Here is a 141,891-nt window from a genome sequence, read left to right as displayed (position 1 = left end):
AAAGCATCCAGGACTGGATATGATGTGCCATATATGGTAGTGGTAGACGTGCCTGCAAAGGCATAGCAGTATGGCTAATATTACATCCTGTTATGTGCCATTTTTCTATTTCCTCTCTGTTAGTTTTCATCTGCAGCCTTGTTTAGATTGCAGGAAGTGCGTGTTATTTTTTGTTGACTCTTTTTCATTATTACCTCTACACCACCCACCATCAGCGCTCAAGAGCTAAAGTGAGCCACTTAATGCATTGCACTGCAGCCAACCAAAACTGCCTTCTGCCCTGTCTCAGAAAATATATGCACAGTTTATGTGGTGTAAATCTAGCTGGGAAAAGCGTAAAAGCAAATTTCAGGAGCCCCTGACTGGAGGCAAATAAACAAAAGGAGTCTGGAGGATGATCTGTAATCAATCCTGGGAAGCCACAATATCATTGGACAGATAAGGAAGCCTCGGGCACTGGATTATAACACCTGGTGGCAGCTGACTCACAAGGCAACACTGGTTAAAGTATTGATATGATGATAGCATCATAATGATACACTGGTCACACTGAAAGCTGCTGTTTCAATACTCGAACCGACCCAAAGAAGAGCTCTTTAATGCTCTGTGATGATGATGAATATGATGATGATGGTGTGTGTGTGTGTGTGTCCGTGTGTGTGTGTGTGTGTGTGTGTGTGTGTGTGTGTGTGTGTGTCTGTGTGTCTGTGCATGTGACCTACAGAGGTGTAGAGAAATCCTTCATTGTTCATCGCCAGGTAGAGCTTGGTCTGGACGCCCTGGATGGCCACCACACGAAGCCCCACTGGGATCAGGTTGAACACAGCTACAAACGCACAAACACACACAGACACACACACACAGACAGACACACACACACACACACACACACACACACACACACAAACACACACAGCAAACAAACAAGCGCTCACACAGTGAACACGGAGAAACAGAGAGAAAAAAATCCTTATCAATATCAATGTAGCGTCTGGTAGGATGACACCTCCATTTTGCCACAAAGAACCAATTTTACAAGGTCACTCAGGCACTAAGGTTGCTGAGTTACACTAATGATCTAGTGCCTGGTGTTAAGCGTTAAATCATAAAAGGGTAAACATTATCAAAAGACATGCAGCTAAGCAGGGACTGGTAAACATTTGGTAGTGCAAGGACAAGATAAAACAGAAAAGCTGCAGAATGAGTGTTTACAGCTGTCTCTGATATCCACTGTTGACCATTCTTTTACCAATCAATGAATCACGTAGTTTATAAAATGTCAGACAGTAATGAGAAATGTCCATCACAGTTTCACAGACCCAAAAGTGGCATCTTTAAATAAACTTACAATGACATAAAATCAGAGAAAAGCAGCAAATACTCACATTTAAAAGAGAAAGTATTTGACATTTTGTGTAATAAGTAACTGAAATGATAATCAAAATTGTTCAGCTTATCATTTCATGACTCATTCGTTCTGTGTTTTTGAATACATACAAGGATATTCCCAGGCTTACTGATACTGCAGTGTTCAATGACTGTTTGTGTTTTTTAAAGCACGAATCATGAACATAAGCTACTTAAGCACCACTGAGTTGTTTGGGCTCCACACTCTTAATACGTAACAGGGAATGTGACGTTAAAGCAATGACTGTCAGATTTAAATTCAAGGGATTTACAGGCATGTTTGGTGAGCACATAAAGGATCTATACTGTGCTTTAATCTTCATCATAAACATATTTTTAGTGCAGAGTAAAAAAAATATCTATCAGATTTTTGCTTTTGTTGTTGTTTACCCAGTGCTTTGCACTTAGTGGGCACACGCAATGTTACAATATTGTTCCCACAGTATACAGTTTGCATTTTAGCAGGAATGCACTGTAATTATTCCAGGCAGGCAGATGAGTCAGGCCCCTGTTTAATTACATTCATTTAGCCAACCATGTTCTTTATATGGAGACATGAATTACATGGATTATCCATTCAAGCCCAGTAACAGGAGACTGATTTCATGTGGGTGGGCGTTTACATGATGTACACACCATGTAATCATCTAATTAAAGGATACTTCCCCTGCCCCTGCCCCTTGCATCTTGCCTCTTTGCACACAACACAACAGTTGGTGGCCTGAGAAGTAGCAGAGATTAATGCGAGATGCTGGCAACGCCAGCTGTGCACGAGAAGGAGAGTGATTGCCGTCTGGACCACAACAACAGAATTGAATTAGCCTTATCAATCACACGTTGGTAGGCTGTGTGTGTGTGTGTGTGTGTGTGTGTGTGTGAGAGAGAGAGTGACAGCAAGAAAATGTGTTCGCTAGTTCAGTTCGATCACATATTTTTCAAGCTTTCAGAGATTTGAGCATTGCACTGTACGTCCTGCATATATTTAAACTATTGCTTCCAGAAGACATTTAACACAGATAGACGACCATGTAGCCGCCTGACATTTATAGGAAAAGCACGCTCCAGTTTACTAATTCCATTAACACTTGACATGTTGCAGAGCGACTGAGCACAAATTCCCTTCTCAGACAGATTTCCTCAGGGTGAAACTTGTCTTAAAATTGGATTCAAAGTGGTTTTGGCTGATAACTCCAGTCTGAACTCAAACTAAATAAGCTCTTGAAAGATACTTAACCTTCAGTATATTGTAACACTCTATGCCTTTAAATAATAGAGCTATATTATTCCTAAGAATGCAATAAGAACATTTAAAGAAAAGTTTCAGTCTCTACTGTATTGTATGTTTATCTACTTTTATAATTTTACTGTATGGGCGCTAAATAATGCTTGATATGGAGACAGAGAAGCAGTTGACATGCATTTAAAGATTACATTTATAACATTTACCATGCTTGGAGAAACATATTTGTTTTCCATAACTTTTGAAAAAGAAAATGACTGGTTATGGAAAAAAATGGACGGTCAGTATTATTTTCTGTATCTCCGGAGTTAGACTTACCAAAGGTGCTGTCTTCATCCTTGGTTCCATCAATGGTGCCATCAGGCTGCATCTGCAGCTGGAAGCCCTGGCGACTGGAAAGCCTGGTCACAATGCCCTTTAACTGGGGCTCTGAGAGGAAAGGAAAGGGGAGGAGACACATGAACTGCATTCATTCCTTATTACTGTCATGTGATATATCATATCCAGCAGTCTTCAGGAAGCCGGAAGTGTCAGAGTAGGAGAAGCTGTTTGTATTTTCACTGGGCCTTGAGGGCCCAATATTGATCCATAACTCCTTGAACATCAAGGCTCAAATACATTTCAAAGAATAACTGACAGATGTAGTATGATGGTAAGAACAGCTCCAGCGTTGTTTACTTTAGGATCCTGTTTTCTGAGATCTCCATCAGTTATCACAGATACATGCTGCAACAATACAAAGTTATTAACATGTGATGTTTGTGGTGTCATGCAACAGGATTAACTCCTGAGCTACTGCCAGAGGCAGACTATCCATGACTGATGAAGTGATGAGAGAAATGGTGTTGGTTGGTAGTGATGAAGGTGGTGGTAATGGTGAGCATGGTTGAAGTGGTGATGCAGCCCATGGATTTCCCACTTCTCGCTCCCCCGCCCTCAGACCTGGTGGTCGCCTTCTCTTCCGTTTCTTCCTCGATCCAAACAATTTGACACGCGAGAACACGTTCAGCTTGCTCGGCTTCTCGTTTGTGCCTTTGCTATTGCTCGGGCTGCCACTGCCACGGCAAGCATTAGCCTTCTCCCGCTCCCTTGCCTGCCTCTTCTGACGGATCAGGGAGCTGGCGATAGCCGCTGCCCTGGACATGTTCCCCCGGTGGAGTGAAACCAGGCTGTGCGTCCCGGTGTGTGTGTGTGTGTGTGTGTTGGGGGGGGGGAGAAGGGGGAGGGGGGGAGAAGGGGGGGCGGGGGGTCGCGGATAAGGCGGTGAGGGTGTATGGGGTGCGGGGACTGGGGAGGGGGGTCTACACCACCCACGTCTCAGTTCGCATCACACACCGGCTGCTGCAGTCTCGCAGATATCCGTGATATGAAAAAGCGTCCAGAATGCTCCATCGGTGCGTCCGGGCGCCTCATGGAAGTCCTTAAACAAATCCAGTGATCTGCGTGAGTGAGCGTTAACGACGCCGCCTCACATCGCCCCCAAGGGGTTTGAGTGGCAAAAGCTGTCTAATTCCCCCTCTGGTGATTCTTCTGGCTGTCCCGAGAGAGTGGAGAAGAGAGGGCGCGTGATGATCCAGTCCCGGTCCAAGTAACGAATCAACAGCTTATAAACCGGGACACCGGGGGTTATTGTTGATGACCACTGCAGCTACTGCTTCCTCTTCTCCTGCTGCTGATGCTGCTCTGCACCGATCCCCCGGCGACACTCCGCTCCTCGATGCTGTCCGTGACAGAAATGCAGCAACCGGAATGTTTGTCAATGAAACAGCTCGGGGCTGGTTCAGTGGAAAAGGGATCATGATGCAGCCGTGCCGTTCATAAAACTGCTGCAGCCCTGCAGAACGAGGAGGGTGGGAGTGGGAGGGGGGTTGGAGGAGAGTGTGTGTACGTGTGTTATGAGTGTGTGTCTGAGGAGGTCGGATTGGGTTGGGGTGTGATGAGTGAGTGAGTGAGTGTGTGGTGGTGGAGGGGAGAGGGGTTGGGGCAGCTCTTTCTCATAGGGCACCTGTAGCCCTGTGAACCCCACGTGGCATGATATTTGTGTGTTATGCTGAATACTGATGTGTGATGGGCAGGGAGGAGAAGAGAGGGGTGGGAGCTGGGGGGTTGATGGGTGTAATATAGAGGGAGGGGTGAAGAAAATAAACAGAAATAAGAGGGAGAGAGAGAGAGGACACAGACAAGTGAATGAATGAGAGGAGGAATAATGGGAAAGTGGGGCAGAGAAGAGAAAATTAGATATTGAGTGAGCCTGTGTGTGAGACACAGAGAGAGAGAGAGAGAGAGAGAGAGAGAGAGAGAGAGAGAGAGAGTTTGTGGAAAATACACAACCTACAAATGGATTATGAAAAGAGAATGATGAATGAAAGAGAGGAGGAAAAAATAAAGGAAGGCCAACAGTTAGAGAGAGATATATGTTGAGTTTGGGAAAAAGAGAGAGAGGACATGAGAGAGAAAAGAAGAAGATGGAATATCACATATATGAGGAGACGTGGGGAAAATTAAGTAAAATGTGAGGAATGAAGATAGAGAAAGGGTAAATCAAGTATCTGGGGGATGAGAGAGAGACCTATGAAGTGTGTGTGAGTGAGAAAGTGGAGAAAGAGAGGGAGGGCGAAAGGAGGGGCTCTCATCTTTTGGTGCAGAGGTTTACCACTGCTGAAAGGCTGCAGCGTTAGAGAAAGAGGAGATGGCACGCTTCTGTCTGGATGTCGTTTTCTAGATGTTACCTTTTGCATTGGCACCATAGCAGAGACATACACACACACACACACACACATACATACAACACCATCAGCTACTCCACGCATGTTGGCCGGCCACTGGCAACCCCCACAGGAAAATAGATGCACAACTGTCAGCGCAAGATATATCTGCAATGGCGCATGGCAACTGCAACTCCAAGTGGTACAGAGGAAGACGAGGCGGTGGACAAGGAGCCGTCTGACTCGCAGCAGAGGTCGACCTGTGGCACCTGGCGCCAAACAGCAGGCAGAGCCGGTGCATGCTGCTCTCCAGTGGGAAAGGTAGTGGAAATCGATGAGTGGAGAGCAAGAGGATGTGGTGAGCAGTAAATTACATGACTGGAGAGGAGGTGAATTCAGTAAGCTACAGCCCACCGTGGGCTCGTTGGAGGGGGAGGAGGAGGAGGAGGAGGAGGAGGAGGAGGAGAAGGTGATGGACTGTGGACAGAAACTGAGGTCAGGACCCGGTCACTGAAGTGGAGCCTTTAGCCTGTCACTGACTAAAGGAGTTGAAGTTACAGCCACGGCCTTCGAGTTCGGTAAGACCTTTGTAAATACGCAGATAAGTATAGTTTAGGTTTTACTGTAATATTAAAGCTGTTAATTCCAGCAGAGAGAGCCACAGAAGACTTCACAACCACTCTGTGATGTCATCTAAAAAACATACAACCAATGTAATGAAATGACTGAAAGCTACAGTAGGTCTAGTCCTTCATCTTTTATTAATGTGATCCTGGCTTTTAAACCCACACCACATGTCCTTACAAGCAGAAGCCAGACACGTAAACAGGGGCTTGAAAAAGTGTAACAATACAAGCTGCAAGGTAAACCAAACAGATACAAGGTGAGTCTGAGGGACATGAAACAAACACTGTCGATTCACACCTTTTGCTTTGAATCGCCACAATAACAAATTCAAATGTAACAGAGGAGTCAATCAATAACTAGATCAATAAAAGTCATCTAATGAATATGCTGCCAAACAACACAGAGGGAAGAATTAGTGTAAGGTTTTTTTCTCTGGGATTAAAAAATATCTTTGTTATATAATGAATCCTTGATTAATTACTGAATGAACAAATCAGAGTGTGCAAATAACGTGCAATTAGAAAAATAAACGTGTGACAGATTGTTGCAGTGAAAATATATGACTTAAAAATTAAACCTGAGCTGTTGCATGGAGTCTAATCTATGGGTCAAAGATTTGGTTGGAGCTATGTTGCGCCCCCTACAGGCAAAAAGAAGTTGGAGAAAAGGGAGAGAAAACCACAGTATATTTACAGCACATGCCCAGAGAGTGAGAGTCTTTATGAGTGTGAATCTCCATCTTACCAGGAATGCCAGTTAGAGTCTAATCAACCCATAAGCATACAGCAGCATTCACAACAGACCGCTGGGGCCCTGAGAAAGTAAAGCAGGCTACACTTCCACTATAAACGTATGTACTCCTCAATACATTTTTCCTGTTTTTTTTTGTTGTTTTTTTTGTTGAATTTTAGTTAAGGTAAAATTTTAAGGGAAAGTTGTTTTTGTTAATGTTATTTTGCTATTGGATAGGTATTGTAAAATTCCGATCCACAGGCCGACAGTGCAAAACGCCGATACGTTTGATTCAAGGTCTTTGGGGTATTAAGTCGTGTTTAGCCAGTGAAAACAATGTATTTCACGCCTCCACTATGTGATCAAAAGTACTGTTCGGTCAAATATTTAAAAAGGTTTTTTTGTGCTGTTTAATACGGATTTATTCTCAAGGTCGCAGTGGATCCAGCAGACTATTTTAAGCTACAAGACCAACCACTATGAATGTTTACATGAGTGTAAAAAAGTCCTGGCAGTATTTGATAAAAACAATTAGATTTTTTTTACCCCTCTCGGAATCGGTTCAGTTCAGTTTAGAGGCGGCTCATAGGAAGGGCGCGCCCGCAGTTGTTTTCAGCACCATGGACAGCGCTTCAACTTTAAATGAAGTTAAACCCCTTTTCCTCAAATTATCTTAAAGAGATTAAATTATTACAAACAAAACTTAACTAAAGTGATAAGTTAAGCATCTGAAACCACCTGTCCCCATAACATCATTAAGAACATTAAGGCAATATTTTTACAAGTTCTATTTAGATACTTCCCAAGAGTCTCACTATATCTAATTATATGTTTATCCAATTTCCCTTATAACCGCCTATTCCCAAAGCTTATTATACACAGAGTGCCGAGGTCCGCCGATACTCGCACTGCTCCCTTTAGGATTATTTATCACTACAGGCCGAGTCCAATTGGGTTATATTTTGTTCCCTTTGGTCCTACCTGAGGTCGATCGGCGGAGAGGGAAACTCATGTTGCGCCCGTGCTGCTCAGGAGCTTTGTGATCATGACTTCCTGTTGTGCACTGCACGACGAAAAGAGGAGGAATTACCGAAGTTCAAACCAGAGAAGTCTCCACGGCATTGGATCCATTAAGGCCGCGCACATGGCGTTGACGGGAGATCATTACAGAACATTAGAGGCCATTAAGCCGTTGGAACCGGTCATTAATGATTCATCTCGAGGCCCCGCTGATCTGGCACAATAAGGGAGGGAGGGAGCCAGGAGCCTGTACCCAAATCCAAGGATCTATCGAAGAAGTAGTGTATGTGTGTGTGTGTGTGTGTGTGTGTCTGTGTGTCTGTGTGTGTGATCTAAGAGAAACTGGACTGTAACTGTCAACTTTCAGGGGACACTAGTGCGGCACATGAGCACAAACACATGAGCACTGCGCTTGTCATGAGTCTGTATTGGCTTTTCCCTGAGATTTATATCCAAAGACCTGAACATAACAGCCATACAAATGATTGAAGACTTTATTTCCCCTTGTCAGATTGAATATCTTTATTGATTTATTCTGTCTAACTTAAGACCCCTGCACTGTGTTGCTTTAAATTAAAACTGTTATTAGTTAATTTGCTCATTATTTTTTCAATTAATTGATAAATCACAGTCTATACAATGTCAAAATAAAATGGAAAAATACCTATTACAATTTCCTAAAGACCATGGTTATTGCCTTTGTTTATAACAGACTCTAAACCCTAAAACTAGTTCAAAAGCTGATAATCAGATAGCAGTAGAAACTGAAACATTGCGTGAATTGCAGTACACTTGATATGACTCTTGAGTAAAGTTGCCTCTATGACTGGTTATTTGTCTAACAAAAAAACAAACTACCTCAAAAATGGTCAATTTTAATATTTGTCATGATTGATAGTCTCAACACAGCAATTCATAACTGTTGTCTTTGCCCTCAAACTACATCTAACCTAAACGTTCTCCTTTTGTTTAATATTCTGATTAAACCCTCACACATCCTGTGCAGCCGAACAACATTCAAACCCACATCACATTAGTTCAGATTTTAGTGGAGACCTTAAACTTTCCAAAAAAAAAACTGTATAAAATGATTCTCTTGGAACCAAAAATACAATTGTTATTAGAAATGAAATGATTTACCCTTAATAAAGGAGACCGGATTCCAAATATCAAAGTATACGTTGAATTTATTAAACTTGTACAAGAGTGGAGCGTTTCACCAATGTAACAGACAGAGTCACAAAAGAAAAAGGCTCCATGTGAGCCTTGTCACATAGTTTTTATACCATTCTCTACATGGCCTGTCCCAGCCCCCTCCCATAACTGACATGCATACCCCATAGATAGCATCATAACATTTTCTCAGTTCCCTTAATCAGTAGACAAGCAGAAGTTCAAAACTAAGTGCCAACTCCCTTGACCTGTCTCTAACCCCCCACACAATGGTTGAACTCTCCTTCTGTCGGATTCAGCAAACCATTGAGTCAGGATGTATTAAAACAGTCATGTAAAAACAGGAACATACACACATTGTCTGATATAGGACATCTGTAATACAGTCTAATCCTACATTTTTATAACAACAATAAAATCTACAGCTTCTCTGAAGAACTGGAACAAGATGGTACAGACAATAAATAATTTGCTGATTTGGGAAAAGGTTAAGACTCCCATCATAAATAGCATTCTTATCTAACACCTTGGCAATGAAAGACCAACAGAATGGCATTGTTTCAGAGGATTTTAGAGAGAAACTCACACAGTACACACACAGATAAACACAAGCCTATCTTTCTCTCAGTGGGTCTGTGGGCTATCCTTAATGAACGCCATCCCAGCACATTACATAGTAACCACTCTCTGAGCACACCCAATGCTGCCAGTCCAGAATTACACACAGTCCATATGGCCACCCATAATTCTACATTATCAGCCCATTATGTTGTTGTGCTGTTACAGTGCTTCCTGTGAAGCGGCCTCTTAAAACACAACAGCGTTCATATTACTGCGATGATACAGAAAGTATTACAGATTGCAGCAGATACTGCGGTACAGCAGCCAATAAAAGCAGTTGAAGACAGTGAAGCAGGATGCTGCTGGAGAGAATGCACACTCAGCATTTTGAGAAGTGAAGCTCGCAAAAGAAGAAACATGAAAGTCATCTGAAGAAGAACTTATTTGAAACGAATGCAATTTTCATTCTGAGTTTCCAAACCTCTGAGGTAAAAAGAAAAACAAAACAAGTTTCCAGAGAAATAATGCTACTGTTGTCTTTGCCCACCTAATTATATCATTAGACTATAGCTTCCTGTCATCAGGGAATACTGTAACCCTATTAGATCAAGCAGATGGATTGACTGTGTCACTGAGTGCTTGTTTTCTTTCTTTCTATCTCTCTATAAATACCATGATATATCACTTTAGATTTATATAAACACATAATGCCTCCCAAGAAAGCTTTGTAGCCTTGACTAGATGGCAACAGGTACGTTTTGTCAAAGTTTCACCGGCCAACAGTCTGGGCAGGAAGCCCATTTTCAATCACTGTTTTCTATATTTAAAAAGAATCACTGTTGTGCTTCTAAGAATATCAGATGTCATTCTTGCCTGATGTTGGACTAAACTGTTAACTCGTTACACTCCAGGGTTATAGTTAGGATTAGGGTTAGGGTTAGAATCAGTCAACTCAGTCAAATGGGTGGATTCAAAGGTCTGGACCCAGGCAACTTCCATTCACGAATGGTGATTCAAATTATCAGCCACTGGATGGCGCCATATTGACAGACAACAGGTCAAAAGGAGGAACTGGGAAACAAGTATGTATCATCTACAGTTAGAGGCTATAATGTGTGTTCAGCTTAGGTGGCAGGTAGACATAAGAGTCTGATAAAAACCAAACAATAAACATTGTAAAACGTTTATTAGACTTTATGGCCAATGACCTGCTGACTACATAAAGAGATAAAGCATTATTGCGGTGAGCACTCCATCACATCTCTGTGACATTTCTATTTTTATTTAGACTCTAAAACTGCCAGGAGCCCCAGTTTATGACCTCGTCTACTGTGGTACATGTCAGGACAAAAGATGGTTGTCACCAGGAGCCATAACACATTTGCCATGATGCTTTCCTTTTTTCCTCCCATGACACCACACAATGAGTCAAATCTTCCACATTAAACAGCTATTTCAAGATAGAGCCAATTTGTTCTTCTAGTGAATCTTAAACCAATGAAACAGCTAAGGGCAATAACATTAATAATGGGAAGGGTGTAATACTTGCAGGTACAAATATTCCTGAAATTCTTCTCTGTTACTGACATGTCATAAAATCAATATTATTAATTTCTCAAAGAATTAGTTATGATTTCATAACTATGAAAAGATGTATCATAATAGCAATAACTTCCATAATTACAAGAATCTTAAATTATGACTTCCCATTCCATACATACTGTATGTCTTAGTATCTCATTATTATGAATTAGTATATGATCATTATGAGAACCTTTCTAATTATCTAAAAGACATATATGAGATTGGAAGTCATATGTATGAATATCACCTCATAATTATAAGAAATATTATATTAATGAGATAATAAATCTCAATCATGAGGAAAAAACACTTAATAATAAAAGTGGTGGAAATGCAATTCATTTATTTTAAAAAGTGTAATAGTAAACCAGATCTGTAAATTTAGTGCTCATTTGTGACTTGCTGACATCACTACATCAGTGAAAAATCAGATGTGGTTCAGTGATATATTGGATGGACTTTAATTGCTGTGCGATGTTGATCTCTGCTGCCACCTTGCTGTGCCACAATCAGGGTTAATTAACAACGGTGTCTCAATGGTCAATCCGCTTCTGCTGCTTATTTGTGACAGAGAGAGAGAGAGAGAGAGAGAGAGAGACAGAGAGAGAGAGAGAGAGAGAGAGAGAGAGAGAGAGAGAGAGAGAGAGAGAGAGAGAGGCACTAATAGTTATAATCCGCATTTAGAAGCCTAACATATATAGGAACAAGATGTTAATGAGTTCATGTTCTACCCAAACCTAATCCTTAAGACCACATTTATACAGAAAGGTGCACAACTCTGTGCAACCCTGTCCACCTGAGAGAGAGACGGAGTCATTACTGAAGATATTTAATCAAAAAGTACTTTAGACTTAACAATTTTAGAAATCATAAGAGCAAACAAAACTGGGCTCTTGTGTCATGTCTTACTTTGTGTTGATGGCTCAATCAATCCATCCAATGTTATGACACAGCATTTACCATTATTGTATATTAAAGCCTCAGTAAGTGTTCAGTAACAGTTTTTGTCAACTTTCTGACATAGTTTATTATTACATTAGTTTTCATTATCTAGCTGAAAATTGCTACATGTGGTTTGTTGTAACTTAGATGAAAAGTCATGATCAATTCCAATTATTTTGAAGTGGTCCACAATTTACTTAAAGCTAACCTTACTTCAAATGTTCAGTTTTTATTGAGACTACTTTCTGGTGATCTTGTAGGCTATTGGGCTTTATACCAGAAGGTTTAGTAATTTGTCCACATGTTGAACAATGACACTACAATCTATAGCCTCATATATGAGTTGAAGGCTCGCTTCTGCCTTCAATGTCATTAGCAATGGACCAATTATATGTTTTATAAGATCTTCATTTGTTACAGGACTGCTGGGTTCCTTTACAATCCACAGGGGGTTAGGGTTAGGGTTATTGTTCTGGTCTATCGGTGCATTTATCATCTTATAAATCACCACCCCCTTATTTATTGGCCTAGTTTTATTGGTTTTTCTGTTTATTGATGTGTTTTCTTTATGAGTAAAGGATATCATATATAAAAGAAACTCCTTCAGGAGTCATAATAAGAGGCATGAACTGAAACCTCCACTTAAGATCAAACAACCAATGTAAAATAAATAAATAAATAAAGTCAAGTATAATTTTATAACTTTAGGAGTAAAAATACTATATGTACTGTTAATGGTATGAGAAATGCTCTTTGAATACTGAGATACTGTACTAAATGCCTCTAAATTCTACTACTTATGATATATCACACTGTAAAATAGGTTATGATATTTTTCTGCATTCCTGCACGTTGCATCCCTTTGCTTTTTTGTGAATGAATATAGGTCTGTAATATAGATAGCAATACATAATCGCGCTCAGCTTGCGGGCAACTCCCTTTTTTTGGTCTCCATGGCAATGATAGTATCCCAGTTTCCATTGCGGTGTGTCGCGCGACGATTTTATTGCTGACCAGAGGAGAGAAAATTAATTTGTGCCTGAAATTACATATGAAAACCAAAAATGCTTCAGTGGAGGAAATAATAGCCTGTCAGTAATTTAACAAGCTCGACATACGATAGGCTATAGACTACTGAATGTTTCATCTTGAGCAGAGTGTAATATAGATAACCCCACCATGCATAACCCCATAGGACCCATAACCCGTGCACGGTTTGTGGGTCTCCTCCTATTTTTGTGATAAAGCTGAAAGAGACAGCATTAGAGACACATTTATAATTAACACTCTGAACAGCAGCATCATTTATGAATAGGTTTACGGCTAAGTATCCAGCATATGTTGCCTGTATGCTGTGTCCCCGTGTGGACAATGGAAAGAGGTCAGCGTGCTGATCTCAGCGTCACAAAGGCTTGACCATCATTTCCTCTTTCTTGCCATCACAGTAAAGTCTTAGTCAAAAAGCGAGATTACACCTGACTTGGGTTCACCATCACTCACCTTTGGCGGCATGGTCTTTATCCTCTTTGCCTTTTGTTTTTCCACTCATGGAGCTTCACCGCCGCCGCTGTTCTTGTTGAAAATCAAACTTCGGGTGAGAGTTGCAGGGTCACGGTTTTACTTTTTCATCCTCCTCTGTTTTTCTTTTTTCTTTTTCTTCCACCGTATGGCAGTCTTAAGTCTCGCCCTCTTTCTGTCCCGTCCCTTCTTCTATGAGTCCCTCTCTGCCTCGCTCTACACAGCCCGACTCCGTTTGTGAAGCCTGCTCTTCTAGTGTCACCGTACATAGGAGCGCTCCCTAACGTGCGCGCGCAAAATCTCCACTCGCACGCGCACACTGAGGGACAAAGAAAGATGACAGGAATATGTGCACATGCAAGACAATTAAAATTACTGCTTCGGTTTAATTAGACATCCTATACTGATTGTTAGAAGGGTTAAATGTAGTTTCTAATAAGGCATCATTTATATGCTGAAATAGACTTATAAAGTGATCTCCCAGGGGGCTACAGTAGCAGGAAGGTCAGCATAATTACAAGGTTGTTCTTAATCCAATAAATGCAGTTCCACCTGCAAACTCAGCAGTCTAACAACATGCAAATGAGCTGATTTATTGATCAGTTAATCAATTTGTGCTGGAAAATGGCTTTTTTTAACCATGTAGAAGTAGGATACACTTTATAGTACATTTAAACACATGACAGTGTTTCTAATTATGTTGCTTCTCCAGTGTGTCTGTGTTAAAGTTTATCCAAAGTCTCTTTGACAATTGAAAGTCAATAAAGTGTCATGCTTGTTGTAGTGTATAGTTTCTTTTGCTTGAGGCAAACATTTATATTTAGAATTTTGTATTGAAGAGTTATGGCCTGTTAAGTGCATCAGGCCATGCCTTCAAAATTTTGATAACCATTTACAGACAAACAAAAAGCGCTAGCCAAAAATGTTTGAGGGCATCTAAATATGGTACGTAACATGTTAGGTGAGGATTGGATGAAATGTCGACCAAAAAAACCCAAAAAATATATTCACAAAAAAAATCGCCAAAAATGGGTGTGGTCTATATCCATCAAATATCCTTCATCCTCCATCCAAGGAAGCAACAGTACAAAAATGTTTCTTTAATATATCACAGTTCAGGAGTTATTAGTTAATATATGAAATGCTTAATAAGAGACCACATGGTGCTATTGAATACATGCTTTAGGGTTAGGGTTAGGGTTAGGGTTAGCACATCTCCATGAGGCACCTGTGTACCAAGTGTGATTATTTTAGCATGCATAGTACTTGAGATATTAATGAATATATGCACACTTCTATAGACAGCCATTCAAAGTAATATTACAGTGAGAAAAGTAATATCTCAAAAACTGTAACAGACATCAAAAACAAAAGTGACACAAATGGAATTAGCTATATAATTATATTGTTTGTATTTTGTCGTGGGAAGGTGAGCCAGATAATACATCATTACTGGTGTGATCTACTTCAGCCCTGAGAGCATCTCTGTTTTCGAAGATTAAGTTGCTGTGAGTAGTCTCAGCAGGTAGGCTAATGCATTTGCACTGTAGTTTGGCTTAATTGCATTTGGACTAGCTTAATAAACTCATTCACACATTCCTGTCCTACAGCTGTTTCTGAGACCAACAGCTATGAGAGTAATGTATTACGTACCATGTTTTTTCTTTAAATTTCTGCTTACTGTCGGACTCATTGCTAAATTCAGATTTGTACTTGTTTCTCTCTTCTCTTCTCACAGCTCTGCAGCATCATCTGGTTCAAGTCAATTTGACAAGACTCTCTTTAAAGGCTTCAGTTTGCATCCAGTAGGATGAAGGTGGGTTAGAGATAAATTAAGTTTCTTCTGTTAATTTGCATTAAGTGCATATGTAGCACAGGTTGACCTAGTTTATGAGTCTGAGCAATCATAATCATTGATATTTCTGAAAGCAGAAGATCAGAGGTCTGTCCTCATTTTAACCACATGGATGACTGCTTTGTGTGACTGAATTACCATGTTCTGACTGTATGCATATGTAATTTGTTACTTGTTAATTTGTTTGTAAATAGTTAATTTGTAATTTGTTACGTCTTTCTTGCAAAAGAGGTGTCCCTGAATAAATAAAGTTTAACTAACTTGTCGTACATTGTCCCTTTGTCAGTTCCTGTTGGGTTCCTTTGAATACCATGTATTTAGTGAAAAGAGTGATTTTGCTCATGTGACTTAGGGAGAAAGAGAGAATGTGTTATACATAAAAGTGTGAATATACAAAATCTAATCATGGCTTCTCCACACTGAGTAACTTCTAAACGTTATTATGTGTGCAAAGTTTGGCCATCACATGTAACACGCAACCAAGAAACCCTATAATAGACTTCAACTCAAGGTAAACTTGTTCCCCTTCCTTAATGATTGTCAACTTCTTTTAAACAAATGAGCTAGATGCACATGATTAGAATAAATCACTGTCATAGAAATGAAACACATAGAGCAGATTATAAGGGAACCATTGAATTAAATATACAATCATATCATTCGGACCGAATGATATGATTGGCCGGAGTTTTCACAGAATATTATGAGAATGGAATAATGATGAGTTTCTATGCCTGGTGGATCTCTCTAACATTTTAGAGTGCCATTACCTTATTAATAACATTTTAACCTAAACAAAACAATGTGTAAAAATGCAACAAAGGTAAGGGTAGCTTTAAATACAACAAAATGTCTCTGGTCTACTAAAAGGAAATTAAATCTAACTGCTCAGAGTTGGTATACACAGAAAGCCTCTCAAGCAGCTTCCTCTCAAAGTTACACTCCTGTGGACTGTGATGACTATTTCCACTTGCACTGAAGATCTTTAATGGAGTAATTTTTCCTTCAATTATGAATTAGTATGTCTTGCAAATGGTGAAATCAAGTGGCTTAGTTTAATAGAAAATTAAAGTTTTGTAGAAGATTAAAGTTCCTTAAGAGATCCCCAACTGTAGCACACGTTCATGCTGTTGGTTTATTTCACTCAGAGCATCTTTTACTCATTTGACAAGTTTGTGTGACTCTTGTATAACAGGTCTATGACGCTAGCTCCAAGTGGCTTTTTGACTCCAGCTATTAAATGAGCCAACAGAACAAAGCACAGCTGGCTCTCTGCCAGAGCCTCCCCTGGAGGATTACTGTTCCGGGACCAGCTGCTCTATTAGAACAGAAAGTGTCACATGTGACTGTTCCTGTTCCCATCAGCAGGGCCCACTCTGATAAACTCGCTCCCAGAAAAGTACAATTCATGCAAACAGACGGGACCTTCATAGGCTACTGAATATTTACCTTTCAATATATGTTAATATCCCTCATAATGATTAAAGTGATCAAATTATGCGACACATTTGAAATATTGTACCTAGAGCTAATTGAATAATAACGCTGGAAATTCCTCAGGTAAGTTTCAAGAAGTAACATGTCAGTCAGGGTAATTTTCTGCATTGTGAGCTGGTCTGAGGTCAGCTACACAGCACCAAAGGTTGTTTAGGGAAGAGAAGTTGCAGAGTCCTTGACCTCATGAGTCATATACTGATAGCAAAACAGCTGTATGATTATAAAGGGAAGGAGAGGGGACATCTCTGTTTGTATTGATTGATGACAAGAAAAAAAGAGGAACTGACTTGATCGGAGGCAAGCGTCCACAGCCTGGAGTCCTCAATGCTACACCATCTCTGCACTTACACCATCAATTAGACCATATTCAGAGAATCGGTCAAAATGTGGACATAGTCAAATCGCCTTCATCAACCTACAGAGGAATACACATCCAAACCTCAAAGGTGATCATCCAAGAGTAAAAGATAAAGAATCTTATTAAATTAATCTCAGTAAAGCAATTCAGTGTCAATTCGATGCAATCACAGTAAAAAAAAAAAACATTAAAAAAAACACAAAAGAATAAAAACACTTATGGTGAAATAAAAGTGCATCTCTTTTTACACTTAGGGTCTGATTTATTAAGATCCCAAATAGTGGGTATACTAAATTGCGTACGCAGTGCAATAGATTGCGTGTTTCGTTTGCGTGCGTTTTGCGGGTGATTTACTAAGAAAAACTGCATAAATGAAAAGAGGTGCAACAGGGTGGAGACAGCAGTATTTAAATGAGGGTTTTGCAAAGTTGAAAGACACAAACCTCAGTGCGCTGCGTTAGTAGATCAGCGTGCACATTTTTTGCGCGTGATGTCAAGTTTGCACACGTTTTTACACACGCAAACCTTTAGTAAATCAGGCCCATAATCTGCAATTATATACTTATTTTCAAATATTTTCATTCAACTATTGACAATGAAGACAACCATATTACGTAACTACTGATGCAATTAAACTACAAGCCAAAAATAAAAGATAATCCAATTTGATAACCCGTCGTGTAACAATATACAGTCTGGGTGGGATTTAGTACACTGGGGACAAGCTTTCACAACGGCATGCCTCTCCTGGTTTTACCCACTTTGCCGTGTCTCACTCTCTCTGTGTGCATTTACATCTGAGATGCTTGATGTCAGCAGCCACCGCTTCTACTGTGGAGCACCTGCTAACAGTGCTGAAAAATCTGGTCCCAGGACGCCAATCAGCATGGAGTGATTTAATCATAATTGTTACCAAAGGGGCAGTGAACGTGCTAATTGTTATCTCCCTCTACTCTTTTTTTTCACTGTAAAATCTATAGTTTGCAAGAGGGATGAATTTAATAGCTTGCATAAGTTGCACTAAAAAGGGGGATTCAACCCTCCCTCACACCATTTAAATCATTCTCAGCGAATAAATCACCACAAGGATGCTGTTGCCAAGGAGCTGCTGGCTCAAGGCCAGCTGACGTGTCACTCATAGTGATTTGTCTACAACCACACCCTGTGTAACTCATACTCCAATCAAATAGCCTTCAATACTCACAATCGAGCTTGGAGTTTAGGTGTTCTGTATTTCAGTGTGTATTTTGCAGCACAAGCTGAGGTTTTATCTAAGTGGCTTAAAGCTTCATTCCCTGCCTAGAATTACAGCAACATCTGTTAACTTCTAGATACAGAAGTTTGTGAGGAGCAAGCAGTTAGGACACTTTGGATGGCCCCTGCTTCATTTAAGAGCCAAGGATTTGAATGCCACTTAATGGCACTGTCCCTGTTCTGATTCCAGCAAGGGACCTTTGCTGCAGTTCATTCCCCTCTCTCCCTCCCTGTTTCTTGTTGGCTTCTATGCCATCTACTGTCATATAAAAGCAGAAATGCCCAAAAATAAATGTTTAAATAAATAAATAAATAAATAAATAAGTTTCAGGGTCAAATCAAGCTTTTGTAAACTTTGTCTCCACAAGTGATAATTATGGCATAATGGTAAATACTAAAACACTGTACAAAAGTAGATATATAGTAGATATATAGTAGTATATAGAAGAGACAAAAAGCTCTGACTCTTAAACATTACACAGAAATACTTATCAGACAAATAAGACTTGTATTGAATTAAGTAAGCATATGCTTAATTAAGGAAGAATATATGTTTTCATCTTAGTTACATAATCTCACTTTAAGGTACAAGCATAAAGATGGAATTATTTACTAAAAAGATTGTAACTGTGGAAGATATCCACTTTGACTAACTCTGACAGGTGAAGCCTCATATATTAACTTCAAATAACATTTTAGAAACATTTTTGGTCAAAAAGAGGACTGAACATTCTGTCCAATATCATTTACATCATGAGGGCATTATGATGATGATCTTCTAATGGTCAGTATGAACAGGAGGAATCGTTACAGCGAGGAAGGTGTTTCAATATTCATATAGGTACCTGACTGTTTTAAGACAGGCTTAAAAACTCATGATCTGTATCTGTCACATTGTGTGGGCCTGCCTCACACATAGGGACAAAAAGAAAACCTTCATTATGTAAGCCATTACGTTTTAGGGTGAAGAAGGTTTAACACTAGGATAAAGTCAGAGCCAAGGTTAGGGTAAGGGTTAGGGTAAGGTAATGCCCTGTATGTGTATGCATTTCCCCCCATCTGAAACTCTCACATAAGCCATGCAGCAAAAGCTGCTTATCGGACAAGACTCATCATGATAAACAACATGATTAACAGCTGGTAATGTCAACACACACACACACTGGCAAACACACCACAATGTCCGGAACTGTCCCTCTTTCTCATCAACAGTCAATATTTGTTGTTGCTCAGTTCTACTCTGAACTTACAATGTATGAAATCGGCTGCCTTTCAAACTTTGACAAGTTATATCTTTCTTTGCTTTATGTAAACATCCAACATCTCCCACACACTTTCACTATCCCCATTCTCCCAAATGCATGCACACATAAACTTGAACACACACACACACACACACACACACACACACACACACACACACACACACACACACACACACACACACACACACACATACTCCACGACTTACCAGGTGAGTAAACAGTGTTTCTGTACTTTGGAGTGGTGGATCAGTCTTTCCAGCACTGATTTCATTCTTTGGCTCCACAAAGCAGACAGACAGCTGATAGCAACAAGATGGCCAGAGTTTGTTTACTGGTGTTCATTGCTGGTTTACTGCTGGAGTCGTACGGACTGGAAATCCCTAAGGAAAACACAGGTAAATAACACGAGAGCAGGTGTGGATTGAGGGAATATGACATAGCCACAGGGGCAAAATATGTAGAAATATAAGAAAAATATGTAGAAATAGGAAGAGGCTGATGGTCAGGCAGTTGACTATCGGTCCATTTTTAAGGCCTTGTCTTTTACCCCACGACTTAAAGTGATACTGATTATTTAAGACTCAAACTCCCTAGGTCTGAATGGTGGTTGTAAAATAGATTGTAAAGTCCTTCATCATAGAGAACAGTGATAAATGTGGTCAATTAAATTACAGTGTGGTGGTTACAAATTATTCCAATAATGACATATTACAAGTTACTAACAACACAGCTGAAAAGGGTATCCAAACATTCATAGTTTACCATACCAGTGTGATCCACAACAAATGCTATTTCTTCAAGGTTAGCGTCATTTTTTCTGGCACCACTTTGGAAAATCCTGGATCAGGGTAGAGTGACATGGAAGCAATGGTTTGAGAAATTTAGCCCTATATTGCAAAAAGGCAGGCTGTGAATTATGAAATCTTGTATGGGTGACACAAATTGTGATTGCTTAATAGTTGTTGTGTGAATTTTAATTGATGTATGATATTAAAGGATAGCTTCACAATTCAAGTCTATTTTAAAACAATAGTCAGGTGCCTAAATAAACACTGAAACAGGTTTTGTTCCTGTATGTACTGACCATGAAACGATTCCCTCCAAATGCACTTATAATGTAAGCGATTGGGGAAAAACCACTGTCCTCATTTTGGACAAAAACACATTTAAAGGTATATCTGAAGATAATATAAGACTCTAACCATCTGAATTAGTCAAATTAAGTGGATACATTTCAATGTTACACTCTTAATAATAAACACGTTTTACTGTTTAACTGCTGTGAAAGGATTGACAACAATCCTGATGATGGCTATCGCTCAGACCCAAAATGTAGACACGGAACTCAGATGTAAGGCGGTGAACACAAAACCAGGTTTATTGACAAGAGTGGTCAAGGCAGGAGTGGCTGGAGCCAGGAAGGAGTGTGCATTATGAAGGGATCTTTTAAAGGCCAGTATGAACAGGAGGAATTATTACAGAAAAAAAACATATTATTATTACATTTGTTTGGGCATCTGAGTATTGTTTTAGGACAGACTTAGAAACTTGGAAGGCTATCCTTGAAAGGTTTAAAAGTGAACACTTATAAACATCTGAAATAAATTTGATCTATAATAGGTTGATAATGTATTGTCAAAATAACAATATAACTTTTACAGAAAGCGGTTATTTTGGAGAAAAATGACTCAAGGTTATTATCTCATAAGAGGTTTGAAAATAATTCCCTCTTTGTCTCCTCTTTTCTTTTCAGGAGCTGTGTTTGTGTCTCAGCAGCAGGCACATACAGTGCTGCATCGCCGGCGCAGGTACAACAGCGGCCACCTTGAAGAACTTCAAAAAGATAACCTGGAGCGGGAATGCTATGAGGAAGTCTGCAATATGGAGGAGGCCAGAGAGGTGTTTGAGAATGATGAGAAAACTGTGGGTGGAGACACACACACACACACACACACACACACCATTGTCCTATTACAATGATACATGTATAATGGCTGAACAATCAACCTCCATGTTTCTGTTTCAGATGGCATTCTGGGCCGGCTACATCGGTAAGATAAGTGAAAGACGTGTTCTGGTCATTTCAAGCAGAAATAACCCCAAAAACCTATGTGTGTGTATGTGTGTATTTTGTACTTGAGTGTAGATGGAGACCAATGTGAGCCAAAACCCTGTCAAAATGGGGGTGAGTGCAAAGATGGAGTTGATTCATACACCTGCTGGTGCAAAGTAAACTTCAGTGGAAAGAACTGCGAGATTGGTGAGTGTGGCAGACAGGATGTGAATAACTCAAACTAGGATCTTTACTTTTTTTTGCTAAGATGTCTTCATTGTGAGAGTTGATTATTATCAAAAGACATTAAGAATAACACACAAAATTAGATTAATTCTGGGGGGTTTTGTGTTTTTTGCCTGTTTTTAGAGTTGGCAAAGCAGTGTTTGGTCAACAACGGAGACTGTTCCCACTTCTGTGAGATGCAGGAGAATCGAGCTGTGTGCAAATGTGCAGCTGGGTACAATCTTGGGCAAGACAAGAAGAGCTGTGAACCAACAGGTGACATAAACTGATTAAAACACACAAAGCATTCAGCAAAGTGGTTGTGACTTTATGTTCATTCTTTGTCAAAAATAGAAACAAATGGAAATAATCCCAGAACATTAAATCCCTTCTGTACAAATTTGTAATACAAAATTAGATCTGTTTCATCCTCTACACCCACACTTGAGACCACGGATAGTTTCCCTAAAGAAAACTTTGGCATCAGTCACTGTATGTAAAGATCTGGACCCAAAGTTAATAACAAATAAAGCTAGATTTGAACCATCAAGTCACAAAATAAAAACTCCTACGTTGGGCTGTGGGAAAACAGACTGAAATATGCAGATAAAACTAGAATATCTACCTCTTTATTTTGCCTTTTAACTCCTCAGGACCATTCAGCTGTGGTCAAGTGGGTGGGTCTTCTACCACCATCACCAGATCCTTTAATCCACGAAGCAAGACATACGCCTCTGGAAGAGAGTTTGGTTTCAACGACACTCTGGAGGATGACTACGATAGCAACAATATAACAATGTTTGATTACTATGACATTGCCATGAATGATTCAGACCAGGTCAATACCTCTGCAGCATCTGCAGTAGAGACAGGTTCCCTGAAGTCAAATTCAAGCTCCCCCCTATCTCCAAGCAGTGTCACTGAAGTGCCCAGAGGGAAAAGGGATCTGTACTGGGCTAATCCCACACGCCCCACCATCGTAGAAATAGGTGCGAATGACCAGAGGATTGTGGGAGGTGATGAAGCTCTTCCTGGAGAGATACCCTGGCAGGTACTGTGGTGTGGGACGCAGGGTGGAGGGATGGAGTTGAGTTGAAAGCAAGTGAATGATACTGATATATAGGATGTGGTCAGGTGATTGGGCTTTTAGGAGGCAGATACTTGGCCATCGGCTCAAACTTGGCAATCTCTCTCCATTTCCAGATATCTAGGCCACTACAGCAGGAAATGCAGCTAAAGAAGTGAACCAAAAACTTGCTGGCGGAGATAGAGAAAAATGAAGGGGCTCAACAAAGTCATTAGAATATATTGTCAGGGAATCAACAGTGTCTGTCCCCAATTTTGAACCAGTTCATGTTTATATTGAGATATTTCACAGAATAAGTAAAACTCTTGACTTGCTGGGGGCACTAGAGGAACGCCAACTGATCACTTAACTTCTTAGAATTCATCCTCTGTTGACCACGACTGTCTGCACAAAGTTTCTTGGCAATCCATTCAACAGTTGATGAGATATTTCAGCCTGGACACAAGACCGGCCAATTGACATTTCCATGGAAAACCTGTCTGTGTTGCAACACTGTCATTTTGTGTTTGTTTCAGTATCTGTTTGTGTTTCTGTGTGAGTTTGCAGGTGGCCCTGATGTCTCACTCAGAATCCCTTCAGAGAGCGCAGCCCTTCTGTGGAGGATCTCTCCTCAGTGAATTGTGGGTCATCACTGCAGCACATTGTCTAGAGCAGGCCCTTGATCAAAATTTCTTCGTTAGAGCAGGTATGAAAATCATTACACATAGCCCGCCTATTTGTGGTCTAATCAGGGGAGGGCTCTGAGTTCTTTAAATCAACTAACTTAATGTAGCCTACAATACATAATGCTTAGATCATGTTATCCTGTTTATTGTGCCTATATTTCTCTATAGACACTTAGTCTTGGGTGTCTTTATTTGCTGCTAATGAACTGTAAAACACTTATTTGACTATGTTTAATAATCAGTTTACTGTAGTCTATACGTTTGAGCAATAAACTACTGCAATGATGTATCCACTCCTTTATCAAAACTGTCACTAATATCTATGTTTGAATACCTCTTGTAAAAGGAATAATCAAACATCACTGTGGAATCAGTTTTAGAAATAATGAACTTCTATTATTTACTTTTTATAGAAACATTCCCCAAATAAAATAATTTCTAAGTGTTCTTCAGATCTCACTTCCTCTTACCTTTCAATAACTTAAGTTCCAGCAATAATTCTATTCAGCTGAAAATAAAATACTTCAAATTTAGATTGCCTCTGCTTTACTCCTAAATTAGTGGGCCCACACTGTCCCAGCACACACACCAGACACAAGGAAGCAAATACTAAAATAACTGTCCAAACATGGCAGGGCTGAAAAGTGAGTGTTGATTTAGCAGCTCATAGCAATTTTCAGGGTTTCCAAGTCGAAAACTGGGTAATGTAAGGTGGGTCAGCTTCACAGTGACTATGAGTCCATTCACTTTGTTCATGAATGATAAGAAACATAAGTTTATGAGCTAATATACAGTACAAGCTTAAACAACTATAGAACATACTTCAAGTAAAAATGTCTCCAGCTGCTCACAGAAAATATGTAGAATGAATGTAGGGGCAAAAACTGTCGAGTAGACCTGAGCCACCAAACTTCTCTTAACATCCACTTTATTACAATGTATAAAGTACTCCATTCACCTGCTATGTTGTCGTGAATAATGTCACTTTGGTTTGGTTGGTTTTGGTTTGCAGCCAACAATTGACTGTCACTGTCGGATAGCTGTGTCCATGAGCAAAGCATAAAGGAAACCTGCAACTACAGTAAAGCACTTCTGACAAATAAAATGGATTGAATGTTCACTGTTGACTACAATTGTCAAACAGGTTATAAATCAGCAAGTGATTTTTGAGAATTTACTGTATTCAATTAAATACTGAAATGAACGAGAACAGACGGCTGCTTAGAGGGTAAGAAATCAATCTAAAATTTATGGTAGGCTATGTATGTATTAAGAATGAACACTTCCAAAAGTGGGAGGTAATGTAGGATTGACTGTGCACAACCTATCTAACTGTTAAACTGTTATTTTACAGCTAATATTAATGAGATTATCAATGTGCATTTTTCATCTTCTCCACCTCATGGGTAATAACACTGCTTTGTTATATGGTTTAAGACATACTTTATGTTGCCTGCTTTAAATTTGGGCAAGATAACTATTACCTCAGAAGCTTTTAATGAAACTACACTTGTCAAATACCTTGCCTGGTGCAGAAAATGATATGGCATTATCATATAAAAATGTATCTGTGTTTCTAGGTGAACATGACGTGAGCCAAGATGAGGGTCATGAGCGAAATTATGTGGTGGCAGAAAAGCACATCCATCACATGTACAATTACAAGAAGTCCCAGTATAACCACGATATTGCTCTGCTGAAACTCGCCAATCCAGTGGAACTGTCCAGCCGGCGGCGTCCCATCTGCCTGGGCCCCAAACACTTTATAGAAAAACTAATGAGTGAATCCACCAAGTCCCTGGTGAGCGGCTGGGGACGTTTAAAGTTCCAGGGCGCGGAGGCCACCAAGCTACAGAAGGTGGAGGTCCCCTATGTGGATCGCACCACATGTAAACAGAGCAGCCGGGAACAGGTCACACGCTTTATGTTCTGTGCAGGTTTCCAAAGTCAGCAGAAGGATTCGTGTCAGGGGGACAGTGGGGGGCCACATGCAACCAATTACCATGGCACTTGGTTTCTGACGGGCATTGTCAGCTGGGGGGAGGAGTGTGCCAAAGATGGAAAGTATGGCATCTACACCCGAGTCTCACGGTACTATCCGTGGATCAGTCAGACAACAGGGATTCGAATTAACTGAGGAATAGCTGAGTATTTGCATATCTTTGAAAATCATACTAAATAATGCTAAATCATACTAAATAAAAATCCAATATTCAATATTTGAATAAATGCTTACCTGAACCTTAAAAGGCACCACACACACACACACACACACACACACACACACACACACAGGTGTTAATTATTAGATCTCTGCTCAGGTTGAAGTTAGGTGGAGTAGTGCTAAAGATTACAGGATGTCACCAAACTTAACTGCATAAAGACCTGAATTGGCAAGGTGAAAATGGCTGTGAAAAGATGCCAGTGAGAAAAAACAGAAAATTATATGAAAATGTAACCATAAGCTGCATGTTGAAAATGTGTTGAAAACACTCATCGTTACTCTTCATTAATGTTGTCACAGAATCCGTCCATGTTGTATAAACAATAATGTACAGTAAATAATTGAATTTGTAATCTCACCCTCTGTCTTAAATTGGGTTTAAACTGTATGAATAAACATAAAGTCAAATATTATCATTTACACTTGTGGTTTTCCTGCTGTGTCATGTCAAAATGTCTGCTGAGTCATGTCTGATTGGATTTTGCTAACAAGGCAGTTTATCATCGACAATAATGGGTAGCCCACTATAATAAAGCCCGCTGAGAAAGGAGAACCATGTCCTGCTCTAAGAGGTGCAATCAGGCAAAATAATTTAAAACACTAAGCCTAGTGGGACCCAACTAAATCATGCAGGAAGAAAGTCAAACCAGTCAGGTCAAATCAAATCAAAACAATCCTATGCATATATTTGAGAAAATAATCATATACATTATACGCTATAATACAAGCTTTCACAATGACTCAAACTATCAAAAATGGGCAAAATGGGCAAAAAGCAGCAACCTCTAGTTTTAGGTGCTGTGGAAAAAAGCAAACTGTAGCCTGACTAAAAAACACATTCTGATGTTACAGTATAGCCAGCATTGGTAAACTAATGTTTCTCATTAGGGAGTATCAGGCTGTTGGAAACACTTTATTTAGACAGTCCAATCATGATACTCCATTTACTATCAAGTGGCCATAATATTCTCATTGTGGGAAATTAATCTTTATTCAATGTTAATCTTAGAGATAGTATTTCCAGTGGGATTAGATTTATGTTATCAAGAGATGCATCACAGTTATCTGTTTTGCCTTTTGCCACTTGATAGCTGAGCGTCAATACTGGACCACAGAAACACGTGTTACCATCTACATGACTAATGACCAAACTAAGTTGCCTTAACATCTCAAATTTCTACAATTTACATTCACAGCTGACTGTAGTAAAGTAATTATATGTGCCTGCCCTTCAGAGATAAACCCTCAGCACAGTAAAGTGGCAGTGTTCTATAACCACTTTTCACACAATGTTTGAACGCTTCTTAAAAGCCCCTACACACCAACAATTCACTCACACAGGTGTTTTCACTTATCTTGCCTGATTAGACCTCTTCTGTCCCTAATCTCTGCGGCCCTCCTTTTAATTTTGTTGCACCTGTTTGGGTGGCAAGGGTAAACTTTTTATCAGACTGGTTCATGAAGTTTGGTGACCTCACAGTTATAGCTTAAAAGTACAGTCACATTACATTTCCATTCAACTAATATTCGCTCAGTTTCACAACAACGGACAAAAAAACCCCTCTCAGATTTACAGGTCAGAGTTCACCATTGATCAACTTTGACTGGGCAGATGTGTGCAATCAGTCAACAGAGGTACTGCTGCACTGTGTTTGCAAATGGAGAAGCTATTATTCCAGTGTTTCACCAACTGGTCACCAATCTCATTATTTTTTTTAACTTGTATCAGGAGTGTGACATTATGTCCTTTAACCAGGCCTATAGTGCAGGGGAATTTCATAGAACAGAAGTATAATGTCACTGTATCTTAATTCTGCCCAAATTCAACCAGAGCACTGCTCTAATCAGCCAGAATAAGTGGAAACACCTGTGTGACCATTAAGAGTATAAACTTTTGCTTTACAGGCTTAATTTAACAATGTAAGGAAAATCAGACCGGGCAGTTTTAAAACCAGGCAGTTTTTTTCTGCTGTGATATTATTTTCTCCTAAATTCAGCTCCCCAAATTTCAACTGAACAAGTCATGAAGTAATCCACAGTGTTACTATAAATGCTAAGTTGGTAATTATAGCTCTATACTACTTTATTTACAATTACTATTTAACCCTGAACATAGTTGTCCCCGCTGGTGTACAGGCAGAAATAAAGCAGTCAGTATATGTGCAGTGATTTGTCCATGCAGAGCAGCCAACAAAAAGAAACATAAAGCTTGTGTCATCACAGTGGTAAGTACAGCTGCAGCAGAGGAGGATTAGATTTGTTTGATGGGCAATGGCAGAATTGTCACCAACAAATCCCAAAATATAAATGTTAACGAAAATAACCGCCAACAACAGCAGTGACAGTAAATAACTATATGCACATTGAGCCAATAACCAATTAATTACAACAACTAGCTACTATGATAGCCCACGTAGGTCATCTTGAGGACTGACAGTGCTGCTGTTGATACTTTAACCAAGCTTTTTCTCAAAAGAAACATTTTTACTTGTCATTGTAGGAGAAGAACAGGTGGGACTAATAACATTAATACTGGCTCATTTCCAGTGAACCATCATGCACAATGTAGGCAAGACATACAAATGTTATTAATTAAACCTGTAGTTTCCTGCTTTGACATGCAAACATGCCTGCCATGAAAAATTATCTATACCAATCTATGGATGAGTATAGATCTTTTTTTTTAGCTACAACCCCCACCCTAGTCACTGAGTGTCAAAACAAATCTACAATAGCTGCTATGAATGTGGAGGGCTGCAAGACCTGTAATATCTTGATGCACTACTTCCAAGTCTGTCTCCTCTTTGACTTTTATGTGTAGATGCTGAATGTTTGCTTATACCACTAAGGGATTAAGTAAATGCTGCTCTTTTAACATTTACTAAAACCCCATGCATTCATTCTGGCTGTTGTAGAAAAGAAAAAAAAGGTTTCAAATAATTGAGAATAATAATGCTACGAGTAAAGCTATTTTCCACAAGGGACAGCGTTATACAAAAAGAAGCCACAATGATTAGCAGAGCTGTTTGGCACATGGACAGTAAAGATATGTTTGAAGGCATATGCATGATTTCTGTCATATTTCATAAGAAAATAGAAATGATAAAACCTGAAGTCTCAAACAAAAGTCCATTTTGTATGTATAAATAAAAGCCCCGGATCGATGTCTTCCATTATAACCCGCCAGTCTTTTGTTTCACTGCTGGAAGAGACAGATAAATGAAAGTCTTCCGTACTGTGGTCCGACGTACAGTATGTGCTTTGAATTGTTACAGTATTCTGAGGTCCACTGTGTCGTTTACAGACTTCTAGTCATTCGTTAGTTTGAAGAGTAAAGTATGCTGTTGATGTTGTGCTTTAAACTTATTGATGGATGTCTCGGCGGAGTCAGATGTCCCCTGATGGTCAGGAGGTTGCGGTCAGTGTCTGTGTGGATGAGTGTTCAGCAAGAGAGGAGGGTGAACCAAATAAGCAACGAAAACAGAAAGAGAATGAACACACATCACAGATAGCGTCATCTATCCTCTGTTGTGATTGGCTCTTAGCAGGTTTCTCCCAGAATCCTGTGCAGGTCCTCAGGTAGAACACGCCCTTCTTCTCCACGACTGATATTCCTCACCATCCTGCACGTGTAAAACGCAACACAGACACACACACAGACCTTTTTTTTAACATATCTTCATTTCATCTTCATTCAATATTTTTATCTCCAGGATCAACACGTAGCCTGTTACCACATTCCTGACGAATCCTCATGCAGCAGCTGAATGACATCACCGCAGTTAAAGATGATGTCATCAGTGCTGGCCATGCTGCTTTCAACCATGACCCTGTACCTACCCGCCACCTAGAAAGAGTAGAAAGACAGAGCAGTGCAGCTATGTTGTTTCAGCCACCTACATCTATATACACAGTACATTCATTTGCAGATATATCTAAAATATATAGAACTTGGGTATGCACACAGGCGAGTATCATCGACTCCTAATGTAGAAAAGTCTCACCAGGGGGGTAGGTTGATCATCCTCCTCTGAGTCTGATAAATTGGACAGGTCTGTCGCGCCCCAGTCCTCCAGGCCATCACAGATCGCCACTGAGTGAGCAAGTACTGGCCAACCTGCAGGAGACAAAACTGCTGAGACAACTGAAAACTATAGTGCTAAAAATTTTAATCACTCAATCACCTATGTGTATCTATTGAGAAAAATGAAGCACATGATTTTCTGTTCATTCCAAACAAACCACTTTCTGCTTCAGAAAAGTTATGTGTGTATACTTTAGAGAGAGGCCCTACACTTCCATTGAGACCATCATTAAAGGGGAGTTGTCTGTGCTATGTGCCTTGAGATGACTTTGTTGCGATTTAGCGCTATACAAATAAAGATTGATTGATTGATTGATATATCACACATTTGTCATTTATATGCTGTTATAATGATGGATGGAAGTTCCAAAACTTAAAACGAATACATATAAAAATGCTGTCTTCAAGACAGAGGTTCTGAACTCTCCTTTTGCAAAATTACCTCTGCTTCCCCATAAAACTGTCAACAGATGATTCATACATGCCCACAGAGTATGATATATGAGATCTTTAAAGGTTAGGTCATTGAACAGGTTAAATGCTACAAACATCTGGGCACTAAAATTGATCATCAGCTGACATTTAATACCAATCTGTAATCTGTAAAAAGCTAATCAATGACTGCACTTCTTTCTGAAACTGGTTTGGGGTGTGTGGAAAACTCCATGGTAGAGTTAGTCATAATGTTTTATATTAAATGCCATCAAAAGGTTAAAGGACTGGTGTCTAGGATTTAGTGGCATCTAGCGGTGAGGTTGCAGATTGCATCGAAGTGAATACTCCTCCTCTTCCAAGTATGTGGGAGAACCTCTGGTGGCCACTCTCTAGAGAGCCATTGTTCGTTCTAAGATAATGAAAACACAACAGTTCCTATTTTCAGGTGATTATACGCCAGTAAAAACATTAATATGAATATTATATTCTATTTCTACCTAATCTTTTCTGCTAGATGCCACTACATTCTACATACCAGTCCTTTAAAAGTGCCTTTAAATGTACCACGTTGTGTTAATAAATCAATGTACCACTTTGTGTTAATAAATCATTTATAAAGGATTTATGGATTAATTAATGGAGTTAGTAAATCATTGGGACATGATTTTCAATAACCTAGCAATCCAAAAGCTATTCATAGGAGCTGATCTTAAGCTGATCTATAAAGCATTAGTGAATTATTTATTAAACAAAGCATTAATGCATCAAAACCCTTTATACTGACCACTTATCAAAAAGTGGCATTTCTATCATATATTTATGTACTTTATTGTATATAATATACCATCTGTTTAACTTTAAGTGTTTTCTTTGTTTCTCCTGGCTGCAAGACACATGTATCCTCAAGGTCAAAGTTTAAAGACACCAATTCTGGCCAAAGAAAGACCTACCAGAAATTTGAAGTGTTCAGTAGGGAAAATGTAAAAGGTTTTCATGAATTAGCTACACAGTGAATCAAACGAAAATGTGGCAAATGATTACTGTAAAGAAAATAATGCTACAATATGAGTCTAATTGATGTGTGCATCTGTGTTTGAAGAACTCACTGCGTCGAGGTGAGTGAACCACAGGGTCTGAGTGGGCGGGGCTACTGTGTATTGACTCCTCCCCCTGGTACCTGTGGGAGTAGCTTGTTGCCGAGGAGCTGTGAGGAACAGTGAGACACGCTGAGCAGCCTCCCACCGATGCTCCGCCCCACGATACACACACACCTGATGCACTAAACCACATCACCAAGAAAACAAGACCCAACCACAACAAAGGAAAACAAACAACAGCAACAACAACATTCACGGTGTCACAAAACGAGCTCATACCTCATCCACATTCTTTACATTTCAACAGCATTCAGTTCACAACCACATATATTTCAGCGTCTGACTGCACAGGACTTTTAAGGTCACAGCACAAATATTAAAGAGCATCACAGATCGCTGCAATATATGGAAATAGTATTTTGTTAACAGTGTTCCACGCACATATCAGGCCTTGATTAAACTCCATTTGCAAACAATCCACAGTGTTGTTTAACTTGCTTTAAGTAGTAGATGGGTGGAGTTTGTCCCATATACATAGTTCCACAAAAAGGGAGAAAATTACAAAATAAATGAAAGTCACTTTGCTTAAAAATGTGAAATTCTACCCATCTGCTATTTAAAATCGAAACATGCACAATCACATCCTCCATCTGTTAGAAAAAATCAAAAAAGTCACACAAGACAAAACTGATCATGATTACTAGTAGCAGAACTACTTAAAAGGATTAAACTGGCATTATAGCACATTTTCCAAAAAATCCATGAAAAGACTTAAAGCAGCAATGCATTAGTCCGTCTCAATACTTTCTCATATTCATATCCTATATGCTGCCCCGAGCCCATTGGCTCCTACTGAAGACATAAATCTTCACAAATGAACACAAAACTAAAAGAAACCACCAACAATTCCACTGACTTACAATTTTCTCCTTTGAAACACATCTAACATGTACACTCAACTTACTTACACTACACGCTTAACCTAGGATTAATAACATAACTGCCTAACACTTGAAAACTGTTCAAGCAGCTCGGTAGGCTGCAGTGGTTCTCAATCATGGTCAAGAGCAGTTTTGGATTTTATGACTACCTTTTTATCTATCAAGGACCTGGTATACACATGGGACGCCAGGTGAGTGTCGATAAGTAGCCAGTAAAATTAGAGACAAGCACCATCAAAACCAGTTATAAGTTAGGTCTCTGGAGTAGATTGAGTGTTAAGTGCTCTTCATGGTTCTAAAATTCAGCAGTTTCAATTTCAGCACCATGGAGAGTGTTACAGCCATCTGCAGGATTTGGCAATATAGTCACGAATGCCAGTTCTCAAAGGCAATGGCAACAATGCTAATGTTCAGTAGCAAAATGTGCACAAACTGCACACATATAAGCTCATTCTATAACGTCAACATCCCTGTGTACTGATAATCATGATGCTTTGTTAGATAAGATAGATGGATTAGAATGTGGATGGAATTGAGGGATTATTTGATCACCAAATCATTTCAGAAATTGAATTTTCATCGTCATAGGGGTGAAAAACATTTCCCTTAATGTATTAAGTTTTCAAAACAATTTCTGAATTGAGACAGGATTGAAAAGTGAGTTCATCCATTCCCACCACCACACATCAAGAAGTCACAAACTGACACGTGATCATAGTGAGGACATGCAGAGAGAATCACCTATCAGAGAGGAGGTTGTCTGAAAGTTGAAGAGAAGGAGCCTCATCTAAGAAAAGGGACAGAAAACACAGATGTGTGGCTCAGATTTAGGGAAACTGATTCATAAAAACAACAGACTGAATACAATCCCAAGACCTTCACATGAATACCCAAACATCTAATGTAGTTGTCATAACTTTGTGGGGAAAATTCGCTTTAAAAACAAGTCAGAAAACCTACTTTCCTAGAAAGCATTTAAGGTCCCATATTGTAGAAAGATAGATTTCTATGTCTTTCTTTCTGTATAAATATAATTATGCACATTCCAAGGAGAAATGCACACAGCCTGTATTTAGAAACTACGCCTTTAAACAAGCTGTTTAGATTTCCATAAGCTTGCAATGTGACAATTATACACCCCGCCTCTATTCAATGTGCACTTGTTTCATTTCAGCTGAGTGTGAGAGTCTCTTCTGCGTTTTGAGGAGAGGGGAGACAGACAGTTGAGGAAACGCTGCACAGTTGTTGGATGTCAGGAAGCAAATTTATCTTTGCACAGCCTTCCGAAGATTGGAAAACATGATCCTTCAAGTGGCCATTACGAATTACAGGTGAGTGTTTCCCAGAGTCCTGGTTTTACCTCCAGTGGCTACAGGCTAGACTACAGTCTGTTACCTGTGGTTGGGCTTGGTGTGCATCACTCAGAAAACAATCAGCCAAACAGAAGAGAGGGGCACTGAGCAGACACAAAACAGCCTGTTCTTGGTAGAGCTCCAGTGAGACGCTTAAGAGAGGAGATGTAAAACTATATCAAGATGTTTTTTTGTACTTAAAACCATAAAAAGATCCTGTTATGGATATCAAGACTTCAAATATAACTCTTAAAAAGTATAAAATATTGAACCTTTAACTGTGAAGTTTTCTGAGCCACATTGTGTTACATGTTTATATGTTAAAATAGATACAAAATATAAGTTTTATAGTATCTCTTAGATTAAATAAAATAGAGCTGGAAATCAACAAAGCATTTCAAAGAAATACCAAACATTGAGGCAACAAATGATTCATAATAACAGTAATAAAAACCTTGACGTAGTTTCTGCTGGTTGGTGAGAATTTTACGAATCTCCGTCAGCCATGTAACTTTCACCTCCACTGTGGGAGCCTAGACAGAAACACACACAGAGCACAGAACAGGACATGAGAGGCGTGTGAGAGAGGGTCCAGACACTGAAACTGACTGCAATATAATACAAAAATATAGACAAGTATGTCAAAAGTAAATACCTGAACTATGTACACCACTTCTCTGCCACTGTACCAGATTTCAAATTTCTTCACATCTCCTTTCACATTTTCTGTGATGCCCACTGCACTCATCTGCAGAAAGAGAGAAAAGTAATTACATTTGACTATTGTGTTATCATCATTTCTGACTACATTGTTATTAAGATAAAATGCAACAATGGATTATGTCCATCAATAAAACAATTCACCAGTACCCCAAACTGCAGCCTCTAAAATGCTCAGTTAAGTCTGAGTTTAATTAATAGTGCCAAAACATAATATGATAAGCTTCATAAAGGGAGGATGTATTGGAGGGCTGTTGAATTAGATTGCATTGGATGTAGCTAGGTGTACCTAATGAAGTGAGTGTATTATGTATTGTTACTCTGAGGCAGGATTTGAAGCTGTAGAACGGCGTCCTGTCATGAGTGTCCTCGTCTCTGCGCTTGCAGAAGAGCAGGGCGTGATCATAGAGGAAGAGATGTCTCTGCATGGGTTTGAACCTGGCCAGCTCCTTCATTCGCACCGCTGCCCTCTTATGGCTGATCCACACACTGAAGCTGCCCTGCATCACCACACGGCCCAGCTGGCCGAGGTCACCCTGAGTCAGATGTGCAGGAGGACAGACAAGAAAGTATCAGATATTAACTTTACCAACTAGTTAAACACACATAAACCAATACATTTATTATACTTCAATGTTTATAATGTTCAAGGTACACACAACATATGACATGGACCATATTTATCAACATCATCAGTAAACTTTTGCTATCTTTCACCCAACAGCATTGGTTTATATTGACATTTATCAACATGATTCAAGGTTATACCAAAGTGTTTGATGAATTACACAGAATTGTAGCTATTTGCAATTACATGTTTTTTTATTTTTTATTTTGGTTTATTTTTTTGTGGTGCAGTTTGTGGATTTTGAGGTGTTTATGCAGCGCATAATAAAAAGAACATCAAGCAAAAACAGTGCTAGAGAGCTCATAAAGATACAGATGAGGAATATTTCATCTATTTCAGATTAGACATAGTGATATAACATAACTCTAATATTTGAACTCTTACTGATTATGGCAACAATTGGAAATATTTTAACAATTATTGTTTTCAATTTTATAAACAGACAAAACCAAAAAATGTCTTATATTTTTTAAAGATTCAAGGTTCATGGTATACAATTTTTTACAAAATTCACAGAATCTATGAAAAATGCAAGTTAAAGGGCAAAAAAAAAACCCAAAATAAACACACACAAAAAGAACCATGATAACAACCAAACAGCCAATCTTAGAATCACAGGTCAGTAAACATTTTGCTCATAGAGACTGATGACAGTCTCCCAGGTTTTGTTGTTAAAACTGATGGAAACAAGTGACCCTGCATGCAGAACGAGTCAAAAGTCTTTAGGGCAAACCAACATATTTGGGGTTGTGACATGCAGTGCACTGTGGAGGAGAATAAGGGGAGAGCATCATTTCTAGTAAGGTGTGTCCTTGACAAAAAGTAAAGGGGTGCACACTTGTTAGTGCCCATTCTCGCCACTGTTCAAGCAACTACTGTGCATTTAGAAATCCCCAGATTTCAGTGGGTGGAGATCTCTGATTGTCTGGTATTGCAAGACTACAAATTGAGGCTTTATAATCTCAGTCAATCAATCTTTATTTATATAGCGCCAAATCACAACAAAAGTAATCTAAAGGCACTTTACACACAGAGTAGGTCTAGACCGTACTCTTTGATTAAATTTAAAGACACCCAACATTCCCACATGAACAAGCACTTGGCGACAGTGGCAACCTGTACAGGAAAACTTCCCTGTACAGCAATACAACATCAGACCCTCAATTCCACAAAGGAAAAACTTATTTTAAATCCAATTTGATTGAATCGTTGCCAATTCATCAAGATGATGGAAGTAAATGGAAAACATGATTAAACAAGAGTGAGAGGGAAATCTTTTTAAAACTTATTGTCCGCCTCAATAAAGAAACAGTACAGAGTGGCTGATTGTAATTTCAGCAGAGTACAGCAAATTACTTTTTTTCTGGTTGAAAGTTTTGATTGGATCATTTTACACTGAAGCATGAGAACGTGTCATAAATCCAGTATCCAGTAACGTGATTGTCCACTCTGCCTTATTTATTGATTTGACAGGCTGGCACCTGATATCCAGTGATGGCTATCTGATGCATGGAGTCGTTGACAGACTTCAGCAGCTCCAGCATGGAGTCCAGAGCCTCCTTCAGTTCACAGCGGTATCGCTGTTCCGTACAGTGCTTCAGCAGCTCCTGAACAATGACAGAAACACAGAATGACAGGTCAGTTTATTTAACCTAGTCTGTCTTGATGTCTGCCTGCACAAATGTCTGGATTTAAGTTTAATGACTGCCTGCCTATACTTCACCCAACAGTATTAGTTTATATTGACATTTATCAACATGATTCAAGGTTATACCAAATGTCTGCAACTCTACAAATGATTACATTTAGTCTAGATAAATGGCGTCTACCTTTTGACAATTTGTCTGTGTGGGAGTTTCAGATGTCCACGTGTGTTTTTATTTGTCTGTATTGCATTGTGTCTGTGTCTGTCATGCTGTTAATAAAACTGTCTTGATTCTCTGTGCCCATTTATCAATCTGAATGTAATGTTTGTTTATTTTTTCTAAGCAAAACCCATGACAGTGCAGACTGGCCTGACTGAATGATGTATTGTTTTCACTTTTGTGAATCAATAATCACAGCCAATAAAAAACAGACACACTGATAGTGATCAGACCAAGAAAAATGTAGACACAGTGTGCTCAATACTACATCGATACATGAATATTCCCTTTAGTAGTATCAGTTCCATTATATTTTTGGACTCTCCTGACATCTTATCATTTTCATGATGAAAAATGATGAAAAATGCTGTTTAACAAGCCCCACCGGGAAATCATGTTAAGTTATTGTTTTTCCCATGCTTTACTACCATTATGCAAAAAAACATGTCAGGATTTTCTAAAATGATGGACATTCAACCTCACAACAAATAGCTTTCATCACAGTGACTAAAAACTAAATCTTCTGAACATTCATGCCAGGTTTTCTTAATGTGTGCAGCTGTAGCTTTGAGAATGTGAGCTCCATTTCTACAGGATAGTCCATTACAGAACCTTGAGCAGCAGCTGGTACTTGGTGAGGCGTTGGACTGGTTTCAGGAGATAAGAGTCCAGACCCAGCTTGTGGTCCAGCTTCTTCTGGCACTCCTAAAGAGAGACAGCCAGAGATCCATTTTAGACAGATTTTTCTTCCTTTGATGCATAAGGCATTGGAAAACCAAAAGTGATTCGAATGGAAATAAGATTATACATCAAAGAGTATGTCTACCATAAGCACAAAACCAAATTACCTTCCTACCATCATTATGAGACAGTGAATGAATCATAGTACATATGTGTAAATACCTGAAAGAATGGTGAATCAGAGCATTGTCTCCATAGCAACTCAGAGCGAGGCTTGTTTTGGCAGTAACGCTCGTACACCTGGAACTTCTCCTTCTGCTCACACAAACAAACACACACATATATTAAAAGTCAAACTTGTATCTGTCATTTCTTTTGAAATCCCCCTACTACAGCTCCCTCCCTGTTTCCTTCTTCTCATCTTTCCTCACCCGTTGCAGGAAGCAGGCCCCCACCCTCTCTGGTGTCTCCAGGCAACTCTGCAGATCTTGGAGGAAGATCCTGAATGAGCATCCACGAGGCAAATGAAAGGCAACAGGATTGGCGTCAAAAGAGGGTGAGACAAGGACAACTCTGTGACAGCTTGTGAGCTCAGTGTGTGTGTGTGTGTGTGTGTGTGTGTGTGTGTGTGTGTGTGTGTGTGTGTGTGTGTGTGTGTGTGCATGAGTGTGTGTGTGTGTGTGTGTGTGTGTATGTGTGAGGCTTGCCTGCTGTGAAACTGGTAAATCTCTGGCATGTTGCCGAACAGAATGTCCTTCTGGCTGCGTAGAGCTGAGGGAAGGAGATTAGACATGGATGGGTCCTCCATTTCTGCCCTGTAGCCCTGATCAGAGGAGAGGAGAGGAGAGGAGAGGAGAGGAGAGGAGAGGAGAGGAGAGGAGAGGAGAGGAGAGGAGAGGAGAGGAGAGGAGAGGAGAGGAGAGGAGAGGAGAGGAAAACATGACAGAAGAAAGGAAAGAAGAAAGAGAAAGGAAATATGAACTGTGTTGCGAGGTTAAAGTCAGAGAGATATTTTTGTCGTATTTCATCATCTTTCCTGTGCTGTTGCTCTGCACTGCAAGCTGGCAAAAGCAAAATGCCTTAAAAAATAACCTCAACTAAACTCACCAGAAGGACAGAGAGTAGCTCGTCTACATAGATCCTCTCTGTAGCTATCAGTTCCTTCATAACATGGCTGGAAAGATAAACAGAAAGAAACAGTGAATAAAACTGAATGTTGAATTTAAAAACAACAGTCAGCCCTTTTTATACACTAAGAAAAAAGATCCCAAAGTGTCACATCCAACAAATCTGATGGGTAGCCTCATATAGTTGTAGTTATTGGATTTGTCACTAGATAGCATGTGCCTGCAGTTTGATGAAACTAAAATTGGAATTGAAAGGGAGACGATTCACCACTGTGGGAGAAATTCAGGAAGAAAGGGAGGGGTTTCTGGACACAGTGACAATCAATGTTTCCAGCAATAGGAGTTGCTGAATGTGAATGTGTTGTATTAGAACTCTGAAGGTGATTAGAAGGGAACCACTTAAAGGGTTTTTTTTATAATTCTGGGAATTTTAGGCCCCCAGTTTATTAGTTAGAGAGAAATGGTACAAGAGTCACAGGTCAAGCTTTAGGTCAAGGACCAGTTTAGGGATCATGTGCAACAGATGAACAATTGCATACCGTGTGACCTGCTCTGGATTGTCTTCTGCCTCAGATTCAGTTTCAGTGGTGGAGCCGTACAGACAGCTACGGTTGCCTTGGTAATCGTGCATCACCTCAATCTGATGAAACGCACATGAAAGAAGTTTTGCAGCAAGTTCTTGCATTTTATCACATCACATTTACAACAATGCTGCCTGTCTCATTTTAAAGGTTAACTGAAGAGCAAAAAGTGAGGTATTAGCAGTGACAATTATTTAAATTAATGTAATGAATTTACATGTCTATTCATCTCTTAATTGGGCCAGAAAACTGTATGTCAAGTGAGCACACAATGCAAGACACACACCCACGTTCCTGCTTATAGCACTTTAAACACAACACACTGAAAACCCCACACACATACCTTGCGTTGGCTGTTGTTCCTCCTCGCAGCTCTCTTGCCAGGAAGCAGGTCAAAGGAGAACTTGGAGTTTAGTACATTAAAGTCTACACCTGTGGAGATAATCACACAAACACACATGCACACAAATACGACTGGTGATAACAAAGCTGAGAAGAAATGTAGGCATAAGACTGTATATGAGATACAAGAGAGAACAAGTATGCCAAATGCTGAGAAGGGAATACTGGAGAGAAGAGAGTTGAGCGTAGGGCTTGTGGAGAAATTGAGGTGGAGATAACAGTATAATAATAATAAATCTAGCCATTGCACACACTCCAGAAATAAGCCTAAAAGTCCCATGAAACAAGTCATTTTTTTTTCTCTACTGTCAGAATATTTTAGAAAATAATTCAAAACAAGTGTAAATCATTGCAGAGGGTTATACCATGTTTAGGGGAGAAGAGGGGTGACTTGCAGCGCTGTGAGGTCTGGTCGGGTTCAGGTCGGGGGGCCACCAGTTGAATGGGTCTGATCTGCAAATCCGCCAGCTTCCTCAGACACTGCTCTCTGTTTCTGATCATGGACTGCACCGAGTTGAGCTTCTCTGTTACCATGCAGATTTGTGACTGGAGAAGACATAAAGTGTAAGTTAAGGTGAAACATGAGCCATATGTGTGTGTTTGTATCAGTGGAGGTGGGCTACCTGCAGCTGTGGGGTGAGTATCGCTTCAAACTCCAGGCTCACAATGTCCTGGTTGTTTCTCAAAGTGGATGGCGCCCTCTCCTGGTGACTGCTTAGGTACTGCAATGCATCCAGTGCTCCCTCTCTGGTTTGGAATTTGTCCACCATCTGACTTGCAAGCAAATAGGCACCTTCGTCACACCACCGAAGGGCCTAAATACACACAGATAAACACATATGACAACACAAGAAGACACACATGTACACAGCTGATATCACTGATACATTTTGTTTCAATATAAATATAAATATGAATATATATATGTATATACATAGAGAGAGAGAGAGAGAGAGAGAGAGAGAGAGAGAGAGAGAGAGAGAGAGAGAGATTTCTAATTGATTGAAAACAAAGAAAGAAGAGATTGACTTGATAACATTTAACAATTGTCTCTTTGCTGTCATATGTGGCACACAAACATCAATAGTACGGTGGCAACTGAGGATTATTTTCATTATCGATTATACTATAGATTATTTTCTCCATTAATCAATTATATTTGTGTCTATTCAATGTCAAACATTAGTGAATAATTAATTCATTCTCAGTTCAATTTCCTACAGCCCAAAGCGATGCCTTTATATGTCGATATGTGCAGCCAACAGTCCAAAACCCAAAGATAATCGATGTACAATTATGTTAAAAATAATTGATTATTCGACTAATCAATAGCTGTCTCTGAGGAGCACAAATCTAAGATAGGAAACAGACAGATACAGACATGGCCGAAAATATCAGTACCATTCCAGCTTTAAAACATTTTTAAAAAAATAATCTATTGAGTTGAAACTGACAGAAATATATGTTATCCATTATTCTTTATTTCACACTAATTATAACTTATACCTTGTTTTTGTTTTTGTTTCTTACAACTGAACATATTATTTAACACAATAAAACAAATGAAAATGGCATGGCCAAAAATGTTGGTAACTGTAACTTAATTTTATGGCACAGCCTTGGGAGGCAATAGCTATAGTCAAGCCCTTTCTGTAACTCTGAATAATGTTTCTACACCTCTCCACTGGTAGTTTGACCCACTCTCCTTGAGCAAACTGCTCCTATTGCTCCTAATGTTGATGTTCAATGGGATTCAGATCAGGACTCATAGTATGCCATGTCAGGTCCAACATTTTCTTTCCATCCACTCTTGAGTGCTTTTTGATGTATGTTTGGGGATCCATAACCTGTTACTTAGACAAAGCTGTTTGACACTGGACTGTATGTTTGGCTCCAAAATGCCTTGATAGTCTCCTGATTTTATTGCATCCTGCACAGATTCAAGGCAGCCAGGGCCTGAGCAGCAAAGCAACCTCAAAACCTCACTGAGCCTCCTCCATGTTTCACAGTAAGTATGGTGTTCTTTTCTTTGAAGGCTTCATTTTTTCTTCTGTAAATAGGGTTGGTGTGATTTACCAAAAAGCTCTAATTTTATTGTATCTGTCCAAAGCACATTTCCCCAGGAGGACTGTGGCTTGTCAACATGCATTGTGGCAAAGTCCAGTCTGGATTTTTTGTGCCTCCCTCTTAGAAGTGGGGTCTTCCTGGGTTTTCTACCATGGAGGCCATTTTAATTCAGACAGGGACTAATGGTGTGACTTCAAACTAATGTACCTTGAACTTGAAGGTCAGCCTGGATCTGTATTATAGTTTTCCTTTGTTCTATCTTGACCGTTCAAGCAATCCCTCTGTTCAATTTTGGGCCAGTTTTGTTGGCCAAAGTTCCAGGGGCCTGGAGAGGGTCTTGTAACCTTTATGTTGACCATGTTTGGCTATTACCTTTTTTCTTATGTCTTCAGACCACTCTCTAGTTTTCCTTCTGTTTTTCATGTTCAGTGTGATGCACACAGTGACACAAAACAGCAGAGTGAGTATTTTTCTTCTAGTATAAGATTGAAAACCTTATAAAACTGTGATATTAATTTATACACAATAGTCTGCTAAAATATCACTACCAATCAATTATTTTTTACAACACTTAAAGGGACCAACAATTGTATCCAGGCTATTTTAGAAATTCTTTGTATAATAAGCATGAGTTCAGTTATTGTCACAACTTATTTGTTTTGTTCTATTGCAACCCAAACATAGACATGCACATGATAATAACATATCTTTTAATTTCAAAGCTGTTCAGGGCAAATGGTGCATTATTTTAATCAAATGCAGGGGTACCAATCATTTCAGCCACATCTGTATACTGTAGTTTGGGGGCATTGTACACCTGCGCTTGTGAGAATGATTTTTTCTTTAACCCTTTGACATAAAAACAAATATAGAAACAAACATAGAGCTTACAGTCATTGTGGTTTGTGTTGAAACTTGCATGGAAAAGTGGAGAACAAAATAATGTCAAATGGAAACAAAACAGCAGTGAAACAAAAATACAATTAATGATTTTTTTTGTTGAGTTTTGCATGTGTAAATCTGCTAATATCATACTGTTTGAGCGTGTATCATGTCAGCATTTCTACCTCTTCAAGGCGGCGCAGCAGGTCTCGTGCTCGAATGAGCGAGGCCCGCTTGGTTCGTATGGCAGTAGTGATGACATCACAGAGATGTCGCAGCTCATTGCAGCGCTGCACGATGAGTGCCAGGGCATAGTGGTGGTTGGCAGCCAACTGGTGACCATGCAGAATCACCACCTGGGCACGAGCCATCTCCTCCTGAAATACCATGGTATAAATGTGTGTTGTTCAGCTTGGTCACTTCGTTTAAAATACATCTCAATCTATAAGTGTGTGTTTGTGTTTGACCTGAGCATGTTTGTCCAGTAGCTCCAAATCTCTCAGAAGTTGTTCCGTTTGAACCACTGTTGTTCCCACAGAGGCAATCTCCTTTTCCTGAGCTGAGAGAAACTCCAGCTTCTCCTCCATCTACACACACATACACAAAATTAATCATCACAGTGCTGTAACATAATAATCTAATAATAATAATAATAATAAAACTTTATTTATACATCTCCTTTCATATATAAAATGAAGCTGTTAGTGATTTAGAGGAGAAAATCAAATCAAAAATAGGTATTAAAAAGAAGACAAGTGAAAATTATAAAGAAATATAGAATCATAATATTAATAAAGCATAATTAATTCATTATAAGCACAAAACTGTTGTAAAGATATAAAAGAAGTATCAAAAAACCCAGTGATGTTAAAAAATTAAATTAAATCAAATTAAAAGCAAGATAATAATAAGAAGTATAGGCTGTTTTTTAAAACTATCAACAGAAGTTGCATGTCTACTTTGTGGTGGGAGTATGTTCCAAACCGTTGGTGCATAAAAACAGAAGGCTGCTTCACCATCATGTTTTATAGCTAATTTTTGGAACATTTAGCAAGTCTGCTCTACACGACCCGAGGAGACAGTTTGGAAAATACACAGATAAGCAATCAGAAATGCATGAGGGTGCTGAACCATTGAGAGCCATAAACAATCTTCTGTGACACAAGCAGCCAGTGTAATGATGCTAAAACTGGAGTAATGTGATCTCTTTTCCTGGTTCTTGTAAAAACCCTGGCTGTTGAATTCTGTATAAGCTGCAGCCAGTTGTCTTTCTGGCATCTTCCGAGCAGGCAGGCAGGCCAAATGTAACTCTAGTAATATGTATGTGTGAATTTAAATCTAAGTCAGAATCAAGAATAACAATTGTCATCAAACTCTAAAGACCTTATGGCACTCAATTTCACACCTCTCCTGAAAAACATTGAAGACGACCTAGCCAGATGGAACAAACTACCACTCTCTCTTATAGGATGGATTGCAGCAATAAAAATGAGTGTACTACCAAAACTCATCTACCTATTTCAAATGATCCCAGTTACTCCCCACAAAAAATGGTTCAATAAACTAGACAGAAAAAAACAGAACCAAACTATCCACTTTACAACCCTCAAAGTCATTAGGAGGCCTAGAAGCCCCGAACTTTCACCTATATTTCATATATGCTCAACTACAGTATATAAAACACTGAACAACAGATACCACCCCAACACTATGTTTAGACACAGAACTCACTAGCACACTACCACTCACATTAAAAGACTTACCGTTCATAAATGACACAATAAAGAAGCATCAATGTTTCCACAATCCAACAATAAGGACAACACTTCTAGCATGGTGGAAGGTCTGCAAACTCAAAGGATACTCACCATTTCCATCACCATTAACTCCCATCTGGTATAACCCCATGTTCACAATCAACAATAAACCTATGATCTTCCACATCTGGAAAAAACTTGGTATCACACATTTAACCCATCTCTTTGGGGCGGACCTCTTTGCGACCTTTGGCCAACTGCAAGAACAGTTCAACCTACCCAACACCTGCACTTTTCAATACATCCAGCTTAAATCAGCGATAGAAAGCCATATCAAACATTACAGATCCAACTTGTACCAAACGTCACTGCTTGCAAAATGCAAATGACCACACCCACTAACACATGGACAACTGACCTGAATCTTAATCTCAATAACTCATCATGGCAAAAAAATAAGTTTAAATACCTTCAACATGTCTGACAATACAAAAATCCAACAAATTCAATTTAAGATCCTTCATAGAGCACACATCACCAAACATAAACTCCACATCATGGGATTCATTGATTCAAATCATTGTTCAACCTGTAACCAAATAGACAATTACATTCATGCATTCTGGCTCTGTACACACATCCAGCCATTTTAGTCGGAGGTTGCCAAGAGGCTCTCCCGAATCTTTGACCTCAGCATTCCAATGACACCATCTCTCTGCCTGTTGGGTGACCTGTCGGACATCACTGTCAAAACACCTCAAAAGAAATTTATACTAATATCCCTTACAATAACAAAGAAAATAATACTACTACACTGGAAAGACAGAACAAAAATCTCAATCATACAATGGCTCGAATCACTAACAAACCATTCAAATATGGAACAACTGACCTTCACAATAAAAGACTAAATTGAACAGTATAATGAAATCTGGCTACCATTTATCAACTTAATAAAGGAGAGCTGAATCCTCCTCTCCCACAACTAATCCAAGTTTGCTAAAAATCTTTTGTCTCTGTTCCTTAGTTACCACTTACAAGAATTTATGTTTTGTCTTTTTTGTCTCATTTAATTGAAGAAAATTATTGGTCATCATCTTGTTCCAAGCTGGAGAGGCAATTTATGATACAGATAAATACAACAGAATGTCATCAGTATAACGATGATAATTCATACTATGATCACCAATAATTTTATCAAGTGGTAGCATATATAAACAAAATAATAAACAGGATAACAAAAAGGCTATAATACTTACCAGAGACATGGTTGCTGAGGCTAACAAGATATCTTCTGCCAGTGAGGTATGTGCACCTTTTAAACCAATCTAATTTTCAAGTCTATTTAGAGGACACTTACTATGTGGAATGCAGTATTAAGTTAAGTATCAGAATAGATACATTTTTGTTATCTGCACTCATTCCAAGATCATTAGTTTTTACCAGTGCTGTTTCAGAGCTGTGTCCTCTTCTAAAGCCAGACTGAAATCGATCATGAACTCATCCAACTGTTTAAGCAGTTCCTTTTTAAGGAAAGGCATGTTGGGAATGGGTCCATAGTTGCTCAGCACAGAGGAGGGTTGAAGGCTGTGTTTTTGAAGTAGGAGCTAGAGCTGTTTTAAGTGCATCTGGCAAAGTTACTGTCTCTAGAGAGCAATTAATAATGTATAGGTCAAGAATAAAACCATCTAAAACCTTTTTTAAAAAGCAGTAGGAATTGCATCTTATAACTTTGCATCCAGGGAGCGTTCCAAGCTGGAGAGGCAATTAGTATATTACTATAATGGGAAGAAGTGTAAGAGTGTCAGGAGAATATGATTTAAGGGGGAACTCCGACAGATACCAATAATCCCACCTGCTGGAAACTCATTTCATAGTGCAACAGCTGGAGGTACTGCTGCATCTTCAGGTGGTGTTTCTCGAAGAAGCCATCAAATGCCTCCTCCATGTCTCGGAGCTGAGCCAGGAGCCTTGAACACACATACATATACAGTATAAAACACAAATTTACACACATGCTGCATGATACAGTTTAGTAAGATGATCAATGCTTGTTCCAATACTATATCTATTATTTTAAAAACAATCATTGACTGTACAATTTCTCTACAGAAGATTAAAAAATGTCTGAACACGCTGCACCTCTGAACCGTGTCCATATCTGCTTGTATCTCCCTCTCCTCATCTATGTCTCTCTTAGAGGCCTTGACAGTCTCTAGGTTGGACAGTAGCAGACGCCCTTCTTTTAGCACACTCCGGATATCATCCTAAAACAAGAAAACCCGACAATGAAATCATAAAACACACAACACCAGCATAAAATACAAAACACATAGAGAGAAGTCAAATACAAGAACTGCCACAGAAGAAGTCTTTGCAGAGTTAGGAAGAATGATATAGAACAAGAGCGAAAAACCTTCATCTGTCGGTATCGGTGTGTGTGTGAGTGCAGCAGGAACTCAATAGCATTGGGCTCATCCGGAAGTTCAGCCTCAGACAGCTCTGATCCAAAGCCCTGCAGCAGCTGTGCAATCTCCTTTACTGTCACTGCAAAGGTCTCAATGGACTGCAAACACACAAACATACAGACCTCATGACACCTTGTTCTGTAGTTTTGTTTGGTCAATCTTTATTTAGGCCCAAACTTATGTTTTTGTGTAGGACTGGGCAATAATTCACATCAGTAATTGCCCCCACCCACTCACAAACACTTTTGGAGTGACACTGACAGGAACAAACAAAGATGTCTGCATGTTTCACTAACTAAGCTGAATGGTATGGTCAAATTTACTACGACACATTGTGTAATTTTTCAGCTTTGCCATGCTGATTTCCCAAACTGTTAATTAAACCATTTCCCGAGCTAGTTTAATATTTATTGAAGGTTCCATAGTTTCCTGAAATAAGTAAATAGTTTCATTTCTGAGTATTTGTTCTAGGTTTTGGAAACGGCATTACTGCTTGTGTGAAGTCAAGCAGTAATGTTAGTTATTAAGCTATATGAGTAATGGACTGTAATAATTGCTGTACTATTCTTGGAGACACTTACAGTAAAAGCAGTGAAAGCCTCTGTCCTTTTATGTCCCAAAGGACACAGAGGGACTCAGTTGCACAATAGTTTTATTCTATATTTTAATGTTTTATTTTCATTTCTAGCATGTTTTTAGCTTAACAGCAACCTGCATGTTCGAGTAGACTGAGAAAGTCTCAGTGTGTAGGCTATACCGTGCGGAGGACGATCCAGTCACTCTGGCAGTATTGCACTTTTCCAGTGAACTCTGATGTCAGGTGGTTCTCATCGATGTAGCGTAGCAGGTCACCAACTGAACGCAGCATCACCACCTAAAAACACAGAAGAAGAGATTAAAATGAATAGGAAGATTGTGTGTTTGGAGCAGATACAACAGGACTGAGCTGCATGATTTTGTTAAAATACTGATAAAAGTTTTCTCACTGGCATCTTTAACAGGAAGTCATCCTGGCTGAAGCGAAAGCCCAGGTCAGTGCTTGAGGACGGACTAGGGGCAGAGCTTAACAAGCCGGTGGGTCGGAGCACCAAGACCAGATGCAGATTGCCTGGAAATGAGGTCTGAAGGAGGAAGAAGTATATTATTTTATTTACACTGTAATAGCATTAGATATAGTAGAAGAGGTAATATTATGCCACAAACATCAAACAATATCAGCATCTGTGAACCTTTAATTAATGCTATTAATTTACAAGCAGTTAAATGAAAGCAGTTAATTGTTTTGTGCCAGTTAATTACCTTCTGGTGGTTTTTACATTTTTTAAACTGGAGTCCAAATGTGAATCAACCTCAGACAGCAATGTAACATGGCTCTGACTCCTATGGATTTAAGACTAAGGGCCTATGTGAAATAGCTTGAATTTATCTTGAGAGAAAATACTTCTGGCTGAAAGTGTGGGTTATGTGGATTTACAGTACATCACCACATCCCTGGAGTAGAGCAGAGTTGGGGGATGAGAGGAGTCAGTCAGAATTGATGGCAGCTGAATGTTGTTACTTGTGCAGTCTAGCAGAGCTCAACACAGCATCAGCATCTCTCGGTGTCAATCTGAGAAGTATTTAACTCTCCACAGCACCTCAGCACGTCTTACAGTCAGCTCCTGTGACTGACTCTGCTTTCTCATCTATCTTCTCTCCTTCGTTATCAACTGCCTCACATGTCCTCACATTTCATGCCTTCTTAACCACTTTACACAAAAGTACTGTAACTTTTTTCAAGACTTTACAGTGACAGTTAAAGTGTTAATTGGTTAAAAACCACTTCTACTTATTTTGCCCTTCTCTTTTTTCCCCACCACAATTCTTTTGTTTTCTGCTATTTTTCTGTTGCTGTTGTTTATTCATGCAGCAGATAATTTATCTGACTTGTATATGACCATGTTACTAGAAATGCAGCAAATAACACTGGTTGAAATACACTGGTCTACTGTTGGAGCTCTGAGTGATGTCTTCTTGCTTCCAGCTTGGACCAATGACTACAGTAAGACTGATAACTACTGAGCAGATCACCAATCAAGTGGACTACCAATTACAGTATAACTCTTTCCTTCTTGTCTTCTCCATCTCCTCTTCCCTCCTCCAAAATACCGACTGCCCACTCAACATTTTCCCAGTACTAACAAATCATATGAGAAGAGGAATTATTAATCATGAGGGAGACTTTTACACTTTCCACTTGTGGTGACTGAAAGAACTGGTCTGGCAGGGAAAGTGAACTGTGTGGCTGACATTATCCTCTACTATAACATGTTCAGTGCCATCTGATAAAGCAAACAAACGTTTTTTTTCCCTCAGTGTAAGATGGTAAGTTTGTTGCTTGCTCTCAGAAACAAGGCAAATATCTTAGCACAAATGGACTTGTTCTCAGACGATTTCACTTTTAAGTTTTTAAACCTTAAAACCAGAAAATGCTGACCTCATACCAAATACACATACAGCTTTCTGTCCAGTTCACCTGCATGAGCATTTCACACTAGGAGATGCACAAGGTAAATCCAAATGATTTAAAACATTAACCTTGACATTTTTTATACAGCAGCCATGGTGGATATTACTGGATGTCTGCAGACCTGTCAGCTCCTCTGCAAATGCATTTAGATTTATGGACATCAAGTGTGTGAGACATATTCCCAAATCTGTTACATAAAGCTGCGTAACTTAATACCACACATAACACACTCCACACAGTTACAGACTGCAGTGTCAAAGCTGATACAGCCCCTTGCTGCTCTGCAGTTGCAGTCCAAACAGAGAGGCACAGGCTCGCATACGTTTGCCATTGGCCTGTCCTGGTCCCCTGCACAGACTCTTAACATGCACCTGCTACCTGATGTGAGCAGTCAAGATATTCAAGACATATTATATATCTAATGCAGTCTGCACTGCACTGAGGACACATCCCAACCCCTGTGTCGCAGGACTGAACTGTCTCAAGAACAGCTCGTGCATCTATCTCCTCTCTCTGCTGCAGTATCCTCTTCGCCCCGTATGAAGCCTCCCACCTCCCACCCCCCGGCAGAGCTTACCGCGGCCCGGCGCAGACGGGGGAACCCCCGCAGCGGGTTGGACTCGGCCATGGCTGTCAGTGCTTCCTTGTCCCCTGTTCTCCCCGAGTCCGGGAAGTCTGCAGCGGGACGTGGTGTCGGGAGCGAGCAGCCGCAGCGATGGCACGGTAACCTACACTGCAGTGTCCGGGAGGGCCGAGCGGCGCGCTGAGTGCGCACCAGACTCACTTGTGCTCTGTACCAGGATGGGGTGTGTTTCTCTTACCTGACGTCAAAGCCTAAATAAGTTGGCCACTCCGCAGTTGCGCTGCACAATATCCCCATGTTATAAATGAATGAAATTACCAGTCGAAACTATGACTTACTTGTTGGCACATAGCAATAATTTATGAATATAATGCTGTAAAATATAGAAAATTAGTTGTCTTTCAACTTGAAGATGACTTATTCCTTCCCTGTTTTTGTATATTGAGTAGACAAAGAAGCATTAATAATGAAACGCAGTAATAGGGGAAAATAGAAGCTAGATGGGGCAGTTGAATCATTTCCGCTGGATCCACTAGATGGCGCTTGAGACTAGGGAGATTAGACGCTTCTGGATCACCTTTTGACATGAACAGGACATTTATCTGTTAGAGGCATTGGAGCAAACATTGTTGGGCCCTTAATTAACTTTCTTACTTATTATAAGCCTATTTTATATTTTCATTTTATCTTTTTTGTAGAGCACGTTGGGCTGCATCTTTGAGTGAAAAATAGGCTACACAGAAAGTTGTCAAGCCAATACCCATCCTCTGTGCATGAAACATATCCTGTGCCTTCAAGTTCATATTAACACAGAGAAATGTGTATGTATATGTTGTTTTACCATCAAGCATGATTGTAGGCACGCATCATCTATATGATATCTGTGATATATTTCTCTCTTCTCAGCTCATCTACTTTTGTCTTGTTAACGTAAAGTTATACTCACCTAACTATATGTCATACTTCATCTTATAACTTTGCATCACTTCATCTCATTTTATAACCATAAATATTTCATTGTTCTGGTTTTGTCATTTGGCTCACACTCACACTGAAAAAGGCTCAACTGCCAACAGCTCCTTCTAAATAAAACCACTCAGTACATGGGAGCAGTGCCAATTTGGGCTTGAGGATTTGTTATACTGAATAAACCATATATATATACATTTCTGTCTTTTTTAGTTCAGAGATTTATCTGTTATGTATTCCTATCAAACTATGTAAATGTTTTCAAAAGAGGGGAGTGAGAATACATAGTTTGGAATAAAATGAACATCTAGGCAGATTTTTTTATCAATCTAAATAAGTGTGTCACACTTGGTATAAAATTGTAAGTTAAAGTCACTCCTAATACTCAATTTAAATGTGCCCACAGATAAATTAAGCTATTGCAGTTACAGTGTGTAGTTGAAAGGAAGCAGAGATGGAGAGTATAAAAGTCAAAATAACACAATCACGTCAGTAAAGCTGTATCTAAACCTAATGGCCTTTATTCTTGGTGAACCACCACAATACTTCTGTCTCGGCTATTTTGGTGAGTGCTTACAAATGAAGTGGATTATGCACATTAAGTAGGCAGAGAGACTCCCTGTGTCTGGATCTCTGAGTCATTTAAATCTGCATTCATTTAGATAGAGTACAGTTCATTATATTTTCTCTCTTTCTATTATTATCTGTCATCTTTTCTCCCCTAATATCAGTATACATAAAATCAAACTAATATAGTATATATAGTGATACTTAGTATATCACTAATATAGTGGCCTTTTACGTGTATTTCCATGAATTCTATTTAATTCTGTAAATTAATATTAAGTATATTAAATAAGATGTACATACTACAATAATAATTTCAGATAATTCTATAAACATATCAAATCAGTCATTCCAAAATCCAAATATGTCTGATATTAGTCTAGTACCCAAAAGAGTGGCACTGTTTGTCATCGAGTCACGTGCAGTAGGGAAATCCTCATCTGAAGGAATCACCTGTCACGTCGTGTTTTAGTTGATGATCAGATTGCTGAGAGTCAGTGAGGACATGTACTTTCCAGGAAGCAAACTACACAGCAGACTAAACAGTGATTAGCATAGAGGCAATGTGTTCTGTTCTAATAAAACCTGAGCCTATTTATGCTTTATTCTGTGCCCTGATCACAAATAGATGGGGTTTAGGGACAATATTGTGACAGAGAGTTTATACAACCACATTAGACTTAAACATGGAAGTGTTTGTCTGCACAATACCCTTTAAGCTTTATTTTCCCATTACATCAGTCAAATTAAATTGACCTCGACAGTGACAAAGCTGATAAAGCTTTCACATAGCACTTCACCTGCACAGCCTTAATATTTTGATTTGAGAGAACTAAATATATCACTTAAGCCATGGTCATTACAACACAGTAACCTTTGCTCTATCAGGTGTCCAAGTGGCATAAAGGTCTCACTGCTGACCTTGGCTGGATTCCAACCAAGGCTTTTTGACATCCCCCACTTTCCCTATACATTATTTAAATAGTACCTTTTTCAAAAATGCAATATCTTAAAATTATATCATCTTTACGAGAAACATCATGTAGTTCAATGGTCCCAAACCTTTTTTGACTTGTGTCCCCTTGAAATAAAGCAAAATGTATGCCCAGGCATGTGATGCAGTTTAAAAAAAAAAAAAAAAAAAAAGAATAACCTTTAGAGGCTTGAGGAGATGAAATACAGCAATTAACAATACAAAAAGCAAAGGTTTGAGGAAAGCTTGAAGAAAGGGTTGTGTATCAAAAATATGTTTTGTTTTGGATTTTTTTTGTTGTTGTCCTATTATGTCCTATGATTTTGTGGGGGTCCAGACCTCCAGTTTGGATCTAGATTACCTTGTTTGTCAATTAATCCCACAAACCATGTCCCATGAGTAAATCCTGAAATTTTAAATACAGTACAGTCAGCAAACTGCATTTCTGCCAATGTGTTAAAAACACTTAACTACATGACCTGTAATATTGTCAGTAATCCTCATAAACGTCATCTTAACTGCTGTATATTCACATAATTTCATACATATTTTCCTTTTTTTCTCTTTGTAAACACTGGTACCGTGACTGGTATTTAAAGTTAATCTCTGCAGGCGCACACCCTGTAGTGATGGACCCGTGAAAGGATTCATAGGATTCGAAAGGTCAAAGGGAATCATGATGAAGATTTTGTCTAATCTCTGGAGTGAAACAGCTTACTACGACGTTGCTGTTGGTACTCCCATTATCCGCACCATAATGTGACTGGGAGCCCTTAATCTGCTGAGACCAGACACACTGGAATACCAACACTGTGCCATAAATATCCATAAGTATTATATAATGTTTACTTTGACTATAATTCCAGTCAAGTTACTTTGTGTCTGGGTTTTTATGTGCAACACCGAAGAAACTAACCAATAAACAGATTGTTTAGAATCTTGTTTCTGATCAAACTGAATTGGCACAGCATGACTCCTGATTTAAAACAGGTAGTTCAGACTAATAATAACAAATCTGAAAACTATTTTTCATTGCTAGTCAACCAACACATCACAGCAAACCTAATGTCATGACAAATTCAAGTCTGTTGGACATAAATTGAACCCTGATTTCAAAAGCATAAAAATTTCATGACTCTGATTTATGCTCACTTCTGAATCAGTTGAGACTTGATTACTTGGTTTGTGGAGGTGCAGAGGGGATTATCATACTATATTCTATGTCTGTCCCTGTGATTTAGCTGGCTGGTATTTTTAAACCCTTTGTAGTCAAAAAAAAAGCTGTCCACTGATTGCTTAAATGGATTATGAAGCAGGCGACGACAGTGATAATGAAGGAGTTAAGCCCAAATGATTCACAGGGAGAAGCTGCAGGTATAAAAAGGGAGAACAACTGTTGCAGACCACATTCTCCACTTACCCTGACAAACACTACCAAGGTCCCAGACAACTGAAAAGAGGTAAGACTTCTTCATGTTCATGGATGGATGAAAGTATCGATAGATGAATATACTGCTGATACTAATGATGAAATACTGACTTAAAAGATATTATATGGATTTGACCACCAATAGAGAAGAACCAGAATCTCTTCCTACTTTAAAATGACAATCAGTGTTACCTTATACTTTGGGGTTTAGTGGGAATAGTTATAGTCATCCTAATTGTATGTTCATTATTTTACAGGCCATTGAAATTAGCTCACAATTTCTCTAAATATGGGTTCTTAAGTCAATTTGTACAACACATAAATGCATATTAGATAGAAGTGTGATGCATACTATAACTTAATCTGTGTGGTAATGTACAAGTATTCCTGTTGTACATAAACACAAACTAAATGACAGTAGGTTTGGAGGTAAATGTGCTCATCTCCCCAAAGTCCTCTTAGTGGACAGTTCAGAAATGCGGCCTTGGCGTAGCGGTAAAGGTGTAAACACATATTAATTTAAGTGATAATGATTTTCAGTGTGTGAAAGATTAGGGAAGAATTTAAGATCAAATCTCCCAGATTCTCTGCAGCAAGCATCAATTATGCAGGCTGAGCAATAAAAGCAGGAGATTGATCTATCACTGCTTTAACTCTGAAATACAACAAATGACAAAGAGATATTAAATGTTAAAATACTTGATAGTTTGTATAATCAATGTATAAGTGATGATTTAATTTGTTAGCACTAAGAGTAGCTGCTAAGTAGTTGTGTGAATTTACTGGATATTTTTTGACCAATTAGCAAATCAAAAGTGGAATCTGTACTGTAGCTCTCCATGGTGCTGAATTTCATATGGTTTTCATGCTCCTGAACCTCCACAGGTGTTGTGGTTTAAAAGTGCTTTATGAATAGTTAGCTGCTACCCTTATTCATAATGTTTTACACGCTTCAACAAGAAGACAACTGAATGCAAGGGGAAAAAATGAAGAATAGGCAACTTAATGTTCTTGCTCTTTGTTTACCTTCCCTTCATGACAAGCCAGTGGCTGATCAATAAGTGATCACCAATAGTAGGATAGGAATCCTATGCAGTATAATATGAATGCAGTCAGTGGCTTTGACTTCTTTACTCCTTTTCCTCTTACATTTGCAAAAATACTTTTAGAAAGTTTCCTGTAGTGTTCATAATGACAATTTAGTTTCTCCATAACAGACTGCACTTCAAGGTAAAGTTTGCAGTAAATAAGACCAAACAGTCTCAGGACATTGAACGGTGCCTTAAAATCTGTACTCATTGCACTCTAGTTGCTTTTACAATCTTTATTAAACAACCATTAAACACACACCTGAGGTGCTGTTAAATAATTGGCAAAGCTTTCTAATCCTCATTACAGAGCAATAGAGGGCTACTGTTTGGATTTAGTGTCTCTTTTTGTCCAGGAACACTATAGCAAGTAACTGAATGGGTTTTAACTGTCCATGAATAGTCTACTCAAGCAACAGCTTTGCCACTGGTGTTACATTTGAGGGCAATGTCTTGTGACATAATCATGTGTGCAATGTAAATCTGCCCAGGAGTCTGGTGCAAGGCGTCTATTGGATTGTAGCCAGTTAGCAGATACAGAATAGCCCCTAACAGTTTCAGCTCAGGCATTCTAACACTGATGGTGTAATCTTATCACAAAGGATTAACCTTCCTTACCCTGAAAACAAAACATCACTCTAGCTGCCAGTGAACCTGACATTAGGTCAAGGATCAATGGCTTGATCACAACAATGTGACAGAGGCTGTGATCTTCTTAAAACCTTAAGGTTTTTTCTTTTCTCCCCTCAGAACACTTCTCAAGATCCTCCAGATATGGCAAAGTAAGTGTTACTTTCCTTTTGTTATTTCATTTCTGTCCCCCAAAGGTACTTCATCCCTGAGTTGTGCTCTCCGTACTGGCTTGAAACTGTAAAGTAAAACCTCAAGAAAAGATAAAAACAGGTGTCCGCATTGTTGACAGTGGCATGACAGAGCTGTAATAACTGAATAGAACAGAAAAGCTGATATTAGAAAACTCTAAGGTGGATTTTAAGCCTTTATTTAAGGTGTGTGATGGCTTAGCAGTGTTGGGCTAAACGTGTTCCCTGACAGTAGCACAGGTAATGAGCTATTTGTGATAATGCTGAAAATCGGCTACTTGCGGTTCCCTCACCTGGGCCAGCCTCTCAATCTGGGTGTGATAAGGTAAAGCTGCTCCACACGTAGCTATTCCTAACTGGATTGAAGGGAATAAGGGATTATTGGCCCTTCTGCTGCTTTCAAGGGCAACTAATTTACCTACATAGTCTAAAACTAATCATTTCTTTCAGCTGCTTAATCCAGACAACTCTATCAAAGGGCATGCTCCTATTTACACTCACAAGTCATACTTCTAGGACAATTGAAATGAAAGAGAAAAAATGATGGAAATGTTGTGTCTTTTCTTTTTTTTCCACAGGGTTTACAAGAAGACCAGCGGAAATGGAGGGGTAAGTTGTGAGCATTTTTCATCAATTGAAAATGAAGGACAGACACTCAAACAGACTCACAGTCGACAGAAAAATTCTGCTGTTTTTCTTTGCTTCACAGCTCACCCTCTACCTGGGCAAGAGAGACTATGTGGACCACATGGACTCAGTGGACCGAGTCGGTATGTTCCTTCTTCAGTGCGTGTGTGTGTGCAGCGTTGTGTAGTGAGGATGATGAGTAAAACATTGTCTGTAACTTTACAGATGGTGTTGTAAAGCTGGACCCAAAAGATTTTGGAGACAGAAAAGGTAAAATCAACAAACACCCATTCGATATTAAATTTGATTTTCCAAACGCAAGAGACCCTATTAAATTAATGAACCTGATATTATTTGTGGACAGTATTTGTGCAGCTGGCATGTGCCTTCCGTTACGGTAGCGATGACCTGGATGTGATGGGCCTGAGCTTCAGGAAGGACATTTGGATCCAGCATGTGCAGATCTACCCTGAAAGCCACAAGCCCACCCAGTCCGAAATGCATGAGACCCTGCTGAAGAAGGCTGGAGACAACACATACCCTTTCAGTTTTGAAGTAAGACAACTGAGTCTGAGGAGTTTAAGACTGCTCATACACATGTTTGACTATTTCCACTCAGGTTGTTTCACAAAATGGTTCTGTCTTGTCCCTGTTAAATACTGAATACTAAATAGGCTGTTACATTTATTCTTCATAAAAACTCAAACATGAGATCAGGATTTACTTGATATACAGACAGTCATTCCAGATGAAAACTACTCTGAACTCCCATATCATTGGAGTGCAATATGAGAACTTCTAATACATAATATAAATAGAATAAGGGAACTCCTCTTTCTTCTTTGTGCTTTCAGATTCCCAACAACCTGCCATGTTCAGTCTCTCTGCAGCCTGGACCTGATGACAAGGGGAAGGTAAACCTCTTGCTAATCTGCTAATCACTCCTCACCTATACAATAAAATGACTTCACCCGTTGATTTAGTGTGTGCTTCTTGTTAATTGGTTATTGTTGTTGTTGCTAACTTTTTACTTGTGGCTTTGCAGTCTTGTGGTGTCGACTTTGAGGTCAAAACTTTTCTTGCCAAAGAAAAGTGCAACGTTGATGAGAAGATTGAAAAGAAGTGAGTATATTTTTAATCTCTGAATTGACCGACATTTTCTCTACTTGACTCTATGTAACTTAATCTTTTCTTCTTCTCTACCTCTCTTTTCTTTTCCCTGCCCCTTTCTGCCCAATAGAGACACTGCTCGCCTTATCATTCGTAAAATCCAGTATGCCCCCTCTCAGGTGGGCGCTGGGCCCAAAGCCGATATCTGCAAAAGCTTCATGATGTCCGACAAGCCTGTTCATCTGGAAGCTGTAATGGAGAAAGATGTAATGCCACATTAATTTGGAATTTTAAATGTCTTAGTAGTTTTAGTACTTTTTAATTCAACCTCGCAGGCAGCTTCAGCTCACTGACAATAGTGTTTACCTGGAATAATATACAACACTAAAAGATCTGCTTCCTGGTTTTATCACAGATCTATTTCCATGGCGATGCAATCCCACTCAAAATCAAAATCAACAATGAGACCAACAAAACAGTAAAGAAAATCCAAGTCACTGGTGGGTAACTTATAGAAATGCCTTTACACAGATTTAATCCTGCCACTGTTAATGAGAGAGTAACACAATTATACCCTCTGTCTTCCATCCTTCTCTTCCTCTCTCAGTGGAACAAACCACAGACATCGTTCTCTACTCAGCAGACAAATACACCAAAGCTGTTTATACCCATGAGTTTGGGTATGTGTACAGGAAACTTATGTTTAACTAATATCAAACATCAGGTATCACAGAAGCAAAATTCCAACACATCGTTTGGTGTTTATTTGTATGTATTTGTTTTGCCCCTTTCCAGAGAGACAGTGGATGCCGGTGCCACCTACGAGAATACTGTGTCCATCACCCCCCAGCTGTCTGAAAACAAGGAGAAAAGGGGACTGTCGCTGGACGGGCGACTGAAGGACGAGGACACTAACTTGGCCTCCACCACTATGTGAGTGCACAAACACAGAGGACAGGACAGAAGCAGGATTTCCATGTAATTAATTAGATTAGTGTTAGAAAGTTCAGACAAATCAAGGAAATAAGTGAAGACCAAATGCGGGTCTCGTCTCTGTGACCAACCTCTTTGCATACAATGCATTTGCCACTTTTTAAATTTACAGTAACTTATCTTGCATGTCACTGTATGTGCGCAATGTCTTATAATAAGTTATAATACGTTTTTTTAAAAAGACACTTAATTAAACCCTCTAATCCCTCAAATCCTTTTAATTCCTCCTCTATGCAGAGTGCAGCAGGGTGTAGAAAAAGACATGTTGGGAATCTTGGTTTCCTACAAGATTAAGATTAACCTCATGGTGGCCGGAGGGGGGTAAGTGATTGGCACAATAATCATTTTTCTTTTTTTTCAAACTCTAAAATGGAGGCTTGGTCAACATGTCTAAACTAACTTGTGATGTTTCTTATTTTAATGTAGTCTGCTTGGTGGCCTCACTGCCAGGTGAGTAGTGTATTCACAATGATATCAGCCAATGAGTAGTGATCCCTGATTGCCTGTTTTATTCTGATTGGTTGGTTTTTCTCTGCAGTGACGTCTCAGTGGAGCTGCCATTGATACTCATGCACCCCAAACCCACAGGTAATTTTCAATAACACAAATGTCGGGCTTTACTTGTATATATTACTGCTGCCACATCTCACAGATTATAGACTGACCTCTTATCCTACTATATCCTTCCTCTACTTCTTCTACACATCAACCTCCCTACCACAATGAGCAGAGTAAAGATTTCATGTCAATGTAAGTACTAACGCTTTCATTTTTAGCAATACTTTGTGTTATACAAGATAGGAAGTGCAATTTAGAGGTGACTTTTTTGACATTTAGTGATTGGGTGGTGTTCAGCAGTTCATTTTTATGCTCTTCTTTTTACAGTGTCTTTTAAAAAAAAATCCCCTATAGTCAAGGTGAGTCAATGTATTATTTTTTATTGATTTCAGTGAACATCCCATTATTTAAGATTTTCTGAGGATTTAAATGATAATCTGATGTCATTTTATCTCAACATAAACTACATGTGTAGTAACTTGCTTTTGTGTTTGTTCCTTTTCAGAGAGGATGTTTCCCTGGAGGTTGAGAAGAAAGCCACAGAAAGACAGGAAGACAACGAGGGGATGTGACACTGAACAAAGACGAAGAAGGATATGACTGGTGTGAGGAAACCAAATAACAATAACTGAGCAACTGAAGAGAGCAACCTTTACAACATACCAAGGATATACGTACAGATGTCCTATCAGTCCCCTCACAGATGTTGTTGTTCCTGTATTTGTTGTTTTATGAATGTTGCTTAGCTGTAAAGGGAGTATTTGGATTGCAAAACACAATAGTACAACAATTTAGAGACCCAAGATTTACAGTAGATATGCACATTGATACACAAATATAGGTACAAAACAAAAATCCCCTTAAACTCAATTCAGAATGGGAATGGGGTAAAATCAGTCTGCACCCATAAAGGCCACTGTGCTTTGGAGTAGTGTGATTACACTGACGGTGACTTTGAATGACACTTTTTTCTCTCTTGTGAAAACTATGTGGAAATGTTTTTGACTGGCCTCATCAAATGACCCAAAATACAATAAAATAATTTTAAAAACTAAATTATTGTGGTGTGGGTTTATTTTTTGTTTCTGTCTTTGCAGATTCAAAATGATTTTTGTTGCTGTTTTTTTTTTTTTAAATAAATAGGCTTATTATACTGAGAGGATAATGAGAACAAGGCTCCCATTCACTTTTCTGGGTAACATTCAGGCGACAAAATACAGAGTAACATTTTGGAATTATGTAGCAAAAATACAAAATAGGAAGTCAAAGACTGAAAGTATAACAATCTGAGGAACCTGTAAACCTAATAATTACAGGTCACAGTAATTCATATACTAATTCACAGATTTAGATTTCCTCTACATTTTGTTATTTTTATTGGTCTCAGTACATTCACATTTGCTACCATTTGCTAATAATTATGATACCAATACAAATACCAGTATCCTTAAAGTGATACCAATTCCAATAGAGTACTTCATACAATACTTGTATACTCATCATGTGAATTCAGTTGCATAAAATTCCACCACTCCTCCCCATTCAAATGATTTTTACCCAAATACATATTGAGAGAGTTCAAATGATTGAAATATGTATTAAATACCTGTACAAAACAGTACAATTGTAAAAAGTATGATCACCACACTCCTACATATTGTAATTTAAAAAAAGAAACAGAAAAAACAGCATGTGCAGCAATAATGGCACCCCTCTTTAATATTTGGTTGCACACCCTTTGGTAGTGATGACAGCTTCCAAACGTTTCTTGTAGCCATAAGCTTCTTGCACTTCTCAGTTTGTATTTTCTCCCACTCTTTCTTTGCTCCACAGCAAATTCATACAGGGGATGACTCTGTCTCTTGATATTGATAATTATGGTCACTGTCCGAAACCTAATATGTCCAAAACGAAATATGGAGTTATGAGGTTTCCATCTTACAGTAGTGTTATCTAATCAGAATAAAATTAAAAGTGTTTCCTGGAAAATTAGGTTTCATGATTGACTACTTTATTTTTGACTGGCTGGGCAAGTGATTATTGGTTGTATCAACGAGTGTGTGGGGGAAATGACAAAAAATGGACAGCAGTGCTGGTAACCAAAAGCCCAGCAGGGCTGCCATAAGAAAGAAGGGGGGCGGCATGATCCCAACAGCCTATTTGAAACAAGGGAGAAGAGCATAAACATTTCTTGTGTGAAACAGGCCAAATAATACTGCCAGAAATCCTCCTTGAGGTAATGTTGGAAAAGGAAAGAACAAGCTTCAGGGGAAACGTTTAAAATGTCGCCTGACATGTTTGAGTGGATGATTATGTTATGATCAGTTTTCCACCAGCAGAGGGAAACAACTCTCCTGAACCTTCCTTGACGCACGAAGAAGACAACGTCGACGACGCTACGACTCTGACGTCATCGCGCACAACGTGTGTAGCGCTGAGGCAACATGGCTATGAATGGAGGTTTGTGAACTTATGAGATAACTTGACATTTCACCAATTTGCCTGTACTGTCGAAAGATAGCTATTTTGGGGGGGCGCACATAGGCGTTGATTGTCGTATGTAATTTAACTTGTATCTCATGAAGAGCTGTCGTCGCTGCTATGTAGATTGATACCGTTAGCTGACATTAGCCCGGTTGATTTGCTAACTAGCTTGTTATCATTTCCTAGCAGAGCAGTCAGGCAATGCTAATCAGTTTTAAAATCAACACAGCGTTGATAGAACTGGTGTAAAAGGAGCTGCAAACGTTTTATAGCCTTTAATGAGTCATTTGGTAAATTCACAGCCAAAAAAAAGCGAACTTTGTGAAGATAATGGTGCTCCGTAACACTGTCTGTAGATGTAATACATACATTTAATTAAGCATTTTGTTATTGATCCCGGAAGACGAGGACTTTGAGTGGGAGCCCCCAACAGAAGCAGAGATGAAGGTGATCCAGGCTCGCAGGGAGCGACAAGACAAAATCAGTAAATTGATGGGGGGCTATCTGCTCAAAGGATACAAGATGCTGGGAGACTGCTGTGATGCGTGTGGGGTGAGTTTTTGAGGGCTGCGTTGCCTGAAAAAGGTTCAAACGGTGGAGTGGAGTAATGTGTGTTAAACTATGTTTGGTTGTTTTTTCTAGACAATCCTCCTCCAAGACAGACAGCAGAAAAACTACTGTGTTGCATGTCAGGAGCTGGACTCTGATGTTGACAAGGACAACCCTGGTATACACAATTCATACACTCACATTTTAAGGCACACAAGTAATAAGAAAGCCATTTGTCTTCTGCTCCATCTTTACACATTTTAATAGTTCTTCTCTCCATCATCACTGCTCTTATTGCCTTGTCCCTTTTATAAGTTTTTATTTGTGCTTGTTGCCGTGTCTCCAATCCTCTCAGCTCTAAATGCGCAGGCTGCGTTGTCCCAGGTGAGAGAAAGGCAGCTTGCAGCTCAGTCCCCTGCACCACCCCAGGCCCCTGAACTCACCGGAGGCCCCAGCAACACTGTGCAGGCAAGTGGGTCAGTTCCTCAGCCCAGACCAGAGCACTGTGAGGGGGCGGCTGCAGGTGGAAGAGCCATCCTGCCTCCACCTGCTGTCCCCCCTCCTACAACTCCTGTCCCCACCATACCTCTGGCACCCACTCGCCCCCCAGCTTGTCCACAGAGGACTGCACTCCAACCTGTGTTGCAAGAAGCTGAGGAAGCTGTTTTAACCAAACTTCGCTGGGCCACCAACCAGCTACAGAGTGCATCCTCCCTGGAGGCAAGCATGCAGCTCTGCAGCCTAATCACCAGCTGTGCCAACTCACTGCGCAGCCTCAAGGAGCTCAGCCAGTAAACATCATGGACTGGCTGAAACATTTATACTGGGAGCGCTGTTTCTTCTTGCTTCTGTCTTGGAATACTGACTCTGGTTTGCTGCTTTGCAGCATCTCTCTTTGACTGAATCCTTGCATAGAGCTGAATTGAAAACTGGTCAGAAAATGCACTTGAAATAGGATAAAATATCAAAGTGCACAGGTTACTCTTGAGTTAACAAATTTATATGGGCCGTCAGAAATATCATGTTACATGGTTTCATAACATCTTGAAGTATAAATGTTTGAGCATTTGTTTTTGTTGATTTGTAGGTTATGTTGTTATATGATAACTGAAATCTGGTCAGTGCACATTCATTGTTAGTATTAATTTTAAATCATCTGGCTATTAAAATCTTTTTGAATTAGGCAGATATATTTCCATAAAACCAAAAAATGGCCCCCATAAAAACAACTGGAAAAATATGTTTTGTCAATCACTAATTTTGATTATAAGCTGAAATATGGACATGATAAACCCCAGTGCACACATGCCTGTATATTTGTGTGTCTCTACATGCAAGAGTGTCTGTGCTGATGTACAACATACTAACAGACTGTAAGTCACCAGTTTAAATGTATAGAACTTTGAAATGTTGTTTTAACACACTGGGCCTCTCATCTCACCCTGCTTTTCCAAATACATACATACACACACACACAGGTGCATTTTACTTTTCAGTTTGACACAAATGGATTCCTGTTGTCTCTCACTCTCTTGTGATGTAAAGATTGTCCTTGTTTGCTGGCAGTTTGACGTTTTTATTGTAAATATTTTTGATTCATGATGGGCATGTGATTCAGCGATGCTCAGATGAGACAGAGCAACATTCAAAAGTCAGGCTCATCATTCGGTATTCATTAAAAACATCTAGAACAAATAAACTGTGCACTTCTGAACAGCGCACTTCATATTAGAAAAAGCCAACTTCAGTGTTGTTCAAGGCAGTCGGAGTTTTCTAAGTACCTTAATAAAGCTTTGCCTGTTAGGGAGTTCTGCAGTGTGTTTCTTTCCACAAGAGGGCGCAAAATGCAAAGAGCAATGCCACAAAATGTAACTGTAAAATGCTGAATTTAAGTACAGTTAGCACCAATAAACATGTAAATTGCATTTGTGTTTAAAATGTGTCCAGTTGCATCTGCAGTCATCATTATGCATCTTCAGTTGCTACTATTGCACAATTGTAGGCCTTAGTTAAGAATGTTGATGCACTAATTTACATTCTTTAACATGGGTATTTTAAAGTCCTCCTCTAGTCAAAAATGTGTTTTGATTTTCTTTTTGTTCTCCAGTTAGAGAGAAATTCCAACTTCACTGCGCAGAATTTGACACTAGACGGTTGTTTTCACATTGAGCTGCTGAAAGTTTAAAGTTTCTCGGAGCTCACAATTACAACAACTGACATCACATCTAGTCTGGAGCTATAGGAAAGCCAGTATATAACTTACACAAGTGTGATGGACAAACTTGGCCTTTTGCGTTAAGTTGGAGACTTTGTATACGGAATAAGGGAAGAGTTTAATGTCATTTTAATGATTTTTTTTAATAGAGTAGACTTTTTTTGTGGAAAAACATGTCAAACACAATTTATTATCTTTAACCATTTTAATGGCACAGTAGGCCTACAGGATATCAGTGTTGGACAGCCGGAGCACATCTCCTTAGTGTTGTAGTAGCTCAGAGGCGATCCAGTTCAGACAAACCACTGTCCAGCCCCAAATACAGACTGTGGCGGGGCGTGGCGCGGTCACTGCCGGGCGGAGCCGAGAGATGTCGGTGAACTCTCCCACACAAAGGAAAGGAAACAAAACAAAGCCAGGAAGACTGCCGTTAACCCGACATTTGTGGCTTCTGCTGCAGCTCGCTCACATCCAGAAAACAGCAACACACTAACTTCCTTTTTGTCTCTGAGAAGCCAGTTTCCAAGACCTGAGACAGAGCTCTGTTCTGCTGCTGGGAGAGAGGAAAATACCACCTATGGGTGATGGTGAGTCAGCATCAGACTGTTCGTGTATTTGGTAGGTGACCTGCTTTCTATGTAAAGTAGAGCTTTCCTGCTGAGTCAACTATCCACCGTGCAGCGTTGCTATGAACGGGAGTCTGCACGGCCCGGCGGACTGTCAGGTGGGCGGTGTCTTCTCGGTAGAGGGGCTGCCGCCACTGCCCAAGGGCCTGAATGGCATCCTGAACTCCAGCGGCGGGTCGTGGCGGGACATCGAGAAGGTCCACAGCAAGAGAGCGCGCATCCAAGCTGATATCAGCCGGGCCGGCGGGGACGCTTCGCACCACGGTCACGGAAAACCGGGTGGATTGGACGCAGCTCTGGCTCGGCTGCGCAAAGAGATGGTAAGACTAACACTCACTCACATTTACTACCAATGTCTGTGTATGTGTAGAAAGAGCACAAATATTTCCAATGCTCTGTTGAAAAAACTTTGAAATTGCCCCTTTCTCTTACCACACACCAATAGTCAAGCATCAGTGTTAACTCAGTTGTCATGGAGATGGCTCATTCGTCAACACGCCTATTCAAGGACAGACACAATTGTTCAAATGAACACTGAACATCTTCCTGTGATCATTCCTCCCGTTCACACTGGCCATTAGAGGACACCCTCCAAATGTGCTCACCATACAGTCCTAATTTTTAAGTCTTTTTATTTAATAAATCAGTCTGTACCTATGTCTGGATGGACAGTGTTTTCCTGCTCAGCTACAGTGAAGTCATATCAAAAAGCGATGAATTTGGCATCAATAAGACAGTATAGCTTAAATATATTGATTTGATTTGACTAATGTTAACATTTGAAACTTCAGATTAGCTCCAAATGAGCTTTTACATACGTTTTAGTGCAAAAGGAGGCCAGTGAATTTCGTCTCCCATCACTTACATTAAAGTGCATTATGGAGGGATTTCTCAATGGACAGTAAAAATCAACTGTCACTCCAAAATGTATCAAACTTAATAACCAGAACATATATTTTGTGTTTGTGTACAACAGGTGGGTCTGCGTCAGCTCGACATGTCTCTGCTGTGCCAGCTGTGGTCTCTCCATGAAGCCATCCAGGAGTACAAGGGCTCCTCGCTTCTGTCTGAGGCTTCGTTCAGTGGTGATAATGGATACTCTGAGGAGGAAGACGAGGAGGAAGATGAAGCAGAGGAGGACCAGGAGGAGAAAGGAGTTCCCTTACAGCATTCCTCGTCGTTGCCTCTGCCAGCACCCAGCAGCAACTCCAGGGACCAGTGGATTAAAGAATCATTTCACATTCCCTGATATTTTTTACTTTATGACGGAAGATACAGAAACATGGTCCATGCAGTTCGCACTGTGAAGACATCATGACTGTATTTCCTCAACAATCATGTCTCTTTATTTTCTCTATCTTCTATGCCTTTTTATCTTGTCTAGATATAGATTATCCACATTCTTTTTACTTTTTGAAAAATGAATGCTTGTTTGATAGAAACCTGACTGTGCCTTTTAACCAAAAATGACTTTATTTTACAATCAATTGATGTGATTTGAAATGTTTTTCTGAGGAGCTTATAATATAATTAGTAACGTAAGGTATGTGGCCTATGCAAATGCGTCCATTTGCACTTTATTGATTCAGATTCAGTGCGTCTTTACTGGTGCCACTTGGATTTGATTGCAATCTGACTAGTTCAAGATGCTTGAAGTGGCCTACAACAGGCCTTGATAAGGTGACAGTTGTTTCTAAAAACAGTGTTGTAAAAGTCAGGATACACTACACTTTTTGTCATTATACGTGTTTTCTCCACATTTTCTGATTTACACAGGATCCAAAATGGAGTTTATGTTCAGGCTTTGGTAGATTTGCAGTACCAGTGAAAAGTTTGGACACATTTTCGCAAATTCAAATGAATGGAAAAAGAACTTTTGACTGGTACTGTATTAGTGATGGATTTTGCACAGCAATGGTTGGTAAATCTCAATATACAAACATTTGAATGCCTTCTGTCTGCACAGACAATTTTACTTGGTTTTAATGTTTTTCTCTTCACTAATGTGCATTGTATCTGTCTGTGGCCCATTAAATTAAAGCAAATCAATGGCTCTTCAGCAAAGGCAGCTGAATAATATCTGAACTTGTCCTTACTGGATACTGCAGAAATTATGCCAAAAAAGAGAGAGAAAAAAATCATGATAGGTAACAAGTGAGAACAGATGTTATCTCCTTTTTTATTTGAATTGCATCATTTACAAGCTTCTACATGCTGCTTGTTTTTTTGCACCAAATTGCACTGAGCATGAGCTGGCTGGGATATTTATAGGACTGCTAATGACGGTGTGAGGTGAAATTAGGTTAGTTTTAGGCTTGGGCGGTATTTTTTTCTTCCTGACATTTTACTACGGTATTGGAATAGGGGAAAAAAACCCATAAAAGCTGAGGTACTGGCGATAGGAGTCATTGTAGCATACTGTATGTGAAACAGTATTGTCTACCAGTGTGGTGCAGGACTTTTTAATACCTGCACCACCTGACTCCTTACGAGATCCAATGTCAGTCAACCACCTGAACCCGATCTGACCCACAAACAGCCAGCTGCGCAGACAATACGTAATGAATACGACTGCGTAGGTACAAGATACAACTTTAGAGGAAGACAATTAACACTGTGTCTTACCTGTTCATCCGAGACCACAGACAAGATGCAAATGAATAAATGTTAGGAACAAAGTTACTGGAGGCCATACCATGAATATCAGCTAAAACGAAGAAAAGTCAAGTGAGTTTCATTCACCACAAACTTAACAACACATGAATAACTAGCCTATATAATAATATTTTGGTGAAAGTTTTCCGCGAAGTTAAAAACTTTAAATCACTTTTTCTGCAGTCTTCACTTCCTGTCGGGTCAACCAGCTGAAATGCAAACAGCGCCACCCTGCCATTGCAACCCATACTGTGGTTGGAGGTGGGATTACATGCTGCCTTCAGGTGCTCCTCGTAAACTATAGTTTAACTCAGCGTCTGTATTTCTGACGGTATAGGCCTATTGAAAATCATACTTTCGGCATTTCTAAAAACCGTGGTATACCGTAACTAATACCTAGTTAGGTTTGATAAAATGTGATACCTGTTTGTGATTTCCTGATGAGTACAGACTTTCCAGACTCTTGTCGTATTACATTTTTAATAAAGTATTAGCAGCCATTTAGTGTCTTGAGGTTTGTTTAGGCCTATTTTTTGTAGTTTGGTAGTCTGTGAATCCACTCCAGACAATAAATCTCACCAATCTGACATTTCCTTTTGAATTATAGACATTTTTGTATGAACTACTGAATCAATTCACTTCATCCTAACCCAAACTCATAAAACAGAAATTGGCAAGTTATTATTCCTTTCTATTAAGATTTGAAAATCTTCTGTGATCTGGTGTCACACTCTGGTCTAAATTATGCATATTAGGCATATAAAGCTGTCTTTCACTGCTCATAATTCATTAGGTTTTTCTACTTCATTTTTTCTGTCAGTGGTTTGACAAATCTATAAAATGACTTTATGTAGCTTTCAGTGTCTGTCATTTTTGTATCTAAATCTTAAAATAAAAACCACAGACATGTGCAGTGTCCCTGTATTTGAGTTAAATGCAATCATAAGATGATATTGCAAAATATGACCAACAGGGGACACTCTGTCCTGTCAACAGAGAGCTCCCTCTTCCTCCTACTGGCCTTCTTACAAAAGCATGTTAAAAGCAGCACAGGGAAAACCATTTGCTGTGCAGAGAGCAGCAGGAGTGACGTTTGAGTAGAAAGTCCCATGCTGTTCTCTATTTATAATCAACATATGTTGTAGATATTGTTAGCCTGTCTGTTTCTCTGGCATTTTAACTTCAGATGTGTGTGTCTGACTCATCACGGTACAATTCACGGCGGGTAGCATTATCAGAAGAATGCAAATGTAGAAGTTTAACTGATAGTCTTAAATTTCTCACCCTTTTGTCTCTCTTTTCTTTTAGCTCTTCCTGACACACCACATAGCTAGTACCGTTAGTGTAATAAAATGAGTGATTATTCATAGGTAACATCAGACTGAAGGGCAGTGCAGTGGATGTCAGCTGGGAAGGACAATTAATGTGTTAGTGGGGGTAGCTGTAATACAATGAATGATGAGATCAGTCCTTAAAGGAAGGAAATAGCCCAAAGTTGAGAAAATAAACACATGTAGGAACACTCAGGCCAGAAACAACACCAAGAAGGGAACTGTTGGCATTTTTGTTTCACTATTGAAGGGTCAGTGTTGGATTAAACACATGGAAATATGGTGGAGTATTTATTATGGTGTTCAGTACAAAGCAAGCTGCAAAACAGTCTGAGTGACAGATCAAGAGGGTGGAGAACAACACATGTGTTTAGGTATGTATGAGTGCGCATGTTTGGGTAGGGAGTGAGGTACTGTGAGAAATTATTCACTGCTGAACATTGGACCCACAGTGTAATATTAGACCAACTCTGAGTCATGAGAGAGTTGTTCCCCCTGCTGCTGCCCCACACTTCTTCAGCTGCCTCTGTCCATCCATCCATCCTTGTTCCCCACCTATAAATACACTCCTGCTCTCACTGAGGAAAATCCCTATGCCTTGACCTAGCTTGAACACACACTCTCTCTCTCTCTCTCTCTCTCTCTCTCTCTCTCTCTCTCTCTCTGACTGGAGTCCATTGGCCCTCTCCATGGAAACTATTCCTCTTGTAGATAGTTAGATGAAACACACTTTTCTGGAGTGTCCAGTATGACGCAGCTGAAAGTCAGGAAGTGACTTATACTCAGTAAAAATGCTTTATGTATTTCATGCCACAGCACTGTAGGACTAGTACAAAAGCTTGCATGATTATAAGCCCTGCAGACATGATTAAGTAAAATAGTCACTCCCAGATAAGCTTGCTCTAGTGATAGTGAGTCAGGATCAAAGTCTACTGTACAGGTAATGACTGCACTGTTACCTCAGTGTCTTCACAGACAACAAGATAAAGACCTTTGCATATTGCTACATCTGCATATCTCTCTCTCTCTCTCTCTCTCTCTCTCTCTCTCTCTCTCTCTCTCTCTCTCTCTCTCTCTCTCTCTCTCTCTCTCTCTCTCTCTCTCTCTCTCTCTCTCTCTCTCTCTCTCTCTCTCTGTCACTAGAGGGAAGAGGGAGGGTGAACTAATTCTAGAGGACCCATATTACAACAACCAGACTTAACTGAGCTGTGCTGTCTCCATGTGGATTACTGCCACACACACATACACACACACATACGCACACAGACAGAGAGAGACAAGTTGTCAATGAGAGCTCCAGCAGTAGTTTGGCTGCAACTTTATCTTAACATTAAGTGTTTATAGCCTGTTTGAATGAGAGTGAACAGGGCGGAATCGGTTCCTCTTTGCTGCTCGGTTTATTGTCAGCTCTTTCTGGTCCGTACATAGCGGTATTTCTCACTTTTCCTGTGCGTGAGTCAACTTATCGCCAATGAGCGCAAGTCGCAGCTTGTGCGAGGTTCAGCAGCAGCAGAGGACCTTTTAAGGAACGAAGACAGCGGACAAAAGTTGGATTATTACTGTGCGGAGTAGTGCGTGATCTACTTCTTTTCCCTTCGTTGTTACGTTTCATTTCATCAGAGGAAGTTATGACTTCGGTATGGAAAAGACTGCAGCGAGTTGGTAAAAAGGCGTCAAAGTTTCAGTTTGTTGCGTCTTACCAGGAACTCTTTTTGGAGTGTACTAAAAAATGGTGAGTTTGGGGACACAGTGTGTTTGTGACCTATCTTTATATGAACGTTTTTATCACTGTGTGAGCTGTAAACAACCCCCAGAGAGGAGTTGTTTAGTATGTTGTTAGCTATAATAAAGCTCCATTACGGCCATGTTCATTCTCATGTTATGGGTCCTTCCGCTATTCAAAGAGGGATGAGGGCGACCCTCGTGTGTGAGCCTGTGTGTGTGTGTGTGTGTGTGTGTGTGTGTGTCAGAGAGGCACAGTTCATCATTAGGATCACTGACCTTCAAGGGCTCATGTTTTGCTTCAGCAGCCGGTTTAGTCACATTTGTGCATGAACAAACATAATATTGACATACCTGAACTTGAATATGAGCAAGGCTGCAATGATTATTTTTTATTGTCGATTATTATTTTCTAGATTAATCATAATAATTTGGTATATAAAATGTCAGAAAATGGTGACAAAAGGAATCACTGTCTCCTTTTTTGTCCCAAACAACAGTCCAGCCCAGTTTACTGTAGTTTCACAGAGTTTTTTTATTATCAAATGACTCAAAACAGTTAATTGATTATCAAAATAGTCGCAGATTAATTTCCTGTCAATTGGCTAATAAATTAATCAACTAATCTTTGCAGCTCTTGATACTTAATAGTCATGCACAGGTGTCAGTGTCTTTGTTTGTTGGTTACTTCCTATCTAATGTGACTAAGGGCCTGCTGTAAAATTTGAGCTTTCAAGAGTCAATATTTACTAGTTTGTCATCATAAGTACAACAGTAAACTCACTTGTTTCACTGTTATGTCATGTCAGAGACAGAATCAGGTTGTTTTATTGCTCTCAAGCGCTTTAGGGCTTTTCTCTCATGTGCAATTTCCTGTTATACAAAACATTTGGGAGATGGCCAGGTGATGCAGCGTGGGCCATGATTCAGCTCTGACGTGCACTGTTAAAACATTGAAATTAAGAAAATAAATCAAAATGGACATTTATAGTGTTATTGGTTCATTTTTTGATTCAGTTTGTGTTCATTTCTATCAATACAATAAGTACATCTTCAAACATCAATTTGAATACTCTCATCTGATCTGTATGATGGGAAAGTTTCAGCAATACCTCTAAACTCTCGCACACGTGATAGTTTGGCCCACAGTGCATCTTCTTATCTGTGAAGATTACATTAAGTGATGGGATAATTGAGTAAGTGGCTTGTCAGCAGAATGATAAGATACATACATTTGTTCTTTGTTTTTAGTGACTCTATAACGTCTCAGAGTTTGATTAACAGCCGAGGCCTTGTGTCGTCCAGCCTTCTTGAAAGGGGCAAAGAGAGTGAGATTAAGAAACATAGACATACTACTCATGCAGTATGATGAAATCAGGGTTAATAAGCGTTCACAAGAGTGTTGTTCAGACAGGGAGGCAAAAGTCAGAAACCACAGAGAAAGGGAGAGGGAGGAGGAGAGAGGACAGGGGATAGTCAGGAAAGACTGGAGAATAATCCAAAGTTTCAGCCATGTTACCTCTGCTGTGTCTTGCTTCTAAAAATGAAGTCAGCTAATAGATACAATGTGAACTGTATTTAATGTCTGAAATTACTGATATTTAAAGATCAAACTTCAGAGGCTGGAGATGAACCCTTGCGTGTGTGGGATCACATGTTTGTGTACAAGTTTGACGTGGATGTGTGTGAGTGTTTGGAGTATGTTCTAATTTAGTGCCATGATTTGAGACCTTTGGCTTTCTTAAAGACACGTCACCACACAGACTTGTTGCTGAGATGCAAACTTGGAGTATGTATGATGTAGATTATTTGGATTTGAATGCATCTTTGTATTAGAATGCAACTTTCATGATAAAAGTACAGAGTTTGGTCAATAAAGTATGAGACTTCTAGTCTAAATCATTCTTTAGTTTCTGTTAGATGTTAGATTCCTTTTGTATTTATTTAATTACCCAGATACTAGATGAACAAGGCCTCCAACGTTTTTGAGTAACAACTTTACAGTGAGGGCCAAATATAAGAAAGCTGAGACTTTGTACATGACAAGAGTCAGAAAATGATGTTGAGAGAGACCATGTAGTTTCACAGACATAATTAAAGACTAGGAACACAAACACAAAGAATGCTTTATGTGACAGTAACATAAAGGTTAGGTCAGTGAGGAAGTCAGGTATTGTTGTGAAGAAACAGCTGCATGTATGTTTGTAAATGTGTTGTGTTACTCGTCTTGTTTTAATACTATATATATATATCACAATGTTGTACTTATTTAAACCTTTAAACAAGTTGGGCAGTCAGTCTGCTGAATAACACAACACCAACACCAACCACATTGTAGAGTAACAACATGACCAAACTGTATAATATCACTAACACTGTATTATATCATAACACTAATCACAGCCTTCTGCAGCTGCATGCTGTTACTGAGCTCACTGGTACAGTACATGTCTCTGTGTCTTTGTGTTTCACATCACACTATTGTTACAATGTCCCCAATATGTGCTGTTCTTCTCCCTCCCCCTCTCTTCTCTCCCTCCACTCTGTGCCTGTCAGTCTATTTCTGATGCCACTGCTGACCCCCTAACACACATACCACATCAACACATGCAGACACCCCTAAAAAATACATACAGTATACACACACAGTGCCCTTTGCTACACTCACACTGAAACACAAGACAATATCCTGCATCTATAAAATATTAATATTCAAAAGAAAATCCATACTGTACGTAGTACGTATTGAAATGGTTGTAAAAATATATTTTGAGGTATGTTGAGTACTATTTGTTATTATGGTGTACTCATAAACAAGTTAGGCTCTATTGTGATTGTGTGGTTGCAAGTGTGCATACGCTCTGAGAGAAAGGGGGTTCCTTCTTCCTGTCAAAGGGCACGCCTCATATTCAGATAGACATGAGTCATGTGACTCTGCAGCTTCCTGTTTCGCTTCCTGTGCCACAGAGGGCTGAGATACAATGGAAACGCATGTTAACAACACACACATACACAAATATACAGGTACACACTGTAGTCACACACACACACACATCATGTAGCCTAATCACAGACAAACAGCTGCTTGAACACACATGCTGCATTCAATGCATTATTACATAAATAGATAGATAGATAGATTGATAGATAGATAGATAGATAGATAGATAGATAGATAGATAGATAGCATGTTCCCAGCCAAAGTACACAAACACACTCAGATTAGTTCCTTGTCTTTGACTGCAAGGCATCATTATCCAGTAGTATAAGTCATAAGACCTTGTTTTAGACCATTTGGATAATATCCACTTTGTTTGGAAGTATAATTTCATTAAGTTTTTCAGTTTTCAGTGTCCTTATAGTTCCTAAGTTAAAGGTTGAATATGTAGAATATTTATTAAAAGCTATATTTTTTTAAAAATAATACAGCCACGGGGCGTTTTGAGGGGTACAGAATGAAAGTATTGCTTTTCCATAAAAAAAAAAATTTAGTCTGAATTAATATTTTTAAATTTTTTTGACGGGTTCGACAATGACGTTCTGACACGTTCTGTGTACATTGTACCAGCCATTTAGCGGCTGGAATTGCGGGTTGCCAGGGTTGTCTGTTGTTCCGGTGCAGCTACTGTAGGCTGGCACTGGGTGAAATGGAGTTGTAAACAAGCAGAGCCGTGTTGGACTTCCCAGCGTTTTTTGCTCTCAAGTACAACTTTTCATCACAAAACTTCGAAGGTAAGACAGAATATCTGTTAGTAGCTGTAGATAAGTGGTTATTGACCTTTGTATTGTTTGGCTGCTGGTTCACTGAGTTTTTAGCTCAATAATAGTGGTACTGTTGAACTCGCCAGGGTCTTAGCTTTCATATGAGATGCTATTTGTTTGTGTACCATGAAGTATCAAAACGGTAGCAATGGAAATGTGGAGAGTGGGTTGACTTTCTGACGCTATTCGGATTTTGATATTTGATCATTAACCTCTTAACGCACGCTGTTCCGTTCACGGGACAGGACGGATGTTAGGAGGTAGCCACACGTTCTTCTGAATGTTTTAAACACCAACCCTTAAACATATATATTCATGCCGTACATTGTTGGAAAGCTTAGATTGTTCTGATTCATTCAAGACCACTCACGACTTATATGGTTGCTCACAGCCGTAATAGTATTAGCAATTAGCTCGGCTAGCCATTCAGCTAAGTGAGAAAAGCTATAATGCCTACATACCTTCAAAGTCTTCCCTTTATCCACAACGATCATCTTATGACACAGGACTTTCTGTACAGCTCGCCAAGTATCCATTCTTGTGAAATATGAAATCCGTTTCCATAAAACCGGAATATTTTCCTCAATATGTCCATGTATTTAGTCCAACACGTAATGTAATAACACAAATAACAAACCATATACGGTCCGTTTACGTCATTTCCTGACCTGCGCGTCCATCTCAGAGTACACGTGACTAGATGTTTACGACCGTGAGCCTCTCCTGCTTCTGACGACACCACACACAAGCCAATCGGTGTTTAGGATTAGGCAGTACATGCAGAGACATTGATGCTACTCCCACTGGCGTTACAATGTAATGTACCTCGGTGGTTTCAAGTCAGTTACAGCGAGGGTATGTTCGCTTCCTGTTTTCAAAATAAAAGCACCAACTCTATCGTTATGGTTTTCTTAATAATAAAAGGCAACGGGTGTTTTATTTTGTGAAAATGACCGGAAGTGCGTTACTCGCTACGGCTAACTTGAGTGGCTCCGAATTCGCAGGAACAAAACTTTAAGCAGATGTTATTTGGACAAATTAGCGTCACATTGTGGATCTAAAGGGATACTTTCTCGCCTAAAAAGGTTAGACATGTGGATAAAGTGGTATATTTACAGAGTTAGAGCTAAAATAAAATCCGGCACCGGACCTGGCAACCCGACTGCTGGAATTACTTTTTGGTTGTTGCGACTACGATCTCGAGACATTAGATGGCGTTGTTCTGCTCATTCTACATATTCTACCTTTAATAGTTTTCAAACTTGCAGGGGCTTTTCCTGAATAAGTCTTGCCTTTATGTAATGCATATAATTAACATGTACAGTAACAGCATGAGGCAAGATGTAATTTCTCTTTTTTGATGGATGTTTGTGTGTTTCTATAGGCAACCAGACAAGCTGAGGGTGGTGTGGACAAGGAGGAACAGACGCATGGTTTCCAAGGTAAAACTACTGAAACATCACAGAAATATATACACACACACACACACACACACACACACACACACACACACACACACACACACACACACACTCACCTGGTCTCACTGACTTGTTTGCTGTGCAGCTCCACAGTTGGCAGCCTGGAATCAAGAACCCGTACAGGGGCATGGTGGTGTGGCCCGTCCCGGAGAACATTGACATTTCTGTTACACTATTCAAGGTAAGACACTAGGACACACTATTTACACAACACACATACAGACAGGTGGCATATGAACAGACAAAATTAGATATACGGGTGGAGTAATATAACAATAGAGTACAAGAAGTCCCTGAATGGATGTTCGTTTTTGAACCAGCATGTCAGACAGCATTCTCCACCACCAAATGAAGAAACGTGCTCATACCACCAGTAGAGACTTTCTATTTTTATAATCTATGTAAAGCAACAATGAAACTGTTTTAAAGTGGTTCAAAAAATATGATACGTAATCTTTGTTTTTGTCTTTCATTTAAAACCCATCTACACACAAACACACAGATGGATTACTGTATTAATACAAGTACAGAGGATGTTCAGCTAAGTGAATCGTATTGTTTGTTCTCGTCTCTTCAGGAGGCCAATGCTGATGAGTTTGAGGACAAAGAGTGGACATTTGTCATTGAGGGTGTAAGTATCTCTTGACTATTTCTCTAACAAATATTTACCATAGCAGCGAATTAACCAAATGATTAAATAGTTAACAAGATTTCTAAACTTATAATAATCTTACATATTGTGATAGGAATGAAACTCAGTTTACAAAGTAGGGGGAAAATGCTTCAAAATAAAGTATACACAGAATATTAAACAGTAAACCTTTGTTGATATTTCATGATATTTTAAAGGGTACGCAACATGTTTGTTTTATGTGTGATTTTTTTGTTTCTATGTTAAACATGGTCAAAGGTCCAAAACTTGAAGTGAACATATGTAAATTGCTCTGGGCTGAAGTCTCCTCTGTTACCTGTACTTTCTCCTTGTAATGATATCAGATTGTTTGCGGATGCCCACAAATGGCCATCTGTTCCATAGTCCTTTGTTTTTCCATGGGTTGTTTTGTTTGCATTGTTTGGATGTATGGATCTGATAAGTTGACATTTTGAATAAGAACAAGAAAAACAAGTGAGATCAAAATACTACTTTTCATATACCCAGTCTGAGTCTGAACTGATGGGTTGTAGAAAGAGCCAGTATAAGATAAATAAGGAGTTTTTAAATTGTAAATCATGTAAATATATTTCAGCACAGCCCTACAGTATGAACATAGACCTGGAAATGTGAATGATATGTCCCCTTTAAATTGATGCAGTCAGAAATACTGTACCTATCATGACTTTGTATACATGTGCAGGAGAACAAGGGGCATCGCAAGGTACTGGCATCAGCGGACATCAATCTAAAGAAGTTTGCCAGTCCCACCCCGACCCAGACTGACCTGACACTGACGCTGAAGCCACTGTCTGTCAAAGTGGTGGAGGCCACGCTCAAGCTGTCACTGTCATGTGTCTTCGTTCGTGAGGGGAAAGCTACGTGAGTAGTACATTTTAGTTTGTTTGGGACAATGTCTTTTGTTAAATGATGTGTCATGTTGTGTGTTTATTTCAGACAGTAGTACTTCAAAAAATAATCCTATGTAGAAATACACTTAGAATACTTTTCAGTGTATTTCTTTCATGTTTCTTTTATATTTATTTCAGTTTTGAACACTTTTTAAAACTCTGACAGACTGTTCACATTTGTGTTGTCCTATTCTTCCTCAGTGATGAAGACATGCAGAGTCTGGCTAGTCTGATGAGTGTGAAACCCACCGATATCGGCAACCTAGACGACTTCAACGAGAGCGATGAAGATGAGGACAAGAAATCTGTCACTGTTACAGGTATGAAGACTTGTACACACCAATGTTTCTTCCCTCTTATACTCACTGTGAATTATTTCCACTCTGTCATTTCTTCACCTTCATTTTCCTCTATTACCACTGTCATTTCCCCGCCTCTACTCTTTTTTTCTTTTCTGGCTGCTGCAGTAGTGCCACACACTCTTACCCGCCCAAATCGCCCTGCTCCCCCTCCGCCTGACAAGAGAAACTCTACTGGACCCACTTTTCCAGCCACAGGTATCTTGCTTTTGCCCTTTCTTTCATTCATTCTTACCAATGACTAGAGAGTATGAACTCTACGTCTATTTCTCACTCTCTCTGTCATTGGGTGGCTCTGTTTTTGCTACAGTATTTCACACACCCATATCATTTGTTCTGCAGTCCTTGCCCACTTGACCGGACAGTTCTTTGCATGCCACATATTTCTCATTTACACATTAAATGCTATTGAGAATCATGTGACAATGTCACCAGTATTGAAGAGTGTTTGGAGGCATGAAAAGCTCCAGCTGCATCGCGGCACATAGAGGTCATTGTATGCAGAGAGATATTACTGTCACTGGAGAAAATCAAGTGGAAACAAAACTCAAATGACCATAACCAAATTTTCTCTGTGGGTTTTTTTTAACATCCAGACCTCTAAAATTGTAAATGTTTTCTTTACACAAACAACTGTACAAGAAGTTTACTTTGAAAAAAATGTTTAAAATAGGCAGATTTAATTCAAGGCCTTTCTGACAAGATGTGACATGCCAATCCCTGGTACTACACAGTTCTGATACAAACTGTGTTTGGGAAACTCCAGCTTCTTTATGAACCAAATCAACGTCCTGCTTTTCTGACACGATCCCACCCATCTAGTTTTTATGATTATTGTTCACTATAACAACCACAGCTCCACATTTTGTTTGTTTGTAGTATCTTTTAAACAAGTAAGGCATGTGATTAAAGGATCCCCATGACAGCAGCACAGTTAAGCATCATGGGATCCCAACATTAATCTAATTTTTAGCATCATTTCATTGTCATTCTCATTTCATTCTTTGTGTCTTTCCATTGTTTCTCTTTCTGCAAAAACTTACTTTCATCCATCCCACCATCCTTCCACCCATCCAGCCAGTGGACAAGAGGGTGGTCTTCCCATTCCTGCTGTCCACTCCCGCCCTCCTTTACCTATCGCTCCTCGCCCCTCGCCGCGTCGATCCCGACACTCTTTCATCGCTGCCCCTGTCCAGTCAGAAATCCAACCTTCACCCGCCCCCTCCCCTCAGCCTTCACCCAGGTCCAAGCATAAAAAATCAACCAATCCCATTTGTCCTGAGGCTCTTGCTTCATCTGACCCACTAACTAATCCTCCAACCCTTAAAAGCTGCCAAGTCACAGCAGCTACACTTTCCTCTCCAACCCAGAGTTCTTCCTCTGTCCTGCCTCTCTCTGATGTGTCTCCTGTAAATCCTCCATCACCTAAATCCTCCTCTGAAGAGCGCCCATCTGCTGCAGCTCCCTCCCCTTCTCACCCTCCATCTTCAAAGCACTCTGAACCTGTTTCTGCCCCTAAACTCCCAACTCCTGAGACTATCATAACATCATCCTCCACAGCTTCCCAAACACCGTCTCTCACTGTATCCACTACTCTGACCCATAAGTTCATATCCACTGCCTCCCAGCCTCCTCTCCCCAAACCCACCCTGTCCTCTGAACCCCCATCCGCTCACCCTCCACTCACCAGGACCCTCTCTCAGCCTCCCTCTCTGCCCAGAATCTTCCAGTCAGGCCCAGGAAAAGGTATCAACAGGCTGGTTGGCAGACAGGCATGCTGCATGCTCTCCACTAACTGATTCCTTATGTGTGGTGGTATGGCTCATTTTCCACATGAGTCACCTTAATGTTGGTGTTACTGTAGAGGGTTGTATAGTGTGTTTTGAGGAAGATGTGTGCATGAACTGTGACACATGTGAGTTAAACATCTGAATGTTTTGTCAATAGTGCAGTACCTTAGGCAGTTAGCATTTTGGCATCTCTATTGTTGCCATGAGAAAGACTGTAACTTTAATGGCTGTATATCCGATATAAGTTTAATGGTCACTTAGGCTGTCAGAATTGTCTCCACTTCGACTCGTGTTACACTTTAGCTAAATCAGATTTTCTTGTAAATGAATTCAGCATGCTCTTGCACAACATCATCGGGGAGACAAATCTTTTCCAAAAGTTACACACCATTAGAAGCTTAAAGTTCTCTTACGTCATATAATTACATAATATGTTGTGTAATATAACACAGCCAAAAGCTTTTTTTTAGTTTCATACTTTCAGAACCTCTTCTGTACTTAACGTCTATACACTATCACCTATTGTAAATAAGAAAAAAAGACACATTAGCATTTAATACAAAATAGCATAACTGTAGCATAGTCCCACCTTTATTAGCTATTCCAAATATACATATATAGGTATTGCATGCACTTCAATTATGATAAAATATGTAAAATATGATAAACATAATCAATGTATTTAATACAAATATATGCTTAATGTGCTCTTTCAGTAACTTAATACCCAGATGGAATGAGAAGGATGTTTAAAAGACAATTTTTTGGAATTAGTGTACATCAGAATCACCTTGATTAATGATACTGTTGGAGTAGGCTTTTGATTGATTTCATACACTAATTTCTGGGCTGCTACAATATAACAAATACAGCCAAACTGAGGAGGTGTAAACTTCTTATCACAGCTGAGACCACAACCAAAACATACATCTGTTTGTCATCGACAGACATAGATTATCTCTGTGGTGTGTGAAACTCATAAAATTAGTTGTTCCCCTTTCTCTTTTTACCCCTCACTCACCACTCACTGCCTTCTTTTTATGTCTCTTCGGTTCATCACTTCTCTCCCTATACCTCCTCTGTGCTCCTATCACTCAGCTCCTGTTTCACATCAACGGCGCCCCCCAGAGGTTCCAACTGCAGATGAAGTAACAGTCTCTGGTCTGTTGATGCTAATCCATCACTGATGTTCTTTTCAAATCTTTTTAAAAAATATCTCTTTCTTGTCTTCTTGCTGATAATGTCTCATCATCATTTCTTCTCTCTGCTAGGCCGTTCTCATGTTTTTAGACCTCAGATTGTCAAGTCAATCGCACGGCCCTCTTCTCCCTCACCTTTTTCCGCTGATGTCTCTCCTCTTGCATCAGCACCACCTCTCCCTAAATCTCACCCATCTAGCTCAGAGTCAGGTAACAACTGTAACTTTGCTGTCCTTCTATAGTCTCTATAACTCTCCTTCTCTCTTGCTTCTGTATGTTTCTCTTTTTCTCTATACATAATTTTCCAACCTTTCTCCTCTGTCTCTCTCTTTTGCTTTCACCGTTCTGCTATCCTCAGGTGCTCAGGCGGCGTGGCTGACATCAGGGTCTGCTCTGATTAGTGGCGACATCACCCCTGTCCCTCTGTTGAGTAGTCCCGACCTTGATGCACTGTGTGACCCAGAGACTCCAACCCTTCCTGCCTCTCTTCCACACTCCTCACCCCCTCGCTCATCTTCCATTTCCACCGCTGCTTTTTTCTCCTCCCCTCTCACTGTCACTCAGCTCCCTTCTTCTCCCTCTGCTCCTCCTGTTCAGATCAGCTCCTGCCAGTCAGGTACCAACTAATCAAACACTCCTGTCAGTATTTATTACAGTCTCGAGTGATTCCAAAGACACTAGCATCAGGCTGTTTGTACAAATAAAAATGTCTAATGAGGAACCAATTCTCTTTCCAGTTTTCCTTTCTTCACTCACACTTTCAATTTATTTTTGGTTGGCTTTGTTTTTGTTCTTTGTAGGTTCAACATTCCCCTTCACCCAGGGAAACAAGGACAAAACATCTGTTGCCAAGGAAGCAGCTCCAAGCACTCCAAGCCGAGGCGAGGGATCTCCTCAAAATAACCGGGCCGTGGCTAATATTAAAATATCCAACCAGCCGCACAGACCAGCAGCCATCACAGAAAGCAAAGCTGGACAAGGAAGGATCAGGTGAGCTCATGGAAGTGTGTAAATTCAGATTGCCTGGTTTGAGATCTTACAGATACAGTATGTTTTGCCTCACACTGCTGTGTTGGGAGAAAAACAAACACCCTCAAGACTGGCAGTCCTAACAGAGCTCAAGAGCACATCTTTATATTTATATATGAGATGGGCTGCCTGCTTGATATTTTGCATAATTGCTAAAAGGAATAGATTGACATTTTGAAAAATAAGATAACTTGCTTTTGTCACTGTACATGTACATATAAAGCTGCAGGTTAGTTTAACTTAATGTAAAGACTGGAAACAGGTGGAAACAGCCAACTCAGCTGTCAGAATCTAACAATATTTGCCTTCCAGCAACTCTCGTTTTCTAACTCTCAGCCAAAACGTAAGCATATCTCCCAAAATGTTGAACTATTCCTATTAAGTCTATACTAGAACTGTTCAGTTCAGCTGTAGATTTCCACAATTAATTCATGTCTCCATGCAACTGACCATATGTCTAAAGGCACCTCCAACTGCATCATAGATTGGGAAGAAAAATTACATCCCTCCTCCAATCGTTTTATTCTTTTATTTTTTCTAATTGTGTTACGTAGAACCATTCAGTATTTTGCATAATGGAGAATGTACCAACTACATAATAAGGACTGATCAGCACCTTAGAAAAACTTATTACGGACCAAATAACACAACGTTAACCCGCCTCACTGCTGACTGCAAACCTGTTTAAGATTGCTGACAACAGTTTCTCCATGTTTGCTGACAAAGGATTGTTGGAAGGATTCCTGGTTGCATTGTGTTTGGTGTTTGTGCCTCCATGATGCTAACACACTCTAACAGTTGCAGAGTGTTTTGTACCCTGCCTCCTGTTGTACTCACCCTCCAAGGCATGGCCTTAGACTGATAAGCAGGTGTGTAGCTCGCTGTCTGGTCCACTTGTCAACCCCCTCATCACTTCCTGCACGCTCAGCGTTGTGAAATTTCACTCACCAGCTGTGAATTTGCATCTCTTGAGCCTGATCTCCGGTATTTCTGTCCCCAGTCCTGCCCAATCCCGTTCAGAGCTGATCATAGCCCCACCCCCTCCATGGCCATTCTCCAGCTGTGAAAGCTCCACCTCCCAGCAGCCCTCCACTAATGTTGTTGCAGCGTTTATCACTCCTAAACAGCCAAATGATAAGGGGGAAACTGATTTGAAAAAGCCAACTAATGAGACGAAAAGTATATTTAGCTCCTTAAAGACCGAAAAGCCTCCCCTGGCAATCCCTGAGTCAGACCCTGACTGTGATGACATCATCTTTGAGTCACTTAACCAGAGACAACAATCAGGGGCCTTGTTTCTGGAAGAGGATGACTCTAAGCAGGATACTATCAAACGGTGTCCTCCGGGGTGAGTATTTTTAAGCACAGATAAAATTAAGATGAAAAACATTGAAACGTTTCAAAAAATGTGATCTGATGGTGCTAAAAAAGGTAGAACACACACACTCTCTCTCTTTCTCTCTCGCACACACACACACACACAAACACACATATAACACACATACACACATACACACACACTTGGGATTAAGGAATATTGTTTATCTGTTCTGCAGTCTTGAACAGAAAGCCAATGAAAAGACATCTGGGGAAAAGCTGTTACTGACAGAGCAGTTAGAGGGCGCAACAATGAAGGAGGAGATGATGAAGGCAGAGCAGAAGAAGCAGAAGGATGCAGAATTTAAAAAGAAGCAAGAGGAAGAAAAGAAGAAGAAGGAAGAAGAGCAGAGAGAAGAGCTCCAGAAGCAGGAGCAAGAGAAGAGGAGAAAACACGAGGAAGAAAAGAACAGACTGTTAGAGGAGGAGAAGAAGAGATTTTTACAGGAAGCTGAGGAGAAGGAGAAGGAAAGGGAAAGGAGGAAAGTTGAAGAGGAGAGACTCCTGAAGGAGAAGAGAGATAAACAGGAGAAGCAGAGGCAGGAAGAGGAGAAAAGGAAGCGGGATGAGGAGGAGAGGAGGCAAAAAGAGCAGGAAAAAAGACTCTTGGGGGTGGAGGAGGAAAAGGAGAAACTCAGGAGGGAGGAGGAGAGGAGACTTGAGAAAGAGAGATTGATGAGGAAGATGAAGGAGGAGGAGGAGAAAAGGATGGAGGAGAGGAGAGTGTTTGAGGAGCAAAAGAGGAAGCGGGAGGAAGAGAAGCAGCTGATGGAGGAGAAACGCTTGAGGGAGGAAAAAGAAAAGGAGCAGCAGAAAATAAAAGAGGAGGAAGAGAAAAAGAAAGACGAGGCAGAGAAGGAGAGGAAGAAGAGAGAGGAGGAAGAGAGGAGGAAAGATGAAGAGAGGAAGAAAAAGGAGGCGGAAGAGGAGACAAAGAGGAGGGAAGAGGAGGAAAAGAGAGTCAAAGAACTAGAGGAAAAAAGAAAGAAGGAAGCAGAGGAAAAGAAGAGAGTACTCAAAGAGCAGAAGGAAAGGGAGGAGAAAGAAATGATTGAGAGGAGGAAACAAGAAGAGGAGAAAAGACGTCAGGAGGTGGAGGAAGAGAGGAAGAGGAAAGAGAGACTTTTGAAAGAGCAGAAAGAAAAGGAGAGGATGAAAAAGGAGGAAGAAGAGAGGAAGAAGATAGAAGTGGAGGAGAAAAGAAAGAGAGAGGAGAAAGAGAAAGCAGAAAGGAAAATGAAGGAGGAAGAAGAGAAAAAGAAGCGCCTGCAAGAGAAGGAAGAGGTGGAAAGAAGAAAGAAAGAGAAGGAGGAGGAAGAAAGGAGGAGGAGGGAGGTTCAAGTAACTCCGGCCTGCAGTCTGGAGGTCAACAGGTCAGATGAGGACAAGCAGAAGATGAGGACTTTGGTTTCATCTTCGTCGGTTTCTCAGCCAAAGACACACACCGATGTCCCTTCACCCAGCTTGACACACACACCTCCTCCCAGTTTCAAACACTCCCCTGATGCAACACAACCCCAACTTATCGTTCCCCACTTCCCTCCTCTGGACAGAAACAGTGTTACATCTGAACAGCTGCCCTCCCAAAGCCTCAGCCAATCAAAATCCAGAGAGGAAGCCTCTCCATCAGATATTAAACAAAGCTCCATAAACTCCAACGAGCGGTGAGTTACAGCAGTGAAATAAAACATTGGGTGTTGTCGGTGTTGGCTGTTCTCTATTGTTTCTTTTTCTTTCTTTTTTGGCTGCCATCTGCTTTCTTAATCAGCAAATAAAACAAACCAACCAATCAATCAATCTGTGTTAGCCTTAAAAACACCAGTCTTTGTTTCTTTACCCCATATTTTGGCACTATAGTGACATTTCTATCTTAATAATCTGTTATTCTGTGGTCTTTCTCTACTCATCTGAGACTTTATCAGTGACCTTTATGGTTTGTGTGTTGTTTGATTATGTCTTTCCTCCTCTCCCTTTCTCATTCCTACTCAACTCTTTTTGATGTACCTTTCTTTCTCTCCCACTTATTCCAGTCTGTGGCAACCTCACACTCTCATAAACCAAGGTTCATTGTCAAACATTGTTGCCCCAGAAAAGAAAATATCAGCCACGTGTACTCCACCTGACATCCCCTCAGGCTGTTCCACAGTTCAGTCCTCTGCTTGGGATAAACCAATCACATTAGAGGTCTTGACCCTGGTGCCACCTCCACAGAGGCTGTGTGATGCAGAGATTCCTCTATGGAAAGTGCTAGAAGTGAGAAGTGGGACAGATACACCTGAAAAAATCTCTGCCAAGGAGGGTACAAAACCTTTGTGCAGAGGGTAAGGATGGATGAGGGGGTGCCCGTCTGTCTGCTTCTCTGCTTTATCTTTCTGTCTGACTGTGTGTTTGTTCGTCTGCCTCGCTGATAGTCTGGCTGCTTAATGATGTAGTGGTTAGCAAATTTAAAATTGCTTTTTTATGTGTTTTACCTTCTCTTTTAGCCCACACAGAGAAGATGCAGCTGAGGAGCACCAACCAAAAGATACAGAAATACATCCCATAGTCTCAGCCCCTGCTCAACCCAATGTACCACCAGCTGAAGAGGAACCCAAAGAGCCAGAGGGACCCAAAGTGGAACCAGCAACCTCACTCGAGGTTTCCCCCAAACCAAGCAATGAGCGCACTGCTTTGGCACTGGAGCCACTGCTTCCCTCAAAACCAGAACCAGCACTGCGGGCGGAACCAGTTCTCCCGCCATCAGGAAAACCCCAACAGGAGGGAGCAGATGAGGAGAAACCAGTTGACGACATGTCCAGTGGTCAGGAGAGTCTCATTGAAAATAAGGAGCCAGTGTTTGAGGCTGAAAAGCAGCTGTGGGCGACCGTGGAGGAGACCACAGCGGAGGCAGGAGTGGAAAGAGGGATGGAAAGTAGTGAGAGCACTGAAGAGAAGAATGAGAAGAAGGAGGAGGAGGAAGAGGGTGGTGTAATAGGGGGGTGAGTCAGTGACGGTTCCTTGGAGACTTTGCAGCATGGCGTGACTTGTCTGTTTTTTGCTTTCAGGCCAGACACCACATGCAAACACACACTCACGCACACACACACCTGCACACTTACTGACTAACATTCCTCTTCATTGCTGTAGCCTAACCACTGCTTACTCAATAGCAGCAATTAACCTCATCTGATTCTCTACCTCTTCATCTCTGCCTCCGTCTATGCTGTTTAAATGGAAGTGATTTAATGAGAGCTTTTGACAAGAGTAAAATTTGTGCTTTTGTGTGTGTTTATATGTGTGTTTGTGTGCTAGTCTCCATAAATGTGCACATACACAAGCAAGTGAGTGTCTCACAGAGCAGCAGTCGGAGGCGCCTGCTGGGTTCATGTCAGCAGTAGTGGGGGTATTGTACAGAGGGTGAGTTTCCCTGCCTGCCTGTCCATCAAATTGTTTGTTACTGTGTGAAGCAGCTACCATTTATGTATTGCCAACAGCTATTGGTAATTATTCACTGAATAACTTAGTAACAGAATATCCTTTTACATGTTGCACAAAACACATACAAAAAATAAGGAATTATAATCAAATATAACCTCAGAGGAGGGGGGATAACTTTTAGTTTAGCATTATTGCATTACAAGTTATAAATAAAAACAGTGTTACATTTAAAGTTATAATCATTTAAGACTCAATTACATCAGAAGTTATTAAGTAAATTTCATTCATTTAATGGCCATTGATACATTTGATTAATTTGTTTAGAGAGACATTTTATGACATTTCTATGAGTTATTACTTCAATCTGCATGGCATGTATTCAGCTATTATGTTCTGTAATGATTAAGGCAGAGGGAAACCTTCAGTGCAGTGCTGAAAGAGTTTAGTGTTTATCAGTTGTACTGAAAACAAAAACGACATAAAATCCCTAATTCTTCATCGACCATGTAAAATCTAATCTCCTAGTGCAGCTGGTCGATTCCTGTTGTTTGGTTATTTGGTTAGAATCCACTCAGTGAGAACTTTCCCTGAGTTGATCAGCTCTCACCTTGATTGCGCATCTGTGTGTTATCTGCTCTTAGTGATGCCAGAGGTAAATGCCAGTAAGCTTGAGTATGTCGTGCACTGGATAAAAAACTAAGCCTAGGGCGGTTCTCTGTAGCCAACAATAAATGTTTTCCCAGTGTGCTTTCGCACAGCACTTTGGACAAGCACCAAAACAAAGTCTGAGAAGGATCTACTTCATCAAGCATGCTGTCTGGCTTTTTGTCACACTGTTCAAAGCCTGCTGTGGTCATTATGCAGGTCATTTTAGGGTGAGCTCTGTCTCAGAGTTTTCCTGTCCCTCATGTCTGTCTTGTAGCTATGAGACAATGGCCTCCATCTTGCAGACAACTGGATCAGCTGATGCAGGTCAACAACATGCCTCTGCAGATGAACCTATGCTTCTTATGAGTGAAGAAAAACAGCCATGTTTGCTTGAAGCAGATGCAGAGATGCTGTATTCCTCTGAGCCAGATGATGATCTACTGATTCCCGTTGGTGTGGACATTTCACCACCCGCAGCTTTCTCTGACACAACAGAAAAACAGACAATTAGTGAACAGAAGTCCTCTGAGGCTGACTTAGCTCCGAAACCAGAGTGCTTGCTCTCAGAGGGGAAACACGGGCTAAGTCTCGTGGCGAGTTTGCGATTGGCGGCCATTGAGCAGGAGAAGGACAGAGAGCAGGAGATGGCGAGAAGGATAGAAAGAGAGACAAAGGAGAGAGAAGAAGCAGAGAAGAAAGAGAGAGAAAGGTTGGAGAAGGATATGCAGGAACAAGAGATGTTGAAAAAGGAAAAAGAGGAGATGGAGAGGAAGGAAAGAGAAAGGTTGGAGAAGGAAAAGGAGGAACACGAGAGGTTGAAAAAGGAGAAAGAGGAGATGGAGAGGAAGGAGAGAGAAAGGGCAGAGAAGAAAGAGAGGGATAGGTTGGAGAAGGAAAAGCAGGAACAAGAGAGGTTGAAAAAGGAAAAAGAGGAAATGGAGAGGAAGGAGAGAGAAAGGGCAGAGAAGAAAGAGAAGGAAAGGTTGGAGAAGGAAAGGGAGGAACAAGAGAGGTTGAAAAAGGAAAAAGAGGAAATGGAGAGGAAGGAGAGAGAAAGGTTGGAGAAGGAAAAGCAGGAACAAGAGAGGTTGAAAAAGGAGAAAGAGGAAATGGAGAGGAAGGAGAGAGAAAGGGCAGAGAAGAAAGAGAAGGAAAGGGAGGAACAAGAGAGGTTGAAAAAGGAAAAAGAGGAGAAAGAAAGGGCAGAGAAAAAAGAGAGGGATAGGTTGGAGAAGGAAAAGCAGGAACAAGAGAGGTTGAAAAAGGAGAAAGAGGAGATGGAGAGGAAGGAGAGAGAAAGGTGTGAGAAGGAAAAGCAGGAACAAGAGAGATTGAAAAAGGAAAAAGAGGAGATGGAGAGTAAGGAGAGAGAAAGGTTGGAGAAGAAAAAGCAGGAACAAGAGAGGTTGAAAAAGGAGAAAGAGGAAATGGAGAGGAAGGAGAGAGAAAGGGCAGAGAAGAAAGAGAAGGAAAGGTTGGAGAAGGAAAGGGAGGAACAAGAGAGGTTGAAAAAGGAAAAAGAGGAGATGGAGAGGAAGGAGAGAGAAAGGTTGGAGAAGGAAAAGCAGGAACAAGAGAGGTTGAAAAAGGAAAAAGAGGAGATGGAGAGGAAGGAGAGAGAAAGGTTGGAGAAGGAAAAGGAGGAACGCGAGAGGTTGAAAAAGGAGAAAGAGGAAATGGAGAGGAAGGAGAGAGAAAGGGCAGAGAAGAAAGAGAAGGAAAGGTTGGAGAAGGAAAGGGAGGAACAAGAGAGGTTGAAAAAGGAAAAAGAAGAGAAAGAAAGGGCAGAGAAAAAAGAGAGGGATAGGTTGGAGAAGGAAAAGCAGGAACAAGAGAGGTTGAAAAAGGAGAAAGAGGAGATGGAGAGGAAGGAGAGAGAAAGGGCAGAGAAGAAAGAGAAGGAAAGGTTGGAGAAGGAAAGGGAGGAACAAGAGAGGTTGAAAAAGGAAAAAGAGGAGAAAGAAAGGGCAGAGAAAAAAGAGAGGGAAAGGTTGGAGAAGGAAAAGCAGGAACGAGAGAGGTTAAAAAAGGAGAAAGAGGAGATGGAGAGGAAGGAGAGGGAAAGGTTGGAGAAGGAAAAGGAGGAACAAGAGAGGTTGAAAAAGGAAAAAGAGGAGATGGAGAGGAAGGAGAGAGAAAAGGCAGAGAAGAAAGAGAAGGAAAGGGAGGAACAAGAGAGGTTGAAAAAGGAAAAAGAGGAGATGGAGAGGAAGGAGAGAGAAAAGGCAGAGAAGAAAGAGAAGGAAAGGGAGGAACAAGAGAGGTTGAAAATGGAAAAAGAGGAGAAAGAAAGGGCAGAGAAAAAAGAGAGAGAGAGGTTGGAGAAGGAAAAGCAGGAACAAGAGAGGTTGAAAAAGGAAAAAGAGAATATGGAGAGAGAAGGATTAGAGAGGGAAAAGGAAGAGACAAACAGGTTGGAAAAGGAGAGGGAGGAGCGTAATAACAAGCAAAGGGGGGAGATGGAAGAGAGAAAAAGAGAAAAAATGCAGCAGAGACTAGAGATACTTCCTGGCCCTTTATCAGTGCAAAGCAAGCAGGAAGTGGGTGACAGCCAATCAAACGACTGGCCACCATTGAGGGAGGCAGAATTGGATGATATTGCGTATGATGAGAAGCTACAGGATGATGGTGAAGACTTGGGATGCAAATCTGATCCCAAATTAATGCCTACAGTTAACTCTAAAGCTGAAAACAAATTGATGTCAACCAAACCAGCTGATTCTGTCCCTATAGCAACAAACAAACTCGACTCTAGATCAGACAAACCTGTGGACTCTGTTAGAAAGTCCCTGGATAATTCTGGTGTGAGATCAGTTAAAAAAGGCAAACCCGACATGAAATCGGGTGCCATCCCAGTGTGGATGAGAGAGGAGGAGGAGGAGGAAGACGAGGAAGTGGAGTATGAGAAAGGACAGGAAGATCTTGGCACCATCTGGCTGGCTGAGCTGTACATGGATGGGGAAGCAGGGTGAGTAAATAAGGAGTGAGAGGAATAAATAGCAGCAGGGAGGGTGCCTGCGTTTTGTGTATGCTTCCTCCAATAACCAAGGTTTTAACTTACTATATCTGCAGGGAAAATATCATTACTAAGCATCAGAAAAGGGTTTGGCCTTTTCCATGTCTGTCACAAGAGAGAGTTATGTGTTGGCATGTGTGTCGTATTTGTGCCCCTCCAAACAACATCATCAACATGCTGTTTGTCATGGCAACTGGAAAGTCCTCCTCATGTCTTGCCTTGAATGAAAGCATTATGCTAAATGTTTTTAAAAGCACTATGGTGAATGATTATGTGGCACAACCTCTTACAGTTCAGTCCTGTGTCGGCTGTTGTGGTCACTTTGAACTTGGAGACGAGCAGTGGCGATTTTAGACCCTTTTTATGGGTGCTCAAGCTCCCCTAAATTTGATCTCAGCACCCCTAAAAATAAATAAATTACTATTGTATTACACAACTTTAATTATTTGCAAGCATGTCTGTTAGAGATGGGGGTTTGAACACTTGCAGGGCATTCCATGTCAACTTCTCATTCGGAGTAAGATTAAGCTTGCATAGCCAGTTCTCTGTCCTGTGAAATCTATAGGGTTAGTCCTGTCAAAACAATTGGAATGAGTCCTTCGAAAACTCTAAGACCATCTTTAGGTTAGTTGATTTTGAATAGTTTCCTTCTTTAACCCTTAGTTCCTTAAATTGGTCTCGACAAATTTTTGTGCTTGACTTTCTTCTGATCTTTGTGAGCTGAACAAGATGGAGTTCTGGCTGAGTGAGTTGAATGAGGAGCATGACTAGGACTTTGCGGTTGGATATGTTGCTCGGTTGTTTTATCAGAAGCACTTCAGCCTTTTTACGTTTAGATCTAAAACTCTTCTTTTCTGTCTTCAGCCCAGTCCACTCATCCTCTGCTGATAACCAGAGACCCCTCTCAGATCTCTCCAGTGAACAAAGTCTTGACCAGGGCTCTGCTGCCAATCAGCCAAATAAATCTCAACACTCTCTAACCAGTCCCGCTGGCCTTCCTCAGCCTAACCCTGCATTGGTATCTAAGCAGGAGGAAGGAATTAGTGTGACATCTTCTCCCCAACATAATGAGGCTCACAAACAGTCAATGAAAGGACAGAGAGATGATATTGTCACAAAAACTGGTCACAACCTGGAGATAGAAACCAATGAGGATGAACTTGTTCAGTCATCGGTGGTGCCTTGGCCTCTTCCTCTAAGTACAAGCACCACTACCAAATTTTCGGACTCTAAACTCACTATTTTATCCAATGACGCACACATGAACAAAACACAGGATGAGACAAAAATGGTCAAAATAGCTACAGTTTCAACCACGAGTCTTGAAATAAAGGATGATAAAGATGCAAGCCATTTCAAGAGCTCCAGTTTAAAGAAAAACACGCACACCATAAAGAGTCAGCAAACAAACAACCTTCACACACAGACACACACCTGTGAACTCGACCGTCTTGCCAAGGATCAACAGCTCCAGGAGGAGGAGAAGCTCTTATTGGTTAAAATTCGTGCGATGACAGGTGACACATCACCTGTCTCCAGACTGCGGAGTATGAAACGCCTCATCCCTGCCCCCGGCGATATTGATTCTGACACCTCAGAGCCCACATGCCAATCAGAAATCCCAGTTGACCTTGTTGATCACAGTCCACATTCAATTATCCCAATATCACTGGCTGAAGCAGAGGAGCCACTGAACAATGAGCTGGGGCAAAACAAAGCAGAGGAGGATGTGTAAGTCAGCATGGGCTGTCAACCTGTGCTGCACTGAAGCCTTGTATATGTTTGGGTGCGTGATATACAGAGTTGTAAACTTCAGACTTGAGACTCAGACTTGTTTGGTAGCTAAGTCATGAAAATGAAACCATGAGACTTGACCTTGTTGACATTTGACTCCCTAAAGATTCAGCATGGCTTAAGATGCATTCAAGTATCAAGTTTTTAGTCAATAAAAACTTCAACTTCGACCCAAAAGACTTGAAAACAGCTCTGGTGATGAGTTTGTACCACATGCGTGCATGTATGATATGATATTGAACTGAATATCCAAGTAATAAGAAAATATAAAACATGTTTTGTGAATGCTTGCTTTTGAAGTGATTAAAAATGTGTCAAACAGCATAGATCTCCTTTAAGCAACCATGCCGCAAAACTACATCGCTGTTCTTTTGAAAGCTGTATGCATGTTTGTCAGTCATGCCCTCTAACAGGCAAGAGCAATGCATGTCTCTCATAGGCTTGCATGTCTCTCACAGTCTTTCAGTCTGTTCATCAACTGTATCATTTCCTCATTATGTGTTGTCTCCCCTCAGCCTAAAAGGCAAACCAACAGACATCCCTGATGGTGGAAAGAAGGAACCGCCATCGCAACCTGAAGAAACCTCCAACACACATCCCAGTGATAAACACACTGACACACACATCTCCACAAAGCCAGCTGTAGACATCCCTGACAGCAGCACCACTCCTCCTACCCATCACTGTGATGTGAAAACATCTAGACTCCCTACGTTACAAGAGGAAGAAACCTCTGATGTTAAAACCCCTGGTCCTGGTCCAGTGGTCAGAGAGGAGGCTGATGGGAAGGACGACACAACAGAGGTAAATACAGAATATTGATGTCCTCTTAAACTCAGACAAACACAGACACGCATGACCAAAATGAAACTTGTTTCCTACTCTCCTTGTCCACCAGGCCCTGGTGAACTCCAGCCAGTCGTTGCTCCAGTGGTGTCAGAGCATCACCAATGGTTACCAGGGGGTAAAGGTCACCAACTTCAGCACTTCCTGGAGAAACGGCCTGGCCTTCTGCGCCATCCTGCACAACTTCCATCCAGATAAGATGTAAGCTCTTTCTTTCTTTCTTTCTTTCTTTCTTTCTTTCTTTCTTTCTTTCTTTCTTTCTTTCTTTCTTTCTTTCTTTCGTCTACATTTAAGGTGAATGTTTATGAATGTCAGCTCAGTGCCTTACCAATAAGTATTATAAATATTATAAACTTGTTGAGTATATTCTGATTATATTGCACCCTATTTTATCCTATTAGAGATTTTGACCAGCTGGACTCCCATGACATCAAGCTCAACAACAAGAAGGTAATGACAAGACAATCAAATAAGAAAAATAACATATAAAGTGATCAACATTCACAAGTAAGTTTATATCATGCTGAGGCAAACCTGGGGAAATGCGAGATATGCACTTATTTATTTGGTCTGCATTAATTACACTTTAAAGACTATGAGTTGAGCATGCCAGTTTTTCATTTAAGTAATATCAAATAAGACTGGTGTGCAGACAGTGCCAAATGGAGACACTTGGAATGAAAAGCTGAAAGCAGAACATAGTATGCTCTAATTTTCAACAGGATTATCTCATTCTTATCTAAGCATTACCTAAGATTGTGAGATATATGATCTCAGAAAAAGCTACACATATGTTCAACTAAAGTTTATGGCAGTCAATCTGTTGTCCTTTGTAGGCTAAAATAAATCTGTAAAACTTCTTTTTCTCTTCAAAATTAGGCATTTGATGGTTTCGAGGCACTGGGCATCTCTCGTCTGCTGGAGCCAAGCGACATGGTTCTTCTGTCTGTCCCTGACAGGCTCATAGTCATGACCTACCTCAGCCAGATTCGCTCGCACTTCACCAACCAGGAGCTGAGTGTGCTGCAGATAGAGCGCAATAGCAGCCAATCCAGCTATGGCCTTGCCCTCTCTGGTCCCTCTCCCACTAACGTTGATGCTGCCGCCTTCTGCATGGCCAGACTGAATGAAGGAGTAAGTCTAGAAGAAGGAGGGAGCAACACATTAGTCGTCCCGCCACCGAGAACCAAACGACTGCTTAAAGGTATCAGTTGCAATGACTGTCTTATAACTTGCTTATTCCTTGCACATATAAGGAATTCATCTGATCCATTTTGGCTCATTTTTGCCATGCATTTCAACGTAAATAATCCTTTAGTGGGTTCGTCATTGTCATTTTACATCCAGTAAGTCATACTGGATTCTGAAATGTTAAAAAAGAAGATAAATGTCATAAGGTGGAACAAAAAAGACTGTAGAGCTGAAAGGAGAAGAGAGAAGGGGGAACACTAGTATGTCTGGGTCTCCAGGGAACTTAAGAATGTGAAGCTGCAGAATTTTAGCGGAGGAGACGAGAAACAAGGATAAACAAATCATTAAATCAAGCAGTTCCTCAATCATGATTCTAATTAGTTTCAAGTTAGTTTCACAAGGTTCCCAAAGATACTAAAAATAGCTGAATTTGATCGAAATGTCTATACATTTTCCATTCAATGGTATGGTGCAGACATAATCATGGCATTTTGGATATAAATATCTATCAGTATGAGAGTCATAAATCATTTTCTGAATTAGCCAGACTGTATTGTTCTAATTTTGAAGCACTAAAAGAATATTTCCTCAGTAAGCTTATAACTATGAGCGAGATTAAACCAAATATGCATTTTGAACTTTAGATGTTACTGCCTTTGCTGTTTGGTTTGTGCTACTCTGACTGGTTTGAAGTGGTCAAGACTGGAAAAATTAGACGTGACATATTTTCATGCACCAGTCAGGAGTTTGCAACATTTGAATAAAAATGTGATGACAGTTGTGGGATTGTTTGCTTATGCTGTCAGACCACAGTTCAACAACTATAATCACACCACACCCACACAGTCCCGTAGAAGTAGATTAGTTAAGATGTTTAGTGTTGAACTCTATAAATACAGCCTTTGGATGTTTCCTTTTTCAGACATTAACTTTTATTGTTGCTTATTATGTCTCTAATATTGAATATAATTGAAAAATACTTTTAAGTTTTCAGTCATTTAGAAGTAGACCCTAAAACCTATGAGGGGAATAATGAGGTTCAAGAGGTTAAATCCAACTAATGGTTGTTGTTCTTATCTGTTTTTAGTGGATGAGTCAATAACCCCAGTCCCACCTCCAAGATCTGCCACAAAGGTAGTTAAATCTGGACTGGCACAGGTGACACTTTTTTTCTGTCTTTCTATGTTACTACAACTGACAAGCAATATGCAGTTTTCTAAAATCACATAAAAAAATGCACTTTAAGTTATTGTAAATTCTATTTTCATCTGGAGAAAAGATTGTTATGCACTCTTATGTATCTACTTTTTAGTATCAATATGAATGTTTTATGTGTTTCCTCTCCAGGAGGAAGAAGCAAAGACTAACTCTACCACTGAAAACACTAATACAAAGGGTGGGTTGAAGTCTAAGCCTATCAGAGACAATACTCTGACATTTTAATACATATTTAACTTCCCATCTTTAATTATCTTTCCTTTTTTTCTCCAACCATGTGATTTATATATGTGTGTGCCTGTGTTTGCAGAGTTGCAGAGTGCAGCTATGAATCAGCTTTCAAAACCAGAAGAGGAAACAATGGTCAGTTTTGTGTTTCTCACTTCACTTTTTCTCCTCTCAACTTCTTTCTGTTATCTTCAAATTTAACTCCCAGATCAAATTAAAGCAACCCTTTTTTCCTGATTGGCCCAAGAAGGACTGACTTACATTTGCTGTTGTCTGACACAAGTTCATGATAGGGAAATAAGTCTCAGGATTGTGAATATTTCTTATTCAGCCTGCATTTTCTCATTCTTTTGACCTCTCTAATACTTTGACCTCCTTCTGCTTTTTTTCTTGTTTCCCCCTCCTTCTCTTCCTTCTGGCTTCCTCCTTTACTATACTCTACAACTCCCACTTTCCTTTGATCCCCCTTTTTCCACTCTGCCATTGTCTTGTGTATGTTCATGTATGTTCATGTATGATTGTGTGTGTGTGTGTGTGTGTGTGTGTGTGTGTGTGTGTGTGCATGCGTGTATGCGTGTGTGCGTATGTGCGTATGTATGTGTGTGTGCGCGTGAATGTGTGTAATTGGTTTGTGGTCAGTGTCTGCAGGACACAAGTCAGTATGTGCTGAGTGAGATAGCAGCGTTGGAGACGGAGCAAAATCATATTGATAGCAGAGCTGCTGTGGTGGAGAGACGACTGCGAAGCCTCATGGAAACAGGTAATTCACGCAGACAAACAAAACATATATTGTTGTTGTACTTCTCTGTGTTTCTCTCTCTGGCCACCCACCTAGAGCCCTGTTCTGCTTGAGGTTTCTTCCTGTTAAAGGGGAGTTTTCTTCTTTCTGCTGTCACCAAGTGCTTGCTCATATGGTGAATGTTGGATCTCTGTACAATAAAGAGTACAGTCTCTACCTACTCTATGTGAAAAGTGCCTTAAGATACGAGATGTGAGTAAGTGACAACTGAACAGGTGAACAGATTAAAACGAGGTGAAACATATAACCTCAAACTCAAAACTCAAAACAAATAGCTTTATTTCACATGGTATCAGCAGTGTGTGGATTCAGACAAAAGCACAAGCACTATAGTGAGGCTGTTGTGGTGGTAATGTGTTGCTGTGTGATGGTGGCAGTGTGGCAGTTTGGTCAATCAGATAGTCCCATGCTGTCTGTGCAATTTGCGTACTTCTAAAACAAAGTAGCTTCAACAATATCCCACAATGAAAAATCCTAGTTTTAAAATGTGAGGACATTTTCTCATTTCACTCATAAGGACACCATAACTAGAAGGATCTACATTAGCTCTCTGTTTATTTTCTGTTCAACATGCAGATAAACTTTACAACTCAGGGAAATATAAATTACTTATCTTCATTTTGTAGATACCTGTTCCTTAAGTGATACAAGACCACCTGAGATCCTCTGTATTTCACACACTGGGTAAGGGTGTAGGTTTGAGCTGTCTTTTTTAAATTTCTGTACATATAGGAAGTGACCGTGATGAAGAGGAGAGGCTGATTCAGGAGTGGTTCACTCTGGTGAACAAGAAGAATGCTCTTATTCGCAGACAGGACAACCTGGAACTACTGTAAGACCTCTCACGTAGTAACAGTACACATGTATGTACATACACACTGCTCTCTATTTGCCTGATGGTTGACTGTATCTACAGGCAAGAGGAGCAGGATCTGGAGAGGAGATTTGAGCTTCTGACCAGAGAACTACGGGTCATGATGGCAATAGAAGGTTAGTACATAGTTAGCATTTCTGCTGTTCACCACTTAGCAGCATAAATACAGCGGATGGAGAATATGCACCTGGCTGCACATGTGAAATAGTTTTCTCATTTATATTTTTACTGACAGTCTACCTTGTAGTTTCCCTGATATCAATGTCGTCAGGCATTTAAAAATGCTATAAATGGGGCACATGCTAGATCCGTAAATTGCTGCTGTTTTGTCCTGCAGACTGGCAGAAGTCATCCGCTCAGCAGCAGAGGGAGCAGCTGCTCCTCCAAGAGCTAGTGTCTTTGGTCAACCAAAGGGATGAGATCATAAGAGACATTGACGCCAAGGAGAGAGGGTGAGTATGTGGTTGTGCAGCTGTGTGAAACTCAGCAAAAGACTAAAAATAAATCATGTTTTAAATTTTTTTGATTATGAAGATCCAAAGTAAACTTAGAGGTTGATGCTAGTACTATACATGTGTTTGTGTTGGCAGGGCAATGGAGGAGGATGAGCGTTTGGAACGTGGCCTGGAGATGAGGAGAAGAAAATACAGCAACAAAGACAAATGTGTCTTACAGTGAGAAGAGAGGAGAAGCACAAACAGCTTTCCCTTTGTTTGTTTTTAAGTGCCTTTACTTTCCTGAAGAACTGTTCATACAAAACAAGTCCCTGATGGGCAAGATAAGAGCTGCAAACTGTCATCTTTCAAAGTGTTTTTTATCAAAGTTTCATTCTTTACAGTTTGTCTTAAAGTAATAGTATTATTTTTATTTATTGAAATGATGTATCAAAGTGTTGTACATCTATTTGCACATATGGTGTTTTGCGTGTTTGTGTGTACTTTCTTCTTAAAGTTTGTTCTGTTTGAACACTGTTTTTTCTTTTTTAAAAATAGGTTTCCCTTGTCGTGAAATCAGGCCAAAATGTGCTATATCCTGTCATTTCATTTTTATGGTTAATAGTTTACAATTGCTCATAATCTGCTTACATTACGGAATCTGTGTTTGTGTTACATTGCCATTTCAACCCCCCTCCCGAAAAGGTGTTAACATGCAAAGACATTTTAGATAAAGAATTGCATTTCGCGTCATGAGCTGGACTCAAACCCACAATATTGTGAGTAGAGGGTACTGTACATGCTTTCAGTTTCAAGATGACCACCCACATCTTCAACATCACGTTTGATAAAAGCAGATAAAAGCAATTCCACATATTGCAGTTTCATATTTGGTTGTTTTTTTGCTAGATGTTGAATGTGTTCTTCAATCGTGTGTGCACACGAAGGCTGCTCACAGGTTAAACCTTTTATTTCTAGTGCCTGGAATCAACCACAGTATGTGTGGTTGTGATGTTCATACCAGTTTGATTCACAGAAATCAACATTCCCTAATTTCTGTGATGTTTGACTACTGCATGCATGCTTTTTGTTGTGTGCTGATGATTAAGTGGTACTCTGCTTCACATCACTACTGTATAGCTGTTACACACTGTGTACCTGATGTTGCTGTCTGTATTTATGAGGTGAATATATGATGAGGAAGAATAAATAGAGTTTGTTGCTTAATTCTGTATTTTTTGAATGATGCTTTGGACACACAATGAACAGTCCCTGCAACGAACCTTTGTGGTGTTGATATTAATATATATTTGTATGTGTAAATGAGTTGATAAGATATTTTAGAACATTTAGAACATCTAATGATATTTATTCATTTTGTTTACCTAAGTAGTAGTATAGTAACAAAAAGAGACAAAAGTACAAAAAGACAGTAACTTTGAAAGATATTGATTTGATTAATTTGGATGACTAAAGCATCACCTTCAAATCAACTTTTAGATATATTTTTTTATGGAAAGATTGTGGATTTTGCCCCTGATTACTCACATTATAAGTGTATTTTGAAGTGATCTCCTAATTGTCAGTATGAACAGGAGGAATGATAAGGGTTAGGTTTTTTTTTTTAAAAACATCAATATTAATTTGGGTACTTGACTGTTATTTTAGGAAAGACTTTAAAAAATTGTGAACCCATCCTTTAGTCAATAAGTTAAAAAACACTAAATGAGATATTTGTATTCTTTCGTGAAGTTGCATAATGTATAAAATACATAAAACATTGTTACATTTTATGAACCCAGATGAATACTTCCCAATACTAACTTGGACCAGTACATGCAAATCAAACAGTTGTGTAAAGTAGGGCTATAAGGCAAAATGGTGTGAAATGATTTTTAAGGTAATCAAGCCACAAGTTTGTTTAGAAGGGGTCACAATGTAGAAAGATAATATTCCTTTAGTTTTCCATATATATGAAAATGTTGTAAGTAAATACATTGTCACTAAGGAAAATCATTGACTGAAATTTGCTAAGAACATAATTGTGTACTGTTATTCTCCACAGTAAATATCTAGTGGCCTAGTACATTTTGAAACTTTGGTAGTCTACCTACTGCCTTCATATATTGATCAGTACCTGGTGGTCAAGTGGTTACTGCACACCAGTTTCAATTCCTTGTCAGGGTACAACTGTCTCTCTCTCTCAGGTCACCAACAAGCACTGATTAATATAATTAAGAAGGATTTAACAGGAATGTGTCAGCTGTACTTGCAGGCTGACCTCAGTGTTTTCCTGCACAGAAAAAAATAATTACACAAGTATTTCTTTACACGTTTAACACTCCCCAAGGCCTAAATCAAAGGTAGAGGATGATAAAGAGGATCAGGCCTTTATTTACTGGAAGTCTTCTTGTGATCACACATTGACGTTGTATGTTTTTATCCGTAAGGAGTGTACGAGTTTGTGTGTGTGTGTGTGTGTGTGTGTGTTTGTGAGTGATACGTACATGTACACTTACGTATGTGTGTATGTGTAGTATTAGAGTTAATCAGCTTGCCTTTGCAACACAGATCTCTTCGTTGGGATCCACTAATCTGGATTGTCAGGTTGGACCGAGCCAATCCAAAGCATGATGAACCTGTGTTGTTGTTCTAGCTGTAGCTCCCCTGAGAAACCAGTTGAAGCTCCGATTGCAAACGCTTACTCCTGTCATGCTGGAACCAGGACATGGCTCTATAAGGCAGGAAGTGCATGCCCACACAAGGTGTTGGGTGTGTGTGCTGAGCTGCCTTCTGCTGGCCTTTTTTTATGTTGGAAGTTTGTACATCTGGAGAAGCATCTTACCCAGGTACACAACTCACCTGCAGTCCTCAGACAGTGCTGTTAGACTGGGTTAATTTAACTGCTACTCTATGTGTGTGTATGTGTGTTTGTGTGTGTGTGTGTGCAGGGACCATCCCAGTGTGATAAAGCGCCGCTGTGCCAGTGTACTGCTGGTCTCTGCTCTGTCACCTGCCGTGGTGAAGGCATGGATACATTGGGCTGATGTCAGGGTGAGTCCACGTGGATAAAACATGTCATTGTCTTCATCTGTCTCTCTCACTTCTCCAGCTGGGCATTATGAACTGCAGAATATGAATAAGACAGAAAAAAGGTTTATGTGGTAGTGTTTTCATTTTTACCTCACATACATTTTTAGATTTAAAGGCATTAAACATTATTTCAGCAAATGACGGAGTATTGAAAAATGTGGCTATATTTTTCTTATTGTCAATAAATCTCATTTGCAGAACCAAACCAACAATGAACTCATCCTACTTACAAGAAGGTATTGTATGTGTATCCAAAGCCTGATGTATTCCTCTGGGCTGTAGACCTCCAAAAACTATTAAAAACACATCAGTGAGTCATACCTTTGCACCAAATAGTTTGGTTCCAGTGGTTTTGAAAGAGCTCCAAAGTCTAATAACAGTGATTACGTTTTCAGTCTCTGGACAATACTTCCATGTGAGGTAGACAATGCTGTTGATGTGTTGGAAGGCAATTCTGTAATAATGTATTACAAAGTCAAGAGGTTGTGTTATATAACACAACAAACTAGTTACGCGTGCATTGGCGTCTGACATATAGACTTCTATCTAGAGACTGAAAATATGGTCTCTGGAGCAGATTCTAAACAAACTAATCTGATGGTAATCTTCAGGGTGATGTCACCCAGTGCAGTGATGTGGCTCATTAATGTGTTTTTAATAGTGTTAAGACAACAATGGAGGTCTACAGCACAGAGGAATACAATGTATAAGAATTTGGATACACGCACACAATACTGTACTTGTAAGCTGACTAATTAATTATTAATAGTTTAACTGGGAGCCTAGTTTGTGTTCCACAGAAAGATGGACTACCAATAAATCTAACAAATCTCAAAGAGATTTTCAGCAAGTTTCCCATTCACTTGAATGAGAAAGTGTGTCCAGACTTTTGACTAGTACTGTATACAGTCACTGACAGTATAATTTACACCCAAAGTATACTCCAAAAATGGCACTACTAGCAAAATAGAGAATTAGAGAGACAATGATATAAATTTAGCGAAGAATATAGGGGTTTATTAAGCATACTTGAATTTGTGATTTGATGTTACTCACCATCATCCATCCTCAGTGTAGAACAGCAATGGTGAAAATTTCCTCCACGGGGAACCCTGACCATTCAGGTGAAGGACAGTGTCCTCACTCCTAGGGGCATGTTCACAATATAAACAGTGTCCTGTGAGGTTAAGCTTATGGGCTCACTCATTGGCTTAACTTTATAATCACTAAAGGGTAAAAACTTTGCTTAAAAAGCTGCACTTGCCCTTCAAGGTCGATGTGTCTGTGTGGGCGTTGATGGGAGTTCGCTTGGAAGGTTTCATTCCTGCAGCCGTATTTCCATTGCTTCTAACCATGGTAAGTGTGAAATGATTCAAGCCAGAAAAACCTTGAAGACCAACATTTATCAGAGATTATGTTCTTTATTAAAATGACAAAAACTAGACCACACATTGCATAATAGGTATCACAATACTATGCAGATTGTCTCAGATACAAAAAACAAAGAACAGAATAAAAGCTGCATATCCAGCGTTCCCATGAAATAAAAAATGTTATTAACCTGCTAGAAGTAAAGTCAACCGGAAAATGTATAAGTAGTCTGAAACTAAGACACCACAGTTACGCAGTATACTGTAGATCTGGTTTCCTTCTTAGAACATTTAATTTATGCTGCACAGAGGCAGTTTTGACATCTCTGAGATTCATTTTCCGCTCCAAATACAACACAGTGTGCATTTACAAGCTGTATTAAATCTCTGAAAATTGTAGGGATATCCCATGAGCATTTTTAAACCACATACTAAGAAAATGTGCCCTGTAGAGCCTCTGCTTTAATCTTTTTTATGTACTCTCTCTGGAGGTTATTAACATCTAATTTTATTCAACACATCAGGTATTGTATCTTGGACCCCTGGTTCATTCTGCGATGGACAACCCCAAAGGTTTCACTGGGGAACTGCAGTCAGCGCTGGGTGAGTTAAACATGCCTGTGTTTGCGTCTATTCGTACTTAAATGTCATATTAAATTGATTGGAGTTGGGCAGTTTTATATGTGTGCTTGCATGCATTTGATGTGTATGCCATCATAATGTCTTGATTTGATTTTCCCAGATGTTCAGTCATGGAGGTTGTGTGTGGGAGATGCAGTGTGGCTCAGAAACCAGGTGGTGGCGCCACTGACAGAAGAGCTGGTGTTCAGAGGGGCCATGCTGCCCATGCTGGTGCCCTGCACTGGACCCACCGCTGCCATCTTTGTGGCACCACTGTTCTTCGGTGTTGGTATGAAAAAAAACTTGAAACAATCATTTTCTTTTAACACCTTAACAGTCAGCATGAGGACCATGACAACATTATAACAGGTTAATGAAAGGTAAAATACATGAATTAACATTGTAATTAAATACACATTTTTGTTCTTTTTGCTTACGATAAAAGGTGCTTAATTATTTTGAATGAAATGCTAACTATAAACCAAATAGTTTGACTAATACTGTTTTATTGTACTGTAGCCCATTTCCACCATATCATAGAGCAACAGCGCCTCCATAAGGACTGTATGAGTGTCATTCTCTTGGTGGCAGGTCAGTCTCCTCTCCTGAAATAAACCAAACTGTAATACTTCAAGAATTTAACGTAAATTTGATAAGATTTATTAACATATAATTCATGAATTGGTTGCTGAGTCACATAGTTAAAGGGCGGGTTCACTGTTTTTCAAATCTGTTTTAAAACAGCAGTCAGGTACTCATATGAACACTGCATATGCATTTAAAAATGTATCTAAAGTAAGGTGTCAGCTCTCTGATTCTGAGTTAGTCATGTCAAGTGGATATATGCCACATTTACATTTGTTTAGCATTAAATTACCTTTTTTGTTTCCCTGTTGAGCTGCAGAGGAAAAAAGGACTTTGGCAAAAAAAAGACTGTAATGTTGAAAGCTATCACTTGATTTGCACCTAACTCAAAGCCTATATCTAAAACCTAGTTTATGTAATGCATAACTTGTTGCAGCTTTGCAAGACTATTACATGGACAGTAGAAATACTGATTTTTAGGTCATCAATGTGTCACTTTTCTCACTGTTATTTGTGTTCTGTTGCAGGGATGCAGTTCTTGTACACAACAGTGTTTGGTGCCTTTACTGCCTTTATATTCATGAGAACTGGTGAGATATGGAGTGAATACCATTCTTCCTGGCTAAAATGCCCACCCCTAATGAAAACCTCCTAAATCTGTTATCTCTTTCTTTAGGTCATGTTGTAGGTCCAGTTCTGTGCCATTCATTCTGTAACAGCCAGGGCCTGCCTGACATCAGCTCTGCCTTCCAACACCCTGAACGCTCAGCTCTAGTTTTCTCATATCTCATGGGAGTGCTGCTGTTTCTGGTACTCCTCTTCCCGCTGACAGACCGCTTCTTGTATGGTGCCATTCCCGTCTGCAGCATAGCTCCCCCTCCAGCGTCTGTGTGCTAGATTAAATTAGATGAAATAAACTCTCCTCTTACTCCTCTTAAAACTACTCTTTTTACTGTGGGCTCTCTAATAAAAATGTATTTTTGTAAAGAGAGAGAGAGAGTGTGTGTGTGTGTGTGTGTGTGTGTGTGTGTGTGTGTGTGTAAGAAGAAGAGAACTATTCTAGTTCAGACATTTCCTGCATGGTTGAAAATATTTCCTTCTGTATTGAAACTCAACACCAGTACAACTTTCCCTGGCTGGAGAGAGCGAAAGAGAAGTGTGTGTGTGTGTGTGTGAGAGAGAGAGAGTGTGCCTGTATGTGGCAGAGAAAAACTAATTAACTGTGAAAGAGAATGAGAGAATGGGGAAGACGGTGGAGGAGAAGGGTTTTAATAGAGAGAGACACATACAATATGCAGACAGAGACAGACAAAAGCATAGACACTGTGGCCAACAAACATACAAAAGCAGCCAAAGTGGAGAGAAACAGCTATGTAAAGTCAAATTATCAGCAAAAGTAAGGTTATGAAAATCAGAATTATACAGAAAATAGTGAAAGAGAAGAGAGAAAATATTAAAAAAGGGATACTGCCAGATGTAACAAGAGCAATGCCAACAGCCATGAAGAGAAGAGAGCAGAAGAGAAGAGAAGAGAAAAGATTCGAAGAGAAGAGAAAAGAAGAGAAGAGAAGAGAGCAGAAGAGAAGAGAAGAAAACAGAAAATATGAGAACAGAAAAGTAAAGATGGGGGAAACGTTAGTGTTACCCCAGGGAAGTAAAGAATGTGAAGTGGCAGAGTTGAGGAAGAGGAGAGCGGCGATGAGAGGAGAGAAGAGAGTAGAGGAGAGAAGAGAAGACGAGAGGTCATTCAGGGTCAGCGGAAAAAGTGAAAGGGTCACCTGTCAAAGATTGTTTCAGATGATTTATTAGACAGACTGATGAGCTAATGATTAAAACTTTGTTCAAAACCCAAATCCAGGGAGACAACCTAATTTCACATTTACTCCTGTGGATACACACAGATGTACACACATCTTAACTATACTTACACGTGTATTTGATTTCTCTTCTTGTCCTTTTGGTGCACTCAAACTGTTCAGATGTTTGGCTTTTGACTCAGTTTTTACACCATCATCCTTGGAGAAAATAACCTTCATTTCAGCAGCATGTTTAACATTTGGAACGAGAACTTGAAATTGAACTTAATGTATCCACAGGTATGCGCTCACAAATGGCATAGTTTCCCTGTTTTAATACCAACTACCCTCTGCTCACAAAGTAGTTTATTTTCTGCTCACTGATGTCTAATTTTGGAAAAGATTTAAAGGGTATTATGTTTTTGGGTTGGTTTTTTTTTCAAATCTCTATTTATTCAAGAACAGACAGCTGATTTCTCATGCTCTCTCTCATAAATTTCAACTCAGTCATACTTGGGATCTTTCCAGTACAACAAAGTCTTGAGCTGCTGGCTGATGAGCATTAGGGATTTGGGGGACTTTGCTCTGCTGGATCAAGCCTGACAGCAGTTTTTTGCAAGAAAGCAACTGTATTACCTATTTACCTCCTCAATGTCTCTCCCAAAGAATAACATAGAGATAAAAATCTTAACAACCTCCGATTTGGCAGCTACCCTTTGAGATTGCAAACTGGCCACTGCATCACAGGAGTGAGGAATGTGAGATGAAGACAGCAGAATAATAGAGAGGAAACAAAAAACATGGCTGTTATTTAACTTCCCTGCACAGATCTGGCCTGCAGAAAATTTTAGCATTGTGGTTGGGGAATAGTTTACCTTCTTTGGCTGATGCTGACTCAGACATTTCTTTCAGAGTAGCTGTTTTTTTTTACCAGCACACAGTGAAAATTGGGGCCAGGTCACTGAGGGATGTAGATGCGGGATACAGAACCAAGGAAATGGTGCAGAGAGAAGTCAGACTTATCTCAAAGGTCCGACACATCAGACGCCTGCCTGTCTCTGTTGCTCTGTTGAGGCTTTGTGTCCTGCCTCCTTTTCTTGTGGAGTCGTCATGCTTTTTTCCCACTGTTAATGCATTTACCATTACACACACACACACACACACACACACACACACACACATGCACATACAAATGGCTCCCTCTCTAGAGAAATGTGACTGTATCATGAGAGACACTAGAAAGAAGTATAAGATGTCTGTGTGTCTGTCTGTCTGTGTTGTGTGTGTGTGTGTGTGTGTGTGTGTGTGTGTGTGTGTGTGTGTGTGTGTGCGTGCGCGTGTGTGTGTGTGTGCGCGTGTGTGCGCGCGTGTGTGTGTGTGTGCTTGGCTCTGTCTTTGGAAAAGCTGAGCCTATCATCTGGTAAAGGAATAATCTGTCAGGAATGATCCTCTCCTAGTGCTCTCTCCATCTCCCCTTCTGCTTCTCAGCACTTTTTAAAACCTTAACAGCTTTCTGGTGATTTTTCTAGCACGGTTTCTGTTTGTCTGAGGTTTGTTTATACATGTGTGATCCTTTATGTGCGGCAGACTCACACGGCAGTCCAGCCGATCACACAATACTGTCACGTGAGGCTTTTCTAGCCATTTTTCCTTCTCTTAGTCATTGCAGTTTCCATCAGATACCATGTTTGCTTTAATTTTTTCCAAGTGCAGATTCTGTAGCAGCTGTTCGCAATGGTATTTCACAAAGGTTTCCATTTGCCATTTGATGAAAGAATGCAGTGCGAGTGTAATTGTAACTGAGGCCTTGTTTTTCAGGTGAGTAAGAAAATGAGGAAACAAATTAGATTTCCTATAGCCCATTCCTGAACTGGTTGTGAACTGGCAACCCTGGGGTATGGCATGTGTAACCCATAAAGGGTTGCCAGATCATAATCTCAAAATCTTAAGTTGTTCCATTGAAGCTGCACAGTGGATAAGGGTAGGAGGCTGTGTTTGTATTGGGCAGCTTGCAGGTGTGAACAGAAGTGACACTGAGCATGAGGGAAAGAGGGTAAAGCTGGAGAGCAAGAAACAAGCAACAAATGCCAAGTGACACATAGACATCTCAGCTACTTAGACATAACTGTGAGGCAGGATTACCAATGAGTCTACATCCAGCATCCAAGTTTTTTAAGTTCACGGTTTCAGTAACTGGCAGAAATGTATTCCTTCTGGATTTGAACAATTTGGAAAGCGACTGTAGTCTGCTCAGATATTTGTGGTGAAGATTTGTTGACAGTCTGAGTATGGAAGGGGGGCATGTATGTCTGCTATGAAAGATGAAACATATGGACCTTGTAGAAGGAGAGGATAAAAGTATCGTCTTTTTCCTCCACTCCACAGAAATCACCAGGAATTCCTACACTCCATTATTTGACCACAAGGCCACAGCTAATTGCTTCAGTGTGTGTGTGAGTGTTTATGTGTGTGTATGCATGTGTGTCTGTGTGTGTGTGCGCGACATAAGACGGTTGGAAAAATGAAATGACGTGTCATGCTGTATTTGATATGGCACAAGAGCTTCAACAGGGCTGAATGGTGTTGTGCTGTTCTCCAGTGACCCAAAACAAATAACAATATAATTTTTCTACATATCATTGTGGATGTTTGGTGATTTAAGATGAGTGGCAGTCAAGAAAAGGAAGTTTTCTTTTAATTATCAAAGCAGAGGCTGCAGACACTTAAAATAATTACTTGCCACAATGGTGGTCCTGCCACAGCTACATGTTAGGGTTTACATCCATAAACACCCATCGAGAAATAAAGCAAATAAAGAACAGAAATATATTTGACATATTGCCATTGTAATATATTCACATATATTTGGTTATATATTTAATAGTTTGACATGCCATGAATGGACCAATATTAACCTAATTTTTATATACTGTTATTTCATTTACACATATTTTTAAAGGTGGTTTATTGCATTTGTAACAAATTCTTGAAGAAAAATGACTCACCTCACTCATGCCACAATGCTAAGGTGTCAAATGACAATAAATATATGTTTTTATTTTTCTGCCTTTATTTATTCAGAGAAGTTTCACTGAAAGGCATGCTCTCTTTTTATCAGGGACATGCATTCATAGTCTGACCTGTTGGCCACTGTGCAGTTTGGGGTTAAGAGCCCAAGTGGTCAAGGGAACCTCAGTGGTAATAAAGGAGGTCAGAGAGGGCGAGTGCTGCTCTTTCACTTTCCCCGCCAAAATTTCAGACATCAGACTTATTATTTCACAAACAAAAAAATAATCTTTCTTTTGCTTGACCTGAGGAAAAGTCAAGGCTAAAAATTAAACTTTATCATGACATACCCAACTGTGCATAAGCTTTTTTCCACAATATGTAAAGTACACAGTGTCCTTCCATGGAGTCAAACACATGTATTATATAAGCTATACGGTCATCTGCTTCAGTTCTAAACTGCAAATTGTTATAAAGGAAATATATGAATAATTGTAGGATGGAGTAACATGAAATTTGGTAAAAACATTCATGTTTCCCAGAGGAGGAAGCTGTCTGACATTCATGGTCCAAAAAGGATGAAGTCTAATAATTTTGGTCATCCCCTGACTTTTTATCTAGGGCCGTCATCAGGTCATAATTTTGTCATTTTCATTATGACTGTAAGTACTGGGGAGAGCTGGGACGAAAATAACACTTTTCAGATAAACGTAATTTTAAAAGATAAAGTCAGACAGAAACTAATTTTGTTTTGATCAACAGTGCACATGTGTGTTCTATCAAAACCAGGTGCTGTTTCATTCAAATGTGGAACGATTTTTGTGTAATTTGACTTTGAATTGAAGTTCAAAGTCTTTACTTTAATTTATTAATAATTTGTTTTAAGCTTGTTGTTATGGTGGAGAGAGATGAAAGAAACACCTGTTACAATTTTTCCAACAATGACTCCTGACAGTGAAACGTGACTTGCTTCTATACTGAAAAAATCTGGCTCCCTGGCAAACTTCGGGATGTGTTAAAATGCCAAATAATCTGTCTGACTATGACAAACGAAACATGTCCATTCATATACAGTCAGTGATTGTGTGCTGTACATGCTGACACAGTAAGGCAGCTTGTCTAGTCTCAGAGAAGATCACTGTATTACTGTAGTTCTCCTCTAATTAATGACATTCCCATCCACCTTAGCTTTACTTTGATTTTAGCATTAATTAGCCATATTTACCATGCTTACAACTAAAACTAACATGGTTAATGTTGCAAACATTATACCTACAAACAGTATTTTGGCATTGTCAATGTGGGAATCTGAGCACACTGATGTTAGCTAGCTTTTAGCTGAAGGCATCACTTTTATTTTATTAAATGCAGGTCACAAAGAAAAGTGTGTTTAATGTTTAATCAATCCAGATACACAAGGTTTAGTGGCCACCAAAGGACATCAAATGAAGAACAGATATTGGTCTGCTATAAAACAGGACTAGTGGTTGAAGTGATTTGGAGAGCTGGAAGGTATACTTCAGCTGCTTGGAAGTAGAGTTGAGAAAGTATCAGAGCCAGTAATGATATGTGGCAAGTGGCTAGCAGTCAAGGAGGTAGAAAGTAGGCTATGACCTAGGAGGTGAGGAGTATCAAGAGATCTGCATGTTCCATCATGGGTCTTTGGATTGAGGAGATAGAGCAACTTGGAGGTACTGTAAGTAGATTAATGTGAAAGTGGGGAATTGAGAGTGCAGGACGATGGAAAGGAGAAGTTTTGTCTGTTCTATCAATTACATTTCTGGAATGTGTCTCTGGGGGCGTGGCTGTCTGAGCAGGAGGAGGGGTTAACCAGGCTGAATGATAGAATAAACAGACCAAGAGTGGGAGGTTTGAGGTAAAAGCCAGGGTTCTGGGGAAAAAATTGCCAACTTGGGAGCCCAAATAATGAGACAGAAGGAGAAATGGGGGTGGAGGAGTAGCAGTAAGCAGAAGATGTGGAGCAAGCGGATACAAGCAAGCAAGAGAGAATGAAGGGAGAGGGGAAATTAGATGAAAAGATAGTTAAGGAAAGAGAGAGAGAGAGGAGGCAGAGGATAGTGAATGGGGAAAGAGGAAAGAGAAGTATGGGAGTAGTCCAAGTAAAAGAAAAGGAGGAGGAGGGATGTAGAGGAGGGGGGGGGGGCAAGACCAAAAGGCTCTTTAGGTTCTCCGGGATCCTGAGGTTTTATATTTGTTCTCCCTCTACTTCTGATGGTTGTTACATAAGTGGAAAAGACTGCTGAATAGTTAGATTGTATATATTCTGTCTGCCAAAACCAACATGCCACAGCCAGCCGACTCATCTGCTGTACAGAGACAGAACACAGGCTGAGACACACTGACCGTGGTTAATAACTGATTCCTCTAAACAAACAGCATGACTTTTCCATCCCATCATCCTATATTAGGAGGTGACAGCTATGGATGAATCTTTTCAGCCATTTTTCCACAATGATCCCCCAACCAGGCCTAAACGCAAAGCTGCAGCTATGATAATTACATTAAACTGCCTTAATTGTGTGGTGGCAACTAGGACACACTTTCCAGAAAAAAGCGTGATGAGTATTTATGTGAAGTTCCATTGTTTCCCAGAGCAGTTTTCCTATTATGTTGCTTAAATTGTTCAAAAAGTCAACATTTTGGCTTGTTTGTATGTGACCTTAATTTACACTCTCCCATTTGTTTGTCCCATTCAGCAGCTCAAATCTATGGGGTTCATTTAATATTCTTCGGCACAAAAAAGAAAAATATTACATTTTTTTCTATAATCAAAACATAGCCTCTGACTTCACACCAGGCGTGCCATTCATGGCAGACGGATCATGTGACGGCAGTGGAGGTACCCCGAGTCTTCACTCCTGCTCCCCAGCTACCAAGAGGTCAGGCTGATGCACATCTGGCATTTCCTGTTTCCTCTCCTCCATATGCCCCCAAGTAGTAGCCACACACACACACACACACACTGAACATATACTTATACATCTGTGCCCCTACAAAGTTATTGTATAACAGCATAAAAATGAACCCTCTGTCTCTCTGACACACACACACACACACACACACACACACACACACACACACACACACACACACACACACACATCCATACATACATAATCTAACAGGTATTCCTTTTCCATACTAAAAATTTTCTGTAGGACTGTAAAAACTTCCAGGTGGTATGGACTTAGTAGAAAAATAGAAAAGAAGGGAGAAAAAGTGTAGTAAGAGTGGTGGCAGAGAGAGAGATAAATGAGAGGAATGAAAGAATGACATTAAGAGAACAAATTAAAGACACAAAAGCAATGAGCGGCTGACAGAGAGCAGGAAAGACAAACAGCAGAAGTTGGAAGAGAGAAAAATAGGAGAAGAGGAGGGGGGACAATCTCTGCATCTCATAGAACTGACAAACACTTTCCACTCCTGTGGATGCTGTGCATGCATGAAGACTGTGAGTGTGAGTCTAAAGCCATAGGCAAGATGGGGGGACAGAGTGGTGCCGTATGGTTTTCATAACTCTCTGAGGGTTTTCAATTACCCCTTCCCCACCACCACCACTACTACCACCACCCCAACCCCAACCCCAACCCGTCAACCCTCCAGCCTTCCCTTATACACTCTCACACACTTTACCAGCCCCCTCTTTCAAAAACACACAATTCTTTTTCCTCTACGTAGCACCCCCACCCCCCACACCCCCTTCCACCCTCCCCCCATCTTTCTCTCTTTCTGAGATTCAGTCAGAAAGCCAACTTTGCAGAGGCAAGAAAGCCCCAGCAGGATCAGATACAGGAGAGGGTTTCACTGTACTTCATCAGATTCATATGGACTTTATTTACCTCTTTTGGACTTGGCTGAACGGCTGATTACTCCATTCATCTATACTGAATTTTGGGCTCTACTGGTACCTCACTGGACTTGATTTTGGACTTCTGGACACATGTGGACTTTCTAAGGGGTTCCACTGGACTGCATGCATCATTAGTTTTATTTAGGATCTGGTGAAATCTGTTTACTGTGTCTGAGAGTTTGCCGGTGAACGGAATTTGACTGATTCTGCACAATATAGGGATATAGGGGGCAATCCAAGATAAATTAAGGTAATCAGATGTCAATTTTTGATTAACCTGCTTCAGATTTACTTTGAATAAAAGGTCAGTTTTGCAAAATTATTTATTTAAATACTTCAAAAGGAAAAAAAGAAACAAGTCTGGGTTGGCAAGCTGCAGTTTGTTAAATTAATTGAAGTGGCTGAATTTGGGTCAGTCTGCTTGGATAGGATAATAATTAGCTTTAGATAGGTTAAATGTGGACAATAAGATTTGGATGTTGGCCTGCTTTAAACCCCATATCTTGGTGGAGGATGAAGACTATCGGGAGCAGCAGCAGTTGCAGCAGCATGAGTTTTCTCTGTGTCCTGTGGCTGATGACAGTTTGTCTGGCCCCTGGAAGCCAAGGCCAGAAGCTGAGGGAGACGGACCCGAGGGAGCCGCCAGCAGTCAGTTATCTGGCAGAGAGAGATGGAGTCTGCCATCAGGAGGGATGCTATGCTGTCTTCCTCCAGAAGAGAACCTTCAGAGAGGCTGGGCGGAGCTGCCGGGAGCGAGGTGGCACCTTGGCAACGATGCATAACCTTGAGGCAGCAGGTGTGGTCCATAAGCTGCTGTCAGACATCGAAGCACAGGGGACTCGAGTACGACTTCGTCTCTGGATTGGGCTGCACAGACCACCACGCCAGTGCTCATCTACAAGACCGCTTCGAGGATTCGTCTGGGTCACAGGCAAATTCTCACCTCTTTCACATTTGACCTCTGAGTGTTCCTAATATTGACCTTCATCACCATATCAGCCATTTTTTGGATGCATTCTAATAACATGTTCTTTAATAAATTAGCTCAGATAAAATTGCCCCAATTATGGAAAGGTACTTAATGGTATGATTCGGCTCAATGTTCACTATGAATTAAGCATTCAGTTTTCTTTCCCAGTCAGCTTTCAAAGATAAGTGCACCCTGGCAGAATGTTTTTGACAATGATATAATGGAAAATCTATTCAAGAATTAATTAGTTAATTAATTGACTTGTTGACTTAACTGTTTCTGGTAGTGCTTTAGCCTGCAATTTATAAAACTAAATTATCCAATACTATATTTAGGCCCATTTACTATACATATCCAAGTTAAATGCATGTGGACCTGTGACTTTTTCAATTTTCATTAAATCAATTTGATTAAGTATTTAACAACCATTAGGCTTATTCCACAAACATATATCAGTCTTGTCAAAGCTCACAAATCAGTTTTAGATTGATAACAATGTCTTCAGTAAATGAAAATATAAACCTGTAAAGGTACAGGAAGCACCACACTATATTGTCAGATAATGCTATGAAAGCTTCGTGCTGCTCAACAGTCATAACCTCTTTGTCAGACTTTGTTACCAGGACCGGCCTCCAGAGGGCTGCACAGACTGGATGGTTATTACATTAACTACTTTTGTTTCACAGAGACAGAGCTCGCACGACAGGAGAAGCTGAATCCCCTTTTGACCTCACTGCTACCCATAAATCTGATTTAGTCATTACACAAATCTAGCCCACTAAAAACCAGATGGATTTTTATTACTCAAACTGTCTGCCTGTCTTCACTTAGACTTCCAATTTTTATTGTTATGGGCAGCTTTCTTGTCTATTTCATTCCGAAATTATTTAAACAGACAGTTTAAACAAATTACAAAAAAAGTTTGTTTTCTCACTTACATATACAGTATGTAGTATAGTAACCTATAATAGTTTGGGTTTTACTTATGGTAATACTGGTTTGATATCAGATATTTCTGCCTAAACCCCAATACAATTGATGGTATTGGAAGTTTATTTTTGGTGTTGACATCACTGAAATTTCAACAGTCATGTGTCCTTCTGTTTACTCGCAATTATCCACTGTGGATGTTGTGGGTTAAGTATGTTCATGCAGAAAGTAATTACACAGATCCCGCAGTTCAATTTGTTGCAAAAAACACAGTATTCACAGTGAGCTAAAACTATGCCAAATTCTCAACAAAAGAACTCTAATATAGCAACTATACAACTATAAACCCAAATAAAAATAACTGACCTTGTATCGAATGTTTTATATAAAAACTAGAATATATGCCAGCTTATTAGCAAGCTGCTAACAGGCAAACCTCCCCATTTTGTTGGAGAGCATGACCCCACCCTCTCAAATAGAAACAACAGGGACTACTGAATACTTTTGCTGCAAAAATAACAGTTGCATTTGAAGGCCCCTGTGTGTAGGATTTAAACATTTCAGACTTTGGTGACTCCTAGTGGCAATATCAAAAAAGACATTAACAGACAGGAATGCACACTTCTACAGACAAAGAATTCAACCAAGAATTGAAACAATTGACACCCTTACTGTAGATTGCACCAGTTTTCACCAGCATTGTCTCATTTTTACATAAACAAAAACCTCAGAATAATTTGAAAAACAATAAAAATCACATAAATAATGATTAACATGTTAAACATGATATATAGCTCTGAAAAGCAAATTATACATTAGAAGAGAAATTATAGTTAGTTTAAAATATAATTAAGGAAACTTAAAAAGAGAATTTGTAGTTGAACTGTTCTTGTTCTTATTTTTATTTTCCAACAGGAGACCAGGATGGCCAATTCACCAACTGGCTCCGCGAGGACACCCCTGGGACTTGTGCAGCCCCTCGCTGTGTGGCCATGACAGTCCACACCTCTGAGAGCACACGTGACAGCAACGACAATTTCCGATGGGTTGATGGCTCCTGTGGGCTGGCATTGGATGGTTACGTTTGCCAGTACAACTACAAAGGCATGTGTCCACGACTGGAGGATGAGAGTAGAGGCCCAGCTGTTTACACCACCCCATTTCACCTTGTCAGCTCTGTGCTGACTCATGTACCCTATGGATCTGTAGCAGCTCTACCATGTCCTGCAGACAGCTCGGACCCAGAGGCTCCCAGTGAGCAGACAGTATTGTGCATGGAGAGAGACGATGGGACAGTGGGCTGGTCCAGGGATGCACCGCTCTGTACCACCAATGCAGCTCCACCAAAACAGGACTGGTGTAGTGGGGACCATGGATGTGAGCACTACTGCCAGAACACAGACACAGACTACTTCTGCTACTGCTCTGAGGGCTTTATTCTAGATGAGGATGGTTACAACTGCAAGCCTGACCCCTTGAGCCAAACTGAGTCCCCCGAATTGTCTTCTGACTCTGCTGGTCCTACTGACCAGCCCCACGTTAAAGATGTCTGTGTGGAGATGGGGTGTGAGTACGACTGTGTGGAAACATCTCGCGGAATCCGCTGCACATGCCCCCCGGGTTACCAAATGGGTCCAGATGGCCGCAGATGTTCTGATGTAGATGAGTGTCTACAGCAACCGTGCACGCAAGTCTGTGTCAACATCCCAGGCACCTTTCACTGCACCTGTCACAACGGGTACCAGCCAGACGATGAAGGGGAATGTGTGGACATCGATGAGTGCCTCGATGAGGGAAGCTGTGGAGTCACCTGTGAAAACACAGTGGGGTCCTTCAAATGCTTGTGTAACCCCGGGTATACATTGGACAATGAAGGAGAGTGTGTAGATGTTAATGAGTGTGTTGGGGAGTCGCCCTGCCAGCAACAATGCTTCAACCATATGGGAGGGTACCAGTGTTACTGTGACAATGGATATGACCTGCAGTCAGATGGACTTACCTGCCAGCCTTCACCTGATGATGAAGAATATTCCACTCTGACCCCTGACCCCAGTGACTCTGCTCACATGGACCCTAACCATGATATTCCCTGGTCCACTTCATTCACCCCTGATCCAAGTTTTGAAGCTGACACTAACTTTGATGCTGACTGGCTGACAGAAGCCCCAGAAGGACTGACTCCTGACAAATCTCATGGGTCAGACAATCACCTGAACCAATGGGATGCCCTATCCCCCCGGCGTTATCAGACAGCCCCATCCCCAACGCAAAAAGACAGCACAGGCAATGAAATTGACAATGAGGCTGAAGCTAAAACAGGAGGTAGGGAAACTAGTGGTGGGGTGGGAGCTGATGCTGCAAAAGAGTCAGCCACTGGAACTGGAGAGGGATCTAAGATGGATAGTAATGAGGATGTCAGCGGCACAGCAGATGAAGGGGATGGATCTGCTGCAGGGAAACGGAAACATGACAAGAGCTGGTTGCTAGTGGCACTGCTGGTGCCTCTATGTGTGTTCCTTGTAGTGATGCTGGCTCTAGGGATCGTCTACTGCACCAGCTGTGCTGTTGACAAGAGCCTGAGCTTCTCACACTGCTATCGCTGGATACTCCCTACAACGCCTCCTGACAGGAGGGAAGGCAAGACCCAAGCATGAACCCTAAAATAAACAAACACAGGCACACACACACACACACACACACACACACACACACACACACACACACACACACACACACACACACACACACACACATACATCCAAATGTCTGATGACATTTCTTTTGTGGTGCTGGACTGGTCACTAAAACTACCATTTGGATACAGCTGACTGGCTCAACCACTCATCAAGGAAAACTTAATATTTTCTGTTGCACACCCTTTGTAAATAATTCACTCTCTCATCATCATGTTTTTAAAATTCAATAAAACCAATAAATTGAAGAAATACTGTGTTGTTTCTACGCCTATCAAGGTTTTGAAGGACCAGATTTAGGGGGTGCGGGGGGCTCTATTGGCAGACAAGGAACATAATATTCATAAGTATGTTTTCATTAGTGTTTAGTCACCTAAATCGTGTTTCTTAGAACAAGTCCTTTATTTTTACATAGGAAGCAGGTCCTCTCTTCCATTGAGCCTTCCATGTTTCTATGGTAGCCCTGAACAGACAAACCAAACACTGGCTCTAGAGAAGGCCTTTTGTATTTAGGCAAGATTTGCAGCCACCAAGGGTTGTACTACACACTTGCAGGGTGAGGGGAGTATTTGGTAGGTTGCAATCTACAACCTTGTGGCTAAATGACACCAAATCTTGCCAAGGGGATGAACAAATGAACTGTGCGTGTAAAGGATATGTAGTTATGGCTTTATGGTTCCATTGGTGTAAAAACAAATTTAAAACTTTTGGGACGTTTCTAACCAAGGGTTTTGCTGTCAGGCAGGCACACAGGCAGGCAGGGGAGGGGAGGGAGGAGGAGGAGACAGTTTGCAGTGCGGCGGTGGGAGGGGAGGGGAGAGTTAAGTGGATCAACCAGCAGACCACGTTTCCCGGTGTAAGCGCATGTGGCCCCATGCACATAAACCATGAATAACGCTTCCCAGCGGGGTCGTTTAATGTTGAAATGTCTCCAATTATCGAAAAAGATGTCGACGAGGATGGGATTCGAACCCACGCGTGCAGAGCACAATGGATTAGCAGTCCATCGCCTTAACCACTCGGCCACCTCGTCGTGTGATCATCGTGGCAGAAAATATTGGTAATTATACAGGTCTCCCTTGTGTGTCAGTGTCGTTTTATATTCTGATATATGTGTTTCAAACTAGCACAGCTCGGGAACTTATTCCGGAGCAAAAAAAAAACAACAGCGTTGTGAAATATATCGAAAAGTCCGACATAGCTGCTTTGTGATTGGTTAGTGTTTCTAGTAACAATAATACGCCGTCCGTGATTGGTTGAGGGGCGGGTCTAACGCTGAATGAATACAGGAAGTGTACAGCGTGAGACTGCAATTTGACGTTCACCGGAGCTGTTTGGAGGCAAGAAGGTAACAAGCTGTTGAGTTGACATTCAAATTTCTACCCATCGAAATGTATAAAATTGTACCTAACCTCACACAAAAATGAAACACATAGTATTTGCGACTGAATGTTTTGCTTACAAAGCTCATGGCAGTGCGTTTAAGTGCTCCTTGCAGCCGGTTTAGCATGCTTGCTACGAGCTAACGTTAAGTTAGCTGTTTGTTGTAGCCTGAACACTGAACGTGTCTTCACTACTTATTATAACACGTAGTTTGAGTGCAGCCCTGTTGCTCGTTTACAAAGGACACGAAAAGTATTGTTTCCGGCACAAAAGCGCTCCCCCAGCTTGAAAAATTGGTTGTTATGGAAAGTGAAACAGCACAGTGAAACTGAGTCACTGCTTCCTCTTGAATCTGTGTGGAGTTGTGGGACGTCATGGTTTAGGGATTCAGCTGCTAATTATTTACTCAAATGGCTTGTTTTGTCTAGAGACCAACAATCCAGCACCCACATATATTCAATAAGCTTTCATATATGACAAAGAACAGCAGCAAATTGTCTTATTTACACCTGTAAAATGAATGAAACAACCATTTGGTTATAAATAATAACAATAATAATAATAATAATAATAGCAACTTTATACAATAAATGCAGTTCAAAGTGCTTTACAGCAAAAATAAATTGCGTACACTAAATGTTTCACATAAAGAGTAATGTTGAAAGACAAACAGATGAAAGAGGAAAGAAATACAAACATTCATGTAATATAAGATGGAATAAAAATAGTGCATAGTAAAAGTAGCTAAAAAAAATAGAATAAAAACAATATATAAAATCAAAATATAACTATTAAAAGAAGTGCAGTAGTGACTGGTAGAAAAGCTAATTAAAAGCCGAAGTGAAGAGTGAAAGTTTTTGACTTTCTCTTAAAAATATTTAAATATATAAATAAATGTTTGTTAGTTTCAATTGTCCGGTTAATCGATGCATCCATTCAGAGCAAACTTCTAATGGATAGCTGCAATCTGAATTAACATTATTAGGTTTTTGCCTTTGTTTGTGTGTCTCAGGCTCACGTTTTACATTTGAATGTTACTCATTGTGCTGTAATAATATCGATAAAGTCTCTCGCAACACAACACACTCCTTAAATCAATGCACTGCTCTGTGTGCCGATACACAAATATTTTAAAAAGCCCAGTAGAATCCATTAATAAATGAATATCTGTGTTTTAACTATATTAAACTAAACGATTAATTGATGTATTTTAAGAATTCATGGATACCTTTTAATCGATGAGGAAAATAATTGTTTTTGTCAGCCCTAACCCTAACCTCCATACGTCAACAATCATAGTGTCGTGTACAACTAGCAGGTAGTGTTTTTATTACACTATTGTTTTACATTATGATGTGGCTAATGGGAATCCCAATCATTGAATAAACTATTAAGTAGTATACCTTATCTTGTATTTTACACACAATAATCATGCATGTTGTTGTTAACCTGCCAAATGCAGACATGTATGTAGATATTACCTAGAGTCTAAAATTAAAAGCGAGTTAATGTTGTCTGCTCTAAATTCTTTTTAATCTGTTTCCTGTGCTCTACCTCCACCTTTTCTTTCTCATCCCATTACGCCTTACTTACTTCCCTTCTCCTTCCTTCCTTACCTATCTCTTTCTCATTTCACTCCTTCCCTTTTTCCCACTTCTCTTCCCCATTCTTAATTTAGTTCCTTATCACCAGTGTTAAAGATGGTGGACTCTCAGTACTACCTGCCAAATGACATCGGCGTCTCTGCACTCGACTGTGGCGAGGCCTTCCGCTTGCTTTCACCTCAGGAAAAGATGTATGCCCACTACCTGTCACGTGCTTCCTGGTATGTTACCAACCTCAGGATGTTGCAAGATTGGGTTAAAAACAAAAGTAAGACATTTTGAAGACTTGAAATCCTGCATACCAAAAAAAAACTCCTTCTGTCCCAGGTATGGAGGTCTGGCAGTGCTGCTGCAGACATCACCAGAGTCGGGAAACATCTTTGTCTTGCTGCAGAAAATCTTCAGGAAGCAGACGCCTGAACAGCTGGAACAGGTCGCCACAGCAGCTGGACTCAGCTCTGAGGAGTACCAGGTACACAGTGTTTTTGTCACTGGCTGTTTCTATTGCCATCTTATTCACGTACAAACACAATCATGTATTAAGATGTTCATTATGCCATACAATGAATGAAAATGATCATTGTATCTTTTGTGTGTGTGGTATTTAGGCCTTCTTGGTGTATGTAGCAGGTCTGTATGCCAACATGGGAAACTACAAGTCTTTTGGAGACACCAAGTTCATCCCAAATCTACCCAAGGTAAGAAGTCAGATGTAATGTTGGCTTTATTACTATGTAAATTGATAAATATGCACCCTGTCCACCTCCTGAAAGCAATTTATAAAGCATATGAACACCTGTACAGTCTAATGATACAACAATTTCATTAAATATGGTTTCAAGAATTTCCAGAGTGGCATAACCTCTTCTATATACAGTGGCAACATAAACAGACTTATTCATCTAACAAATATTGATATTATATTGTACCAGTGTGTCTATTAAACTTGCAAATTGGTGTATTATAAGGTGCTTACACTCTTAAGTGCTCCTTGACAGTTGTTTTGATATGTCAAAGCTGTTTGTCTCTGTGGTATATCACACCAGGACAAGCTGGAAGCTCTGGTGAAGGCCAGCCAGGCATTTCAGGAGCAGCCCGCTGAGATGGAGGCTCTGTGGGACAGCTGCTCATGTCGCCTGTACTCCCTGGAAGACAAACAGAAACAGCTGGGTCTGGGTGATAAGGTGGGGCTTGTATCATTCAATGCAGAGTTCAAGTCAGCTTAGGCTGAAACTGATTTGTGATGTAATTTTTTAATGAAAGAGTTATTGGATTGTCAGGACTGAGGAAATTTGAGAAATGTTAAAAAATGTCTGCAGGTAGAGCATTGCTTTAGGGCTACTATTGTAAGTTATGTCTTCTCTGGCAGGCATCCTCAGGAGATCTTAGTCCCCTCTTCTCATTTTTGAGATGTTACTTTACTTGTGTCAGATACAATCTATTTTCACGTCAAATGGTCTGCCGACTGGTGTCCTTTTGTGTGTGCCTGAGCCAATTTTTCAAGGTCGACTAGTCAGTGGGTATAAACGACTTATCTAATATTCGCTGCATGCCGATCACAGGCTAAATAGGTAATGAGTCAAAAATAACTTTCAATATTCATGACTAACAACTGCTTTAACTGCGCAAACTTGTAATAATTTAAATGATAATCAGCCTTCATTTATTTACAGAAAGACATTAATTAAAAGAAAAAAAATCTTACAGGCTTACACACGCCTAAAAATATAACGGCGTGGATTTTTTTCTCCCCCGTCATAAACAACGCTGAGCATATCCGTTACAATCATGCTAGCAGTGAGAGACATAACATTAGCTTTCTCGCCTCACTTTCGAGGAGCTGTCACAAATGTTGACGCACTAGTTCGGTGATTACCGTCATGTCCGTCTCCCCCCATTGACCTTCAGCCGTTTTTCCACGCTCGACTTGTGTGTAGCTTCGTCTGCATCATGTTCCCTCCAGTCAGCTAGCTAGCAAGCTAACTTACTACTTGGCTGAGGTTAGGAGTAATGTTCACTCCGTGTCAAGCTCTACTTCAAAATATTAAATAAGGTAGAGGTGGTTTACAAAAACGTAGATAGCCCCCTAGTGGCTGAAAGCCAGAATTGCTCTACAGTTGTTGTTGATGAATCCTTTATAGTAGACTACATACACAGCTCAACAGGTTATTCAATGGAAGAAAAAAAAAAACGACCACAGTACAAAGGTCGACTTTAGACCCAGTGAACGACTATTCGATTATTCTGTTTTAATGACACATCCCTAGTCCTTAGACTGTCTGCATTATGTGTCACTGAACCCCAAACTTCCAGGGGGAGACTGCAGCTGAATGATCACAGTGACTCCTATGAGACAATGCTCGGCTCATGAAGTACTTTTTTCTTTAGGGAATTACCACCTACTTCTCAGGAAACTGCGGTCTGGAGGATGCTGAGCTGGCTCAGAAGTTCCTTGACTCAAAAGTAAGTTGAACACACGCGTAGATTTAATATACTTTCCCACAGTATGCATGTACCAATGTAAATTTCCAACATACTTGTCTGTGTTTCTTGTAATAGCCTGTAACCTCGATACTGACATTTTGGGCCCTATTTTAACCACACAAGTGTAGCGGAGCAGGTCCTCAGTGCACAGACAGTGTGGGCATCTCCATGTGCACTTGCTGTTATGGTTCATTTATGTGCAGCAGCGCAATGTGAAAAAAAGCAGGGTTGAGGTGAAGATAGGTCAGTGGATGTAATGATTTTAAAGTACTGTCCCAGTCACTTCACTGCTCGCATAGCTTTAAAACACCTGAGTCAACCTTTAGTTAAATGTGATTATGGCAGCTCAACAAATTTGAAAGCTTTTCTTCAGGAAATGTCTGGATGACCCAGAGCTCCACAACATGAACGAAGGGTTTTTTAACAGGCAGTTACTTCTAATACTGATTTTTATTTTTTTAAATAATAAAATAATAAATAAAAAAACTGTCCGAGCACTGCTTGTGCTGGTTGTTGCACCTCCACCTAAATATGGCTCTTAATCTCCCCCTTGCTTTTGTAGATTTAGATGTTCCTTATTCTTCTCTTGTCTCTCTCATCCATTTTAGTGGCTCACCCTGTCTGCGTCTTTGTACCTCTCTATTTCTTTCAGCCTTATTTAGTTTATATTCAGCTGTGTGCTTGTGTTTTGTCTATAGAAACTCGCTGCCTACAACACCCGTCTGTTCAAGAGGAACAACGGAGGAAAAGACTGCTATGAGGTGCGCCTGGCTTCAGCTGTGCAGAAAGGTCAGAACTACAGTAAATTAAGTTTTACACAAGACAGTGTTTATAAACATAGTTTTGGCTCACAGAATTCACATCACATTCACACATTCACATATATGTCACATGTCCTGCGTATATACCACTCACATCCTAGCTTGTCAACTCAAATGCATTATGGTTACCCACAAATGTATGTGGAGAGATTTGTTTATGTAACTAACTTTGTTGACGATGCTCTGCACAACGATTCAAGTTCATTATTGCTCCACAGACTGTGCAGTGGAAGGGGAATGTGAGTCGTGCTGTGGCACCTTCAACTTTGAAGACAAAGAATTCACTGTGAAAAGGGGAGATTATGCTCCTCTCATGGAGAAAGTCTGCTTTAACCTGCAAGCAGCAGAGGTGAGAAAGCAAGGAATACAATGTGCATATAGTCCAGTGTGTAATATTTTAAAGCCTTGGGATCTATTCGGTCTAAAAATCATTTTTCCAGACATAGTTCCACTCTTCATGCTGAATGAATATCTTGCTTGAAATTCTTACCTGTTCCTAAATAATTTACACAGGGCTACGCTGCCAATGAGAACCAGAAAAAGATGCTTGAAGAGTACAGACGCAGCTTCACCTTTGGCTCAGTTGAGGCCCATAAAGAGGGATCGCGCTACTGGATCAAAGACAAGGGACCAATTGTTGAGAGGTGAAGCCAGTGACCCACACTGTCATCCACTGAACAGGCTGACTGTCAGCCATGAAGCAGTACCTGCATATTTTAGTGAATAAATCATCACACCCATGACTTAACAGACCTGTTGACCTACTTGCACCTGATATCAATCGGATTTTTTTGATTTGTAAATGATGGCACGCATTTAAAGCAGTTCTAAAAAGATTTATTTTGATTTAGACGTTAAACATAGATATCACTATCTGGTGATTTTTTTTTTTTTTTTGCAAGATATTAATATTGAACATTTATTTAATTCTAATCATTATCCAGACAATAACTTTTTTTAGGACATTGCTGACCATAAATGGTATCAAAAAATGGGGTTTGATTTCATGAAAATCTTAAGGACTCTACGTGGGTGATTAACTAAACAGTAAAAAAGGTATTGATTAATGAGTTTAGGTCTTTGGTCATTGCACCTTTTCACTTCCTCATGGATATCGTCTAATGTCCTTGATCCTTCTTGGTTGTCTATTCTCTTATCAAATTCATTCTGACCTTTGCACTGACATTTGAATACTACTCTTGTATTATTGTCTGAAACCTTTGTCTCTCTCAGCTCCTTATTACTTCACTCCCTCCTCTCTCTCCCTCTCTCAGTTATATAGGTTTCATTGAGAGCTACAGGGACCCATTTGGCTCCAGAGGAGAGTTTGAAGGTAACTACCATAATGATCAGGAACAGCAATATACTGCGCCTGGGGGGAGGGGGGGGGTGATATGGACAAAATCAAATGTCACGATATTTTAGACCAAATACCTCTCGATATTACAACAATATTGTAGAGATGACTCTCGATGCTTTCACAAAATATTTACACTATGAAATCTTTGATAAATAATCATCAGTAATGTGGATAATGAAAAAGTGGGTAAAAAGTAAATAACAGAACAGCTAGAACAGTCTGGTAAGTTCATAAAATTACATATTTTACTGTAATGCAGCATTTAAAACCAGGAAAAGACAACTCTGATGACATATCGCCATATTATGATATCCAAAATCTAAGGCGATATCTTGTCTCATATCACGATATCGATATAATTTCAATATATTGCCCAGCCCTAACTGGGTCTCTTGTGGTTTTACTGCTGTGCCACAGAGCTGAAGACATTTAGGGAAATATTGTGGTTGATCTACTGAAACAGTTACTTACTAGTTTCAAATTACAGGATGGTTCATATTACTGCCCTCATCTGTTTTGTATGAACTGGAATTTTTTTTTCAGGATTAGTCAGAAGTTATTTTAGTGTGTTGTGTTTTTGATGCAAATCTCTTTCTAACTACTGGCTTGTGTGGTCATTTTTAGGTTTCGTTGCAGTTGTAAACAAGGCGATGAGCGAGCGTTTTGCCAAACTAGTGAGCTCAGCAGAAGTGCTGCTTCCTGAGCTGCCTTGGCCCAGAGAGTTTGAGAAGGACACTTTCCTGAAACCTGACTTCACCTCCCTGGATGTTCTCACCTTCGCTGGGAGCGGTATACCAGCTGGCATCAACATCCCCAACTGTATGTACACTGCGATGTTTGAACAATGTGTCAAATAACACAGTTCAGTTTGTCTATGTTTTACAGTTTTACACTCAATAATCACATGTGTGTGTTTCTTTGTACAGATGATGACATCAGACAGTCTGAGGGCTTTAAAAATGTGTCTCTGGGCAATGTGCTGGCTGTAGCCTATGCTACACAAAAAGAAAAACTCACCTTCTTGGAGGAAGAGGACAAGGTAAGGCATGCAACCTTTAGATATTCTTATTTTCCAGATCTGTCTCTGTTACACGCTGTCATAACTATACATTCTCATGTGTGTCTGCATGTTTTTCTGCTAGGATATGTTCATCAAGTGGAAGTGCCCATCATTTGAGGTGCAGGTTGGACTTCACGAACTGTTGGGCCATGGAAGCGGCAAGTTGTTGATCCAGGTCAGTCAAACATGATGGTCTGTCATTTGAAGACATGTGGATATTGAATACTTGCAATTAGCTGTGAGGAACCAGACTAATTCTGAGTTTGAAAATATTTGCAGTTGATCTTTTGGTCTTTTACTTCCTTTTGGCAAGTGTTTAAAATCAATGATATTCCAGCATTTACATAATATTAACTACATGAACAAATCAGATCCTGTTTTTAAGTTTTATTTATTTATCTCTTTCTAACCTAACCCTAGGATGACCAAGGCAAGTTCAACTTTGATCAGAGCAAAGTGATCAACCCGGAAACCGGTGAGCTCGTGAGTACTGTTTTTTTAACTGCATCTTCATATGGAACAATAAACAAAACAAGACATACAGCAATTGAATGTGTGAATGTCATTTTTAGGTTTCCAGTTGGTATCGTGGCAGCGAGACGTGGGATAGCAAATTCTCCACAATTGCTTCCTCTTATGAAGAATGTCGTGCAGAGTGTGTCGGACTCTATTTGTGTCTCAACAAGCAAGTGCTCAGGTATGTCATGTGTTGCTTGTAACCTCTATATCTGGAAATTGGATGCATCTGTATATTACATATAGTCATATAATTTAAATGTCTTGAGAAATGGCTTTCAAGGGTGTAATTGTCCTCCGTGTTTGGTTGACCCAAACATGTTTGAGTCATTATGATTGGAGGGCTTGGCTTGATTTGAAAATGAACAAACACTTCAAATTTCTGTTGATGCTCGTGATAACAGGATGAGTCAACTGGGTAAAAAGTCAGATATATATTAGAAAAGTATGCAATTAAAATAAATTAACATGTTTAAGACTTAGATTAATTTAAAATACACTACCAGAATTTGCTGTAGTCCTTAAAACCTCTAAATCTCCACATTTCTTGAGCTGGGAACCATAACAGACTCCAGAGTTTATTTTTATGTTTGTCAGTTATTGAGCAAAAAAAAATGGAGCCAAACAAAATACAGATTTCCTGTTTGTCAGCTCTGTAGTCCAGCTCTGTAGAGGGGATGCTGTGTTATTTCTTCATGTATCAAACACAATCTCTCACTTGTGTTTTAGGCCCAAAAATGACATTAATCAGAATGGAGTAGTTATTATTTCTGGCCAAGTCCAGGTTTTGTGTAGTTGCTAACAGTTGATTTTGTCTGTGTGTTGCAGTATTTTTGGACATGATGGCCAGGATGCAGAGGATGTGGTGTATGTGAACTGGCTCAGCATGGTCAGAGCTGGACTGATGGGCCTGGAGTTCTACACACCTGAGAGCAAGAGCTGGAGACAGGTAACGTGCTCACTGAGCTGCTTCTCTCCATAACATGCTGTTTTTCTCACTTTATTTGGAGTGGATTGTGACATTTCGTAATGAATCTTAACATTTATTTATATAGAACTTACATAGTGCAGAGTGCATATGTAGTGTTAGGCGAACAGTGTTTATAAGACAAGTCAATAGACATGTATGTGTTACTATAATCCAACTGGCTCAGTTGGATGTGTCTGTGTTATTTTATAATACAGCTTATAGTGAGTCTGTCTGTGTTTACATTAATATCCGCAGATGTATATAGTATATGTCACAGTATTTGTACATGACAATAGTATGTATCCATCTGTCTCAGGCTCACATGCAGGCTCGTTTCGTGATCCTACGTGTGCTGCTGGAGGCCGGGGAGGGCCTGGTGGGCCTGGAGGAAGTGACGGGACAGGACGGCAAGCCTGACGCTCGAATCACAGTAGACAGAAGCAAGATCCACACTGTGGGCAAGAATGCCATCCACAGGTTCCTCTGTAAACTGCAGGTATGGCTAGACTTTTCCAATTGCCTGCAGGCAAGAAGTACAAGATGTTAAAGAAAATACATCAAATACTGAAAAAGAACATGTTGGATGTGATGAAATTAAAACAAAATACCTGAGATATATATCCAGAAGAGCTGAGTCAAGGGCCACTGGACTTATGAATGTATAATTAGACTTAACAACCTCCACACCCAACATGTCGCTAACCTGATTCCACCTATTTTTAGGTCTTGAAGGCAACAGCAGATGTGGAAGGAGGCAGGGCTCTCTATGATGGCTACTCCACTGTCTGCGACAGTGGCGCTCACAACTTCTTTCGTCTGCGGGAGACAGTGCTGCTGAGGAAGGAAGCTCGCAAGATGTTTGTCCAGGCAAACACCAGAGTCAATGGTATGTGCTGAACCACCTTTTCAACAAGCATAAATATGTAGAATATATATGTATAATTTTCTACTGTTTTGACTACCAGTATATTCTACACAACCACAGCATGCTGGTTAAGCTAATAACATGAAAGCTGTCTGTTTGGAGCCCAACTGTTTATCTGAGTTTGCCACATATCTTAAAATGTGGCATTCTTGTAATTTTAGCTGCAAGCAGCTGTTGGCAGGTCTGCTGCACAGTCACCAATACACCAGAAAACGTTTTGTCCAAACCTGTTTTATTATGTGAAAAATATGTTTGATAAGCACCAAAGGAACCAGAGAGTGATTACTCTTAATCACCCCAGTCTCACAAAACAGTGCTATAGTACTATAGTAACAGTGTTATATTAGCGCTACCTCATCAATACTTAATGAACAACCATGTTAAGAGATCAAAACAATACATTTAAAAAAATTAAAGAGGCATTAGAAATAACATTGCAAACATTTAACTGTTTAAAATTTTGTAGTGATAGACTGCCATTGTACATATGTCGAATAAACTGAAGGCTTGTGCGCTAATCAAGCTTATTATTCTGTTTATCTCCATTTCTGTGGTTTCCAGGGGACAGTGTGGAGCTGGTGGAATATGAAGGCAGTGCTGCAGGTTTGATTCGCTCCTTCACTGAGCGCTTCCAGGACGACTCGGAGCAGCTAGAGGCCAACATTTTGGAGCTGAGCAAACTAGATGCCCACTGCTGGTGTTGATGGACATCTTCTCCATAGGCATCAAAAATACCAACAGAAATCAGATTCTTTCCTTCTTTCTTTTTTTAACCAAATGGGAATGCACACTGATACTTAATGGATGTTAAAACACACAAAACTGCTAAATGATCCAAATCTTTTTAGGAGGCACTTCTGAAGAGACTAAATTACAGCACTTCAAAACCATAAGACGAGAACAGATCTGCCACAAACACCAGCCACAGTATTCAAAGTGCACTGGACCAACATCCGGTCTGTCTTTGATAACAGCATCAAACGCAAATAAAGGAGCTGATTATTAATACAAAACTATCACACTTTTAGATGCATTTAGGAAACATATTTTTTCCAATGAGACACCACTCACTTGGACTGTCTATTAAACCAGTGCTGCCTGACAATAAAAATGGTTCCTGGTTTAAACCCTGTAGGTAGTTTTCACTTTGTAACTGTTACACGGTTAGAAACCGGCTTAAAAAAAAGTTCACAAAATGCTCAATATGACAATTTGTTTATATTCACAATTATGTCACTAAATTGATAAAAGTTCCACAACTTCTGGTAAAACATATTGGCTTGGCCATTATGTGTTAAATGTTGATCCAGCTTTGGTGTTGATGATTTGATAAGTTAAGGGTGTTAAATAGCTGCCAAGACAGCTTCATTTTGACTGTAAAATGTTTGGTATAAGGAAGTAATGAATTACCGGACTGTATAAAATGATGTGTTATCTAGCAGGCATAAGAAACTGTACGTAAAAACTGTTGTGTGGAATCTTCACAAATAAAATGCATTCAAGATTTTGGTGGTGTAGTTTTGGTCTACTTGAACTGTACAGTCAATCAGATTGTGAATAAATGTCATAAAAATGATTTTACATACATTTAAATTATATAATAAATAAGCCTGATAATTCAACTAGAACTTACATTATTAATGTATCAAAATGGCACAAGTCTTAAGATGTTTATGTCAACATGTCTGCAGAGAGGAGTTTAACTCAGAAACTGAAATCCCAGCTTTTACAGTTGTAGAAGCATGATGTTGTACTCAACATCATGTACAATATATTATGATTGTGGATAATTCAACATCTTCTCCCTGAAGGACACATGGATCCAAAATAATATATTTAAAGCCGAACTACAATTGTAATTGCAAAGATTTCATATTGGTGTCTAGTTGTGATTCTGACATTTAATACTGAACAGCAACATTTTAATTATAGAAATCTTTATCCTATTTGATGTTTACTCATTGTTGTACAGTTGTTCTGCTCGTACAGTTTTAATTTAGCAGAAACAGCTTGTGATTGACTGTTAGAATTTTTGGTAGCCAAGTCAAATCTCAAAACCATTACTCTGAAGTGACTCGAGTCAAATACATTATTAACTTTGAAAAAATATATAAATATAGTTGATAGACAACCTAACTCAAGAGTTTCAAGTCACAGCAATTTTCAGAAAATACTGGCATCACAGGAAACAAATGGCTCCACTTGGTAAGAAAATACTTTAGAAAATTGCTGGCACGAGAGCACAAGAAGAAGTGCACACAATTTACAGTTAATGGAACACGCAAACAACCAGTATGGTCATTTAAATGTTTAATTTTACATTTAACTTATTATCTATTCAAAGTATTAATATGTTTATAACAATTACATCGCCATAACTACTCTAAGTAATCCTTGTCCTGTTGGTGGGGTGAGTGAAGTGGAGTCTCTGCTGCCTCCTCAAGACTGCTGAAGGAACTGCAGCTGTCATTGTCATTAAGAGAAGCAGCATTAATCTGCAAAACCAAATCTGTTTCCTCCGCTTCCCTCTCTTTGTGTAGCTCTTCTGTTTCATCCTCTTCGTCCTTATTTTCATCCTCACCCATTCCCTCCTTAGCCTGTCCCTCTGGTCTTGAAGGACTAGCAGGTGTGTGATAGGTTGCCTCTGCCAGCTGAGAGAAGGACGGAGAGGTGAAGGGAGAGAGAGAGAAGGGGACCTTAGGAGAGGGGGACGGCGACTGATAGGGTGAAAGAGAAGGTGACGCACTGGGCGAGTCATATGGAGAGAGAGAAAAGGGAACCTTGGGAGAAAGAGATGGGGATTGATAAGGTGAGAGAGAAGGTGACGCACCAGGAGAGTCATGAGGAGAGAAGGACGGAGACATTTTGGGGAAAAGGGGAGGTGCCATAGGAGAAACAGATGGGGAGAGATAAGAAGAGAATGAGGGAGAATGGGCTAAATTGATCATTGGAGAGGGTTGCATATAGTTGGAGTCCTCTGGAAGACTGTCCATCACTAGCGGAGCTGTAGCCTCCTCTCCCTCGACTCTGGCTTGTCCCTGGGCTGCCTCCATCTGTGTTTGTCCCTGCACCACAGGCTGGGAGTGAGAAGTTGTTGACGGATGCTGCGCTTGGGCCTCAATGCGGGTGTCCTGGTTCTGTGTCGGAGGGTGGAGCTGGGTGTCTTGAGATGTGGGATCATTCTGATGGACTTGACTTGGGTTCTCACCCTGTAAAAGGCCTGGGCCTTTACTGGGTTGAGCAGTTCCTTGTACGCTTTTCTTGGCTTTACATTTCCCTTTAGTTTTAGGCATTAGAGGTGGTGGAGGTGGTGGAGCAAGTGGGGGCGACAGCAGGGTCGACGTCTCTGTGGATACCCGGACCTTGAGGCTGCGTTTGAACATGCGCCGCCTGGAAAGGGCGGTCTGAGACTGCAGGAAAAGGGGGTTAATGAAACAGAGAGCACCCATGCCAGAGCCACAGTCCAGTTCTCTGGGGCTACGAGTCGTGATTGGACAAAACTCGTGGAAGAGGGTCTGAATGGCACCTGATTGTTTGCTGGCATTGTCAGATTCTGGTGCTGTCTTAAGTTGGTTGTCTGAGTCGGACTGAGAAGCTGAATCAGGCTGAGCCACAGAGCTTTTCTGTGGGTTAGCAGCAGGCGGGGCTGAGGTTACAGTGTCTGGCTTCTTATCCCCCTTAGGTGTCTCCCGGGGCCCACGGATGTTCAGGTGGGAACTCCAGAATTCTATAAAACAACAAAGATGTTTTTTCTCCTGTTACATGTTCAGTTATACCAATAAATACAGACCTAACAGACATGAAGACATAACAATAAAGATATGATGACTGCAGGCACCACAGGTGAAAACTGGGATTTTTCCTAAATTGGTCAGTTTTAAGTGATTACTATATGTTCCTTGTAATCTGTAAACTGTAAAAAAAAAAAAAAGAAAAAAAAAGAGAGAATATAAGTACTACATGCATTTATACTACATACTGTTTGTCAACTTTGCATTATCTAAAAATGATGTTGTTAACTTTTTAGATACAAACACAAATTTTACAAGGTACAGTAAGTTTTCACCAAAAAGGGTATTTGTTTTACATTTGTAATATCTTTTATTGTTTTGTCTCTGAAACGTTTATTTAAAAATGGGCATATCATAGCATATATACTATAGATTTTAGTAAATTATATAGAACACTTCACACAGATAGCTTTTTTCTGGTGTTTATGTTTGTTACCCAGCAGCTGACTGTTGATTACTGTACATACAATATATGTGTGCCTTGTGTACATAAATCCTTTAAAGCAAATGTATCTGAGGTTGACATTACAAAGTCTGCTGTTAGGAAACAAAGAGTTGTGATCACCCACCTATTCCCATATGTGAGATGGACTCAAGTTCTTTGTGGGATGTTGCTTTTGCAATGGCTTCAGGAAGCTCCAGAGGGAAGGGTAATACATCTCTGACACACAGACATTAACACATTAATAATAAAAAACATGAGAAAATGAAGGTAAGGAAAATAAGCAAAAAATAATTAAATAAAGAGATTATAAAGCAGGTACAAACGGTGCGCAACTGTGAAAAATGAGAACGAGGAAGACAAGATTTTACCTGCTGACACAGTAGAAGGAAATTAGTCTTGGGAGGTCTGGAAAGCTGATGGCTGAAGTCTCCAGAGTCAAAGCTGAGAGTGACGTAAAGAAAGAAAAGGTTGGTTGGTATCAGCAGTGTGGTTGTTTGGGGTCATATTTGTTGTTAGATTAGGTGTAGTCGTACAAGTATTGAAATACTTTAGATGCGGACACAATTCCATGTGATCTGAAAGCTGAATGTAATCATGTGTCATTACTGTGTTAAAGGACCATATCAGTAGACTCACATGTCTTGCTTCGGCTGATTATAACTACTATAACTACCAACCATTTTATAAAGCATGCAAGAAGTATTTAAGTTGATTTTCTGCATTCTAGGTGCCCATTGGCTGCCATTTGTCTTTTTTTCTCCGATTATTTCAGGATAAAAATAAATTTTTCAACAAGCATTTACAGTATTTGCAAACTATGTGCCCTGATGTGTAAGTGCACTGCTATGAGTAAAAATGGGGGACAATTCAGTCTTGATGGCTTACAGTTTGAGGTCAGAAATCATATTAAAACTGATCAGTGTTCAGGAGTGTGAGTGTCTTACTTGAGTGTTCCTCTCTAATGCCAAATTGCTGAACGAAGGATGGCACACTGTCATCTGCTAACCGGATACACAGCACATTTCTCTGAGATGTGCGAGACTTACGCACCAGGAATGTCTGCAGGACAACACAACTGATTACTTAGTGCAGGCGTGAATATTGTAGGACAGAAAAAGAAAGCAAGTGAAAGATACAGTGTGGTGCACTTGTGATTTTCTTTTGCAATAGTGTGCCTCTGACCCCAGAAGGTTCCCTCCTCAGTATGTGTAGTGCTGTAGCAGCGTTGATTGACAGTTGAAGCCAGACAGGAACCGTGAGCAGGAGACGGTCCAGCACACTGACGCTTCTCAGTGAACCCTGTCCTCTTTGATGCCCCGAGAACTTGCGCTCTGATGACTGGGAGGGCTCCGGGAAATCATACAGAGGTTCCTCCTGCTGTGCCATCTACACACACAGCAGAAAATACACACATGGTTATCAATTGGCTTTGAATTTGGCAGTTGATCACACTGCCCCATAGTGTACACATGCCACAGGTTGTCATTATCTGGCCCTGTGGCTCACAATTACTACAACAGGAGGATGGATGGGATTGCTACACACACACACACACACACACACACACACACACACACACACACACACACACACACACACACACACACACACCTGTGTAATTAAATTTTCCCTGGATTGTGACAGCAAGTTCAGACTTGGTGGAGTGCAGCAGCTCAGACAGAGAGCTTAAATGAAATAGGAAGCTGAGGGAAACACACGTTCAAAGTAAAGACACACACACAGAGAAAGAGAGAGAGGACACACCAACTCCACAAAAGGCATTAAAGATTCTAAATGAAACAACTAGCAGTGAAAGCGACTGTTAGCTTAAGGCTAACTTTGAAAAACTAAAAGTTTCCTTCCCTATAAAAGCTGCAGCCTACATGTCAACATCTGCCTGGATCCGCAGCGCACATTCCTGTAAACCTGCACATTTCCTCTTCAAAATCCTCTACAGTTTCACTGCGGTTCAGTCACACAACTTGTTACACCAAATAACCTTTCTGACTCTAACATGACAGGGCTTTTTACCTCGTTGACCTCGATCCCTCGTGTTTTATTCCCTCCGGATCCACTTCAGGATTTCATGCTTCACCACGATAAGAAGTCACCTCCTCTACCGCTTTGGCCTGTCGTGACGTGTGCTCTCAGATCTGGAGAGGTCCTCCTTCCTTGGCTCCTCCTCTCCCACCTGATCTCACCTGGGTTAAATATTTCATAATAACACCACGGTTACCTTTTTGTTCCCCACAGATTATTATTCATGAAATAAAAAATAGTGGTAAGGATAAAATAAATTAACGGTAACCTCTTACTTTAGAATATGCTCTGAATTTGTAACATTTTAACTGCAGCACGTTTTTTTTCTTATACTCTTATAACCAATACTCCAGTATGACAGAAGACATCAGAGTGTCATAATCCTGAATATTAATAAAGTCCTGACATGAAACAGACTACTTATTGAGATTTCTGCCTATTTCTACTCAGTATTTTTTTTTTAAAAAAGTCTCAAGACACCAACCCTCCTCTATGGATTCTCCACCTGGAGCAGTAATACTTTGTGCCATTTCCATACCTTCTATTTACTTTTTTCAGACTCTGCTATATCCCACCCATCCAACAGCCTTCAATAGTGAGATTTCCCACTTTAGCCGTCTCCTGATTTCAAGACCAACAGTATCCCCCCATTCCTTCATTATTATAACATAGTAATTGGCTGATATCCTCACATGGGTGTTAATGAAAACTTCACAATTAATCAGTCTATTTGAACAGCCACCACTCCAAAGTCAGCCATCCTCATGGGAAATTAAAGTATGTACATGGCTGTAAATGTGGACAATTTATTATTCAAAGCATCAGATCAGTGTAATTACTGGTGTTTTTTTATTATCAGCTTCTTACATGCAGCCATAACTTATTATCTTGGAGGAAGGAATCTTTTCATCAACTAATTGGAGACCACGCTGGTATTATTTTGATCGAATGATTGAACTTAAGAAACTGGGATTTGAAGACAAGCTGCACCTGAAGACATGAAAACTATGTTCTCAGGGTGGTGTAGTTCATGTTGTAAAATACAATAACTATTCTGTACAATCATGTTTTAAAAAGTGATTACAGTGCTGTAAATTACTTCGAATGAGAGGACTTTTCTTTCTTTTTTTCTTAAAAAAAATGAGACAATATATCTGAACGTATAGGCATGATATGTATAGCCACAAGAAAGGTAAGGCAGAATAATTTACTTTTTTCAAGGTATAGATGTTGGCATGAAGAAGACAAAGATAATGTGAATTTGTGGAAATCAAAATTCTAAACAAAACAATTAGAAATATGTTTAATTACATGTTTCACCCATCATCAGTGTATTATATAAATTGGATTCAAAATTACTTTCCAAAAAAACTATTCACATGTTACAAACCAATTTTTCAAAAGATTCTCCATACCTCCCAAAACAAAAGAAAACTGTTTTAAAATATTAAATAGTATATATATCCATCCAGTGACAGAGATTTGGAATATAAACCAGTAATTGTGTGTTTTGTGATGATACTAAAATTACAGATCATTTATTTTTATTGTGAAGCTCTACAGCTGGATATTCAAGAATGAATTTTCCAAAAGGTTCCTCATCTTGAAAGCTTCTCCCAAAAGGACATTATTTATGGACTTGTCATGGATGATTACAATGATGACTTTCTGGTCAACAACATCCTAATATCTGGTAAATCCTTTATTCACAAGTCAAAATATATGAAGGTGAAACCGAGGTTTAATGTGTTTCATAATGAGTTTCAGTTATATTAAAGCCCATGAAACTCATGAAAAATAAAACTGCAGTGGAAATATTTAGCATTATAGAACAATATGATTTAAAGAATGAACCCTTTTATTCACTTTATCTTATTTATGTTTATTTCATTTTCATAAATACATTGTTTATGAATAGTTTTTTCTGTATGCACCTTTGTGCCATGATGATTTTACAAATAAAAACTGTTTGATTTTTTTTTTAAAGTGTGTGTGTCAGAATAGTATTGAGGAAGAGGAGAGAGACAAGGGGGAAACTGGAGACTGGAGAAAAAGAGAAATGATTATTGCTGTTGTTAGTTATTGTTTTTGTAACTATTCAAAGTCAACTAACTTCAAGTTTTCCAAATGAACGAGTAACGCAAACTACCTTGTAATGTCATGATCTTTAGGAGACGTCTATAAGTTAAATGCCCGCATCAAATTCTGATTAAAAACAAAAAAAGACAACACCTGCAACATGACATGGGGGTAACCATAGACTGTGGGTAACATAGCATTTAGTGTCTGTGAAGCACCTGGTGCAAACTTGATGGAACTGCAACTTCAAGCTTCAAACCGGAACCGGAAGTGAGGTTTGAATCCAGCTCCAGCACCGCGTTGGGTAAGTAGCCTGTGTACTATGCTGGGATAATTCATGCTTTTCTTCTCTTTTGTATAAAGCAGAAAACTCGACAGGGTTAGCGGGTATTTTTTAAACTAATATATCATACTAGTGATCAGCATGTAGCGAAAGCAAACGGTTTCAACCACACAGATACAACCATTAGCTTAGCATTAGCTAGCTTAGCTAATGCTAGCTTGCTAGCTGTTACATCGTTTTAATGTTGGCGTTTAACAACATGGACAGTAGTTTTAAGCCAGCTGTTAGCTTACATTTTACCACACGACTCCTTCAACACAACCGTGTGGTGTTTTATCGTATGACAGAAGGTTTAGAGATTTGCCTCTTAACATCATTGTGTCATTTTGCCGGGAAACTTAAGCTAACGATTGTATTTAGTCAGCTAGCTAAACATACCAGTCGAACTAACGTCGATACGTCTCTCACCAAAATTACCATTAAGTAACTAAAATCTTACATATAATAACCCGATGTGATATCACTTCAGTATGACTTCAGCTGAATAAAAGAATCAACTATGATCAGCTTGTCGTGTTTTTGCCAAAAGGGCGAGTTTACGTTGAGATTAACAAGCTAATTAACTTGAAGTGTCAAACTTAAGAAAGCCTCCTTTCTCCATGTTTTCTCTTTTTCAGATGCAGATGTTACAGAGATGAGTGAGAACGTGAAGTTGTTTGTGGGGAACCTTCCTTTAGATGCAACTCATGAAGAGCTAACCAAGCTCTTTTCACCTTATGGGGAGATCAACACCTGTTCCTTGCTCAGACAGTATGCTTTCGTTACCCTGAAGGGAGAGGGGGCAGCAGACAGGTATGTCTAAGCATTTCACCGTTATTAGATAACATCAGTCAATTGGGTTATTAGGAACATTGTTGCATACCATGGGAATTATGAAAGTAAAATTTGATATACAAATTATGTATTAATGCCCAGATCCAAACCTTTTGCCAGTTTTGCTCTTCAGAAACTAAAATATAATTTAAGATATTCCTTTATTAGTCCCACAATGGGGACATAAATTATTGCAGCAGCAAAGTGGACAGTAAAAATAGAAGAGTGACAATAAAAAAGAATAAAGGACAATAAATAATAAGAACAAAGTATCAAAAATAATACTAGTAAATATATAATAAAATAATCAGAATATTATGTACAAGAGTAATATTGGTGTTGAGTGATAATATACCTCAGTTTGACATTGTTATTGCACAGATTTGAAGAAATATATATATATATATATATATATATATATATATATATATATATATATATAAATATTGCACAGTTTGACTGAGATTAGTAGTATACAAGAAATACTAATATTGCACAATAGCGAAAATTAAAAGCGCAGTTTGTCAAATTGCCCAGACTTGGGGGAGGCGGGGGGTCTACTGGGAGCAGTACTGGTTGTACAGTCTGACAGCTGCAGGGAGGAAGGACCAAAAACAGCAAGATTTCCAATTTTTTCTCAGTTAAATCACTCACACACTGAACTACTCAATTTTGAGTAAGTGAAACCGACAACAAATGTCTTATAATACTCTCTTCTATAGTCTCTGTGTTTGTAATTGTAAGATAAGATGACTTTACTCACATCTTGACTTTCCCAGTGTACTTGCTGTTTATAAATCATTAATTAAAAGTAATGTTGAACTTGCCAAGAAACAAGTTCTTACTTTATGTAAATCTTTGATGGAACTCTAAAATACACACATCAGTAATCAGTGTGAAGAAGCCTTTTTACAACTGAAAAATAACTCTGTCTGAGGTGTTAAAGATTGTGTCAGGGAATTGCCAGAAACATAAATGAGGCTTTTAGCACTTGTATTAAACTGTTTTCAAACTGACATCAGCTCCATGTGAAAAATATGCAGACCACACACATTTAAATGAGCTCAGTCTTGCAACACAGGTGTGCCAACACAGAGGGCGTGGGCCAAAAAATTCAGAGTTGCACCAGACTAAACTTTTGTGGTAATGCACTGTGAGGACATTTGACAAGGTGCTGTGGTGGGAATTTAAATATTTTTTACTCCTGCAATTATTACAATGAAATACAAAATAATTGCCACAGTGATGACTATCCTGAGTTGTTATACCCTTTTGTATTAAACCATTGTCCAGCATATTGGTGTCTAATTTTGCAAACTGGACTTCTTGAATCATATTTCATATCTCACCACGTTGTTACATAATATAATTGACAGGTCTAGGAAACAATAAGAGCTGGACCACCACATAATTGAAAACAATATTGTGACCTTATTAACTGAAGAGACTTGATGTTCTTTTTGTGCTCCAGATGATCCACATTGATAATTCTTGTTCTTACTCTCACAGAGCCATACGGCATCTAGATGGCAAAGAGTACAGAGGCAGACCGCTTGTGGTCGAGGAGTCGCGCGCACGCCCACCCAACTCCACTAAAGTGTTTGTGGGGAACCTCAGTGCAACATGTTCAGCGGATGACCTGCATGGGCTGTTCTCAACCTTCGGAAGAGTTTTAGACTGTGATAAAGTTAAAGGTTAGAACACCTTTCCGTCAATAAAGATGATACTGTGTAAATATATCCAGGGGTTTTCATGAAAAGATAAAGTAAAGGAAGTGTTTGCTAAAGCTCTTTTTTGGGAACATTACATCTAGACAACAAGGTTTTCAAAGTTTAAAGTGTTGAATCATTGCCATTAATGCTGAACAGGAAATGACAATGAAAACATGGGATGCATTTTATTTCTAAATCAATGTGTCATGCTAACTATATTCTCCCTGCTTCCTCTATACTCTACAGCCAGGTTATGTTCAAATGTTGGCTACGCGTTTGTTCATATGGAGAGGAAGGAGGAAGCCACGGCAGCTATTGATGCACTAAATGGGACCATGTTCAAGGGCCGTCAGCTGGCCGTAGAGCTCTCCAAGGCCCAACCCCTGATCAACCAGATTGCATCAGCCGGAAATCCAGGCGGTGTAGCAGCAGGTAGAGATGGAGAATCCATGTGTTTTTAAAAGTGTTTTGCATGTCATAAAATGGCAAAAAACAACTCATGTTCTCATATTTTCTGCACCCTTCTTTTGACAGGTGGCAGAGAGGGTCTTCTTCCCCGACCACCTCCCTCTCTAGAGCATCACCAGAGTCAAGCAGCTGTGCTAGCAGCAGCTGCAGCAGCTGCTGCTGGACTACCAATACAAGTAAGTTCAATCTCTAGCAGGAGACCACAGTCTTCACTTATGAACTCTGGAAACTGAGATAGGTATAGATAAAATACAGCAGCTCATGAATTTATGAACACTCTCAAATGTCAAGCATTTTCAGACAGACTTGTTTTTTATATAGGAATATCATTTCTAACATACTCTCACAATTTCCATGTCAGAATTTTAAATGTCAGTGTCTACAATTTTTCTTTGTAGGTTCAACAAAGTGTCCATAATTCATTCTACAACACCACATCCTTTGATCCCACCTATGCTGCCCTGAAGGGCATTACAAGTGCTAAAGGTGCTGATGGCGTGATATACGGTGCACTTGCCAGCCAGGTGTATGGATCTGTTGCTGACCAGGTGTACCAAGATATCACCAATCACAACTCTGCAGCAAATGTCCCCGTTGCTCCAGAAGTGGAGCCTAACACTGGGCCAGATCCAACAACACTTTTTGAGGCAGCAAGAGCCAAGTTCTTTCAGGAGGGACAGAAGGTGCTTTAACATTTATTTTTAGTAACATATATATATGTTACTATATATATAATATTCTTTCCTTGTGTAAATTTGTATTTCTAACAGTGTGGTATCCTTCATGCATATTTACTGACTGACTTTCTTTTGAATGAAAGGTTCTGGCAGAGCAGCAGGCAGGGAGAAAAGCAGCAGCTTCAGATAATGAGCGTGACCGCAGCCCAATCAGAGGGAACAGAGCCCCCCTTCTCCCAGACCCTGTTCCCGGTTCCTTTGCTCAGATACGACCCAAGCGCAGAGCCCTGCTGCCGACACCACCTGGAGGACCTGAAGAAACTCCGGCTGCCACTACAACTACTGAAGGGTCAGATGCTGTTGCTAGGTACACATAACACCTGATAGGATTTAATGATAGGATAGACTTTATAAACACAGCATGGTATTAAAAAAGTAGAAAAACATGTTATATCAGTTTCCTTTTGTACACATATTAATGATAATAATTTATATAGCACTTGTACTTTAATTAATGTGTTTCTTAGACTTAATTTGGCTTTGGCTCTATTGTTATCTCTGCTTGCACTCCAGGTCTTACACAGAGTACTACCAGCAAATGCATCAATACCAACAGTATCAACAGTACCAGCAACAGTATCAGTACCTCCAGTATGCCTACACCAACCCTCCTCCTCCTCCGCCACCTCCACCACCACCACCGGCCACCACACAGGCACAGGCCTCCACCGCAGCCCCTGCACCCCCAGGGACATATGCGGCACCCCCAACGTACGCCTCATCAGGAGCGTACCCACCACCAGGAACATATGATGCTACAGGAAGTTACGACGCTTCATCGGAGGGCTACGACGCCTCATCAGGGAGCTACAACGCTTCATCTGGAAACTACGATGCCTCGGCGGGTTATGGCGCATCAAGAGGCTACGGGGCACCGGGAGCATATGATTCATCCGGAGCTTATGCAGCAGCGGGAAGCTACTCCGCATCCACACCGTATGAGCAGACACCCGCACACGGGCAACCCATGCCCCAGCGCCATGATTACCCTTACCACACGCCAGAACCCCCTTATCGATAGTCCCACCCCCACACAATCCTTCCACACTGCAGATGTGTGTGCGTGTGTGTGTGCGTGCGTGTGTGCGTGCGTGTGTGCGTGTGTGTGTGTGTGTGTGTGTGTGTGTATGTATGTATGTATGTATATGTGTATGTGTATGCGTGCGCCTGCATGCATGTGTGCGTGTGTATTTACATAAGGGACAGTTTGAAGAGGAAAATCAGAGAGGGAGCAGGGTTGTAATTCAAATGTGCTTTAAACAAGAAGCATCTTCCCTTTTCTTCATTTTGTTTTCTAGCCTCGTCTCTAACTAGCTCACCTGTCAGTTGACGGTTGTTTAAGAAAGTTGTTGATTACACAGATCAGTGAGTGGATATGAGTGGGATAGCTAATATTGTCCAGCATTCAAAGTTGATAGTTAAATACAGTGTCCTGTTAGATGTTATAGAGGCACAGCTGGTTCCTTGTTGAATGTTGAAGCTTTAACGTTGC

The 141,891-nt window shown here is 40.0% G+C and overlaps 11 protein-coding genes, 1 long non-coding RNA gene and 1 other non-coding gene across 17 annotated transcripts in view; 10 read left to right on the top strand and 3 right to left on the bottom strand.

Annotated features, from left to right (window-relative positions):
- Positions 1-13,737, bottom strand: part of fgf13b (fibroblast growth factor 13b) — an 18,025-nt gene extending 4,288 nt beyond the window's left edge. Inside the window, exons 1-3 of one of the 2 annotated variants that reach the window (XM_053331634.1) lie at positions 13,492-13,737; positions 2,966-3,076; positions 723-826 (exon numbers count right to left, since the gene is read on the bottom strand). In XM_053331634.1, the coding sequence (XP_053187609.1) occupies positions 723-826; positions 2,966-3,076; positions 13,492-13,540 (264 nt within the window). In that variant the 5' untranslated portion in view covers positions 13,541-13,737. Of the gene's footprint in view, positions 1-722; positions 827-2,965; positions 3,077-3,589; positions 3,792-13,491 lie in introns of those variants that run through there. The other variant, XM_053331633.1, reaches the window with a different exon arrangement.
- A 6,227-nt stretch (positions 13,738-19,964) lies between these two features.
- f9b (coagulation factor IXb) lies at positions 19,965-26,412 on the top strand. Its single transcript, XM_053331374.1, has 8 exons — positions 19,965-20,133; positions 21,492-21,661; positions 21,765-21,789; positions 21,885-21,998; positions 22,161-22,292; positions 22,670-23,067; positions 23,650-23,788; positions 25,349-26,412. Exons 1-8 carry the CDS (start codon positions 20,052-20,054, stop codon positions 25,903-25,905), a joined length of 1,617 nt encoding a protein of 538 aa, XP_053187349.1. The 5' UTR covers positions 19,965-20,051; the 3' UTR covers positions 25,906-26,412.
- Positions 26,413-29,455: 3,043 nt separating this feature from the next.
- Positions 29,456-50,216, bottom strand: LOC128371139 (proto-oncogene DBL). Its single transcript, XM_053331368.1, has 26 exons — positions 50,166-50,216; positions 48,066-48,200; positions 47,837-47,953; positions 47,028-47,177; positions 46,754-46,878; positions 46,467-46,581; positions 43,322-43,441; positions 43,040-43,231; positions 40,529-40,720; positions 40,271-40,451; positions 39,847-39,935; positions 39,462-39,562; positions 38,903-38,969; positions 38,503-38,618; positions 38,227-38,296; positions 38,018-38,110; positions 37,727-37,819; positions 36,731-36,856; positions 34,942-35,157; positions 34,557-34,649; positions 34,356-34,434; positions 33,291-33,336; positions 31,618-31,790; positions 29,997-30,109; positions 29,727-29,839; positions 29,456-29,615 (listed from the first exon to the last, which is right to left on the bottom strand). The coding sequence occupies exons 1-26, from the start codon at positions 50,214-50,216 to the stop codon at positions 29,534-29,536; spliced, it is 3,048 nt and encodes a 1,015-aa protein (XP_053187343.1). The 3' UTR covers positions 29,456-29,533.
- Positions 50,217-56,278: 6,062 nt separating this feature from the next.
- Positions 56,279-59,878, top strand: arr3a (arrestin 3a, retinal (X-arrestin)). Its single transcript, XM_053331059.1, has 15 exons — positions 56,279-56,343; positions 56,597-56,627; positions 56,728-56,788; positions 56,871-56,915; positions 57,010-57,200; positions 57,500-57,559; positions 57,691-57,767; positions 57,886-58,021; positions 58,171-58,255; positions 58,363-58,435; positions 58,551-58,688; positions 58,986-59,069; positions 59,175-59,198; positions 59,287-59,336; positions 59,814-59,878. The coding sequence occupies exons 1-15, from the start codon at positions 56,279-56,281 to the stop codon at positions 59,876-59,878; spliced, it is 1,185 nt and encodes a 394-aa protein (XP_053187034.1).
- A 1,842-nt stretch (positions 59,879-61,720) lies between these two features.
- Positions 61,721-64,266, top strand: znrd2 (zinc ribbon domain containing 2). Its single transcript, XM_053331569.1, has 4 exons — positions 61,721-61,766; positions 62,194-62,342; positions 62,433-62,517; positions 62,695-64,266. Exons 1-4 carry the CDS (start codon positions 61,751-61,753, stop codon positions 63,132-63,134), a joined length of 690 nt encoding a protein of 229 aa, XP_053187544.1. The 5' UTR covers positions 61,721-61,750; the 3' UTR covers positions 63,135-64,266.
- A 730-nt stretch (positions 64,267-64,996) lies between these two features.
- Positions 64,997-66,860, top strand: fam89b (family with sequence similarity 89 member B). The gene is made up of 2 exons (XM_053331824.1): positions 64,997-65,500; positions 66,157-66,860. The coding sequence occupies exons 1-2, from the start codon at positions 65,243-65,245 to the stop codon at positions 66,427-66,429; spliced, it is 531 nt and encodes a 176-aa protein (XP_053187799.1). The 5' UTR covers positions 64,997-65,242; the 3' UTR covers positions 66,430-66,860.
- A 3,716-nt stretch (positions 66,861-70,576) lies between these two features.
- Positions 70,577-99,134, top strand: LOC128370874 (EH domain-binding protein 1-like protein 1). The gene is made up of 22 exons (XM_053331058.1): positions 70,577-70,898; positions 76,035-76,092; positions 76,217-76,312; positions 76,709-76,762; positions 77,487-77,665; positions 77,896-78,014; positions 81,843-82,032; positions 83,072-83,419; positions 85,479-85,769; positions 85,932-86,426; positions 92,839-93,127; positions 93,222-93,370; positions 93,571-93,619; positions 94,049-94,373; positions 95,448-95,518; positions 95,708-95,756; positions 95,889-95,941; positions 96,446-96,566; positions 97,338-97,437; positions 97,522-97,595; positions 97,817-97,931; positions 98,070-99,134. Exons 1-22 carry the CDS (start codon positions 70,795-70,797, stop codon positions 98,155-98,157), a joined length of 3,417 nt encoding a protein of 1,138 aa, XP_053187033.1. The 5' UTR covers positions 70,577-70,794; the 3' UTR covers positions 98,158-99,134.
- On the top strand, positions 88,172-89,677 carry LOC128371415 (uncharacterized). Of its 2 annotated transcripts, none has more exons than XR_008322806.1 (3): positions 88,172-88,495; positions 88,571-88,815; positions 88,861-89,677. It is a non-coding gene; the product is annotated as an uncharacterized LOC128371415 (long non-coding RNA). The 2 variants fall into 2 exon arrangements; XR_008322807.1 differs by having other exon boundaries at positions 88,172-88,815; positions 88,861-88,987; positions 89,063-89,677.
- A 1,491-nt stretch (positions 99,135-100,625) lies between the features above and the next one.
- On the top strand, positions 100,626-104,479 carry LOC128370873 (CAAX prenyl protease 2-like). Its single transcript, XM_053331057.1, has 8 exons — positions 100,626-100,762; positions 100,865-100,967; positions 102,279-102,362; positions 102,901-102,979; positions 103,119-103,286; positions 103,517-103,588; positions 104,110-104,172; positions 104,259-104,479. The coding sequence occupies exons 1-8, from the start codon at positions 100,626-100,628 to the stop codon at positions 104,477-104,479; spliced, it is 927 nt and encodes a 308-aa protein (XP_053187032.1).
- Positions 104,480-112,442: 7,963 nt separating this feature from the next.
- Positions 112,443-117,049, top strand: LOC128371390 (endosialin-like). The gene is made up of 2 exons (XM_053331703.1): positions 112,443-113,186; positions 115,071-117,049. The coding sequence occupies exons 1-2, from the start codon at positions 112,712-112,714 to the stop codon at positions 116,807-116,809; spliced, it is 2,214 nt and encodes a 737-aa protein (XP_053187678.1). The 5' UTR covers positions 112,443-112,711; the 3' UTR covers positions 116,810-117,049.
- Positions 117,050-117,700: 651 nt separating this feature from the next.
- On the top strand, positions 117,701-129,475 carry dpp3 (dipeptidyl-peptidase 3). 2 transcript variants are annotated; one of them, XM_053331792.1, is made up of 19 exons: positions 117,701-117,908; positions 119,910-120,056; positions 120,163-120,307; positions 120,444-120,533; positions 120,882-121,019; positions 122,224-122,298; positions 123,018-123,108; positions 123,359-123,489; positions 123,654-123,784; positions 124,415-124,473; positions 125,125-125,319; positions 125,427-125,539; positions 125,643-125,735; positions 125,981-126,043; positions 126,133-126,257; positions 126,905-127,025; positions 127,363-127,542; positions 127,770-127,932; positions 128,533-129,475. In XM_053331792.1, exons 1-19 carry the CDS (start codon positions 117,736-117,738, stop codon positions 128,673-128,675), a joined length of 2,376 nt encoding a protein of 791 aa, XP_053187767.1. In that variant the 5' UTR covers positions 117,701-117,735; the 3' UTR covers positions 128,676-129,475. The 2 variants fall into 2 exon arrangements, with proteins under 2 accessions (XP_053187767.1, XP_053187768.1); XM_053331793.1 differs by lacking the exon at positions 117,701-117,908 and adding an exon at positions 118,177-118,196.
- On the bottom strand, positions 117,800-117,881 carry trnas-gcu (transfer RNA serine (anticodon GCU)). Its single transcript has one exon. It is a non-coding gene; the product is annotated as a tRNA-Ser (tRNA).
- A 7,122-nt stretch (positions 129,476-136,597) lies between the features above and the next one.
- Positions 136,598-141,496, top strand: rbm14a (RNA binding motif protein 14a). 2 transcript variants are annotated; one of them, XM_053331969.1, is made up of 8 exons: positions 136,598-136,630; positions 137,287-137,461; positions 138,992-139,176; positions 139,441-139,626; positions 139,729-139,838; positions 140,061-140,345; positions 140,483-140,688; positions 140,913-141,496. In XM_053331969.1, exons 2-8 carry the CDS (start codon positions 137,304-137,306, stop codon positions 141,418-141,420), a joined length of 1,638 nt encoding a protein of 545 aa, XP_053187944.1. In that variant the 5' UTR covers positions 136,598-136,630; positions 137,287-137,303; the 3' UTR covers positions 141,421-141,496. The 2 variants fall into 2 exon arrangements, with proteins under 2 accessions (XP_053187944.1, XP_053187943.1); XM_053331968.1 differs by having other exon boundaries at positions 140,483-140,706.
- Positions 141,497-141,891: the final 395 nt, after the last annotated feature.

The sequence above is a fragment of the Scomber japonicus genome, chromosome 13 (genome assembly GCF_027409825.1).
Source record: "Scomber japonicus isolate fScoJap1 chromosome 13, fScoJap1.pri, whole genome shotgun sequence".
Taxonomy (NCBI): Eukaryota; Metazoa; Chordata; class Actinopteri; order Scombriformes; family Scombridae; genus Scomber; species Scomber japonicus.
The sequence above is the reverse complement of the archived record's forward strand: the minus strand, read 5'-3'. Positions and strand labels throughout refer to the sequence as shown.

Excerpts from the sequence above, each read along its gene's own strand:
- LOC128371139 (XM_053331368.1), bottom strand. The coding sequence starts at position 50,216 with ATGGCCGAGTCCAACCCGCTGCGGGGGTTCCCCCGTCTGCGCCGGGCC. Across the intron at positions 39,936-40,270 it reads CCTCTTCTCCCCTAAACATG|GTGTAGACTTTAATGTACTA; the intron begins GTATAACCCTCT and ends TTATCTCCACAG. Across the intron at positions 35,158-36,730 it reads TAGCCATCACTGGATATCAG|GGTGACCTCGGCCAGCTGGG; the intron begins GTGCCAGCCTGT and ends CATCTGACTCAG.
- f9b (XM_053331374.1), top strand. The coding sequence starts at position 20,052 with ATGGCCAGAGTTTGTTTACTGGTGTTCATTGCTGGTTTACTGCTGGAG. Across the intron at positions 21,790-21,884 it reads ATTCTGGGCCGGCTACATCG|ATGGAGACCAATGTGAGCCA; the intron begins GTAAGATAAGTG and ends ACTTGAGTGTAG. Across the intron at positions 22,293-22,669 it reads GAAGAGCTGTGAACCAACAG|GACCATTCAGCTGTGGTCAA; the intron begins GTGACATAAACT and ends TTAACTCCTCAG.
- fam89b (XM_053331824.1), top strand. The coding sequence starts at position 65,243 with ATGAACGGGAGTCTGCACGGCCCGGCGGACTGTCAGGTGGGCGGTGTC. Across the intron at positions 65,501-66,156 it reads CTCGGCTGCGCAAAGAGATG|GTGGGTCTGCGTCAGCTCGA; the intron begins GTAAGACTAACA and ends TGTGTACAACAG.
- znrd2 (XM_053331569.1), top strand. Across the intron at positions 62,343-62,432 it reads ACTGCTGTGATGCGTGTGGG|ACAATCCTCCTCCAAGACAG; the intron begins GTGAGTTTTTGA and ends TGTTTTTTCTAG. Across the intron at positions 62,518-62,694 it reads TGTTGACAAGGACAACCCTG|CTCTAAATGCGCAGGCTGCG; the intron begins GTATACACAATT and ends CAATCCTCTCAG.
- dpp3 (XM_053331792.1), top strand. The coding sequence starts at position 117,736 with ATGAATAACGCTTCCCAGCGGGGTCGTTTAATGTTGAAATGTCTCCAA. Across the intron at positions 120,308-120,443 it reads TCAGCTCTGAGGAGTACCAG|GCCTTCTTGGTGTATGTAGC; the intron begins GTACACAGTGTT and ends TGTGGTATTTAG. Across the intron at positions 125,320-125,426 it reads TGGCATCAACATCCCCAACT|ATGATGACATCAGACAGTCT; the intron begins GTATGTACACTG and ends TTCTTTGTACAG.
- rbm14a (XM_053331968.1), top strand. The coding sequence starts at position 137,304 with ATGAGTGAGAACGTGAAGTTGTTTGTGGGGAACCTTCCTTTAGATGCA. Across the intron at positions 139,177-139,440 it reads AGACTGTGATAAAGTTAAAG|CCAGGTTATGTTCAAATGTT; the intron begins GTTAGAACACCT and ends TATACTCTACAG. Across the intron at positions 140,707-140,912 it reads GGGTCAGATGCTGTTGCTAG|GTCTTACACAGAGTACTACC; the intron begins GTACACATAACA and ends CTTGCACTCCAG.
- LOC128370874 (XM_053331058.1), top strand. The coding sequence starts at position 70,795 with ATGACTTCGGTATGGAAAAGACTGCAGCGAGTTGGTAAAAAGGCGTCA. Across the intron at positions 97,438-97,521 it reads CAGGACAACCTGGAACTACT|GCAAGAGGAGCAGGATCTGG; the intron begins GTAAGACCTCTC and ends CTGTATCTACAG. Across the intron at positions 97,596-97,816 it reads GGTCATGATGGCAATAGAAG|ACTGGCAGAAGTCATCCGCT; the intron begins GTTAGTACATAG and ends TTTGTCCTGCAG.
- LOC128371390 (XM_053331703.1), top strand. The coding sequence starts at position 112,712 with ATGTGGACAATAAGATTTGGATGTTGGCCTGCTTTAAACCCCATATCT. Across the intron at positions 113,187-115,070 it reads AGGATTCGTCTGGGTCACAG|GAGACCAGGATGGCCAATTC; the intron begins GCAAATTCTCAC and ends ATTTTCCAACAG.
- LOC128370873 (XM_053331057.1), top strand. The coding sequence starts at position 100,626 with ATGCTGGAACCAGGACATGGCTCTATAAGGCAGGAAGTGCATGCCCAC. Across the intron at positions 100,968-102,278 it reads TACATTGGGCTGATGTCAGG|GTCGATGTGTCTGTGTGGGC; the intron begins GTGAGTCCACGT and ends TTGCCCTTCAAG. Across the intron at positions 103,589-104,109 it reads TGTCATTCTCTTGGTGGCAG|GGATGCAGTTCTTGTACACA; the intron begins GTCAGTCTCCTC and ends GTTCTGTTGCAG.
- arr3a (XM_053331059.1), top strand. The coding sequence starts at position 56,279 with ATGCTGAAAATCGGCTACTTGCGGTTCCCTCACCTGGGCCAGCCTCTC. Across the intron at positions 58,022-58,170 it reads AAGCTGTAATGGAGAAAGAT|ATCTATTTCCATGGCGATGC; the intron begins GTAATGCCACAT and ends GTTTTATCACAG. Across the intron at positions 58,436-58,550 it reads GTTTATACCCATGAGTTTGG|AGAGACAGTGGATGCCGGTG; the intron begins GTATGTGTACAG and ends GCCCCTTTCCAG.